This window comes from Paramisgurnus dabryanus, chromosome 10 (assembly GCF_030506205.2).
Source record: "Paramisgurnus dabryanus chromosome 10, PD_genome_1.1, whole genome shotgun sequence".
NCBI lineage: Eukaryota > Metazoa > Chordata > Actinopteri > Cypriniformes > Cobitidae > Paramisgurnus > Paramisgurnus dabryanus.
Window position 1 is genome coordinate 9,052,829 of NC_133346.1, and position 144,179 is coordinate 9,197,007.

General features: G+C 37.0%; 5 protein-coding genes and 1 long non-coding RNA gene across 8 annotated transcripts in view; 2 read left to right on the plus strand and 4 right to left on the minus strand.

Moving 5' to 3' along the window:
* Window positions 1–485: 485 nt before the first annotated feature.
* On the minus strand, window positions 486–63,092 carry rxfp2a (relaxin family peptide receptor 2a). 2 transcript variants are annotated; one of them, XM_065260131.2, is made up of 18 exons: window positions 62,054–63,092; window positions 44,745–44,888; window positions 44,454–44,531; window positions 40,539–40,644; window positions 38,020–38,091; window positions 22,928–22,999; window positions 21,354–21,425; window positions 20,586–20,657; window positions 15,505–15,579; window positions 10,966–11,037; window positions 9,840–9,911; window positions 9,592–9,663; window positions 7,344–7,415; window positions 7,175–7,246; window positions 6,855–7,084; window positions 3,910–4,320; window positions 3,499–3,717; window positions 486–1,960 (listed from the first exon to the last, which is right to left on the minus strand). In XM_065260131.2, exons 1-18 carry the CDS (start codon window positions 62,139–62,141, stop codon window positions 1,695–1,697), a joined length of 2,265 nt encoding a protein of 754 aa, XP_065116203.1. In that variant the 5' UTR covers window positions 62,142–63,092; the 3' UTR covers window positions 486–1,694. The 2 variants fall into 2 exon arrangements, with proteins under 2 accessions (XP_065116203.1, XP_065116210.1); XM_065260138.1 differs by lacking the exons at window positions 44,745–44,888; window positions 62,054–63,092 and having other exon boundaries at window positions 44,397–44,530.
* Window positions 63,093–82,110: 19,018 nt separating this feature from the next.
* Window positions 82,111–120,719, minus strand: b3glctb (beta 3-glucosyltransferase b). Its single transcript, XM_065265214.1, is given in 14 exon segments — window positions 82,111–82,224; window positions 86,029–86,142; window positions 88,012–88,031; window positions 88,034–88,140; window positions 90,483–90,552; window positions 90,739–90,742; window positions 106,437–106,556; window positions 109,979–110,039; window positions 110,125–110,255; window positions 112,110–112,203; window positions 116,123–116,223; window positions 118,297–118,360; window positions 118,362–118,410; window positions 120,695–120,719. Coding segments are annotated over 14 exon segments (1,074 nt in total).
* A 235-nt stretch (window positions 120,720–120,954) lies between these two features.
* hunk (hormonally up-regulated Neu-associated kinase) lies at window positions 120,955–131,322 on the plus strand. The gene is made up of 9 exons (XM_065260079.1): window positions 120,955–121,533; window positions 123,731–124,023; window positions 125,107–125,162; window positions 125,505–125,640; window positions 125,729–125,856; window positions 128,106–128,232; window positions 128,338–128,506; window positions 128,588–128,741; window positions 129,381–131,322. Exons 1-9 carry the CDS (start codon window positions 121,285–121,287, stop codon window positions 130,055–130,057), a joined length of 1,989 nt encoding a protein of 662 aa, XP_065116151.1. The 5' UTR covers window positions 120,955–121,284; the 3' UTR covers window positions 130,058–131,322.
* Window positions 121,543–123,183, minus strand: LOC135741419 (uncharacterized). The gene is made up of 3 exons (XR_010529511.2): window positions 123,011–123,183; window positions 122,552–122,831; window positions 121,543–122,078 (listed from the first exon to the last, which is right to left on the minus strand). It is a non-coding gene; the product is annotated as an uncharacterized lncRNA (long non-coding RNA).
* Window positions 131,323–137,574: 6,252 nt separating the features above from the next.
* On the minus strand, window positions 137,575–141,884 carry mis18a (MIS18 kinetochore protein A). The gene is made up of 5 exons (XM_065260068.2): window positions 140,979–141,884; window positions 140,823–140,889; window positions 140,603–140,725; window positions 139,620–139,722; window positions 137,575–138,430 (listed from the first exon to the last, which is right to left on the minus strand). Exons 1-5 carry the CDS (start codon window positions 141,184–141,186, stop codon window positions 138,353–138,355), a joined length of 579 nt encoding a protein of 192 aa, XP_065116140.1. The 5' UTR covers window positions 141,187–141,884; the 3' UTR covers window positions 137,575–138,352.
* A 10-nt stretch (window positions 141,885–141,894) lies between these two features.
* The window catches only part of eva1c (eva-1 homolog C (C. elegans)), a 4,849-nt gene continuing 2,564 nt past the window's right edge, over window positions 141,895–144,179 (plus strand). The window contains exons 1-5 of one of the 2 annotated variants that reach the window (XM_065260011.2): window positions 141,895–142,449; window positions 143,041–143,237; window positions 143,468–143,591; window positions 143,678–143,833; window positions 143,930–144,073. In XM_065260011.2, the coding sequence (XP_065116083.1) occupies window positions 142,347–142,449; window positions 143,041–143,237; window positions 143,468–143,591; window positions 143,678–143,833; window positions 143,930–144,073 (724 nt within the window). In that variant the 5' untranslated portion in view covers window positions 141,895–142,346. The remainder of the gene's footprint in view (window positions 142,450–143,040; window positions 143,238–143,467; window positions 143,592–143,677; window positions 143,834–143,929; window positions 144,074–144,179) is intronic. The other variant, XM_065260013.2, reaches the window with a different exon arrangement.

Below are 144,179 nucleotides of genomic sequence, written 5' to 3' on the forward strand. Positions count from 1 at the left end.
TTTATTTTGTGTATGTTATCACAAGCTATACAAACACAATCTGTGTTGGTAGCCTGGCCCTCCTCACAAAGGTTCACCGTTAATTTAAAAAACGGCTTAGCGAACAAACCCGCGCGGGGATGGAAAGAGGATTAAATTGTATATCGTAAAAAAAATCAATACCATACCTTGCGTATTTATCTCTTCGGTAGTTTATATGTTCATTTCTTCATCCAAACGCCGTCGGTGAATTGTGGTATTTTCACTTCATCGGTCTCGTGTCTTCGCTCATCGACAGCCAGAAAAGACAACCGCTGAGGATGGTGCGGCTCCACCCTTAGCGACCAATCACAGCGAAGATATTTACCAGACGAGAGAAACGGAGATCCCTGATTGGCTGGGGCTCACGTCCGTCTGTTCCCCTCCATCCATTGGTTTCTGGAGCGCTTGTAAGGATGCTGCTGAATACTGACAGGTGCATGTAGCAAACAACCGAGACAAAGGCGACAAATGTATCGTGTTTAATGGATTTTTCGTTCAAAAACACTCTCTCATCAAACACTCTGACTCTTCAAATAGGATTTTTTTCCCTAATCCGGTCTGAAATGTTACTGAAACTACTGTAACTGACATCAGCCTATATTTTATCGTGTAGTACAAATTAAATCTGACGATCAGAACGTACATTTATCTTTGGGTAATGCTAAATATTGTTTATCTAGCATACAATGTGCTACATTTCTTACCTTTATGTTTATATACACCATATATGTGACACACATAACCCTCAAGAAAAAACACACAAACACAAAAAATGTGAGCTAACTTATGGGATACGTGGTCGTTTATGATGAATTATAAATTATGTGCAACGACACTCATGGCCATAAGTCCAAGGCAATAATTTGACACATCCTATGAATTTCCTTACATATTTATGCTTGACTTTTGAGTTTATATATCTTTAGATTGAACTTATAAATACATACATACATAAATACAAAAATAAAATGCTTTTGCATTATTGTAAAAAATGACAAACAACAAACAAAAAATAAAAACATTGTAGTTTTATCTTATACAATTAAATCTAAATGATATGTACCTCTTTTTCTCGATTGCATGCTTCTGTTTTTTTCTGTTTTAAAGAGGATTGTCAATAACATCCAACTATTAAATGAGAATGTCAGTACCAAAGCCCAAAAGAGAGTCTCATGGGCAATCTATTTGTTGAATTAAAAACATACCCATGAGATTCCATTACTGTGTATTTCTGTGATAAATACTAAAAATGACAGGGCTAGGATAAAATCCCTTTGCTTTACATTGCAAAACTCAATAAAAAATAAATGTCTTTTCTTTTATAAACAACACTGTTTTAATTCTTTTGATCCCTCACAGATGTGCGCTACTTTACTGTGAGTGTTGTGCCTTGTTTTTGTAGCCGTTGCTTTTCTTCTTCAAACTTTTGAGATGAAGAACAAGCCCAACTTCAGACCTGTGGACCAGACATGAAAATGCTGGAGGGGTCCAAAAGTTTAAGTCTAGCAAAGTAGCTAGAGTCATATGTCTAAAAGAAGCAGCATTCCATATTGGAACCCAAATGCAGGGCATCCTTCTCAGTTTTTTCCAGAAAAAGCCACCATCCACTGTTCCGAATAAAAATAATGATTATGACAGGCCTACACTATGATGCTCTATAAGCATTAGCTCGTTCACCCGTACTGGTTATCCATATCTGCCAAAGACGGTCGTGGCATGGTAATTTTTGCTGGGTATTCTGGATTACGAGAGGTCTCCATGTAGATAGTGGAGCTGGTGAGGCTCTTACGGTCCTTCTTAGATGCAGAACGACGCTGCCACCGGCAAAGGAGAACCTCCACCTGCTCTCTGAAGAAACTGGTGGTCAGGGTGTAAAGGATGGGGTTCAGGGCACTGTTGATGGGTAGAATAAAAATCACCACCCATGAGTTTATTGTTCCTGCATAAATAAAAAAGCATGGATGAAGACAGAAGAAAATTTTTCCTGGAAGTAAAATAAAACCTGTCCATTGTATCTAGACAGTATTTGTAAATGGTGTAGGCGCACAGTACAAAGCATTTTTAGGAATCTGAGTCGGAGTTAATAAATCAACATTTGTATTTGATCCCCATATATACAATAGGTATAGGTTAATGAGTTCAGTGTAGAACCATGAGTTTTATTTTACCATAAACAAAGGAGACATTTTCCATTGCTTGTGCATTGTTTATTTAGATTTGTGAACCTGAATGTCAACCATTAGATACCATAAAATATATTCAAACAACTATATATACTCATTAAATGTCACTGAAAAAAATGATTCATTCAATTAACTCAATTTTTTTAAAGGTAAGTGGTTGCAATCAGTTTGTTTTTAACAAAAGTTTTTAGTTTTGTTTTGCAATTTTTTTGTTTAAATGTAGCTTAAATAAATGGATTGCGACCACTTACCTTAAAATTTTGAGTAAATTGAATGAATCATTTTTTCTGTGTATACCTCGCAATGCAATGTAAGTCGCTTTCACTGAAAAAAATAATATTAAGTCAATTTACTCAATTTTTTTTAAGGTAAGTGGTTGCAATCAATTTATTTAAGCTACATTTAAACAAAAGTTTTTATATTCTTTTCATTTTTTTGTTTAAATGTATCTTGAATAAATGTATTGTGACCACTTACCTTAAAAATTTGAGTAAATTGAATGAATCATTTTTTTTTTCTGTGTACACATTGTAATGCAATGTAACTTTCACTGAAAAAAAGATTCATTAAATTTACTCAATTTTTTAAGGTAAGTGGTTCCAATTAATTTATTCAAAATACATTTAAACAAAAAAGGTAAAGAATATAAAAAGTTTTGTTTAAATGTAGCTTAAATAAATTGATTGCAACCACTTACCTTAAAAAAATTGACTAAATTAAATGAATCTTTTTGTTTCAGTGTATATCTTGTTATGCAATGTAAGTCGCTTTCACTGATTAAAAAATTATTCATTCAATTTACTAAATTTTTTTAAGGTAAGTGGTTGCAATCAATTTATTTAAGCTACATTTAAACAAAAGTGTTTTATTTATTTTTTTACAATTTTATTTAAATGTATTTAAATAAATTGATTGCAACCACTTACCTTTAAAAATTGAGTAAATTGAATGAATAATTTATTTCAGTGTTGGATAAAAACTTATCCAATGTAAATGTATTTGAAGCCAAAACCTGTTTTGCTTTATTTGCATTTTCACAACTATAGAGCTCAAATACTACAACAGCTTTCCAAATCACAATATGTAAATAAAAGATAAGCAACAACAATATACAGTATAGAGCCTCATGAAGACAATTTATAAGACTTTTTTACTGTTGAAATGAAAAGATTCTTAATGCACATGGCATGCCATGTCAGTGTTAACCCTTATGCCATAAATACAGTATGACACAAATATATAAAACAAAATAATTTAGAAAAACAGATCCAATGCTGCAGACAAACATGCATACCTGGAATCTCAACTTTTAGCAGTGAGAGTGTTTTCACCAAAAATATGGGTATCCAGCAGAGAGCGTCAGAGAACACAATGAAGAAAAAGCGGTTGGCCACGGCCACGTCTTTGTGCAGCCGGCTGCGCACATCTGTGGCATTGATGCCTGTTTTATAAATGGAACAGAACATGCTGGAATACGAAACTACAATCACCAAGAATGCCACCAGATTAAGACCTGTGAATACATAATGACATGTATTTCAGGATAAGCATCAAACAGATTAAACGTTGTTACATCAGATTTCTATTACAGTGTACTTAATGCATTTGTATTATTATAAAACTATGTCAGTGAGACAAACAATACTGAATTAAATTAAACACGTTATTAAAATCAAATGGGTAAAAAGACTGTAATTTATCAAACCCAGAAATATCCCTGTGGAGTATGCTTTGGCTGTGGGTTTTTCCAGCCTATCAGAGTGCAGAGGGAAACAAACTCCATTTCGCCCGTAATAGTTCCCAAAGAGGTCTTCGTTTAGCAAGGGTACTGCTGCTATTACAAATCCCAGAATCCAGATGAAGGACAGGACCAGCCCTGTTTGTAGTTTTCCGGGCCTCAGATGGATAAATGGGAAAACGATGACTAGGAATTTTTCTAGTGTTAGGTAAGTAAGAAGGAGAACTGATACTTCAGAGGAAAGCATAGCAAGAAAGCCAATGGTTCGACATTCTACGCTGTCCATCCAGATCAGAGCGTTGCGGTTGTATTCCCCCCGAAATTTCACATCAAACACTCCGAGGAAAAACAGATAGACTCCCATCAGACAGTCTGCAACTGAAAAACATTCAACAAAGCAAAATCATCAAAACAGTGATAATGATGTGATACAATGTTTAATATGGATGAAAGTAAATTTATGAAATGTGGCAGGAAGAAAATTACAGATTTTTAAAGTATTACTTTGTATTTTTCCTCTCCAATACAGATTAACTGTTCAAAGTCTTTCTTGTAAAACTCACTCTCGACAAAAATATGTCACTGGGGCGGTACCTTTTCAAAAAGTACACTTTTGTACTCAAAATGTGAATATTGGTACAGGTACATACAGTACACTCTGCGTTATATTCAACCCAGCGTTGGGTCAAAAAGGGACGAACCCAGCCCTTGGGTTGTAATTCAGCCTACGCTGAGTTGTTTCAACCCAAAATGCTTGGTTGTTTAACCCATTGTAAGGTCAAATATTAAAAATTTTCTGGGTTAATTCAACCCAACTGCTGGGCTCGTCCCATTTTGACCAAAGGCTCCATTTTTTGGAGTGTAGCCTACTGCTACAGTACCTCAAAAGTACATATCTGTACCAAAATGGTACAAACTGACCCAGTAAAATTTTTTGTACTTTTATTCTAAATTAAAACTGCATTAAAGTGCCTTATATACTTACACTATAAAAGATGACCTTTTTAAAACGCACCGTCCCAGTAACAACTTTTGTACCTTTTTTCTGAAATGGTATAACACTAAATTAAAGTGGCTCATCTAGTTATAAAAACAGTGTTATCAAACAAAAACATCACAAAGAAAGCAATGTTGATGTCCGTACTACGGCAGGATTGCTGTTCCTGATTTTTATAGCAGGTTGAAACATGTTGGTTATTATTATATCCTCAGTTCGCAATTAACTTGATATAAAATGAAAGTGACTACCTTAGCTACACTTCCTTATTACCTACATAAAAACAAGGACACGGTTTGACCAGAAGTGTCTGCTGTGTGAAATTGCTTGCCAGTTTGTTTCAGGCTTTTTTTTGTCATTGGTGATGTGAAATATCTGACAGCTGCTTATTTTCTTGTTGTCCAAATAGTCAGAGTGAAACTCGAGAGTTCTCCATCTGTCACAAAGGCTTATGAGACGGGGATTTGTTTCTGGAAAAAATATATAAAAATATCATTCTTCCTAAGGTTTAATCAAATATATTGAGGTCGCCCTCTTGTTCCAGCTCTGCACAATATCTGGACACCAGAAAATTTGGACTTCGGAGCAACATCTTCGTGGAACATCATGGACATTCGTGAAAGTTCAGCCAGAGACACCGAAATGTGAACCGCGAGATCGGCTGATAACAGAAATCTTGATTGCAGGGAAGTTGGTCTGACATTTAAAAAGATTTTAACCGAGCAGTGCAGCTCAACATTTAACAGTATTTTTCCAACTACTAAGAAAGCCAAATTTTTAATACAATGAAGTACATAGAAGTTATTACACAAATATGTAATAATATAACCAAAAGTAATACGTTGTCTAATTTAATATGTTTTGTTTAATTAAAATGTTATGTCATAAATGTCATAAATTTTGCAACGTACACGGAGGGGGGGGGGGGGGGGGCTGGGGGGGGCGCAGGCCGTAAATGTTTGAGAACCACTGATGTAAAGCATATTAAACCTTCACACAAGGCTTTGCCAACATACACATTTTTGTCTCGCCAGACAAGATATAGTTTTTCATTTCTAAGTAGCATATTACTTTGTTTTTGCCACAACAAAATGATTTGATAAAAATACAATTAAGATAGTTTTTCAACAAAATTTTAATAAAAAAAATGGTAAGGCCGAAGATTGTGTAAGAGACAAAATTTTAAAATTATTGGATATGTTTTCTTGCAAAGTTAAAATGAAAATAAAAGAAAGAGGCCTGAAATCACATTTTTAGCAGATGTAAACTCTAAAAAAAAAGTTGCCTAAATTGCCCATGGGTTTGTTTGTGAATGGGCGACACTTTTTTATGCAATTAAAACCTAACATCAGCCATCTATCCATCCGCTCATCTTGATGTCCAGATGAAAATACATCTGTGATAGATTTACTGAAGTATTAGTAGATGTGTTATTGTTCGGTACATCAGGAAGTGATAGAGCTGTGGAACAGCTTGTAACTTTCTCCATTAAATAAATTAAACAAAACAAAAAATATGAAAAATATAATAATATTCATATTTAAAGAACTGCTACACTACTAATAAGATTATAGATATACACACAGGAACTAACAATCAATCAAACACACATGCACAAACACACACACACAAAAAAGATATACACAGACATGAAAGCTATTATTATGCAGATAAATCCCCCCACCTATTGTTATTGCTTTTTTGGCTAATACCTCCATTCAAGAAGGCATTAACAATACTGTGTATTTCTCTCCAGGAAAATCCCTGTTTTGTTCCTGCTGCAGCACGTCTGGCCAAACTTTTTTGGAGCAATTTCCATTTCGACCATATGGACTTTTATGAGAGTGTTACTGATATATGACAGTCTTATTTGAGTGTTTTCATCTGTGTGTGGGTTTGTTAGCGGTTAACTTACAACACAGGACTTTGATGCAGGCCGCATGCAGGTTGTTCTCTGCTCTAATGAACGAGCGCATGCCGATAACGAAGATATTCCCAAAACAGGTGATGAATGCCATCACCCACACGGACACGCGCAGGACCAGGCTGGCGAGCAGGTCTTCCACAGAGGAAATTCCATCCGTGTTAGGTTTACATTTCCGAACATGTGGGGCATAGGAACAGTACTGAAAATCCTTAAAATATCTAAAAGGCAAAATTGCAACAGATTACCACCTACAAAAATGTACTGTTTATGCAGACTTATAACCAGACCACACAATGAAAAGTACATACATGTGGGACAGGTTCCCCATTGGAAGAAACATCTTGGTCTGAATGTCTGGTATTTCAATGCCCTCCAGACTTCTGTTAAACACGAATTGATGTTATATTTCATACGACACCTACTAAAACATCCTTAAGAGACATTGTTGAAAGGGTAGGTAATGAAGTTAATACTCACAGGGACTCAAGCTGGACCAGGTGAACGAAATGACTGGCGTGAATGTGGAGTAATGGATTGTGAGAGATGTTCCTGCAAACATAAGAAGAAACGGTTCGTCCGGAAATTACATTATGTCGAAATTTATCCACAATCATGTTATACTAAATCCCAGTGTGGTAAATTTTTCCAGTGGAACACAGAGGGAGGACTGTTACGCATTCTCCTAATTCAAAAGCAATTCATAGGGGATATTTGAGCTTGACAACCCCTGAGCTGCATTACAATTCTTAAAAATTACTACTTTGTGTGCCACTGAAAAAATGATAGCACACAGAAGTAAATAATAACATCTAATCTTACGTTTTTGCATGAACTACACTGCTAAAAGACCAGGTTGGCTGTGCGTCCCCAAATGTTGTGATTAGGGTGCTACCGAGGGGCAACCTTCCGATCTCTCTGATGAAGCCAACACGGAAGTGACTTAAACTGCAATTCATCGACGTGCAGCTAAAGGCTGGCTCCAAAGTGAAGTCAAATCCCAATTTTTCACATTTTTAATTTTTTTTAGCATGATACAAGCACTGGGGACCCAGTTTTACTGTAGCACTTAAACAAAGAAAACGTCAGATTATCATGATATGTCTCCTTTAAGCCTTAAAGTTCTGCATAATTAAGGGCGTGGCCACTTGAGTGATAGGTGGATTGCCGCTGCTGTCCGCAGAACTGTACCCACATTCCGCCTATTTGGCCATTTTCGGTTAGGCGGTGCCGCGTTTGCCAAGATGGTGACGACAGGCTCCACCCACTTTTGGCATAAACAACACCCTTCAGAAACCTAAGGATAACATCCGATCTCTCTGTTGAAGAAAATACGGAAGTGACTTAAACTGCAATTCATCGACTGGCCGCTAGAGGCAGCCTCCAAAAGGGAGTCAATTCCCATAGACCCCCAAAATATTACAATGGTACAAAAATAGTTTTGTGTCTGTATAGCTAGGTTTGCTCTTCATGACAACTGTGAGGAGGGTGAATTTTTTTGTAACTCCTCCGTTTAAATTATATTAAGCTTTAAAGTTCTGCATAATTAAGGGCGTGGCCACTTGAGTGAGGGGTGAACAGCCACTTCGGTCACTAGAATCGAACTAGGCGGGCATGGTTTCAGCAACCAGACACCTCAGCTTCACAGGCGTCCCACCTCTTTACCCATTTTCGGACATTCGCGAGTGATGCGCGATGATGCGCGGCCAAGATGGCGACGGCAGGCACCGCCTACTTTAAGCTTCAAAAATTATCTTCAGAGACCAATGGTTGATGTCACGGACACCACGTCCATATTTAACAATGGGTTAAGTCTATGACTTAAAGGCACAATATGTCATTTTAGCCGCTAGACGTCGTCATACAAAAGCAAAATCGTTGCTTGGTGCCATATGAAGAAGCATGGAATGATGGTCTTTCTGTTCTGTCGGGACTTTTACAAATCATGCTAATGAATGATGCAATAGTTTTATAACTGTAAGATTGGATAGCATCTGCTTCTGCATTTGAAGCTGCGCAGATCGATCGATGTATGAAAACAAGAGCTACTTGATTTTGGATCACTCTCGGAAAACTATGATCTCATACGCAGATCAGTCTGCACAGCACTGCATGAAGTTAAACACATCTATGATTTCTACCACAGTGAAGGCAGAAACCGGTGATAACATGGACACGACACCCTTGACAGGCGACCCATACGAACAGGGGGAGAACCCTGTGGATTCAAACATTGCTGAAAACATCTGGGATGATGTAAGTACACATTTTCAAGATATTTAAAGGGAACATGTCATAAAATTCCGACTTTTTCCATGTTTAAGTGCTATAATTGGGTCCCCAGTGCTTTTATCAACCTAGAAAATGTGAAAAAGAACAACCTAGTAACTTAGTATTGGTAAAGCATTCTCTGCAAGCATGTGAAAAAATACATCACTGAAATTTGGCTCTCCTTGTGATGTCAGAAGGGGATAGTACCACCCTTAATCTGCACTATCCAACCACGGCACTGCCATTTAAACATGTCATAATAAATTATCTACATGGGATTTTGAGTTTAAACTTCACATATGTACTCTGGGGACACCAAAGATTTATTTGACATCTTAAAACGTCTTGTGAAATGTCCCCTTTAACAATGTGCTAGTAGTTTTTGGTTTAAGGTAGCTTAAATTGTGGTTTAAAATGATTTTAAATGAATTGAGTAACTGATATTAGCATAACTCACAGTTTAAACAGAGATTTTAAGCTCTTGAAAGTGTTTCTGGGAAGATCTGAGATTCTGTTGCAAGACAAATCTCTACAAAACAGAAAGGATAAAATTAATAACACAATCAGATGAGTGTAATGAAAGAGCACACAAAGACTTTTTTTAGCATCCAAATGATGATGTAACCGAAGAACACAAACATGGTTATAACTTTCACATAACAACATCATTAATGCATTGTTCAGATTTTGTGCTGGGGTACTTACAGTTCAACCAAAGATCCGAGTGAATGAAACATGTTTTCTGGAAGAGCCTTGATTTTATTGTCATGCAGTGATCTGTGGAAAAAACGAGAGGACAAAGCAAATATCACTCGTTTGCTGTTCTGCGGAAAGCCTTAAATAACCAGATAATATCTAAATCCTACCATGTTTGCTGTATTTCCTAGCTTATTTTTTGGCAAGGACAATCTGACCCTATCTACAGGGACACCCATCACTCCCTCTAAGCCTGATTGAAGATATGTCTGACACATCCCCACATCTCTTACAGCAGTGAATAACATGATGTTAATAGTAAACTAATAGAGTCAAGAGAAAGCGTTCGGAGGGGGATTTTTGGCGACAGTCAGTCCACATAAGACAGGAATGACATGAACAAAATCATTCTGTCATCACAGTGAGACGCTCTGATATCATTTTCAGCTTTAGGAGGCCGAACAAAGGCCGCAAATGAACCAAATAGAGAGGCATTCTTAGAAAGAATAGGATAAGTTTACGTATTTTTAAACTTGTTAATTAGCATTATTTACATACTTGAAATATTTAGTGCTTCATAACTGTTTACTGTTTAAATAAAGCTAAATACAGGTTACATTGTCGACAACAGGGGCATGTTGTCACAAAATCTAATACAGGTATGTGTTTAGTGAACCACAGCCGTTTTTCCTAGGCAATATCTTTCCAAATTGCTTTTTTGTAGCCAATCTTTAAAGTATGTGCCTCTGACTTTCAAAAGTAAATTGGAGTAAAATATATTCACTGAAGTCAAAGTGTGACAACTAGCCCCGCTCTCCATATAATCTGCCTGCTTTCATTCTCTACAAGCACACTGATAATAAACACACACACACATACAGATACACAGACAGTCAGATGACTAAATACAAATAAGAATTTCCCTTTAGACATTAAAAAAAATCTTATGAAAGATCCAAAATCACCATCTGCACAACATTTCAAGACATTGACTATTAAATCAATCCACCGTGTTGCCATTTAAAAACACAATGCTGGCAGCGTCGTATCTATGACCGTACAATATACAAACCTAATCAGATTTTATAGTGGATTGCGGCAGAGGATGAATACAAGCAACAACAAAAAAACTTACAGCACAGTGAGCGTGGTACACGTCGTAAGAGTGGAATAATTCAGCAAATCCACGTGGTTCTCTGCAAAATCCCTGTAAGGAGGCCCAGGCCAAAAAAAGCAGCAATAAATTTAAAGAAATACATACAAAACTAACTTCAAGGACATGATTGTTTAAAGCGCCTGCCTGCAACAACAAATATAAATTAACCAAGAGTTATAAGGACATGACAGCTATATTAATAATCTTTGTGATTTATACGTAAAGCCTCTGGCTTGAATTGTTCATTCTGTTAACACATAAGTAAATGAATCTGCTGGTGCTGCTGATAAAGTGGACCTTCTCTCAGCACTCCCAGTCTAGACAAGCAGATGGCAAATTGTCAATCAACAGCGAGGATTTCTCACCGTTTCCCAAACATCTAAAATCGCGGTGGCCCTGTTGATGTCCATTGTCCAGCTCTCTGTGAGCTGAGTATAATTACTGCAATGAAATCCTCACAGATGCCGAATGTAAAATGCTCATTATGGCTCAAAAACACACAAATGACACCCCTTGTTCAGATATGGGCACTGTTTGATGATTTTAGATGTAAGTCAATCAAGACTGAAACTTAAGATGTTATGTGTTTTGGAGCTGCATGGTTTCTACTAGCTAGTCTTTTGTGGGCGTTAGTTGATGCATGCTGGTAGACCATCTCTGGACTAGCAACAAACCAACTACATAGCTGGTTGTACATAAATAGTAGCTTGTAACAAGTCTACCTATGGGTATAAATAAAGTAACCTGAACTACACATAAAGGTGCTTCACGATGCCATAGAAGAATCAATTTTGGCTTAATGGTTCTATATAGAACCGTTTAATAAACAGGGTTCCTACACAATTTTCATTTCAAAATTCCATACATTTTCAGACTCAAATTTCCAGACTTCTAGATTTTTCTGACCATATTTAACTTGTTCTGATAAAAAAAAAAATTTTAATTGCCAACTGTTACATTCTTAACATTAAGTATTGGTGATTTTGGGGGCGGGATGGGAAAAGTGAATGAACCAGGACTCAAACTCGGGTCTCCCGTAGCACAACAAAGCTGAATGGCAACGCACTTACCCACAATGCTATCAATTGGCTATTAGGTACAGCAAACTTGAAAGGTCTGTTTAAACAAAAGCTAATTATAAATAAAAAAATTAGAAATTCTATATCAAAATATTGCCTTTTGTGACCTCAACACTGAAAAAAAATATTCATTGAATTTAATAACTTAATTTTTTTAAGGTAAGTGGTTGCAATCAATTTGTTTAAGCTACATTTAAACAAAAAAGATTAGTAAAGTAAAATAAAATATAAAACTTTTGTTTAAATGTAGCTTAAATAAATTGATTGCAACCACTTACCTTAAAAAAACCACAAAAATGGATTAATTTCAATGAATCATTTTTTTCAGTAAACGAACAAAATGCTAAATCAGTCACAATTTTTTAAAGGGTTATTAATTTACTCAAAAATGAAATTTCAATTATCCTTAACTTACCCTCATGTCATTCTAAACTAATACGATCAAGTGTAAAAATGATCTTTTGTCAGTGCTGGTAGACTGATCCAATCACCATGAAAAAAACGATTGTATATATAATATATATTTAGAAATTCTTCATTTTATAATTAGAAAATGCAATAGGAACAATAGTCTGGAAACGTAAATATTTTTCCATACTCTGATTTATTTATTCCATACTTTTCCAGACCTGGAAATTACTCAAATCCAGGCTTGTGCACAATTCAGAATTGGCCTCCATTCAATTCATGAATTGGAATTTGAATTGACTCCGCCCTACAGGAAGTTGAATTTGAATTGGAATGACAGGAAGTGGAATTAAATTCATGGCAATTCAAAGAAATTCCACAGTCACACAAAAGAAACAATCTCACATACATTCATACATTCATACTCTGGAAAATTGTTTGGCAACCATTTTAAATACTTCGCTAAAGTAAAGCATTCTGGGAAATGAAGTCATGTTCCATCGTGTTCTACAAAATTACAATTACAAAAAATCTAACTTAATAATTTGTTACGTGACTAGAGTTTTTAACATTAATTGCTGGAGGAAAACATTTCCTGTTAATGTAATCTGTACAAGGAGTTCAAACTAATTTAATTTATAGAATATGTAATGCAATCATATCTGACATATACTGAAAGCTTCATTTTTAACACTTCACTTACTGTATAATTTGTATATGAATTTCTTTGAATTTCTATTGAATTGCAGTTCTGCTTCCTTTAATTCAAATTCGAATAGTAATTCTAGATCCTTTTTTTGTCATTAATTCAAATTCAATTCAAATTCAAGAACTGAATTGGAATTCAGGAGTCATTCTCAATTCAATTCTGAATTGTGCACAAGTCTGCTCAAATCAAATTTCATACTGTTCCAAACCCCATAGGAACCCTGAATAAAACCACATAGAACCATTTTCACAAAAGATTCTTTAGATTATAAAAACGCAAGAAATGGAATAAAAATTTATTTAAAGAACTTCTGACTGAATTATTCTGTTGGAAACCAAAAATGTTTTTTCTTTGGCTTCGCTGTGAAGTACATTTTGTGCACCTTTATTTTATTTTTTATCAGTCTGGCTTGAGACTAAACTGACTTCTGGAACAAATACCATCGCTGTGCGGATTTGGCAGCCCGGCAAGAATTTAAGGATCTGTAGCTAACATTGTATACATTTTTTTGCTCAGTAACCTTACCTCAGTTTAAACTAGATAATTTACTGGTTATTTATTTGGCTTGTTATTAAAATAATCTGCTCCGAAGGACTCTGTTGTTATTGATTCTTTGTGGAAGTCTACCAGAAGTTAAGCTTGGGTCACAAATGCTGTTTATTTATGTTGTTGCAGCTGAAGCGTCTATGAGAATAGTTTTACTTGGAAATCTCTGGTTGGTTTCAATATTTATATTGTATAATGTCATCTGGATTTAGATAGGATTTTGATGGGGTATCAGTTGATTTATCAAGATCTCATGAAGCATCAACTCAGTTTAATGATTCTTTTACCTTGTTAACATTAGAATGACCTACTTAGATAAACCAGAGTCTGACACTAATGGACACATGTATAAACACATGTAAATAAACACACCCAGAAAGTAACACAGCTGACTGCACCAGTTTGTACCAGCAAACCTTACCAGATGCAATAACAGAAAATAATAATAACTATGTAAAATACTAATGATATTTACTTTAAATTGGATGATAAATAAATGTTTTTTAAGTTAAACTCTTAAAATCTCAGAAGGTACTTTAAAGAATCACTCTACTTTTTAAAAATAGGCTCATTTCCAGCTCCCCTAAAGTTAAACATTTGATTTTTACCGTTTTGGAATCCATTCAGCTGATCTCTGGGTCTGGCGCTACCACTTTTAGCATAGCTTAGCATAATCCATTGAATCTGATTAGACCATTAGCGTCGCGCTAAAAAATAACCAAAGAGTTTTCGATATTTTTCCTATTTAAAACTTATCTCTTCTGTAGTTACATTGTGTACTAAGACCGACAGAAAATGTAATAAGAAACAGATGTTATCTGTATTAAAAGAAGTCGTAAAATCTCTTTTTATTTTATTTTTCTAAATAACCAAAGAGTTTCGATATTTTTCCTATTTAAAACTTGGCACTTCTGTAGTTACATTGTGTACTAAGACTGACAGAAATTTAAAAGTACACAGTGTAACTACAGAAGAGTCAAGTTTTAAATAGGAAAAATATCGAAACTCTTTGGTTATTTTTTAGCAGAAAGCTAACGCTCTTATCAGATTCAATGGATTGTGCTAAGCTAAAGTAAAAGTTGTACGGCCAGACCCATAGATCAGCTGAATGGAAAAGATAAAGGGCCTAGTACACAACCCTGTGGAACCCCCGTATTGATAACAATACTGTTAGACTTAAAAGACCAAACATTTTTAGGAAGTCCTTGATCCACTGAACAAGAGTTGAATTAACCTGAAGATTCTAAAGAAGTTCCAATAATAAACAGATGTTATCTGTATTAAAAGGAGTCTTAAAATCTCTTTTTATTTTATTTTTCTAAATAACCAAAGAGTTTTGATATTTTTCCTATTTAAAACTTGACTCTTCTGTAGTTACATTGTGTACTAAGACCGACAGAAAATTAAAAGTACACAGTGTAACTACAGAAGAGTCAAGTTTTAAATAGGAAAAATATCGAAACTCTTTGGTTATTTTTTAGCAGAATGCTAACGGTCTAATCAGATTCAATGGATTGTGCTAAGCTATGCTTAAAGTGGTACGGCCAGACCGATAGATCAGCTGAATGGATTCCAAAACGGATGGATTCCTTTTTTTTTTAAAGTGGAGTGTCTCTTTAAGTAAGTGTACTTGGGCCAAGTTCATCTGACAAAAATGTTTGAAAAAGTATAACTACTGTACCAAAACCAATACTAATGCAAAGTATATGTATGATTTATGTCCACTTTTGTGTTCGTAAAACAGTTCCGAGACAGAAAAGGCCCGTAAGTACTTACAGCCAGCTGAGCACGGGCATGTGCTGACAAAGACTCGATTCAGGCAACCGCATCAAGGTCGTGTTTACCATAGATCTGAAATCAACAAAAAAATTAAACCTGAAACTTCAACATGGCATCCACTGCAGACTGTTACATCAACAGCTTTAAAGAAACCCCTACAGTGTTTCCAGATGCGACTGAATCGGTCACAGAGGGAAACATAAAAGCTTTCTGCTAGACTAGACGTGTGCTGGATGACAGGTGTCTCTTTTTACGACAATAATTAGTGCAATAGATGTTGTGCTTTAAATTAGGTCTTGTAAAAACGAGTGCTTAATGTTAATTAACTAACTAATAAATTAATGATAAAATCTGCTTTGAAAAAAGGTCATGTGTTTAGTCATCAAATAGCAGAACATTACCTTTAAAAACAAGTAATACAAAATGAGCTTATTATGCAAATGTAGAGAACAATTTGATCCGCGCTCATAAATGCAAGATTAATGGAGTGCTTGTTATGCGGGCGGACACCTGTATAACTAATTCGCAAGACAGAATTTTAAAAAGATCATTAAAAAACACACCGGAACGAACAATTGTTTTACATACAGTAAATTTTGTTGGGTGCCTACCCTCCTCAATTTTAAAATACTACCGTTCCAGGACTCAGAACAGAGTGCTGCACTGATACAGAAACATATAAATAATGCTCTGTAAATACAAACACGGGCAAGCTTTTGCATGCAATGGCTAAATTGCAAACAGAGCCGAAGCCAGGCCACTAGAAACAGTTCCAGAGATCAACCATCATCATTTCATCTACTAAGGGTATCGAAAAGTCAGTGAACTGAAGAAAATATTTTGGGCAAGCGTGTAATCTCATGAGTTCTGGGATAACTTTTGATTCATATCTTCATTCATGAAATGTAATCTCGTGAGGGATTATTCTTTGCTTTTAGTATAAGGAGAACATCCTGGATTTCATTAAGGTGTGGGAACATGAATAAAAAAATATTTGAAATCCATATCTCCCTAAAGGAAAGCGCTGGGTCAATGACTTCATTTTTTCAGCAAGCGGTAGGTGGCAAAACAATGTAAAACTCATTCATTCAGTGCTCTGAAAAAGTTTTGGAATTTCATTAGGAATTCATGCATATTCCTTTTTGTGTTCCACCAATGAAAAAGTCATATGGCTTTGGAATGACATGAGAGTTAGGAACTGTTGACAGAATTCCTAACGGTTTATTTACCGCTCTACTTTAGTTAAGAAAACACTTGGTGCACACTGAAACTTAGCATGGAAAACTCATTATGATGAAGTCGAACGAGGACACATAGAAAAGACGCAACAGACAGAGAACATTAAACATATGATATCAAGAGGAAGAGAATAAAATGCAGAGTAAAATAAAGAGAGGTTAGTCACGGGAATAAGTTGCGCTAGTTTTTTTTACTTCAGTCAATTTTGGCACAGCGTTTATCACAAAGCGGCGAGACATTTCCTCTGAGGACATTTCCAGGAATATTAAAGACATTCTGATGAAGGCTTATGATAATGATTTTCTTACTAACCGTGCCTCAGACAAAACTCTTAAGTGTAAAATGTATTTTCTGTGTCTTGCAGGTACAGAGAGTTCCATTGTGTCTATGCACAATTGAACCAAACTGATCCGAATAGTCAGATTCCTTAGTTTTACTAATGTTCAACTCCAAAAAGCTTACTGTACTTGAAACCAGAAAAGCATACAATCAATGTACTGTCTTTATCTAGCCAGAGATGAAAGCCATGATACTAAAGCTATGTCATAAGTATATTTTAATAGTGACATACTATTTACATCACACTCTAACATGTGTATATGGAAAAGTTAATGGGCCTAGTACAAAACCCTGTGGAACCCCGTATTTTTTTAAATGTATTTAATATGGACATAACAACAGCATTGGATGCACCAGATGCTTTGTTTTTAGTGTTATAGCAAAACTGCTAATTTACAACACCTGTCCATGATAACAATACTGTTAGACTTAAAAAACCAAACATTTAAAAATGTTGAGGTCTGTCTTTTAGGAAGTCCTTGATCCATTGAACAAGAGTTGAATTAACCTGAAGACGTTCCAATAATAAACAGATGTTATCTGTATTAAAAGGAGTCGTAAAATCTCTAACTAAAAACCTGATGAGTGAGTTCAGAGAGTCCAGGTCACTAAAATCCAAGATAGTTAAACTGGCATCCACAACACCCCATATGACCCGTAAGCAAACTGGAACAGGTCAAAACAGTTACCTTAACCTCAGTGATGAGCTTTCCTGCTACCACCATTTATAATTTGACAATTGACCTATGGCTAAGCCACGCCCCCTCCACTCACTCGAACAAACAATCAACATTCGGGGACCGGCGCTATGGCAGCTGTCACAGTAATAGACATTTCACATGACATGAGGCAATTGATGATTTTTTGAAACAGAAAGACTATATATCATCTCAAAGTTACCAAAAGGGCCTTAACTATGCATTGGAGGGTTATATTAATAATTTTATTGTTGAGAAGTTTGATGAAAGTTTCAGCATTCGTTTCCAGGACAAGCCTTTTTACCATCTTTACCAAGAGTATGTTACCTCTCTGTTACTTTGGTAACATTTGGTAACATTGCTATTATAAATAACATTTGTTATCTCAGTTATTACAGATACATTAATGAGGCTATTTATGTAAGTGACATGATGTACAACGCAGATAGAAGCTAACGTTAATGTCTTCAAATGTTAGGCTAATGTTACGTTAGAGATGTTAAAGATAACATTCAAATACGTTGTTGACTTAGCTTAGAACAGATGTAGACATCCGTGTTTAATTTATCCAGGTTTAGTTGGTGTTGTTGTGGTCTACCGCATAACTTAATCTGGATTAAGCAGACGCTTATCTCAGTTAAGATGTTGCTTGGTAAAGGGTTAAAAATACACACCGTCGCCCAGCCTTTTGGGATACCTAGTGTCGGAGTTGCATGTACCCCTATACACACCGTTTGACCATTTTAAACTTAAAATGACAAGAAAAAACGTACGAATGAAAACTGACTGCAATGTATTTCAATGGACTTGGAAGGAAAGAATGTCCGAGTGTATTGGGTTGCTATGCTCACTGTGTTTGGCTTATCGCGTTTGGGGGCATGGCTAAGCCATAGGTCATTTGGATCACTAGATCGCTTGGATCGCTATGTAAACAATGAGCTACCTGCACATCTGTGTTTACATTTCCATATCTGTAAGTGATGGTTGGATGCAAATGTGTTGCTAAATGCAGGTGTGCTGAGCACCTTTGATATCTGAAACGGTTGCGGGAATTGAGCCAGTGGATGCGTTTAGTACAGGGTGTCCCAAAGTGGGGTTCTGGGAAATTGCTAGGGGTTCACGAGTTGAGGAAAAAATCCAGCGATTATAATTAATTCATAAAATGACAGAATATCAGAAAACTGAGAAAAATATAATTACCAGATGAAGGTCCAAAAACAGTTCCTAACAATAACTACATTATGTAAAATACTAATGATAATAACATTTAAACGGGTGATAATAAATATTTTTGATGCTAAAAATGCAAATGTGCTAAAAAAATTATTAATATTTACTTAAAATAGTTTAGTAAATTGCAGATAATGAATAAATTATTAAAAATAGAAAAGTAACTAAGTTAACCTAAAGTGTGTACATTCACCTTTTTTACAGGTCTGTGTTATGCGAACGTCATACGCATCTTGATTACATTTGACAATGCCAACAATGATGGCTTCTATAAAACATTCTCTACAAATGGATGTTATGCATATTTTTAAGTCTGAACTGATGAGTTAAGACAAGTTTAGCTGGCTGAATAACATTCCAATGCAGTAAATGCATTTTTTCATGGGTATTTTGACTTGCCCAGGCTTCTACTTTGACGTTTTCCTGTGCTACGTACCAAGTTCAAAAATGTAAAAGGTGTTTAATAACATTTTCCTTGTTTAACATTGGTTGTACATTTCAATGAAGTTGCTATTTTTCAGTATTCAAAAAAAAAATTCATTCAGCCAAAAGGAAGTAAAAATTGCTGAAGTAGATGCCATTTTCTTGTATTCTGGTGGCTTAATTAAACAAATGCTTTTAAAGCCTTAATGCTTTGTTTACTTTGCTGTGTCACGGGAATGCAGTAGTGAAAGTAGTGAATGGAGTTAATTTATATCGACTCAGAATGAGCCAAGTGAAATGGATTTGAGGAGGCAGCAACGTGGAAGTCAAGGTTGTAACTAAAACGCGTAGTTTTAATTATAAGGGCATTTCTCTAGTGGAATGGATTTGACTGACGGCGCTCTGACAAGTAAACAGGCTGAATCAAAGACGGTAAAAGTGAGTGGATCCAATATCAATGGTCTTTAAAAGTGGGTGAGTCTTGTCCGAGGGGCAACCTTACGATATCTCTGATGAAGCCAATACGGAAGTGACGTAAACTGCAATTCATTGACTGGTCGCTTGAGGCTGACTCCAGAAAGGAATCAACATCCATGTTAAAATGCCCAACTTTACAGCAGAAAATAATATGTTTACAGCCTGGTACAAAAGTGGTTTTTGGTTTGTATGGCAAACTTTGGACGGCAGGCACCGCCTACTTTAAGCTTCAAAAACGATCTTCAGAAACCTCTGGGTGACGTCACAGACACTATGTCCATCTTTTTTACAGTCTAAAGTCTTGTCCCACCCACATATAATGGATCAGACACCCATGACTTGGGATCCTCTGAATAGTGCGATGTTATGTGTGTACTACTGTTACTACTGGTTAACTTCTAAGTAAAAGGCGCATGTTTGCGGTTGAACCACCCTGACATTTAAGAACATTTTCGGACCAAGTTTTTCAATTATCTCATATTTTAAAATATTGATATTTGTGGAATTTGTTTATAGAAAAGGTTTTGAATATACAATAATAAATAAATACATTTGATAGCAAAAAGAAAGCTTGACATTTCTCCCAAAGACAGGAATTTAGAGATGAGCTGATTAAATGAAATGGCACAGTTAAGTAGAACCATAAAATTTTTTAAGGAGCGAGACACTTACAGAAATGTCAGAGACCTCAATCCGATGAAGGTGTTGTGGGAAATGCTTTTAACTGGATTGTGATCCAAAACTCTGGGGACATTACAAACATCAAAGAATTTATGCACTGTTATTGAAATGTTAAGCAGATAAATAGTTTTTTAATGTCAGCTTTCATGATTTTAATACAGATACATTTGTGTCAAATTTGGTCACAGGGCACGAATTAAAAGAGATGGAAAGTCTCAGTGCATCTTGTGACAGCACCTTTTGTTTTTTCTTTGTACTAAATCTGTCCAACCTGCGAACGCGTTGGCAGAAAACCCAACCAAATCAATCTGTTTCTTTCTGCAAACCTATGCTGAGTATTTTAGCACTTTCTATAAAACATCCTGTACCAAAGCTATAGCTCAGTGTTTTTACACATTAAAAAGATGCTTTAATCCAAAGCTAAACATTTTATTAGTATGTGTGTTTCCTGGGTTTGAACCCATGACCTCCTGTGCTGCTAACAGAATTACCAATGAGATATACAGGAGTACAGGTTTTTGCACAGAATGAAACAATAATCTTTTCACAAAGCATTATCTGCTTTCAAAAGTTTCAAAAGAAACAAGTCCCAAAAACTAACAGTGGCTAGTATAGATACATTTTCATTTCATCTCTAGTATCTCTTATTAAAATCTGTTGCACCCGGTACAAATGTTCTGCAATTCATATCTGATTCAGACCAATAAGAAGATAATTTCCCTTATTCAATATGTTCAGTGTCTTGTGTTGGATACTTACAGCCAGTCTAACTTGTGTAGATCTCTGAATACACCAGGCCCTAAATAGGTGATGTAGTTTTTGCTGAGTAACCTGCAGAACATTCAACATTTAATTAGACAGACAGACTTAAAAAATGACGAACAGCACCATCCGCCTGTCAAGGTTAGACATTAAAATGTCCAAAAGATCGATTTACTCGCATAAAGGTAATAAATGGCCCTATTAAAATTCTAAACGATTACGAATACTGCAAATCCCATTTGTGCCTCGCAGACTGTGGTACCTTTGAGATGCTTTTATATCATATAAATACAGAGTAAAAAAGATATTATTCCTGCTTGAAGAAAATTATTAAACGTCCATTTATTATTCAGTCCTTCTGGAGTTACCCAAATGATATATGGCATTATAGCTCATTATCTTTCCAGAATTCATTTGATCTTTTCTTCCAGCACATTTTCTTTTTGGTGTCAAAATCGCGGTGAAGGAAAAGCAATTAATGTATGCAATGTGCAAACATTTCTTTTACACTGTGTCAAATGTGCACCTACACCAAAAACCACAGAAGAAGAATTACTAAACACAAACTGCAATCTCATATGTATTCTTTGTAATCTTAGACCCTCATTTCTCATGCGAGTTCAGTTGGAAATATCTGAGCACCTCTCCAATGAATAAATACTTTCTCACTGGCTTTAAATAGTGGTTGAGCTAATGCTTAAAATTTCACAAGATTGAATATGAGATTGCATTTCACATTAGAGCTGTAATCGGGCCTTAAAAGTTAGGCCCGAAATGTCCGGAGCCCGACAGAATGCAGCCCGAACCCGAACGTACATTTAGATTGACAGCTTTTTAAAAGCCCGAACCCGTTTACAGCCCGACATTATTTAAATGTGCGCACACACACAGCTTTTGTCAAGAATGAGAAATTTACACAGGTTTTAACATTATTTATTCATGAATAATAATCTACACGCCACTTGGAAGTTGAAACAAAGAAATAAGTAATCTGTAACATTGTAACATCTCATTCTAAATAGGCTTATGCAATACACTATAAATATGCCAATAAAATTATTATTTCTTAACGAATTAAATTAAGATAATACATTCTGAATTTAGATGGGTATTTGGCAATAACGAAATTAAGAGGCAGGCTCCGCGGGATTTGCGTCGGCACTTCTCTCCATTACTGCCAACATTAGTCTATATCCTCTGTCTAAATTATGTAAGACTCGATTCATATTTAGTTATACATTGAAAAACCTACTCACCAAGATTAGGCTACATGTTTTTGATGAGGAAAATCATTAAATCCACTGTAAATGAATTCAGCGCGATCCTGCGCTACTGATTTGAACTTGACCGCTCATTTACCTCACAAAGCCGGAGCGGAAGCCCGAGCCCGCCCCGAGCCCGTGTAAAATGTTAGAAATGAAGCCCGAACCCGCCCGAGCCCGTCGGGTCCCGACGGGTCCCGTCGGGTTCGGGCAAAGATCTTCAGCTCTATTTCACATTAGGCCAATATCACTGAAACAGATTTACATTTTTTGGTTTGAAGTAAAAAGCGAGAAAAGATAAATACTCACAGTTTTGTTAGATTGATAAGTCCACTGAAGGCACGGTTTGACACCACCTGAATGAGATTGTTCTGAAGAAACCTGTTTTAAAAGAAAGTCTGAATAAATAAACACTTCAACAAATTTGAATCTGGTCTTGAACTGCTAAAAAAAGTTAATATACGTCATTGATACCTGCAAAAAAATTCAATATTTCTCTTCGCTTGCATACTAAATACTTTGGTAGTATGTGTGCACTATTCTGATAATGAAATTAGGGCACTGGCTTAAGGCTGAAGTACAGTCAAATTTTACTGTGTGTACACCGTCTGATTTTAAAATTCTGCATACGTTATGCTTAGGTCACGTATGCGCCTACAGGAGAATGTAGTATGTAGCCCAGGAGACGCATTGCGGACTATACTCCGGGCTTAAAGGGTGGATCGTTCTTAAAAATTATGGGTTGCATTGCAAGCCAAACACTCCAAAGTGGAACAACACTGTACTACCCAATAAAACTATATAGCAGTTGTTTGTGAAGTCCACAGGATATCGCCGAGAACTTGGCTTTATTTATGATCCAGTGGGTTTCTCAGGAGAAATAGTGAGTATTCCCTTTACAATCTTCATTTTTCCAAATCCCTTTTGGCACCCAGATAGTCCAGATGGTGACAGCATTCATGTGAAGGGAGTTCTTTACAGAGTTGACTCAATAAACGTTGAACAAATCAGCAGTTGCTAAAACTTAACTTTAAATATACTGGAAATATATATTTCTTGTATAAAAAAAAATGTAATCAAAATTGCACATTGGGAAAATGCTATTGAAAGTAAAATGGGTTTAAATGAAATAAAATGTCTTTTAATCAACAAAACTGTAATTTCAAAATGCCTGGAATGCTACTGAGCAACTTATAATACTTTTAATAAAATAAAAATATCATGTAATAAATCTGTAAGAAATGAATGAAAGAAAGAAAGAACTCCTAATGATATTACGGCCAAAGCTCCATAAGTTGGCAAATCCTAAAAACATCCCTGGCATGATGCTCCTGTTGTCTGTTCTAGATTACCGGCATGTTTAGAAACATTATTGATTTAAGAGCTGACCGTCTGCAAGGATTTAAGGTTTATTATGGAATACAATTCAAATTTATTGTGCCCGTATAAACCAACGGTGCTCAATGTTTTTCCTACCAAGGGCCAAAAATCAAACCTGACTGAAAATTAAATGTTGCTGTGTTATATTAAAATGTAAGTTTCCCTGATTTTCCTAATTTATAACCTCTGATATCATATAAAGCAGATGCTGATCAGGGTCAAGTGAATGCCAATAGTCATAAGTGTCAACACAAAGTATTTTTGTGAACATAATTTGGTCCTTGCCTTTGACAGCGCAGCTTTAAAATATCTATGCACGTAAAGCACGATTTCCCAATGTGTTTGCCCAGAAGAAAATATTGCTCAGTGGTTACTTTTTCTAAAGCTCAGAAGACTTAGTTGTGGGTTCTCATATATCCCTCCATGTAGTATAAACAGAGTTTCAGATGTACACACATTAAGAGTAGAGACAACTAAAACATATGAGAAATATTTGAGAGAAAGTTAAAACTACGCCTACGGCTTAAGCTATGTTTATACTCGATGTGTCCACACGGGCGCGTTGGTGCGTGTGGCAAAAATGACGTCAACGCGGAGTGGGCCTGCACGGGCAAATGGGCCCGTCCCTGGGCCCCCCAGCTTTTAATTAAAAATTTTTTTCAATGTAATTTTTATTTGTGGCAGCAATAAATATATTTTTGTATGCATTTCATGTGTAGTGATTTCTTATTTCTCCGTAATGTCTAATTTCTCCGGCATTTCTTGTTTGCGTTTATAATTTTTTTTGCACTCCGCAGCTGCCGTAGACTATAATGCCATAATTTTTTTACATGACGCATCGCCGCAAAAAAAAAAAAGAAAACAGTGTGAGAGGTTACTATAAGGGCTATCTACATGAACATTAAAGATGGACAAATATAAACATAAAAGTGGGGCCTCAAAGAGAAAAGAGAAGGCGGAGAAGTTAGTCACGAGTCAAAAACTACCCAAAACATTTTGTTTTTCTTTATTTAAATCTACCCTTTAAAGTAAAAAAGTAAAGTAAAAATATTTGACTACCTTATTAAAAGTATATGTTGTTAACAGACCTGCGCGCCACAGTTAACAGTGCCAACGGGCAAGGTTTTGGCTTAAGGGGGCCCGTAAATTTTTTTTGCATATGGGCCCGGGACTCACTTGCTACGCCACTAGCGCGTTGGGTGCGCGAGACCCCATTTTTTATGAATGTGTGTGCACGAAAATTTTTGTAACTGCGCGCGCGGCACCTCATCCGAAAAGGAACGAACTCGAGGCGATTCTGTCCGAGCAGGCAAGCCTGTGACGTATCTCTTTGATCAATCCATGCAAAACAATGCATATACTATTTATCTGACACTCTGGAAGTAAAGTATGGAAACTTTGCAGTTTAACACACAAATTATTTTACTTTGATTCAGAATTTTGGCTTATATTTGTATTGAATAACCCACTGGACGAGGAATAAAATACAAACCTTAAGATGTCTGTACTGCTTGTTTAGTAAAAACGTTTATGAAATGATAATGTTTAATAAAGACTTTTTAAGAGAGTGTTGTTTTATTCATGTTCTCAAATTTATATATCAAGTTCTGATGTTAGAAGCACCAGGGACGCGAATAGTGCATAGTCAACTATAAACGCCTCGTCCGTTTGTTGAGACGCGCGCGATCAACGTAGACTGGCGCTGTGGACCAAAGCGTGACTATAAACAAAGCTGTAGGTTCCGCGTCAGTTTTCATTGTTACTTTTGCGTCGTCGTCCGCACTGACGTGCAAACACACGCACAGACCGCTGGTAGGCAGTATCCACGCGTGTAACCACAGTAGCAGCGTGACCGTCAAAGAAGCAGCAGCTTGGCAAGTTAACCCACAAACGAAGAAGAAACCGTAACTTGTTGTGTATGATTTGAGAAGACCAGCAATGATGGAAGTAAATAAACAGCGACTTTTGTTGCAGTTTGAGTTAAATCACTCCTCAACTTGGCCCATCTTTGTTTTCACCGTCACAAACGGAAATACCTATGACACAATTTTTTATCTGATGGGAGGGGTTCTGGTGGACCAATCACAGCGCTTGCGTTCCACATAGAATTGACACGCTGTTTTGCAAGGTGCACGTCAAGCTACGCTCAGGCTACGGATAACCTACGGCGTAGAGCTTATGCACGACTATGAATTGGGCTTAAGAATGCAGTGGAAGAAACAAACGTCATCTCCTTTGTCTTGCTACAATATCTTTCAAGACTATATTTATATTTTATTGCTCAGAGATGGCTAAGATTGTGAGACTTAGCTGAGATCTCTTTGTTTTTTTCACCTTTAAGGTAATTTCCATAGGTTTAGCGACAGAAAGAGAACGGTTGCAGGAAAGTACCTTAAGTTGGGATTTGAACTTGCGTTACCGGAGGTGCTGCTGTGCCTCGATGTTGATGTGCTACCCACACTGCTATGCTTCTGACAGCAATTTCACTAATCTTAGGGTACTAAGGGTGGATTATTCTCTTATACGTCTCATTTTGGTATCAGCTTTGCCTTCTGGTGCCAGCTGCATGAACTTAGCATAATTAACTTAAAAACTAGTTGGACTATTTATAACCAAAGGCCAATCAGTCTACTTTCCAATTCAAATTACATAGATGTACCTTTTTTGTAGCTGACTTTAAAAAGTTGTTGGATTGAAAAAATTGATGACTAACTTTAAGACTAGTCTAAGAAGTGTTTGCAACTGGTCTCAGACAGGGGCGCACTGGGACCTAAAATGGGCCATGGACTTCTTCCACCCAAAGCGACCCACCACCCCCTTCTCGCAACACACCACAGCACACTGGCCCAAAATAAATGCTACTTAAACTTTTCAGGAAATCTAATTTATAATAAAAAAATAATTGAGATAAAACACGATTAAACCTGAGGCTTTGACTCTCTGTTCTGTTTTTGTGCCAGATCTGAGGGTGAAGATCTCTCACATTAAGTTTTATAAATCATTATCGAGAACAAATGAATTTACTAAAAGCTACAAGAAAAGGCAGGTAACCAAAGGTGTGAACGGACTTGCTAACATGAGAAGGAAAATCAGGTCTATTTATGGATACACTGTTTTTGGATATATTGTCCAAAATCAAAACTATTTTTGTTCAAACAAAAGGGAACAAATGAAACGTCCTCACAAAATCTCTTTTTCAAATAGTACATAAAAAGCTTTAATAGGATTTATAAAATCGTATTAACACAAACTTAGCCCTAAATGTCATTTCATTACTTGTGATAACAGTTCTGCCGCCTTGAGAATTCTTCCATTCCAGTTAAATCCATAATACACATTTATACTTTATCTTATACTATATGCTATAAACATCTGTTGTTTCTATTTGCTTGACTGACAGTTACTGCAGCAATAGCATTACATGACAAACAATCTAAATTTCTTTTTTAAATTAAAACAGCTAAATTAATCTAAAGTTAAGTAGTATGCATCCATGGATTTGCTAATTATCTGTATTTTTTAATATGAGGATGCATTTTCTGTAACATAAACTCCCGCCTTCTTTTATATATTATTGGTTGGAATTCTGCTCAGCTCTGTAATGTGATTGGCTGTAATTCTTGTTCGTCCTAGGAAACACCCGACTTCTTTCATTTGATTGGTTAAAATTCTTGCTCGGCCGTGTAATTCGATTGGCTGGAAGTCGTTCACGGCTTCTGTGAACAGAAACTCCCGCCTTCTTTAATTTTGATTTGTCAATATTTTGACACTGATGTGCGCTATAAGATCACTGCCCTAAGCAACTGTGTGTTTTGAAGGAGGGAGCAACGACAGCATTGAGTTAGTGGTTCCAAACAAAAAAACACACAATTGTAATCGTTATTATTTTTTCTCTATATCTTGCTTGCATAACAGCAAACTGGCCCACATTGCCCCAGATGACCAGTTCTCCCCTGCATCCGTGTAAGCTCTGATATATTTTTTAAAATCTCACCGCCACATTAAAAAACAGGGTCCGGCCCCTCCGGCATTTGCCAGAATTGCCAGATGGCCAATCCGCCCATGGTCCCAGATGTCTTAGGCCTAGTCCACATGGACACGGGTATTTTTATAACCATCTGCGGTTAAAAAAAAATCCTGTCCACACATGCTCGGTTTAAAAGAATGCCTACATAAAAATGCAAAAACCACGCTATCACACAAGAGCATGCCACATGAGCAGGCGGTGAAATAACCCTAATCGTAAAGCCACGTTGGCCAATCAGAAGCCTTAATCAGAAGCAAAAACCCTGTTTTTACTGTCTACACGCCAACACTGCAACCGACGTTTCAGTGAACTGATACTGCGTTTCCGTGCGGACTGAACCGCGTAAAAAGTCACGGTTATAAAATTACCCTTGTCCGTGTAGACAAGACCTTAGATGTTAATGTAGGAGAAACCTGTTAAATTTTACATTTTACTAATATTGTAAATACTGAAACTATCATTTTAATAGCATTATACATTTCAGAATATCAAGGGTTTCTCATTTAAAGGATAATTCTGGTATTTAACAATTTGAGTCTCATTTCTGGTTTGTTTTGGATGAACTACAGTGATGGGCACAGAAATATTGACAATGGGTCGTGTCTTGACTTTTTGACTCGTTTAGAAGCGTCTCTTGACTGCTTCAGAATGGAAGTCAATGACCATGCACAAACATGTCATAAAAACAACACTTAATGTTCATTTTCAAAACTGTACTACTCACCGATTGGTTCGTGGTGTTCGTTGATGATTAAAAACAAATATATTGGCGCAATGTATGATTTCAATCCATGTTATTTGCTATAGTGGAACTATTTTTTCAGATACCTCACAACCGCGTATATACTTCCGCTCTATATTTGAGTCTGAAGCGTTAGCACACTCCCGACCACTTGATGGCGACAACCACTTTGCCATACAAGTACGCTCAGTGTCTAGCGTAAAGACGGGTGTGCCTCATAAGCCTTGAAAAGTGAAGCCTTTGGCTCTTTGATCGCCCCCTGGTGGCTGGCTGCAGTACAAGTCATAAACCCCGCCCTCTCCATTCAAACGAATTATTTACACTTCCAATAAAAGTTTCCAAAAGATGGTTTTGGTCCTTTCAAGTAGTTGTTATCATGCTGATATATGTTCAAGGTTTCATTATTTTGGTAAGTTTCATTTTAGCTTGTAATTTGATGCTATAGAAACGGGGCGTGTCGTTATGATTGGCGTGGTTGAATTGGTCGAGCGAGCGTTTGGGAGGAAGTTTGATACCGCGGCTCCGCCTCTGGCTCCACTGACGATTCCTTCTGCGCATGCCCTGGCTCCAAACTGACGTTTTTACGTAACATGGCGGCGACCGTGGTTGGACATTTTTGGCTTCAATTCATTACAATGGTGGGAGGGGACGTCGCGTCGTCCATCTTTTTTTACAGTCTATGCGTAAAGACAGTCACAATCGAGCTCACAAACCTAAAGCTGGTCACTGAGCCATCAAATATGGGAAAAAATATCTTCTGAGAGAAACCAAGCGAAAAACTACAACCACATGTAAACAGACCCCTTTTCCGTTTCCAGCGGCAGAGTGATATATCAGCGAGCAATGAATCTTTCAAGAGAAGTCAATGGAATTTAACAAAATGCCAAATAAAACACGACAGAAACTGTATTTCACTACACATCTTGTTTTTAATCATCAACGAACACCACAAACCACTCGATGAGCAGTACAGTTTTGAAAATAAACGTTAAGTGTTGTTTTAATGACATGTTTGTGCATGGTCATTGACTTCCATTCTGAAGCAGTCAAGAGTCTAACGAGTCAAAAACTCAAGACACGACCCATTGTCAAAATTTCAGTGTCCATCACTGTAGTTCATCCAAAACAAACCAGAAATGAGACTCAAAGTGTTAAATACCGGAATTATCCTTTAAATGTATCTTTAAAGTCCAGAATTAAATATGCAGAACATATTTCAAACATTTTAGACAAGTTTAAAGTGATATTCCAACCTCATGATTTACACACCCTCAAAGCAACCCTAGATACATGTCCATCATCTTGGTGTTATTTTAGTAATGGTCCTTGCCCTTCCAAGTTTTATAATGGAAGAAAACAGGGATCAGGCAACAACTTCTGACTTAAAAACCTCAAAAAAGTGCATCCATCGTTCACTCAAGTAATTCATATGATCCCAAGGAGATAATGAAGGAATTTTGCAGGTAATCGATGCAATTTTGTAAGAAAATATATTAATATTTAAAAAAAAAAAACTTTATAAACTATAATAACTAGCTTCCGGGAACGACCCCATCTTGGATATTTGACTGGAAAATCCCTTTAAGATGTAAAAGCTAAGATAAATACTTTCTTTATAACAAATGTCATAGTGTACCAGTGCGTTTTGGTTGTTGCATAACCTTTTTGTTCTTCGTTTAACATTGCTTGTACAGCCCATTTGGCATGCATGTAAAAAAAGTTTGTGATTTCCTTTTGCGTCAAAACACGGTCCACAATAAACTTCAAATTTGACAATGTGTGTATTGTGTTTGATTGACATTGTGTGGATAATGGCATGGAAGCTGCCCATGCAGAAGGAAAAAAAGCTTTTAAACATCTCAAATGATTCTCTTTGACATAAATGAGGTTACTATAACATCAAATGGAGATCTTTGCTTAAGTTTATAGCTAAAGTTAATATATAATTTCATAGACTTATAGTAACAGCAGCTCTAATCTGGAGAGTTGATCGTATAATCCTTTTAAGTACTAGAATTATCTTATTATCACATATTATTATATGATAATGTAACTGTAATTCAATAAATGGCCTCTCTTAAAAATAACACAATTGAAATGTGGCAGAAGTATAATAATGTCTGCTGGCACTTTCTCTAGGGCCTAGAAGTGCTAAAAAATGTAAGTGCAATTTATGTGTAAAATGCAATGAAAATCATCTTTTGGATTCAGAGGATTTCTGCGATCTGTAAGGGACACGCTGACCTGTCGTGAAGAGTACAGTAGCTCTTACCTACATTATCAGCTATCAGCCTGCGCTCTCAATGGTGTGAAAGGGAATTTAGCAATGGCAAATACTGAAGCATTGGTGAACATGCTGGGAAGATGTGCTTGCTACTGAGAAAGAGTGAACTGATCTCTCTAAGCTGATAACATTAAAGTGATAGTTCACAAAAAATTATCATTTTTTCATTATTTACTCGTTTGAACGTTCACTGTCTTTCTTTGTTCTTCAGAACCCAAATACAGATTCTTAAGAAAGTGTTGCCTATCATTCAATGCAGATGATCTGTGTCTGAACTGTTGTTTAGTTAATTTTACTTAACTAAATTTAGAGGTTTACTTTTAAATAATGTGAACAACACAAGAAGAAAGTAGAGGAGCTCTTAATGACAGTTAATATATATTACAAGTTATTTATTTATTTATTTATTTTTGTGATGAAATATGCAATTTCTGAATGCAAAACTTTTCACTCATAAAAAAACACATGCAAGGCCCGAAAGAGATAAAGCCTCAGCCAAGAAAAACTAATGCAAAATGCATTGTGATCGAATCTTTGAAACATGGTAAGGAGCGTCACATTTCTGGCTGAAGTCAGAGGTGTTCAGGCCAATCAAAACGTACAGATTACCTGGCCAATCAGGGACACAGCACTTTTCAAATCGATAAGTTTTGTACATGAATCAGTGCGTTTCAGGAAGATAGTGAAATCTGGAGCTACAAAAATGTAGGATGTGAAAAAAAAATTGATTTTTGAACCATAAACCACACGAACACATTGGATTATACCGAATACACAAAATAATGTTGTTTTAGCAAGGACATTTTTTCATATTATTTTTAATGACTTTTTTATATCTGGTGAACTATTCCTTTAAGAAGTAAGTGGAATAGAGTAGCTTTTCTTCAGGGGCGTCATGCGCCAATTTTTTTTAAGGGGGCACAGTGTGCAGAGCTCACAGAAATGTGTGCATACACAGACATCAAAACGAAATATTATAGAGCTTTCAGTCTTTCCATGGCACTTGTTAAAAACAATTTGAGCTCCCCTGCTTTCATGCAAAAACCTCCAAAATAAAAGTGTTGACTAACTTTCATATCAAATACTATTCAATCGGAATAATTACATATTGGCATCATATTTAAATCTGAAACGGCATGTTTTGTTTATTTACGTTTTGTATAACTACTTGTTTAATTGTGTCATTAATGCATTTTGCACAACAACTGCATTATTCTATGAAATGAACGCAATTTTGTCGGAGCCGATGGTGTAGTGGATGGTGCTCCGACACATGGTGCAGACGCACTTCTGGCGACCCGAGTTCGAATCCCGGCTCGAGGTCCTTTGCCAATCCCATATCCCTCTCTTCACCCTATACTTTCCTGTCGTCTCCTTAATTACTATCCAATAAAGGCAAAAATGGCCCAAAAAATACATTTAAAAAAAAAAATTTATGTAATTTTAAATCCATAAAGTATATAAACAATGAAAATGACATAAGCTATAGCCACGTGATTGAGTTTAATGTTCAATAATGATTAAAAAAATATGTTTAGATAAAATTATTAGAGGAACGGATTTTTGCTACCAATTTTACCTCATATGTGAGCATGTGGGATTCTGCACCCCCGTGAACTCTGGCGAACTTTGGCGTTGTGCCAAGAAGATAAATCTAGAAATCTACTACAACGTTTAGACGGTCACATTTTAAACCATGCATTTTCTAAACAGATGCGGTAAACTGCACATTACCGTACTAGGGTTTGGAAATGTTGTGAGCGTTTCTTACATGTTTTAATTCTTCAGATAGCAAAATGCAGCAGCAAGCAAAGAGCTCGTGAGCGCGCTCAGACGCTGATGATGTCTGCGACTGTGCTGACAGCAGCGCCTGCCACCAGAATAAAGTAATGTAACACGATCAAAACACTATTAAAATGGCGAAAATCTCTGAAAAGTGACAAGGATGCAGAACAGAATTAATAATATTTTGCATATTAATCAGATTAAAAGACCAGTAACAGATTAATGGACGCTTTTTTGATTTTGAGGTTGCATGCAAAATCCATTTGGCTCTAAAAACTGAGGGGGCACGTGCCCCCTCAGTTTGAATAGGCATGACGCCTCTGCTTTTCTTTATGAAAGATAAAAAATTACATTGCTCACTATAATCATCAAAGCGATAGTATTTCTACATCACAAACATCAAGTCAAATGCATTACAAATTAAGTTACTCCCAAAAAAGTAACTAATTGCGTTACTTAGTTACTTTTCATAGAAAGTAATGCTTACGTTACTTTTTAGTTACTTTTGCGTTACTTTTTCTTGGCTGAGGCTTGTTCTCTTTCAGGCCTTGCATGTGTTTTTTATCAGTGAAACGTTTTGCATTCAGACATTGCATATTTCATCAAAAAAATGTCGAGCTCTGGCTTGCCATCTCAGTTTTCTTCTCAAATTTTATTCCCACACAGGCATGTATGCATAGAGTCCATAATGTGACTATGTTTAGTTTAATTCAGTACATAATTTTTATGTATACATTTAAAAATTGGTTACTTTACTCGCTACTTCAGAAAAGTAATATTATTACGTAATGCACGTTACTTGTAATGCGTTACCCCATACAATGGTACTGAATACTGTATGAAGGGGCTTATCAACATTTATGGATGGATGTTATTGTTTAAACATTTTAACAATGTTTAAAAATGTTGTGTAATTGCAACGCACAATTGACATTTCAGTTGCGGTTGTCCAGGATGCATCAGGACCGATTCACTTCTAAAATGCAATGTGATCATGCGCTACTGAATGCTCTGTATAATGTGATTACAAAAATGGAATCACTGAAGAATTTGGCTTAAAGTAGGGTCTATAAATGTCCATATCAATTCAAAATGGCAAAAGTGTTAAAAATCAAATGCTTAAAGAATGTAAAACTCAATAGCCCTACCGCCCACTGCTGTAAGAGCAACTGCTATTCCGCTTGGCCTAATTCATTTTATAGCGTATAATCCCAACAGACATTCCACAGACAATCCCAAAAGCCCCATATAATGCTGACGGTCCCTTGCTTGGTTGTAGTGTAAAACTGTGCTGATCTGTAGTTTCAGGTGTTATTTTATCCTCATGATTTCATCATCGTTTAAAAATCAAAGATAGTTAAAAGCTTGCATGGCTCCGGCTTTGAGCCGTGCAAGCCATCATCTATTAAAAATATTATGTGTAACACAGACTTTGAATTTTATGATTTGAGTATCAGGTTTAAGTACTTCATGTTGAGCCTCTGCTGAACAGAAATATGTGTATTCAATTGTTTATGGTTTTATTCACATATACGCCACCTTTGATTTTATTTCAAACTAACTCACCGCTACTCATTTACAATTTTGTTTTGAATTTGACTCTGCAGGGTTGAAAGCTCTGGGACGGGACGGTAAACTGCTCCAAGTTGAAAGCAAGTGATCTGCCTCTGAGTGTGATTTATAATACTTAAGAGTCCTAGGGTGGTTTCCAGTAGTTCCCTGCACAACTTGCTTGCCAAGAAAGCAGTTTTTATGCTCTGGTCCACATATTCTGCCTTTACTTCAAAAGTTGCTGGAGCAGGAAAAGTTGTTTTCCACTATTAAATCCACCTGGCATCTGCGTGCCATGCGAGTTGATAATAAATAGGCTGGTATTAAAGGAAATCGATTTATGAGGGGTGTGCGGGAATTGTCAAAATCCTAAAGCCATAATCGCACGGTGCAATTTATGTTTGGTTTTCTGAATGGGCCCTCTATGTCTTGCATTGACTACCGTTGGATTGTTCTCAATCTTTGTAGACCCTGCATGTCTCAGGTTTTAACTACCCAAATGTTTATGTATGCCTAAGGTGATCTGTTTGTTTAAAGTTGGAAAATCCAGTAAAGACAGGCCGTACTGGTTATGCCCACTTATAGCATTAAGAGTTTAAACAATGACGATTCACACCATCTAAAAAGCATTTTGTATGTTTTGCCAATTCAGTAAAGAGCTTTATGAATGCAAGTCATTGCTTTGGCGTATACCAATAAAGGCCAATTATGAGGTGCAAGAGCTATTTATTCTGGACTATTTATTCGGGCGCGATTCAGAAATGTTCCTGTTGGGGATGTATGTGTGATTTCACAGCACGCATTTGTGACATTTTTATAGACTACAGTAGATGTCACTTGATCCTCTGTAAATGAAGTGTGGGTATAAAAACCGTATAGGCATTTCAGGCGTCCTCAGTGACTTATTCTCAGCTGTGTTTTCACAGCACACACAGAGAGCAAACACGGACTGCCTGATGCATAATACAAACAGAAAAGGCAACTGCTGGTTGAAACAAACAGTTTCAATTTTGACTGCAGCGAAAGGTCTAGTGCTTTTTGCGCCTCAATTGGTGGTTAACAACCACCAATTAAAACAGTTTTATTTATTTTTAAATTAGCAGCGTAAAAATGTCCAATATCTAAAACTACTATTATTCAGTTCAATTTAATTCAATTTTATTTATATAGCGCTTTTCACAAATTGTTTAATTGTTTTAAAGCAGCTTACATTAAAAGGTCACATTCTTCCTAATCCCATTTTTTAAACCATAGTGAGTGTGTAATGTTGCTATAATAGCATAAATAATAACTGTAAAATGATAAAGCTCAAAGTTCACTGCCAGGTGATATATTATTACTAGTGATGCACCGATGTATCGCCCCCCGCCGATATTTATCGGCCAATTTTTGATGGATTTGAAATCATCGGCATATCTGCAATAGCACGAGAAAGGCCGATACCGATTGTTTATTTATTAACTGCATAAAGAAATCCATTATATGTAAAAAATTAGTTAATGTTGTTAATAAAATAAAGGCTGAATAGCAAAAACCACCTTTGAAGGTTGTCATGTTGTCTTATTATATTTGTTTTAGCTTAATTTGTGCCTCTCTTATTATGTTGGTCAGTTGAATGTTAATTAGATCCAATCCATGTTCAGTAACAATTATTTGATGCAGAAATAAACTAGCTAATAGACCAACTGTATAGTATTGTACACAAGTGTTTAATATCGGTACCGGTATCGGTCAGAAGTTGTCTGTTTAAATCAGTATCGGTCCTATTGGTGCATCCCTAATTATTACTGTATAAGCAGCAGAGTACAACGGCTAAGATTAAACCGTACTAGTAAGCTTAGTAATAATGTAACGTATAGAAGAGGGTGCTAAGTTAAGCCAATGTCAGCTGACTCCCCAGCAGATGAAAAAACCTACTAGGAGAAAAAAACTCCCAACTTTTTTAGTCAGGAGGGAAAAGTCCTAGGAGGGAAAATGAGGATTATCCACTATCAATACTGGGAAATAAAATATTGTGCATCCATTTAAATGTACGTATTTGTCAGATGCTTTATCAAAAACAACTTACAGTGCATTACAAGTTATGCACTTTTGGGTGATTCTCACGAAATCCAGACTTAGAACTGTCCAGCATCAGATATTTTTTTAAAGCCCTTGAAGCCAATATTTTTTTTTTTTACATTTAAGATTAAGGTCTGAACTTACTATAACCATTATTTTTAGAGGATTAAAAAAATATTTCCTATAGAATTATTATTATTTTTTAGATTATCATTATCAAAAATTATCATTACCGTAACATGACATTACATTAAATATATGCATTTACAAACTCATGTTTCGGTAATGAGAACTAAAAAGTTGTCTAGGTACTATGACAAACAAAATTTCAACTTTTATCTGGAGAGAAAAAATAAGAACTGATTACATGGTAGCCATCTTGAATGTCACAGTCAATTATGTCCTTTCCAACTATTTTTTTAAAATGTTAGTTCCTTGAGGGCTTAAACAATGATTGAAAATTGTTGCGGAGGATGAGAAAAATTTTCTTGGACACATTTATATTCCTTATTATTGTCTCTACATTTACCAATGATCACCAAATACACGTTTCTCTTTCTGTACACTCTAAAAACAAACGGTGCTATATAGCATTAAAAATGGTTCCTCTATGATTACAAGCCATGAACCACTTTTAGTGCTATTTAGCACCGAGTGCATAACATGCACTGAAGCTTTTAATTTTTTTGATTTTTTAATTACAAATATTTCCATGTCAAAGAACCCAAATCCAGTCATGGATACGTTGCGGTAAAGAAAATGTTCCCCTTAAATGTGGAAAAAACAACAAAATTTGTTTGTATGATGTCATTTGAAATCATGTGAAAATTAGTACATGAAGAGATGTTTGTAACTGTATGCTTCTTATTTTGATAGCATTGACTTTTTTATCAAAATGTTTCATGAAACCTCATAAGTCTAATTTTGCAAGAATCACCCGTATGTGTATTGCCTGGGTTCGAACCCATGTCCCTTTGTGCTGCTAATGCAATGCTCTACCACACTCTAAAAACCCATGCTGGGTTAAAAATGACCCAATGTTTGGTTGTTGTTATGCAACCATGGAGTAATAACCCAGCAGTTGGGTTAAAACAACTCAACATTGGGTAAATTTTAACCCAGCAATGTGCTCTATATTCAATATTTACCCAATAAATAACCCAGCCATGTTAAGAGTGCATAAGAGTTATAAAGGACCATATTTTTTAGGAATGACCACACAAGTTTGCAACCCATACTGTAGTAAGACTAATCTCCCTCAGTGAATTTCTCAGGGCTAACATATTTTGGTTTATCCAGCAAAAATTTTTATAGCATCTATAAATTTAGGTGTCAGTGGGAGATGCACAGAGGGGAGTGAAAAACCGTTGAGTGACCCAAGATACATTGGGAACTTAGTCTTAATTTACAGTGAGATGATGTTACAATACAATAGGAATGCTTGTTTTTCTAACTAAAGTTAAGAGTAACGCAGAGAAGTTATTCGGTATGTATAAAGTGAACTGATTTACATTTTAATACAGTGATTATTCATGATGTTAAACTTTCACACTTGATTGACTGGTACTTACAGTCTCTGCAGTTGTGTATATTTTGAGAAAACGTAATCATCCAGCTTTCTGATCCGATTGCTCTTCAAAGACCTGTAAAATTATAAACAGAGCTGCATTACTGCCAGAGCCATTAAACGGTTTGTTCATCCAAAAATGATCATTCTGTCATCACTGACTCACCTTCACTAAACTAAATCGTTTAAAGGATCTTCAGGCATGTTCTTTTCTATGTAACATGAAAACTGTGTGAGCTACAGAAAAAAATTCACTGCTTAAAAAATGTATCCTCTCAAATGTCTCTCACCAATTCATAGATTACATTAAAGGACTAGTTCACCCAAAAATGACAAAACTGTCATCATTTACTCCTCATTAGTGGCGTAGCGTCTGGGCATGCAGGGTATGCACATGCAAATGGGCCCGGGCCAATAGGGGGCCCGGCCCTGGGCCTGCCCCAGCTTTTAATTAAATTTTTTTTTCAATTTAAATTTTATTTGTGGCCGCAATAAATATATTTTTGTATGAACATCATGTGTAGTGATTTCTTATTTCTCCGTAATGTCTAATTTCTTCGTCATTTTTTGTTTACGTTTATTTTATTTTTTTGCACGCGATGGCTGCCGTAGACTACTACGCCATCATTTTTTTACATGACGCATTGCCGCGCCCAAAAAAAGAAAACAAAGTGTGAGAGGTTACTATAATGGCCTGAACATTAAGGATGGACAAATATAAACATAAAAGTGGAGCCTTAAAGAGAAAAGAGAAGGTGGAAAAGTTTTTCTTTATTTAAAAAGTAAAGTAAAAATATTTGACTACCTTATTAAAAGTATATGTTGTTCACAGACCTGCGCACCACAGTTAACAGTGCCAATGGGCAAGGTTGAGGGGGGGGGGCTTTGGCTTAAGGGGGCCCATAAATTTTTTTTGCATATGGGCCCGGGACTGACTTGCTACGCCACTGCTCCTCATGTTATTTTAAACCTGTATGAGGTTTTTTTATTCTGTTAAACACACACAAAAAAAGATATTTATAAAACTGATGGTATGAACACAAATACTATGGAAGTAGGGATTTCCTTACGATTAATTGTGATTAATCGTGATTAATCTATAGCCGAATTAAAGTTTTTGTTTACATCATATATGTGTGTGTGAACTGTGTATAATAATTATGTATATATAAATATGCACACATGCATGAATAAATTTAAGAAAAATATATATTTATATATTAAGTATTTATATTAGGGCTGTCAAAAGATTAATCGCAATTAATCACATACAGAATAAACATTTGTGTTTGCATAATATATGTGTGTGTGCTGTGTGTGTATAAATTATGTATATATAAATACACACATACATGTATACATTTAAGAAAAATGTTATTTATGGATATTTTTATTTTTATTTATAATATAAAATATAAAATAAATATACATATAAATGTTTCAAACATTAATATACAAACATTAATGTGTGTGTCTTTATATAAAATAATTACACACGGTGCAAACACATAAACTATACTAAAAAACTTTTATTTTGTATGCGATTAATCGCAATTTCTCTTTGACAGCACTAATTTATATTATATATATAAAATAAATTATACATAAATATACAAATGTATATATACACATGTAAACATTTCTTAAATATATACATGCATGTTTGTGCATTTATCTATATAAAAAATTATTAAACACAATTCACACACATATACTCATGTATGTAAACCAAAACTTTTATTCGGCTATAGATTAATTGTGATTAATCGTTATGCATCTCTATATGGAAGTCAATGGGTACCATCAACTGTGTGCTTACCATAATTTATTTGATCAAAAATCTTAAAAACTCTTATACAGATTAAAAACAACATGAGGGTGAGTATATTAAGACATAATTTAAATATTTGGGGGTGAACTATAATTTTAATGGCACCTTTTTGTATTTTTGGGAGATTAGAGTGAATCCCCACCAACATTTGTTACATGAAAAGACACCAGAAAAAATCTTTGTTGGTGTTCTGCATATATTTGGCTTGACATAAAAAGAACTGTCATTTTAGGAGAATTATTCCTGTAAGGATCACTTCTTTTCCAAAACGTTAAAATAATGTGTTTTCTTAAACAGAACTTTACTGACTGGTGATATTAATTCTTCCACATTCCTTTATTTTCCAAAAATCTTCCCAAAATCCATACTGTAAATCACTTCCCAAAACATGAGTTTTTCCCACTTGCCTCATTACAATCCCAAACACCTTATTCACACCGTGAAGCTCACAATAAATCAAAAACATATTAACTCATCCAGAGTAATAAAAAACATAATAACCACAAACAAAACCTTCAATCCCTGTACATAACTTTCTCTTTCATCTGCTACTTCTTAAGTGCAAAGCAGTTCTTTATCTCCTTAAGCTTTTTGTCTCACCGAAAGCACATTTCTACAGCTACAGGTTAATAACCTCCGGTGGGATCAGAAGAATAAACCTCTATGGATGGCTCCCGGCGGTTTGTACTTACAACCAAGTCACATTGGAGGAGAGAATGGGCACGGAGTGCAGGTTCACTTCCACGCATTCCACCTCGGTCTTCATGCAGCCGCAGTTCTCCGGGTAAAGCTGCAGATCTGCACATGATCGATGTAGACACAGTGCTGAATTATGTTCGATGTGAAAAGCATTTCATGGCAAATAGACTTTGAGAGCAAGTCAATTCCCCACCAGATGCTTCTACAATGTCAAAAAACTGAGATTTATGCTGCATTACAGCAGACAGCGGTGGCTATAAATATGATGATCTGATGTTAGGGGGGAGAGACCAAGTTCCATAGTAATCAGCTGTGATCTCTTACATTTCTCAGTTGCCTCACTTACACTGTAAAAAATGGTCCAAAAATGTCGTCACTGGGCCATTACCTTTAAAAAGGCCCTAATATGTACCATTTGGGTATAGATATGTATGGTACCAATATGTACTTTGAGGTGCTAATAGGTACTTTTTCAAAGGGTACTGCCCCAGCAGGGCTATGCTTAGACTAGAGGTCTTCATGGGTCCACTTAGATTCGAAAACCCGAGGTCCAACCCAAGACCCGAGCGGGTTCGGGTATAATAATATCGACATCGGGTATGGGGTAACTTAAAATAAATGTGTTTTGCCGAACAGACCCGAGACGACCCAAACTATTCCACGTGTGTGCATAGATGTCCTTTACCAACCCCTCCTCTGTTTACCAAGAGCGATTGTGACATTGTGTGGCTGTCAATCAATTATAAATTTACATTTTAGTGGTAACCATGGTGTCGTCGTCAGATAACATTTGAAAATAAATGAAGCAGCGCCAAATTGGTTGCGAGCAGGGCTGCAGACTGCACACATTTACATTCTGGGTTAAAAAAAATGGTCATAGTCGGGTAAAGTTTTATCGGTTTAGACTCAGGTCGGGTCTTTCTTTAAAAAATAAAGATTTATGCACAGCGGGTTCGGGTAAAAAGTGATTCGGGTCATTTTGGGTCGGGTACATTTCTTTGGACCCGAGAAGAACTTTAGCTCAGACATTTTGAAGGGCAGTAGCCCAAGGGGGGAAACTGAGGGGGGGCACAATTAATATAGTTTTAACAAAATATTATAAATATGATGTGTTATAGATTAGTATCAACTAAGAGAAGTGATAATAATGGAAATGTACTTAATAACAAGAATAAAAGTGTGACAAAACAGCTTAATATTCTATAAGATTTACATGATGGAGCTTTAAATCCATGTTTGCAATGTTGAACTGCCTTTGCAGCCTCCATTTCCACTCTTTCTTCTGTTTTGTGAAAAAAAGTATTTAATATTTTTGTCTACAAAGTGCGCAAATTTTGTGTTATTTATATTAGATCTCATCGGGTACATTACTTTGATTAGTCAAGCACTGTAATACTAAGAATGTGGATACTTTGTTGTTATTTACTTGCTAAGTTTTTAGCACTTTTAGAAGACCGAGAGTAAATCATTACCGACAGAAATACAAAAACAAACTACCAAATTACTAATTCAGCAGATCTGAGGTAATGTAATGTAAATAAAACAAACTTTGGAAACGCAAGTAGTAACAGAATGCTTTGACCAAGGTTGGCGCTTGGGGAGAGGGGCACCTCAGCCGATTAGCCGACATTTTTGGACCATTTTTTCTGACAGTGTAGACACAAGTAGGATTAATTGTTTTGCTTGTGTGTCCTGACGAAAACAGTCTCCTGTTTCTCCTCTTGAGCCTCTCTTAAATTCTCCTAGGAGGTTGCCAAACAAAGTCTCCAAGACATTTCTATCTTAACGATGTCAAAAATGCCTTATTTCAACAAACAAATTATTTCAAGGCCCTATTAGTCTGAACTGCATTTTTATATTTTATCCTTGTTGCACTTAATTGTTTCAGTTTAATCAACTTGAATTTAAAGTTGATTTTAACTTTTTTGACTAGTTAGGAAATGCAGAACTACACATGATGAGTAGACACAGTGCTGAATTATGCTTAATGTAAAAAGCATTTCAAGGCAAATTGACTTTCCCCAAAGCAAATAAATTCCCCACCAGGTGCTTCTACAATGTCAAAAACTGAGATTTATGCTGCATTACAGCAGACAGCGGTGGCTCTAAATATGGGGATCTGATGAAATATTGTTAGGGGGTGAGAGCAAATTCCCTAGTTCTCAAATCTCACTTTCTTACATTCAAATATGCAATATAAAATAAAGGAACTGCCCTGAAGCTATGGCCTTAAGTTCAACAAATTAAGTCTGCCATGAGCAAAAAAAAAAACACAACACAATCTCATGGCAATTCGTATGTATTTTACACAGTGGCTTATTTGTAAAAATCATACAACCAAATTTTTATGATTTTGTAAGCTTTGTTTTCACCCATTGAGATTGGGTTTGGAGACAGAGTTATAGGGGGGTATCAGTTTAGTTGTTTTCCAGAGGCGGACACTACTTAAGTATTTTTCTTTCTACATTAAAGTAAATTTTCAAGTATTCGTATTTTATCAGTGTTTTTCTTTGGAAAACATATATAACAAAGCATACGATCATAATTTTTACTCCACTACATTTCATAATTTCAAGTTTTTGGTTTATATTTAATATAGTACATTCAACAGCTAGTAATTTTTTTACTTAAAGGATTAGTCCATGTTCTTTAAAAAATCCAGATAATTTACTCACCACCATGTCATCCAAAATGTTGATGTCTTTCTTTGTTCACTCGAGAAGAAATAATGTTTTTCGAGGAAAACATTCCAGGATTTTTCTCATTTTAATTGACTTTAATGGACACCAACACTTAACTCAACACTTAACAGTTTTTTTCAACAGAGTTTCAAAGGACTCTAAATGATCCCAAACGAGGCATTAGGGTCTTATCTAGCGAAACGATTGTCATTGTTGACAAGAAAAATAAAAAATATGCATTTTTTAGCCACAACTTCTCGTCTATCTCCGGTCATGTGACGTGCCAGCGCGACCTTAAGCAATACATCATCACATCAACAGGTCACGGATGACGTATGCGAAACTACACCCCAGTGTTTACAAGTGTGGAGAAAGAGGACCGTTCCAACGTTGTTGTATGTGGAATGATACTAATTAAAGTCTTTGTGTCAGTTTATTGTTTACAATGGTCCGCAAATGTGCGTTTATATGTAACACGTGACCTTTCCACGTCATTACGCATTTACGTGAGGTCACGCTGGCTCGTCACACGAACGGAGATAGACGAGAAGTGGTGGTTTAAAAGTGCATTTTTTTTTCTTGTCAAAAATGACAATCGTTTCGCTACATAAGACCCTTATGCCTCGTTTGGGATCATTTAGAGTACTTTGAAACCTCGTTGAAAAAAAACTGTTAAGTGTTGAGTTAAGTGTTGGGGTCCATTAAAGTCCATTAAAATGAGAAAAATCCTGGAATGTTTTCCTCAAAAAACATGATTTCTTCACGACTGAACAAAGAAAGACAACAACATTTGAATGACATGGTGGTGAATAAATTATCTGGAATTTTTTTAAAGAAAATTGACTAATCCTTTACTCAAGAAAAGTAGAAGTACCCAATTTTATGTAATTAGGTATTAAATCAATTTTTATATGCAATACACTGTATGATTTTATGCTTTGGAATGTAGTGAAAATTTTTTAGTAAAATAAAGTACTCAAGTAGTGTCCACCTCTGTTGTAACAATCGTATATTTTGTATGATTCACTTCATACAATTTTTTAGCCAGCTCATAAAATACGTACAAATTCCTGTAAGACCAGGTCGAAAATGTCTGGCTGCTAAAAGTGAGCTGTATCACCGTTTTGGACTAACTCTTTTCATTCCACTTCTGAAAAGCCCTCCACTAACCTAACGTAAGCAAATTTATGTGTTTTCTTTTCCAAAGGTAAGTAGATCAAGACGTACAGCAATCTTTGGGAAGGTCTTGTGGTTCTGTCTTCTTAATAGTGCGATCAAAGATGTCCGCCCATCCACTGTTGTCTCCTTCAGAAAGAAAAATCTTCGTATTAAATCGCGGATTACATCAGTGTTGCATAGACATCAGACTTAAAATTTGTTCTCCATTTTAACTCCAAACCTTTCATTTCCAGGCTATTTAAAACCGCTGAATTGGTTTATAATTGAGAGCAGACCCATCAATCTGGGACTGTTATCAGGATTTTAAAAAACTGGCAGAAATATATCATCTGGACTCACCACAGTGTTCCTCATCCGCTCCGTTCTTGCAGTCCTGGTGCCCATTACACTGAAGCACTTGGGGTAAACACACACTCAAGTTTCCACAAGGGAACTGGCCGAGGGGGCATCCCTCCGTCAATGCCCTGCTAGCCATCAAGGATGCTGTTGGCAGAGATGATAAAGGGGAAGAAGATGAGAAAGACATACGGTCTATCACAGCAATGTATCTTTGAGAACAACATGGACATGGATGAAAAGCGCTTTATATTACTGCAGTATTTTGTGCTTCTATGAGGGCTATGTTTAAATTGCTGAAAGTCATTCAATGAGACAAACTCGATCGAATGATTTAAACTAATTAGCATAAACAAAATGAGAGCCCAAACACAGTGTGTGCCAACAATACACTATATTTTATTGTTGGAAAATATGACATATAGAAAGATAGCCTTCTCACAGTCTGCTTTGCTTCTGACATGATAAAGAGAGACATTAGGGTATAAAAGGAGAACAATTTGCATTAACTCGCCAGTTTTTTGCAATAAAAATAACTCTCTTTAACAGCTTAATTTTGCATTTCTCGCTTGTGCTTTTTCTTATCTGCTTTCACTAAAACCAATCACAACTACCAAGTAAATTTGTGATAAATTGTGGCAACGGGTGGCCGTCGGCAATGCAAAGCTTTATCACAATGAAACATGATCTTGTTCCTGACAGCCATGTATACAAGAATAATGTTGTTTTGGTTTGTGGCTATGTCACATTTTCTGTAAAGCGTGTTATTTTTGGGTTAGCAAATGATGATTTAAAATATAAGATTATATGATATGATTAAACGTGGAGTGCAATACAGGTATGCAGACAGTTTTACAGTACTGTACTGTATGTTTACCGACATGCACATTGAATTTTAAGGGAACATCGTAAGTTTAAAATACTGTAAATGCCTTTTTTTCGGAAGGCAGACATCTACTGTTCTCATTTCACAAGTACATTTTTAGCTGTGATATTCATTTTTATCATTTGGAAAATTGCAACAATTTCTTAAAAGGGCCATGTCACAGGACTTTTTTAAGATCTCAAATAAATCTTTGGTGTCCCCAGAGCACATATGTGAAGTTTTAGCTCAAAATACCATATAAATAATTTATTATAGCATGTTAAAATTGCCACTTTGTAGGTGTGTGCAAAAATGTGCCGTTTTGGGTGTGTCCTTTAAAATGTACATGAGCTGATGAAATTCAAACACTGATCACCATGATGGTGGTTTGTTGAAATTGAAACTCAATTGTTCTGTGAATTATTTTCTCTCTGCACTAAATGGCAGTGCTGTGGTTGGATTTAGGGGTGGTTTTATTATAATAAGAGCTCCTTATGACATCATAAGGAGAGGCAAATTTCAACGACCTATTTTTTCATGTGCTTGTAGAGAATGGTGTACCAAAACTAAGTTACTGGGTTGATCTTTTTCATATTTTCTAGGTTGATAGCAGCACAAGGGACCCAATAATAGCACTTAAACATGGAAAAAGTCAGATTATCATGCCATGGCCCCTTTAAAGCACAAACACACAAAATCAACAAAGCAGTGACTTTTAAGAATAGTCATCATCTCCATACTGTACAGTACCACCTTAGGTCAAGAACACATGGATCAAGCCACATGCTATTAATGAAAAACAACTGCTCTGAACAGTATTTTTATGTTGTTTTAAAGCAATAACAGTAAGGCTGGGAAATAGAGAAGCCACATCCGGTATCTTAATAACCAGTTTTAGCTTTCGTAATTAGTTTGCTGTTTATTTTTGGACTAAAAAATAACTGCTTTTGCACTTTTGTTTGTCATTTAAATCTGTTTCACAGACTCCCTTCTGTCAGTTAAGTAAAATCCAGTTTTAACCCAGTTTATAAAATTGCCAACTTTTCCAGCCCCCATAAAAATCACAACTGTGATCTCTTTCATTTCTCAGTTGTTTTGCTTACACTGTCAAAAAATAAAGTGTCGAAAAAATGTTGTCACTGAGGCAGCACTATTTAAAAAGGCTATAATAAGTACAATTTGGGTACATACATGTATTGTATGGTACCAATATGTACCTTATGTGCATGTTAAATTTTTTACACTAATAAAACATATCAATAAGTACAATAAGTTAAAATCAACAAATAAAACGAAAAAAGTTTAAGTAGACAATATCAAAATAGGAGCCCTCCAGATTGTTTTATCCATTGTGGTGACCCTTGGTGTAGACAGAAGTAAGATTAAGGGCCCTATTTTAACGATCTGAAACGCAAGTGCGAAGCGCAAAGCGCAAGTGAGTTTGTGGGCGGATCTTGGGCGCTGCTGCTATTTTCCCGGCGGGAGAAATAACTCTTGCGCCAGGCGCAAATCAATAAGGGGTTGGTCTGAAGTAGGTTCATTATTCATAGGTGTGGTTTGGGCGTAACGTCAAATAAATCAGAACGTCATCCAACATTCCCTTTAAACGCAAGGGCGCAAGTTCCATGGCGGGTTGCTATTATTATGACGGATTTACCAGGCGCACGCCAGGAGCGGTTCACAGCCGAGGAGACCGACGTTCTTGTAAGAGCAGTCAAAGACAGAGAAGTTGTTTTGTATGGGGATAGGAGAAACCCGGCCAAATCAGCATCGGTTAAACAGGCTTGAGAGGAAATAGCCACAGTCTCATCAGCTGGCATCACCATCGTTGTGCCAAGCGCTACAAAGATGTGAGGAGAAGGGGGAATCCCAAGCTTGCCAGCATAAATCGGGCACGCCGTGTAATGGGAGGTGGATCTGCCTCAGGACCTGACGCCCGCAGAGGACATCGCTGCGTCCACCCTCAACGCTGAAAGGTTTTGGGGGCTTTGAAATCGGACCCAAGAAACGCAAGCAAGGTCCAACCCCAAACTACTCTTACAAATCAAGTTCATATACATTAAGGTTTCTTATGAAAACATTTTAATTATTATTTACATAAAATAAACGTAATACAGCCACACAACAAACGTATGAAAATATTTTAATCGTTATTTGCATGAGAATTTTTTAACGCAGCCACACAATAAATAAAAACTATCACCACAATGCTCACCACTATGATTTCCCTTATCTCATGTGTAAATATTTTTTATTGTAATAATTTATGATTTGCAAAAATAACTGTTGCATCTGTGTAGATTAGATAAGCAAAGTGTGTGCGCGTTGTGCACGCTATACTTTATGGTCAAGCATGCGCCCTTAAAATAGCATAATGAACCACGCGCAACGCGCCACTGACTTTAGACTAGTTTTTTTTGGTCAGTGGCGCAATTGTTTTTTGAAACTGGAAAATAGCACCAGGGATGGTTTGCGCCACAACACGCCTCCTTTTTTGCGCTGAACCGCCCAGGGAGCGCAAGTTCATTCCCTAGTTTGCCGACGTCAGCTGTGGAGGGAAAAACCCGCTGTGCGTTGGTGCAAAATACGAATGATACATGCGTCACTGACAAAGTCAATTGCGCTGGGTGCAAGATAGGGCCCTAAGTGTTTTGCTTAAGTGTCCCGAGAAAAACTGTTATCTCTTATCTATCCTCTTGAACATATCTTAAACTCCCCTCAGAGTTGCCAAACAAAGTCTCCAAGACATTTCAATCTGAATGAGGTCAAAAATGCCTTAACAAATTATTCCAAGACCTTATAATCTGAACTGCTTACTGTACTTTAAATTCTCAAAATATTTTACAGTGTAAAAATTCCTTGTTGCACTTAAATTTTTCAGTTTAAATAGCACCTATTGTCCAATTCACGTTTTTAAATTTCCTTTTGTGTTTAAGTGTGTATGACGTGAGTTATAGTCTCCAACGTAACATCTCTTTTCTTGAACTACAACAAACACACGGATTGTAGGCAACAGTTTACTTTCTGGGATTGGTCATGTAGACAAGACCGACATTATCATAATTCCCCTGGCTTCGGACTTACAGCCTGTTAGTTAACTCCTGTTACCATTGCATTGTGCGTGAATCTTTCAAACATGGTAAGGAGTGTCACATTTCTGGCTGACGTCAGAGGTATTCAGACCAATCACAACATACAGATTAGCTGGCCAATCTGGGACACAGAGCTTTCAAATTTGTGCGTTTCAGGAAGAGAGTGAAATCTGGAGCTACAAAAATGTACGGTATGTGGAAAATAATGTTTTTTAATCATAAACCACGCAAACACATTGTATTATACCAAATACACAAAATAACGTTTTTTTAATCAAACTTGATTGATTAAATATAAATCTATATGTTATAAAATATTTTTGCCCTTTTTCAGCAAAAATTACACAATTCCCAAACAATTAACGTCAGAGCACAGCAACAAATCAACAACAAACAAATCAACTTTCTCAAACTTTTTTTCATTTTAAAAATAATCAGTATAATGGCTACAAACTCTAACGACTCATGTCCAGAACAAGATTATTTGGTTGTATAATGGACAGCAAATTCAATCCACATCACAGTAATTTACGAGTCAAAGCTGATGAAGTGGCCAAATGCCAGATAAATGAACCAAGAAAAGAACAGGAAACTTAACCAATTACAATAAAAATGGTTTCATTGCCTGGCTGCAGGCTTAATGGATGCTATGATGTGGAACAGCCTTTTGACGTAAGTTTAAAAATCTATTTAGTCTATCTGTCAACATTCAAAAATAGATACACAACCAAAACAAATATTCAAATAACACACATAAAACAGACAACATAAATCAATGTTAAAAAGTGTCAGGTTTTAATTATGTTAAGTATGTATGCCTTTTACGGTGTACTTCAACACTAACTTTTTTCAAAAAACAAAATAGTCCCTTTCAGTCTTTTCTAAGTGAGAAATGTTTGACTGTTTCATGTAAAAACTCTGAGAGGAAGACCAGAAACCTAAAGTTACAGGTAATATGGAAAACTGTAGTCCCCACAACAGTGAGAAAATGGAAATGTGTGTGCTTTGTGTCAGGTCTGAATATATACTAATATTTATTCATAAATAAACATTTTGGCATATAAAATAAAGACTGGCACCATTATTTGGTATTTTCAAAGCTTAATCAATTACAGTGTCATGACAACCTTTGGCTAACAGAGTGATTAGGGTTTTTGCTATGATACAAGCTTTTAATGCACAAAGGATTACCTTAAAGGAGTAGTTCATCCAAATATAGAAATTCTGTCACCATTTATTCAAGGATTCAAAAATGACTCTTCCGTGAAAGATTTTTTCTATACAACAGCATTAAGCATGGGCTGTTAAATTTAAAAGTTACATTTAAAACATAAAAACAGTCCATATGACTCATATGCATTATATTCCAAATCTTATGTTTTTAGGGAGGAACAAAAGGAGTGAATATATAGTGGAGAGTGCGTGTATATCACTCTTAACCCAAAGTTAGTTATACTAGAAAATTGCATGGAAACCCATTTCACTAAATCATTTAAGTTTTACAAAGGGTGAACTAAACAGGTTAAGTGGTAGAACCTTTAGTGGGTGTAGCAGACCAATCAATTTGGCTTTAGTAGTCTTTACTAACACATTATTTTTATGAGGATATGTTTTATAAAATAACTAATAAGTTATGAACAAAAAAATGGTACATTGAACTTAAAATTTCTATTTCAGTAAACCTAATTTTAAGTAAATTTGCTTTGTCCAACATCTTCACTTATTAAATAGTTCAAAGATTTTCTATTTTTATTTATATACATTTTGTTTATTCAAACACTGAATTAACTTGATTCTCCACAGAAACACATACAAAAACTGCATTTTTTACTGGAGAAAAATACAATAAAATGTGCAGATCAGGGTTCACGTAGGTAAACACTGATCACCTGAACGGTGACTTCACAAAGTTATGATTTACAACAAAACAACATCAACAATATAAGAGCTTAAACCTATATGACATTTTATTAACAAATATTTAAATAGTTAAAACTCATAGTTCTTATTCTGTTATAAAGCATAAATAATCAAAATATTCAGGTGCAAAGGATTATGGGTATTCCTCACAACATGTACTGATAATTTTAAGTTCAGCTCACTTGAATGTTTTAGTTTAATGAATGTTGTACACTTAAAAGTTAAATAAACTAAGATTTTTAAGCATAGGTCCAAAACACAAAATATTAAGTGATGATTGTTTACTTCATTCTTTAAGTAAGGAATAATTGACGACAGGGTGTTAAATTATAAGAAAATAATGCACACCCAAGGTGATAATGCCGTAATAAAGAGTGAGTATATAATGGAGAATGAGTACCATAATAAAGAGTGATGATAAAATGGAGAGTGAGTACATGTATAAAAAGTGAGCGTATAATGGAGAGTGAGTACTGTAATAAAAAGTGATGATATAATGGAGAGTGGGTGCCGTAATAAAGAGTGAGTATATAATGGAGAGTGAGTACCATAATGAAAAGTGATGATATAATGGAAAGTGAGTACCGTAATGAAGAGTGAGTATATAATGGAGAGTGAGTACCGTAATACAGAGTGAGTAACATAATAAAGAGTGATGATATAATGGAGAGTGAGTACCGTAATAAAGAGTGAGTATTTAATGGAGAGTGAGTACCGTAATACAGAGTGAGTATATAATGGAGAGTGAGCATATAATGGAGAGTGAGTACCGTATTAAAGAGTGAGTATATAATGGAGAGTGAGCGTATAATGGAGAGTGAGTACTGTAATAAAAATTGATGATATAATGGAGAGTGGGTACCGTAATAAAGAGTGAGTATATAATGGAGAGTGAGTACCATAATGAAGAGTGAGAATACAATAGAGAGTGAGTACCGTAATACAGAGTGAGTAACATAATAAAGAGTGATGATATAATGGAGAGTGAGTACCGTAACAAAGAGTGAGTATTTAGTGAGTACCGTAATAGAGAGTGAGTATATAATGGAGAGTGAGCATATAATGGAGAGTGAGTACCGTAATAAAGAGTGAGTATATAATGGAGAGTGAGTACTACGGTGGCCCTGAAGTGCAAACCACAACAACAAATTACTGAACAACAACAACAAATTAAAAAACAGCACAACAAATTAAAAAACAACAACAAATTAAAAAACACAACAGCAAGTTAAAAAACACTACAGCAAATTAAAAAACACAACTAAAAATTAAAAAACACTACAACAAATTAAAAACACAACTACAAATTAAAACACTACAACAAAATAAAAAACCATAACAAAATAAAAAGCACAACAACAAGTTAAAAAAAAACACTACAACAAATTAAAAACACTACAACAAAATAAAAAACATAACAAAATAAAAAACACAACAGCAAGTTAAAAAAACACTACAACAAATTAAAAAACACTACAACAAAATAAAAAACAATTACAAAATTAAATACACTACAACAAATTAAAAAACACAACTACAAATTAAAAAACACAACAACAAATTAAAAACACAACTACAAATAAAAAACACAACTACATTAACCTACCGGAAGAGGTAGGTACCAGTGGGCAACATGAGACATCGCTGATTGGACGACAAATTACTGAACAACAACAACAAATTAAAAAACAGCACAGCAAATTAAAAAACACTGCCACAAATTAAAAAAACAACAACAAATTAAAAAACACAACAGCAAGTTAAAAAACACTACAGCAAATTAAAAAACACAACTAAAAATTAAAAAACACTACAACAAATTAAAAACACAACTACAAATTAAAACACTACAACAAAATAAAAAACCATAACAAAATAAAAAGCACAACAACAAGTTAAAAAAAACACTACAACAAATTAAAAACACTACAACAAAATAAAAAACATAACAAAATAAAAAACACAACAGCAAGTTAAAAAAACACTACAACAAATTAAAAAACACTACAACAAAATAAAAAACAATTACAAAATTAAAAACACTACAACAAATTAAAAAACACAACTACAAATTAAAAAACACAACAACAAATTAAAAACACAACTACAAATAAAAAACACAACTACATTAACCTACCGGAAGAGGTAGGTACCAGTGGGCAACATGAGACATCGCTGATTGGACGACAAATTACTGAACAACAACAACAAATTAAAAAACAGCACAGCAAATTAAAAAACACTGCCACAAATTAAAAAACAACAACAAATTAAAAAACACAACAGCAAGTTAAAAAACACTACAGCAAATTAAAAAACACAACTAAAAATTAAAAAACACTACAACAAATTAAAAACACAACTACAAATTAAAACACTACAACAAAATAAAAAACCATAACAAAATAAAAAGCACAACAACAAGTTAAAAAAAAAACACTACAACAAATTAAAAACACTACAACAAAATAAAAAACATAACAAAATAAAAAACACAACAGCAAGTTAAAAAAACACTACAACAAATTAAAAAACACTACAACAAAATAAAAAACAATTACAAAATTAAAAACACTACAACAAATTAAAAAACACAACTACAAATTAAAAAACACAACAACAAATTAAAAACACAACTACAAATAAAAAACACAACTACATTAACCTACCGGAAGAGGTAGGTACCAGTGGGCAACATGAGACATCGCTGATTGGACGACAAATTACTGAACAACAACAACAAATTAAAAAACAGCACAGCAAATTAAAAAACACTGCCACAAATTAAAAAACAACAACAAATTAAAAAACACAACAGCAAGTTAAAAAACACTACAGCAAATTAAAAAACACAACTAAAAATTAAAAAACACTACAACAAATTAAAAACACAACTACAAATTAAAACACTACAACAAAATAAAAAACCATAACAAAATAAAAAGCACAACAACAAGTTAAAAAAAAACACTACAACAAATTAAAAACACTACAACAAAATAAAAAACATAACAAAATAAAAAACACAACAGCAAGTTAAAAAAACACTACAACAAATTAAAAAACACTACAACAAAATAAAAAACAATTACAAAATTAAAAACACTACAACAAATTAAAAAACACAACTACAAATTAAAAAACACAACAACAAATTAAAAACACAACTACAAATAAAAAACACAACTACATTAACCTACCGGAAGAGGTAGGTACCAGTGGGCAACATGAGACATCGCTGATTGGACGACACTGCAGTACGGCTTTTGAACCGGAAGTTATTCTTCCTGTAGCGTGTGGTTTGGAGAGGAGGAAGGACAGCAAAATGTTTTGCCCAAACTGCGGAAAAGAATTGGTTGAGCCGTCCCCGAACTTTTGCAGCGGCTGTGGCAAAAGGCTTAAAGAAATATCTACCATCAGAGACACCCAACAACCTTCGAGTAAGTTAATAAGAATAGTGTAATGCTTACGTTGCTTGTGGATGTAACGTTAGTTTACTACTAACGTTAGCGGTTTCTAGACCGTACCCTTAGCCGACACCAGCAGCTGCTACGTTTGGGTCATCTGTAAAATTCATGTTTGAAAAAAGCGCTACAGGAAGAATAACTTCCGGTTCAAGAGCTGAACTGCAGTGTCGTCCAATCAGCGATGTCTCATGTTGCCCACTGGTACCTACCTCTTCCGGTAGGTTAATGTAGTTGTGTTTTTTAATTTGTAGTTGTGTTTTTAATTTGCTGTAGTGTTTTTTTAATTTGTTGTTGTTTTTTAATTTGTTGCAGTGTTTTTTTAATTTGTTGTAGTGTTTTTTAATTTGTTGTAGTGTTTTTAATTTGTTGTAGTGTTTTTTAATTTGCTGTAGTGTTTTTTTATTTGCTGTAGTGTTTTTTTAATTTGTTGTTGTTTTTTAATTTGTTGTTGTTGTTTAGTAATTTGTTGTTGTGGTTTGCACTTCAGGGCCACCGTAGAGTACCCTAAAAAGTGAGTATATAATGGAGAGTGAGTACATGTATAAAGAGTGAGCGTATAATGGAGAGTGAGTACTGTAATAAAAAGTGTGATATAATGGAGAGTGGGTACCATAATAAAGAGTGAGTATATAATGGAGAGTGAGTACCATAATGAAAAGTGATGATATAATGGAGAGTGAGTACCGTAATGAAGAGTGAGTATATAATGGAGAGTGAGTACCGTAATACAGAGTGAGTATATAATGGAGAGTGAGTAACATAATAAAGAGTGATGATACAATGGAGAGTGAGTACCGTAATACAGAGTGAGTATATAATGGAGAGTGAGCATATAATGGAGAGTGAGTACCGTAATGAAGAGTGAGTATATAATGGAGAGTGAGTACCATAATGAAAAGTGATGATATAATGGAGAGTGAGTACCGTAATGAAGAGTGAGTATATAATGGAGAGTGAGTAACATAATAAAGAGTGATGATACAATGGAGAGTGAGTACCGTAATAAAGAGTGAGTATATAATGGAGAGTGAGTACCCTAAAAAGTGAGTATATAATGGAGAGTGAGTACATGTATAAAGAGTGAGCGTATAATGGAGAGTGAGTACTGTAATAAAAAGTGTGATATAATGGAGAGTGGGTACCATAATAAAGAGTGAGTATATAATGGAGAGTGAGTACCATAATGAAAAGTGATGATATAATGGAGAGTGAGTACCGTAATGAAGAGTGAGTATATAATGGAGAGTGAGTACCGTAATACAGAGTGAGTATATAATGGAGAGTGAGTAACATAATAAAGAGTGATGATACAATGGAGAGTGAGTACCGTAATACAGAGTGAGTATATAATGGAGAGTGAGCATATAATGGAGAGTGAGTACCGTAATGAAGAGTGAGCATATAATGGAGAGTGAGTACCATAATGAAAAGTGATGATATAATGGAGAGTGAGTACCGTAATGAAGAGTGAGTATATAATGGAGAGTGAGTAACATAATAAAGAGTGATGATACAATGGAGAGTGAGTACCGTAATACAGAGTGAGTATATAATGGAGAGTGAGCATATAATGGAGAGTGAGTACCGTAATAAAGAGTGAGTATATAATGGAGAGTGAGTACCCTAAAAAGTGATTATATAATGGAGAGTGAGTACATGTATAAATAGTGAGCGTATAATGGAGAGTGAGTACTGTAATAAAAAGTGATGATATAATGGAGAGTGGGTACCGCAATAAAGAGTGAGTATATAATGGGGAGTGAGTACCATAATGAAAAGTGATGATATAATGGAAAGTGAGTACCGTAATAAAGAGTGAGTATATAACGGAGTGTGAGTGAGTACCATAATAAAAAGTGATGATATAATAGAGAATCAGTACCATAATAAAGAGTATATATATAATGGAGAGTGAGTACCGTAATAAAGAGTGAGTATATAATGGAGAGTGAGTACCCTAAAAAGTGAGTATATAATGGAGAGTGAGTACATGTATAAATAGTGAGCGTATAATGGAGAGTGAGTACTGTAATAAAAAGTGATGATATAATGGAGAGTGGGTACCGCAATAAAGAGTGAGTATATAATGGAGAGTGAGTACCATAATGAAAAGTGATGATATAATGGAAAGTGAGTACCGTAATAAAGAGTGAGTATATAACGGAGTGTGAGTGAGTACCATAATAAAAAGTGATGATATAATAGAGAATCAGTACCATAATAAAGAGTATATGGAGAGTGAGTACCGTAATGAAAAGTGATGATATAATAGAGACTGAATACCGTAATGAAGAGTGATGATAAAATGGAGATTGGAGAGTGAGAACATGAATAAAGAGTAAGTGTATAATGGAGAGTGAGCTTATATAAAAGAGTGCAAGTACATAATAAAGAGTGTATAAAATGAAGAGTGTACAAAGTTTGTACTTTTATGTGAACTATTCCTTTACAATATTTCAGTCAGATGCGCAGTGAGAGGGATAAAAGGGATTAACGTAAACTAAACTACAAATTCCCCACCTCCCTTTCATCCCTAATTCCCGTAACCATACTGACAGGTCCAGTGAGGCCTGGCTTGTTTCAGTCTCATAACCGAAAATCTGTTTTACTGCATTACTGAACATGTCATGGTTTAAGATCATACCAAAAGAAACATGCTTCTTCACAAAGGTCAGGGGAACACTTTGAAAGGTGTACTGAGATCCAAGAACCGCAGAAGGCTACTTCATGTTTCTGACACATCTACCGGACTTCTCCGCTTGTGGCATTTGAGCTTTTTTGCAGAGACCTTTAAACTGGAAAAACACATATTCCCAGTCTGGGAATGCAATTATTTACACTGTAAAATCCAGATGCCCATTTTAAGAGGAAGATAAATACATCCCACTCAACACATATTCAGAGAACATACTGCAAAAGTGGCACGCAGGGATTGCAAAACAGATTTATACACCCATTTAAACTATTGGAAAGATTAGTGCTGTGAAAACTAGAATTACTAAGAAATGTTGTTTACATATTCGCTGGTTATGGTCCTAATAGATGCCCATCAGTTGAAATAATGATTTATTAATTAAGTAAAAACAAAGCCTTAAGACGTCTTGTTTGCTTATAAACATTTTCTATAAAGATTTAATACAATACTTAATTGCAAAGTTTAAAGGCATGAAGTGAGGACTGCAAACTTTATTTTAAAGCAAAAAAACATTTTTAAATCAGATAAAAAAGCAAATGTTTAAGACTGTGCCCAAAATTTCTTTAGTCAGGGTTCTAGCTATACAAAGCATTGTAAATTATGTAATCAAAAAACTTTTTTTTCAAAATGATTGATTTAAAGTGCACTAAATACAAAAACAAAAGTTTAATCTTTAGTGTGATTTTAAACCAATCAAGTAAGTAAGTTTTAACAAGTTTTATAGTCTACACTGTCAAAAAAAAGGTTTAAAGTTTGTACCTTTTCTGTCAATGAGGTGGTACCCTCAAAGGTTCAGTTTTGTACCTTTTATGGCTATACAACACATTGAAATGTTGTACCTTTTGGGTCCTATTGTGTACCTTTTAAGGACCAATTTTGTACAAAATAAATGTTAGTGGTACAAAATATTTATTTGTACCTTTGAAGGTAAAAAATAGGTCCTTAAGGTATAATATTGTACCCCAAAAAGTACAACATTTCAATGTGTTGTATACCCATTAAAGGTACAAAACTGAACCTTTGAGGGTACCACCCCAGTGACAGAAAAGGTACAATTTTAAACCTTTTTTTCTGACAGTGTACTAACTTAATAGGAAACTGGTATAAAATCAAATGAATACAAATATTTTAAATAATAGACTTAAGCATATATCATTACTTTTATACAAATTCTATACATTTTCAATAAGCAACTCGCCTTGGGAAAAAAAATAAATGAAACTTTTAATACTAAAAAAATTGACTGTTGTGCTTAAATTAGGTTTTGGTGGTCATTTTAGGGATCAGTTTTTTTTACTTAAAAAAAAATTTGTTGTGAGCCATAAGAGCTTGAAAACTCCTCCTAGGCATCTTTAAAAAAGTGTCTTACCAATCAAAAAGCAATAACCTCTATTTGAAGTTCCTACTTGTGTACAAACATTTGACAAACATCTTAAAATAACCAGATTCACAAACATTCTTAATCATCAGCATCACAAAACATCTTTCTCATATTCAAGTAGGAATTTTTCACCAATGGCTTCTGGGTTCAAATGAACACAAACATCCTGGTGACATGTTTGTGCTCAAGGGATCAAGACTGAAATGGGAACAAATTAACAAGCAGCACGAAACTGGGATCTAAACACAACACAAACAATGAGCACATTCACAACAAATGTGCACTGATAAGGAAACAATGCGCAACAAATGATGCCAAAATGCAAACCAATAAGTTAATAAAATTGGACAACCATGGAATTTCTTCCACATTTGTGCACTAGAACTATTGAGGCTTTACGGGTGATTCATATTAGAGATGGGTACAAACTCATTTGAGATACTAACATCTGGAAAGAGAACTGAATATGACAATGGCAAAAGGCTTTTTAAGGCAATGTTGCCAGGCAACCATACTGGTAAAGGAATGAGATACTGACCAACCAGTTCTGATGATACAATTTTCTGTAAGAGAGACTGATGAGTTTTTGATTTATTGTTGTGGATTTTTTTGTGTCTCAAATCATATAATAAATATACAATAGCCCTTTAATCCTTTAATCAGATGTTACAAAATCTATATTCAGAATTCAAGTATTCGTCACAAAACTTGAAAACATTTCCAAGAACAAAATGATCAAAACACTTGTTATGCCAATACCCCGCACCTCCTCATACACACAGATAGGCTACACCACAAAAGCAAAAGAGTAAAAAAAAAAAAAAATGTAAAACAATATCACATTAGGTAACACATCTAAAAATAAACCCTGACAAGCTGGAAAATGTATGCGGATATACTTTGGAAAGTACAGGATATTTTGAACAGTGTTGGGTCTAAGTAGTTATTAAGTGATACGTTTTATTTAGTTTTATTTAATTTAATTTCAGTTATTTCTGATGTAATTGAACTAAATAGGGTTTTATAGAGTGAAGAACAATTATAATTGTGGGTTTAACATCAATATGTAAAGTCTAACATTGAAATGCATGTTTTTTATTCCTCCTTCTCACTTTTAATAATTTGTACAAATAATGGAAAAGTCAAATTAACTGGTTGGTTATTATTAGACATAATATTAATGCTATATTGGCTGTTTATTAAAAACTTAAAAGCAAATATTAATGTCTAATTCTGCAAAACCTTATTATACATCCTTAATCCAACCCAATTCCTACCAATACTTAAACTTAACTTCTTTACTAAGTATTAATAAGCAGTAATTAGGTGCATATTGAGGCAAAAGTTAATACTAAAGTGTGGCCAGATTATTATTTATTCGAAAAAATTAAAAGAGCCGTTTCATGCCAATCCTTGTATTATTTATTAAATAGGATTTATATATTTTTTCAAACAGTGCCACTCCTATTGCTGAAACTGTATCATTCTCTATTTACTGTACACAGCCAGGAGTTGCATATGTTGTAAAAAATGTCTGTGTGCTATGTGTAAACAGATCCAGAGAAAACCCCACGCAAAGGCTACGAAATAGAAAAACAATGTGTCCCAGATATAAAATAAGAAACATATAAGTGAAAACAAGGCCATAACAGATTGATAATATCGGCATGCGGCAACACGATGCAGTGAAGGTACAAGAAAGGAGCCTGGGCCCCTGTCCATGGTGCCAGGTGTTCATTTGTTAAAGCCCGTCACAGTGAAATGAGCGGCTGTCGCTCCTGTCTCACATTATTTCAGTAGAAATGAGAGGCACAAAACACTGTTCATCTGTTTATGGTTCCGCAACGGGCCAGGCCATTACCTGAACGCTTCAAAATCGAAAAGAAATACAAGCATGCCCGGAGGCAAAGTATAGCTTAGTTATAAGCAGTAGTTTAATAGAGCGAGGGACTGTGGGTGCCGACCTGTTAAAGTTGATTAAGTCATAACTGATCCTTGATGTACAACTAATGAACAACAAAGGTCCCTGCGCCACTTAATTTGTATTCAACCTGCTGTCTACATCTCAGGTCTTTGACATTGCCACTTAAAAGTGCAGAGTCAGATACACAATGAATCCAGCTCTCGATGAGAAATCAATCAAGCATCTGGTCAGATGCTGATATATTACAAATCCTGAACAGATTTTGGACTGTAAATCATGTGAAATATTATGTCTTTGAGCAAACATAACCAAAATCCTATGCCACAGGGAAAAAAGAATCTAACACACTTACTGTAATTGTATGTAAATACTATGTAACATTTTATTTTTTGCATTCAAATACAATCGGAGTTAAAAAGTAGAAGGTTTGCTGGTTAGATGTGCATTTCATTTATTTCTCATTTAAGCCACTGGCATTAGATTTCTTTCCCATGCATTGTTTGCTTGATCCACCGTATTTCACTTCTTTTTGACATTCTAGCTCTTGTAACCCTATATTTGTGTGTACGGTGTGACCTCACACAGCTCCATTTAAAAAAAAAGCAAAATTTTGAATTGACAAAATGCATTAAATATCCTTCAAAAAACTGTACATTATATGTTTTGGTGTTCAGATGCCACAAATAATTGCAAAATAAATTTACAGATTATAAAAGTATAATAAGAGGACAAGCTGTATCAGTTTATTTTTGCAGATTGTAAAAATTGTGTGGTTTTATTATATTTTTCTGCAATATTGAAGCAAATCAGCTTCATACTGCACTTTGATCGGATCAGATTTAAAAACACTGATGTTACAAACTTTGAACACGAAATTAAAGAGATATTTCGTAATTTTACATGCAAAAACATCACACACAAAAAACCTGAAATGGAAGTTAGCATCCCATCCTGAACTTTTAAAGTAAAAGTACTATGCGGGTATTATAATTAAAACTGAATAATAATTAAGTAAATTAAAAGAGGTTAATATAAACCTCTATATAATGTTACAATTCAATGAAGAAAAATCAGATGAACAAACAATTGATCAGTACACAACCTAAAATACATTAGAAATAATCCAAATAAAAAAAACGACGGACTTTTTATTTATTTATTACGCGTGCTTACGTGTCACATCTTCTCAAAATGTTTACGTTCACATAGGCTGCTCATTGAAACCTGCTCGTCTTTCGATGCCAAACCTTGCACTTAGTAAGCAGAGTATAACTTATTCAATACATGTAGCCTACGATTGACAACCCTTGCCAAAGACCGCAGTGCGCACTGGCCGGGACGCAATTCAATTTAGTACATGTGCGTATTAAAGCCACCTGAGTTATCAGTCCACCATTTCAAGCTCAACATGACATACATCATGCGCCTTACAAAACTTCGTCCAAAACGAGACATGACGAGCGTTGACAAAAAACAGCATCCCTCACTGTGACAGAGAGTTTACGTTTTGTTATTGCGTTAAAAGTTATGTGAAGTTTTAAAGTGTATGTAGTTAAACCAGTGAGATATTGGGATGACAAGGAACAGAGTGTACTGCAAGAAGAGTCAAAAGTTCCTCAGAGGTCTGACACGAGCGCTTTTTTCTGAGAGAGCTGTGCGCGAGGATAACATACAAAACGTTGAAATATAGTCTTGAACACTGGCAGCAAACAGCATTATGATAAATAAAGAAGAAACGTAACGAGGACATCTTATCCGGGGCGAATTCATTCTTTATAAATTTACGAGGATCTGAAAATTAAATTTACATCAACGTCGAATAAAACATCAGTAAATGCTTCATTAAAATAATGGAAAGCCCTTTTATGAAGGAGATCAAAATGAGAGTTAAGGTGAACTTAAAAAATAAGAAAACGCTATCTATCTAAATGACACTACCAGATAATGAAAGATAACAAAGTGTTTTACCTTCGGTTTCCAGCCTGGAGTTGTGAATGAGAAGAATAATGATGGTTAATTCCAGCAGAGGGTTTGGAGGATATCTGAAGGGATTCATGATCTAGGCTATGTCTCACAGCGATTCTTCACAAGCATACATGACCGACTCCAAATCAAAGGCTATTCCCAAATCAGAAGGAAGATGCACTCAGGCGGGATTTCTCAGTGATGAACGGAACAGCATCGCGCGTCCGTAAGGTCCAACTTGCCGCCTTCTGTCACCTGCGCTGTGTTCGGCGCGAACTGGGGGGCGTGATGAACTCTTTTGATCCGTCCTTTGTTGTAAAGCCGAGACCGACGTTATTCATTGACGCGTGGTTTGGGGATAATAAACAATTACGTGGTAAAGCTAGAGGTCGTCGTTCTCGTTTTACACATTCGCGTAAGTTTTAGCATTTATTTATAAAACGTCAGTGCGGAAACTGGCGGACACGCCGAGCACCCTTGTAAGCACCTGAAAATTAATGTGAATGAATGCGATGTCTAATAAGCCGGACAATGAAATGGCTGTTTAATTTCGTAAAGTAGCTAATATTATGAACCCAACTGTCTCTGTTATTTGGCAGTTAAATCCAGCACACGATAGCTTTCAACTTATCTCGACTTTCCTTTGGTTTATTTCCCACAAAATACGCTCAAAGCCTTACCCTTTGAAATACCCATCGAGAGATCAAAGCGGTACTTATTAGCAATTATCATGTATTTTAAAAAATTATGTACGCTACTAAGTTTTTATAAGCATCCGATAATGGTAGATGAAACAGAAACAGCAGACAGGCTGTAGTGCCGTGTGTCATGCAGCGTGTGCTGACTGAAGTGCTGAAAGATTTTCTTCAGTTCCAGTTTGTCTTTATATAGTAAGTAGGTTAGCTCATATTCTGCTCCAATAGCACTATTCAACTCCTCCGTACACGGCACGCGCAAATAAAACACCGGAATCGACCGAATAAGTCAAACATACTGCATTGTCCTTATCTACAGTACAGTTACACCACATGCAACTTGTTGGACAATTCCAGTGAATAAATTGCTTCATGACGTCAGATTATTATCTCAGTCGGTTTAATCCTGATTGACAGAATATGCTTAAGGGCGACAAGGGTGTTACATTCCCGCAATAAAAAATGAACGTGACACAGGTATAAAATAGGCTAATAAAAATATTGTAAAAGTGATTTGGAAAGGTAGGAGTTGCTGGGCAGTGTTGGGTGTAATGCATAAGTACTTAAAGGAACAGTATGTAGGATTGTGGCCAAAACTGGTACTGCGATCACAAAACTTGTGGCTAAAACTGGTACTGCGATCACCCAACTGGTGGCCAATACACAAAATGACAACATAAACATCAGTTGAGGGCTGCAAATCCACTCTTTAAATGACAAAATCCTGGCCGGACCACTGTTGTCAGTGATATAAGTATTTGAAATGAAAATGATTTCTTAATGTCTAGTGACATATCAGAGCCATTTTATGATTAATTGATATAAAATTCTTACACACTGTTCCTTTAATCACTGTATTAAATTACTTTTCCCCGGATATAATAATCTCATGACAATTTGACAATTCCTATACCCATTTTATAAGGATGATAATTCGTATGTTTTTGTAGGATTTGCTTTTGCCCCTGTGACCATGAGGACCACTCTCCTTTTCTGAATAATCATGCTTTTGTACGATTCACGATTCTGGCTGGGAATTACTCTTCCTTTTTAACTAAGTTACTTATTATGTACTTGCATCACATACTGTACTGTAAATACTTTCAATAATTCTGTTTAAAACAATATTGAATTGAAAATCCAAATTTCTAAGAATTTGCACAATGGGTATGAAATGCATTAGGAAATGTAGTGTTTGCATGTTAACACTGCTCAAGTTAACACAATACCAGGTTTCACAAGGTCCTAGTCTAAAACACGTTTTAGCTGTCCCAACTGAAAATAACTTGCACTGACAGATCTTAAAATATGCCAGTGCCATTGATTTGTTGCAAGTTACACAACAGTAACGTCTTTTTCTAAGGCATGTTTATAAAAGATGCTTAAACATCTTAATTTAACTAAGTTCTAGTGCTGGCAAGCTAAGCATTGCCTGATAAAACTAAGGCCTGGTTTCAAAGATAAAACTTTTTAATTTTGAATCTCCTTCTGGTCATGGTTTTGAATAGTAGGAGAGGGCGGAATAAGTTGTCACACTTTTACACTGTCTAATGCAGGGTTCACACCAGATGCGGTAGACGCGGCAAGCGCGAGTGATTTACATGTTAAGTCACTGCAAAGATGTGATTAGGCATCCTACGGCGCGGTAGATGCGGTAAGCATGTCGCGAATGGTGCGGAACGCGCGGCGTGGATGGCGCATTCTGCACGAATTGAGCGTTTCCGCGGGAAACACGTGAGTTGAAAAATCTGAACTTCGGCGGAATTCCATGCTGCGTTAACCAATCCGGACCGTGCTGAAGCAGTGACGTGATTACAGGAAGCGAGCGGAGTGGCGGAGTCTCAGCGGAGTCGCAGAAACCCCTCCAATGACGCAAATTTCCACGTGAATGTCTTGAATAACTAGAATTTCACACGTGCATGCAGTGAGTGAACTGAAATGTTCAAGCGTCCAACTATACGCGTATAGCCCGTTTTTGCCACCTCTACCGCGGCTGGTGGGAATGCACTAATGCAGGGTTTACACCAGACGCGGTAGACGTGGCAAGCATGAGTGATTTGCATGTTAAGTCAATGCAAAGACGCGATTAGGCATCCTGCGGAGGGGTTCACGAGGTAAGCGCGGGGCGAATGGCGCGGAACGCTTAGTGTGGAACACGCGAATTGAGCGCTGCCGCAGGGAAATGCGCGAGTTGAAAAATCCGAACTTCGTCAGAATTCCGCGCCACGTTAACCAATCAGGACCTTGCTGTAGTAGTGACGTGATTACAGGAAGCGAGCAGAGTGGCGGAGTCTCAGCGCCGCTTTGGTAGCTCTGATACGTCAGCTGCGAGACGGTTGGTTGCTGTGATACTTGTCCCGCCCCACCTCCACTGTGATTGGACGGCCGGGTGAGAACTGACTTTGACGAGCGGAGCTTTTCATCCAAAGTTGAACATTTTTCAACTCTCGGTGCTCAGTGCTGAGCGCGAAAAAACCGCTGGGCGCCGGTTTTCAGCGCGGAAGAAAACCGCTAGCTGCTGGCTTATTTGAAAAACACAGAGCTTCCAATGGAAACAATTGAAAACATGTGCCGGCCGCGGGCGTAAAAGTTTTGATGTACACAACCCCTTAGAATGTTATGACCACAATTAAACACAGCTAAAGCGGCTAATCAATGTATTCAGGGTTGCTTGATAATTAACTGTAGGTGACACCTGACCTAAGGTTTAGAAATGCACAGTGTAAAACGTCAGATTATAAATACCCAGGGTTATCTCTTAACCCCTGGTCAAGTACGAAAAGTATGAAACGTGAAACAGATAACCCAGGACTCCGTAAACCCAGGGTTTAAAATAACCTGGAGTTAACTATTTCCAGTGTGAAAAGCGTGTGACGACTTGCCCCAAAGTCATTAAGGCAACTTGCCCCAAACTGACATGTGTGCTAATTTTGGCTTAATCTCAGAGTTCGCTCAACATAGCATGTCAGCTAAAGGATCAAAAGACACATTATTGTCCTATCAATTTTGTGCAAAATAATAGTTTTTAACATTCATACCTAACATAGTAGTACGGTTTAAAAAGTAAAAAAAATGTGCTAACGTCAGATTAGAGAGATCTTGACCATGTGAAGTTGATTATAGAAGTCGTCGTCACACAAAGTGGCTATTTGATTATAGAGATAGAGCCTCTAGTGTTGAAGTTATGAACAGTACGACAATTTACAGCAGGTGACAACTTACCCCCCTCTCCCCTAATTAGTTATTAGAAATGCAATTTGTGTTTGGTTAGATTCATTTGTGAGTCATTTAAAATAAAATGTGACAATGTAATTGAGTAATCAATAGTAGAAACAAACCAGTATTTTTAGAAAAAAGAGACTAAAAGCCATTAAGTCATGCTGGGTAATTAAGGTACACTGCCATGATGAAACCTTTGTGAAAAGTTGGCCACCAACAGCTCAACCCATTGATTCTGATAGTGGAAAGTCGGATGCAAATAGGACTGAATGCCGGCCAATGCTCCTATATCATTGATGAATGGGTGGTGGACATCTTAATGATCAAATACAAAGTACCAAAATGGAGCACCCTATCTCAGTTTTATACGCTCTACTTCTGGCTCTCGTTCATTCACACGGGTCAGCTGAGCCACTAGCTTGTACAAACTACACGAATTTCATCTTTTAAGAATAATGAGTTCATTGCCCTCTGAAAACTTTCAACTTTAAAAAATTAAAACTTTCGCCCCAAGTTTTATTCTCAGAGGAGGCTTAATTACATGTAAACTTTTGATAGATTAAGCAAAGTGGATTCCAGGCCTTCATTTGTCATATTGATTGTCAGAGTCTACAGACATAAAATAGCTTTTAGCATAAATTGACTGTCGCTAAATGCTCATGGGTCTATTTAGCATGACATTGACCTTTTTCACATGACAGGTTTCTGGTAACTTTTTTTGCACCAAAGCTACAGTAGACTGCATATGGGCTAAAATGAAAAATTAAACTTCTGTACAACGTCATAAATGGTCAAAATATGCATCCCAGATGTCTGAGGTGGGAAGGTATCTCAAAGGTACCAAATCTCTACCTAATCGTACATGAAATTAAATCCTCCTTTTTAATTCTTAATAAATGACTTCAGGACTTCAGTCTCCTCAAAAAAACCTCAAGATGTGTTTAGTATATATTTCAAGCTTAAGATCAGAGCAACATCTCTTTGTGTCAAATTGATACCCCATCTTGTAACTAAGGTACATTTGCAGAGAAAACTACTATACACAAGCCATTTTAAGGTTGATATCATGTAAAATATAAACACTATGGATCTGTGATGCTTTTAACGTTGCTCTGTATTTTTTTCACAGAATGGAAGACCCCAATGCCATTTTGTACTAGCAGTATGGTGCAGTAATTACATAAACTTTCAGCGTTGCCCATAAAACCATGACGATTCTGCAGAGAACAACGTTAGATTGTATCTTTTGATCCAACACTAACTTACCTTTATTTAGGTGAGTTGACCTTCCTTCAACTTCCATCATTCACATTTAAAGTGCTGAATTTCTTTCTTGCCCATCTCTCTCTTTCTCTTTGAACCCAAACTACACACACCTAAAGGATTATTAGGAACACCTGGTCAATTAATGCAATGGTGTAATGGTTTGGGGGATGTTTTCTTGGCACACTCTAGGCCCCTTCATACCAATTGGGCATCATTTAAATGCCACGGCCTACTTGAGCATTATTTCTGACCATGTCCACCCCTTTATGACCACCATGTTCCCATCCTCTGATGTCTTCTTCCAGCAGGATAATGCACCATGTCACAAAGCTTAAATCATTTCAAATTGGTTTCATGACAATGAGTTCACTGTACTAAAATGGTCCCCACAGTCAACAATTCTCAACCCAATAGAGCATCTTTGGAATGTGGTGGAACGGGAACTTCGTGCCCTGGATGTGCATCCCACAAATCTCCATCAACTGCAAAATGCTATCCTATCAATATGGGCCTACATTTCTAAAGAATGCTTTCAGCACCTTGTTGAATAAATGCCACATAGAATCAAGGCAGTTCTGAAGGTGAAAGGAGGTCAAACACAGTATTAGTATGGTGTTCCTAATAATCCTTTAGGTGAGTGTATATAAAAGAACAAAAACAACAAAATATAGTCACCTCAGCTTCTCTGTTGCACTTATTAACATATAAGCTGAAAGGAACCAAATTAACAGGCCACAGCATCAGTAATGGATTATCACTATGCACAATCACAAATAAATGTTATTCATGAACTAGCAGCTGGAGTGGGAGTCTCATCAGAGTCCAATAAAAAAGACAGAGATGAAAGAAGTACAGGAGAGGGAGTGATGCGGCATTGTTTGGCGACTATTCAGCGCATGTAAATCTTTATGAAAATGTCTCTCATTGTGCACACGACTTTACAATCGCCCCGCCTTCAGTCTTTTTATTGTTCTGAATTGGAAATTGTTTCCTTCTTTAAATTAATTTTAATATATCACTATGACAGGACGAAACACAAGCATGCATTTACAGGCTGACGATCTCTATCGGAGAAGCCCCTGGAAGTTCTTTTTGATGACTGGAATCGGTATCACCTTTCACATCCTTAATCACAGTGTCCGCTGGAGAAGCAAGCCTCACTAAGCCTTAAAGCCTAATGCAAGAATCTGGAAGTGATTATTTCCATCTACTCCCAGATGAAACTTAAAGGTTTCCTTGACCGAGGACACACGCAAGCCGTATCCCTCACTGCACATTACCGGACAGACTGCCTCCCGGAAAAAAATCCAACGGCAGAAGGTTGCAGTCTCGGAAGTCCATCCGCTGTCTACACTGAGCCAATTAACTAAGGAAGTTTTATGACCGGCAGGCTTTTACTAGCTTCTTCCTATCAGCTAAGTCCTTGCATTACAGTGCAAAAGATAGAAAGCTGCACAGCTACTTTTCCCATTGAGCTGCTAGACCCAATCTGTCTTTCTCTTTGCTGGTCACAGTGTCAGTTCACTTTGTACTTTTTGAGTATCTTTCTATGATAGTTCTGCCCAAACAGTCAGGCAGTGCACAGGTCCTCAGGCGTTTTATTTTATGATATCTTAAATAATCTTAAAGCAATTTGGAGAAATAAATTGATGTCCTTATTAACCACAAGGCTTTAGAGGATCAATAAAACTGTCAGACGGTAGTGTGGCTAAAAACCGTGAAATAAAACGACTTTTTTTCAAACAACTGAGCTGCACTGGAAATGTTATTATGTCTTTGATTCAATACTTAAGTCCATTTATTAAAATGTAAAGCAAAAATATTTTGACTGTATACCAGTCCCGCGATCACATGATTCAATGCATAAATAGCCAAAGTCCACGCATTTTTTAAATACGCCGCACTTTCGCTGCATAAATAGCAGATTTCTGCTCGCAAAATATGCGGGGCTTGCATGATACTTAAGTCCGAAATACCTGCGTTTTCGTAGCAAAAATGTTGCTTTACTTCACACATGCGCAGCCATGTCCTGTAATTACGCGACAGGAACATCATTGAAAAGCTGCAAACAGTTTTTGCAAATTCACCCAGTTTTTGCAAGTTCACGCAATTTTTGCAAGTTCACGCAATTTCATTGCATAAAATTGCATAAATATCCCGCATATTCCATCACATTTTTTAAGAAGAGTGCCGCAAGATCAAGGATTTTGCCCGCAACAATCACAAAAAAACGTCTGCGTTTTTCTGGAAGGACTAGTATACACTTTTGCTATAATGTAAATGAAGCATATGAAATCTGGCTCTTTGTCTTTGTAGGTACCATGGGGTTTTGGCACATAGACTGTTTGCTACCCCGTTCAGGTTTCAAATTGTTCTTCCACGGGATAAAGAGATCTGTGGTTCAACAGTTCAGAAACCTTCAAAATGTCAACACTCCCAAGCACAACTAGTTTTTTAAAATGTGCGCCTGGGTGAATTGTGCATGTAGTGTAGTGTGTTCATCAGAAGACTGTAAGAATGCAAAATATATTTTGCAATGACGACATTTTCCTACAATACATCGCATATGTGACAGTTTCAAGAGACGATTGATTTGAGATGGACGTGACATTAGAAAATAAGGCTCTGCTTCAGAAAACTATGTCCTTTTCTCGTGCCAGCCGAACATTTAATCGTTCTGTCATAAATTGTACCAGAAGGTAAATATTCTGATCACAAAAAAATCTGGTGTTTTCTCTTCTTAAGACTGCATTGCCAATATTTAAAGAGTTAGTTCACTCAAAAATGAAAATTCTGTCATCATCTACTCAGCCTCAAGTTGTTTTAAACTCTTGAGAATTTCTGTTATAAATACAAAAAAAGATATTTTGATAGCACATGGTTGCCAGTACCCATTGACTTCCATAGTATTTGTTTTTCCTGATGGATGACATTATTTTCATTTTTTGGTGAACTATCCCTTTAAACTCGCCCCTAAACAGCATGTAAAAGTAACCCAAACTGTTGCCAATCATTAGTCAGACACATCTTGCCGTCCAAGTGGCAGTACTTGGGCAAAATAAGTTGCAGTGTGTTGTCCATTCAGTCTAGGTATGCAAGACAAGGTTATCTGCTTATGTGGCACAGGGAAAAACTATATATGACAACTTCAGTATAATAAAACTGTCTTGGAAATGTCTCTGCACAGGACCTTTCAACTCCACATGAGCTTTTATTAAAACAGAAGTGCCTCTGGTGAGGATCCATGTCACATCTTTCTTAAACACTGCAAATATATGCACTGAATCTTGCACATCTGCTTGAGATTCTGCAGAAGCAGCACACTCCATTAAATCCCCATCTGTCTGGCATGAGGGGTTTCAGAGCTCCCAAATGCCATTCAGACTCCTGGTCCCAAGTCAACAGAACAGGAGAGGCTGCAATCTACATATGACATTAGATCAATTTAAGGCCGGTTTAATGTTTATGTGAATGTACATGCACGGTCGAATGCACAACCCTTCAAAGTATAATTTATTTGACTCATACAGACGTTTAACGCATTTACAAGAAACATATCAGAAACACCAAAAGGGTTTTGCATCTGTTCTCTTCATATCTCAACAGTCCCAAACTCTTTTGCCATTTGACCGGTGGCGGCTCGTGACTGCTAATCCGAGGGGCACTAATTCAAAATAAGTGTTCGGAGTGTCATGTGTGTTGCTTGCGTTTTTTTTAAAATATGTGTTTGTTGCGTCATGTAAACCATGTGCATCACGTGTTTTGTCAAAGTAAGTGCCAGATGTACACGCGTCAAAACCGTTTATAATAAAAGAGACGCTCATGTCTACAAAAAAAACGCAAGACACTGCCTAAACAGTAAACTCTGATTACGCATGAGATTATGCGAGTATCTGGCAAACTCGAGCGTCTCTTTTATCATAAACCCTTTAGATGCGTCTGCTTACTTCTGGCGTGAACATATGGTGAACAGCGCTATTTTTAGCCTTTCATTGATAAAACTACTGTGGGTGTTCTCCGTAGTTTCGTTTTGAAAGCGTGAAAGTTGCGCGATCCTATTTCATCAATTGCGCTGAAAATTCAGAGAAAGCTCCAACATATAAACGTACAAAACTCTGTGTAGCATGTTTACGTGGACTCCGACATAATATTAGTTTGCATCCATATAAACTCATAATTACTCCCGCTCGCATTTGAATGACAGCAGAGAGACTCGCCCACCGTCTCACGGACCGTCCCCTCACAGTATTCATGACAGAAGTGGTCGAAAGTGGACAAAAGAGACGGATATAAATACCAGGTGTAAACGTAATGTGTCTCTCTCGTCCACTTGTGATCCGATCGATGAAAACACATCTACAAAGTGTAAACAGCCCCTTAGATACAAAATCTTACATTCAGGACACATGACTTTATACGTGTTTTTCACTATGTGCGATGCCTGGGTTCAAACCCATGACCTTTTGTGCTGCTCTACCACAAAGCTATGCAGGAGCACATACTGTATAAATAATACGTCGTAAAAGAGGAGAGCAAGAATATTTGCAATATATTTCTGCCGGCATTATCAAGAATTGCGGGGCATGCTTTCTTTAGGAGAATTTGTGGATATCTGCTGTTGTATTTTGGCCAGACATACAGTATGAGGAGGTGGAGCGAAGGCCATATTCGCTATGCCACAAATTCAATAGCTTTCTGTAGGCTCTCTCGATGGCCTTAGCCAAAAAAAGATCAATAATAACTCAAACTAAAAGAGAAAGGTGAGAGTCAGCTCACTGTAGGGGACAGAAATGCTGGTTTTGTACTAAAGACTCCAGTGGTCATCTACTCAGCTTGACGGATAGAAGGACTTTCAATACTGCACTTGCCATTCAAAATCCTGATAAGCAGGGACATTTGTAAAGATGGGCTGCCTTTGAACAACTATGGATAGATCCAACTATAGATTTGGCTTGCAAATCTTAAAGATCCAATTTAGTTTCACTTGATCTCTTCCCATCAGGAAATTATGGAAATCACTAAATACACTCTTAGAAAGGATTTACACATCTTTGTGCGTTAAGCTTTTAACACATTATGTGTAAGTTTAAGTTGTTTTAAAATGTGTTGTTTTAAAGAGTAACTAAACCCCTGGTCAGAGCCTGACTCCACCCACTGGCAATATTTGAAAAATGCAAGAAAAGTGGGCAGATCCCAACGAAGATAGAGGGGACGAACTAAGCTCGTATCAAGTGTGTGGTGAGATCGTAACAAGGGCGTGGTGAGCTTGAACCTGCTTACGTCACAAGTAATTTTTTGGACCCAACATCCAATGGGAAAATTCAACTGCAGTAGCCACCGTTCAACCTGAAGAGGGCAGCACTCAGACGTTTTTACACCATATATTGTAGTATTGAAACACTTTATATCCAAATGTCAAAAAAATTACTAAAATCAATGAACAGCACTAATAAAGCCCCATTCTTACAGATCATTAACTAAAAAAAGTTGGTTTAGGGTTTAGTTACTCTTTAAATAATAACACAGAGACAGGTGGATTCTGGGACAACGCATTTAGTGTGTTATCCCAGAATCAACAATGGGTGATTCTCGCGAAATTAGACTTGTCATGAAGGTGTCATGAAACATTTTGATAAAAAAAGTAAATGCAAAGTAAGAGTATCAAAATAAGAAGCATACAGTTACAAACATCTCTTCATGTACTATTTTGCACATGATTTCAAATGACATCATATAAACCAATTTTGTTGTTTTTTCCACATTTAAGGGGAAAAATTTCATTACCGCAACGTGTCCATGACTGGATTTGGGTTCTTTGACAAAAAATCTAAAAAATAAAAAGCTTCAGTGCATGTTATACTATAAACATTTACAGTCAAAAAACATGTGGTATTTGGTGATCATTGGTAAATGTAGAGACAATAATAAGGAATATAAATGTGTCCAAGACCAATCATCCTCCGCAACAATTTTTAATCGTTTAAGCCCTTAAGGAACTAACATTTTCAAAAAATAGTTTGAAGGGAAATAATTGACTGTTACACTCAATATGGCTACCAGGTAAGCAGTTCTTATTTTTTCTCTCCAGATAAAAGTTAAAAATTTTGTTTGTTATAGTACCAACTTTTTAGTTCTCATTACCGAAACATGAGTTTGTAAACGCATATATTTAATGTAATTTCATGTTGCGGTAATGATAATTTTTGATCATGATAATCTAAAAAATGTAAATAATTCTATAGGAATATATAAAAATAATGGTTATAGTACGTTTAGACCTTAATCTTATATGTGCAAAAAATTATGATGCTGCAGTTGGAGACTTTCTAAATCTGCATTTCGTAAGAATCACCCTAATGTGTTGTTTTTAACACATTCGTTATAAGAGTGTACAGTATGTGCTCAAATACAATACTTTAAACCACAGGTTAGATACAGAGATGAAGGGAAATACAGCAGGCAAGAGACGTAGTGATGTAAATATAATATAGATAATATATTAAATAATCTTAGTTGCATTCTCTATGGTCTGTCTGACTACCTCAATGGTCTGACTGACTTCGTCTGACTAGAAGCAGATTTAGCAGGTGTTATACCAAACACAGACAGTGGAAATTTACTGTTTCACAACATTCAGACGTTAATAAAAACCTTGAGATGGAGACCATTGGAGACTCATTTCAGCATTAAAAGACAATGCAGCACCAAGATAAGATTAAACTACATTAGGAAAGTAATGTAGAATCACTATATAGAAAAAAAATAATATAAAAAATATAATAACAATAAAAGTGAATGATTAAATTATAAAATAAATGATATATGATAAAAAAATAAAGTAAAAAATCAAATAAAACACTAATGTATGTTTCTACTCAGAGCTATCTTTCTCTCCCCTCAAGAAAACGTTAAACGTAAAAATGAAGGTTGTTGAGTCATAATTTAACACTGTCAATGTTTCGCTGTAGGGCACTGACTAAGCTGACATCCAATTAATTATTATATGTGACCCAGTCTGTGAAAATCCAGCTAGAGTCAATGCTTTGTGATTTATTGTTTTGTTTATAAAATCTTCCTATTTGATGTAAAGAACATTGTGTTAATATATGTCTTTAATATTGATGTCTTTAGTAAGGTCATGTTCAAAACTGACTGAAATCAAACTTTGAGTTTATGAAACTTTACCCTTGATTTCACAGGGTCACACAAAAATTGATCATTTTATTCACTTATAAATATTTAAATAGGTTCATTTACACAAACAATACTATGCTAATACTGTAATTATTAAATCAAGAGGTCTTTAATTTAGCTCTTGGGACTTCAGCTCCAACACACTTGACCTATGGCAAAGTTACAGTCTTTCGAATTACCCTAAATCTACTGTGTTTTTAATTAGGACTGGAGTTAAACTCATTTGGGACAGCAGCCATCCAGAGGAAGAATTGAAGACCCTGCGAGTTAATGTGCTGCTTAATGTTTGGAATCAATGAAAGTCCACATTTCTGCACAAGCCATCCCCGTGCCAAAGTCAGTCATTTATGTAAAGGTCCCAACAGTAAAGTGCTTTTCCTGAACCCTATTACAGTTACTCAGTTTTTCGTCCATTGCACTGCATATTATATCTATTGCGCCGAATGACCAGAACTTCAAACAGCAACAATAAACCATCTCATCGCATTTACTAAAGCACTCAGCCAGAATGATGCTGGCACCGAATGTGCACAGTTACTGATTCATTGTCGTCGGTTTGTTCAAGTTGGAGTGAATGCAGAACAAGGGCTAACAATCCAATTCAATAAAAAATTCCATTAAAGACTCATTCCAATAATGAGATTTTCACCTTGTATTACTGAACCTTTAATAGCACCTCATAAAAAGCTGTTTTTTATTAATATTATTATGTCTTAATGAAGTGTATGGCTGGCAATAGTCCTGTTGCACAGAGCCAGTGAATGCTAACTCGCTTAGGTTTTATCAATGATGAATTTTTATTTATATGGTGCTTTTTACAATTGTTCATCGTTCCAAAGCAGCTTCAGATGAAATCATAGAAGAGCAAAGAAACATGGCTTTAAAGTTTTTTTTTTATTTAGTTTAGCATGGAGTATTTAAATAGCAATATAATGGAATAAGTAATGCTTCAATTCCAAACTAAATACTTGTATTAACGTAATTTTTCAAAGAAATAAGCTAATGTCAACAGTTTCCCAATAAGCGAGCTAACAGGGCAACAGTGGTCAAGGGGTGAAAAAAATTATTTTGCCTATGCATCTGTATTCATTTAAACAGACGGGATTGTCACATTTTTGAGTCGTTTCCCAGGACAAGAGATGGACTTACTCTAATCTAGGCATTTTCATTAGCTTAATGGGTCACACAGTGGGTGAGAAACGTTGCGCCATGTATCTAAAATCAAAAAAATAATTTTCAATGAATAAACACACAACGTCGTGTCTGACAGCAGCTGTCCGCTTTGACGCTTTGATCACTTACAGCAGTTAAACATTAAAGGGGACAGAGAATGAAAAACCATTTTTACCTTGTCTTTGTTGAATAATGGTAGTCTACTTACATTCACAAACATAAAAAAGTGCTAGACATGCTAAACATCTCAGTCTCTCAGTAATTCCTCTTTTAGAAATGTCAGCCAGAAAACAGCCCAATCTGAAAAACTGATGCTTATGACATCACAGGCATCTCCCTGCCCCTCCACTTTAAAATAATTGCCTACATTTTTTGAGTGGCAGCAAAGTCAGCCAATCAGTAATGAGATTGCAAGTTAAGCCTTTAGGGGGAGCCAAATAGGTGCAAAACCACTTGTTTAAAATCCCTCACCCTAATAGAGCTATCTTAGAGAGGTTTTTAGGAAGCTTCTAAGGCATCACAGACCCAAACAAAAAAAATTTTACATGTCACATCACAGAACAAGGATAAATACCCCGTTCAATCATTCTATGTCACCTTTAAATTACATAATATTTGTCCAAAATCATTAACAATCAACATAGACTGCCGCATATTTTCATAGATTTCAGCCATTCATTAAGGGCGCACTCACACTATCCAAACCAAACCGAGCGTTTGACCCCTAAAGCCTGGTTTGTTTGACTAGTGCAGTGGTTCTCAAACTCTTTCCTCGTGCGGCTCCCCTTATGTACGATGCATTCCTTCGCGGCCCTCCCCAAAAAAAATTTATGACAAAAACTGTTCTAAAATTTAACATTTTAATTAAACAAAGCATATTAAGTTATACAAAGTAGTGCTGTTGGTTAGTAGCCTTATTTTTTTTAGGTTTAATTACACAGAATTCATGATAAATGAATGTATTTTATTAGTTATGCAGCGATGTATCGGCCGCCAATATTTATCGGCTGATTTTTGATGAATTTGAAACCATCGGCATATCGTCAATAGCACGAGAAAGGCCGATACCGATTGTTTATTAATTAACTGCATAAAGAAATCCATTATATGTAAAAAAAACAAGTTAATGTTGTTAATAAAATAAATGCTGAATAGCAAAAACCACCTCTGAAGGTTGTCATGCTGTCTTATTATATTTGTTTTAGCTTAATTTGTGTCTCTCTTATTATGTTGGTCAGTTGAATGTTAATTAGATCAAATCCATGTTAGGTAAAAAAAATTTGATGCAGAAATAAACTAGCAAATAGACCAACTGTATAGTATTGTATACAAGTGTTTAATATCGGTATCAGCCAGAAGTTGTCTGTTTAAATCGGTATCGGCCCAAAAAAATTCTAACCGTGCATCCCTATATTTTATAAAATGTCATAATGGTTTGAGAACCAATGGACTAGTGTGATCACTCTGTACCGCACCCGGGCGCGGATTGGTTAATCGCACCGCGGCCGGGTTGCAGAGGTGGGTTGGAGTGCGGTTCACTTGGGCTCAGGCGTGGAAGGCTGTGGTGTGAGCGCAATCGCGCCTGAGCGCGATTCAAAAGGTGAAGACGTCAGTTGCACGACCACTCACCTTCATCTGCCTTTGTAAAAACCTTTTGATGCGAGCAGCGGGGTTACGTGAATGTCCGAGCTGCACACGTGACAGATCAACTAAGCAATATGATGACATGTGAGAGGGCTGTCTGTAATCGCGCACCAAACGACACCGAATAAAAAATACAGACTTATCATTACGGTGGGTTCCAGTGTTAAGAAAGTGCTTAACTTCCTGCTTTTTTCACAACAATCGCATCTTAATGACGAAAGCGCGCCCGGACTCGGATCGATAAAAGTACAGTGTAAGTGCATGCATCTGGGGGAGTATGGAGGGGTGACAATCGCGCTGGGGCATGGTTTGGTTTGGATAATGTGAGTGCGCCCTAAAGGTCGCATTCTCATCGTGTTTTTTTTATAATGTCTGAGGGTCGCAAGAGAAAAAGTGTCTACGAATTGTATAACAAGAACAGAAAGGCCTCTGAAGAAACAAACAAGACCTGAGGGGAGACACACTGGCGCGCGCTAAAACCATGGGCTTCCCATGCGAAGTTTCTACTCGACAGGTAAATTTTGGCATGCTATTTGGAGAAATCCATTTAAAATCACTGCTAGTAAAAGTTGATGTAAGCTATGATTAGCGATGCTAGCCCTGGCACAAGTCACGAACCATGCAGACACGGTAAACATGCCGACAGCAACTTGTAAACGGATTGAAGAGAAGAACTAGGCTTGTGCATGCTCTCTCTCGTGCACACGTTTAATAGGCATTCCCTCTCGGGAGAAGGTAGAGTGTTGCGCATGTGCATTTTTTTTTTAAAGTGGAGGGGCGGTTCTTTTCAAGTATTCGGGAAAATCTTCCGCTATACCTTTAAGTAATAAAAAATGCACTTCTATTAGAAAATTTGTTATTATACAAATCCAGCTTTACTTCTTTGTGTAATCTACTCTAAACCTAACATGATCTCACAAATTTCCGTGAAATAGTCATGCATTATTTTGCTCAGTTTTGCATGACATTGTCACGTATTTCCACCACATTACGTGCCCCTGACACGACTTTCTTTTCACGTATTGGTTACTCAACTGTTTTTCCTATTTTTAAACAATTGTCGCTTCGGTTTGGGGTTAGATTTGCTGTTTGCGTTAGGATGTCACTTAATGTATTGGTTTATAAAAAATGTTTGTATGCTTTTTAAACCATCGTCGCCTGACGTTAGGGTTAGAGTTGGGTTTGGGTAAGGATGTCATTTTATGAAAGTTGTTCTAACCCCAAACCGAAGCGACAATTGTAAGAAAATAGGAAAAACAGTTGAGTAACCAATACGTGAAACTGTCACGGAAAAGAAAGTCGTGTCAGGGGCACGTAATGTGGTGGAAATACGTGACAATGTCACGCAAAACTGAGCAAAATAATGCGTGACTATTTCACGTATTTTGTGAGATCAGGTTGTCTAAAACCACAACAGTCAGACCAAACAGGCTGTTGGGGATCCCCTAGCAATGTGATGTCACATTGATTACGCCCCAACCATAGTAGACAAACCATGTTTGGATGAAGTCCAAAGTAAATGTGTAAGCACTCTACCCCTACTTTGCATATGGGGAGGGGAACAGAAGCTTTCTTTGGATTTAAAGAGACACACACAAAAACAGCACTTTTTTCATTCCAGCCACAAATGGCCATGTTCAACATCGTTTAATGAAAGATCTGTGGTGTATTTTGAGCTGAAACTTTACAGATGCATTCTGGGGATAACAGAGACTATTTTAATATTGCTGAAAACACCTAGGTTAGGGGCCCTTTAAGTACTCCTTTGACTTCAGTATAGTCAGTACAATGACTTTTACCAGAGTAATTTCAAATATGAGTAACAACTTAACTAAAGGATGTGTTTACCTTTGCCATCTCTGTAGATTTATTACTGGAAGTTGTAGTAAAGTGTTACAGAGAAAATCGCACTTCTTTAGTGAGTGGACGCCTCGGTGACTCCTAAATTCCTCACCCAGACACCAAGTCAACAGTCCTAGCCACCCCTCTCAACCAGACTACTAACCAGTCTAGAGCTGAAAAAGCCTGCATTAATGCATTTTACACGAGAGCCAAGGCTACTGAAATGTGCCACAGTTGCGCCCGAGCATCTGAACTGTCCCTCCGGTTCCTGCCAATGTAATTAAAACTTAATCTGAAAACAATGCCCAGCAAATCAGTCAGCCTGGATAAAAAGGTTGAATCAATATGAATACACATGCAGGACGGATGATTTTACATACGTATAAGAGAAATTGATATGGTTATTCTACCAATCGCAGGCGCAGCATTTTAAAGAAAGCTTAAAAGCAAGCCAAGAGACCTGAAAAAAAACCATGCCAAGAGATTATTTAAATTGGCACATTCGACCATAAAATCCCCTGTAAGCCGGTGCTTGTCAGTCTATGGCAGTATAGCACCGAAGGGTTCGTATTCGAGTCACACTTTCTTTCCCCAGAAAGAATCACGATCATTACTCTAAGTGCAGGGAGTGTCCCACTTGCCTTAAAGGCCATACTGGAGGATATCATTTTTTTCTGTTTGATGCTGATGCTACTGAGAGTCTGAGAAAAAAATTCACCTAGACATGCGCACACAATAATGCACCCCCTAATCTGTGATAAAAATGAATAACAAAATCACTTTAAATGGCATGGCGATGAGCTATGAATCACTCCGGAGCAAGAATGAATCAAAAGTGAATGACTACTTTGATGTCAGACCTGTAAAATACAGGATGAAATTCCAACCAAATGCAAAGCCGAAGATCAAGAAGAGATTGTGGACATCTCTGAAGCAGAAGTCACACAAGTATGTGGAGCCATTAGAATAAAGTTTAGAGTAACTGGGAATGGCGGCCGGTGACATCTTTTTCCGAGGGCGCTCGATGCGAAGTTCGTCAAAACATGTGTGTAGTCCGTCATGTGTGTGGTTTGTAATTTCAAAATGTGTGTTATGTGCGTCGAGTGATCCTATGTCTTGTCAAAATAAGTGCATCTAAAGGGTTTATGATAAAAGAGACGCTCGCGTTTGCAAGATCTTCGCATAATTTCATGCGTAATCAGAGTTTACTGTTAAGGGAACGCCTTGCGTGTATTTTGTGAACGTGAGCGTCTCTTTTATCATAAACGGTTTTGACGCGTGTGCAGCAAGCACTTATTTTGACAAAACACGTGATGCACATGGTTCACATGACGCAACAAACAAATCTTTTGAAAACATGAGCAACACACGACACATCTTTTGAATTTGTGCCCCTCGGATGAGCAGTCACAAGCTGCCACTGGTTTCTGGTCTGTCTGTATTTTCCCCTAAACTCTCCATCTCAGATGGAATTGCATTTAACTTAAATTTGTTCCCTCTGATCTTACGGTTAACAAGCAGCTTTCGGGAGCAAACCAAATCTCTTTAAACGCAGCACCACTTAGATTTAGAGATAGTACGAACCAATTTGTCTCAGATGTTCTCAAAAAACTTTAATCAAGTGAGAAAGGCCATGTTTTTTCATAGTCATTTTGTAAACTGCCAGTGGAAGTAATGCAAGTCGAAAGAAACCGTTCACATATGAATATAATACCAACTGATAGGCATCGTTTCATTGGTCATGGTTTAACCAGAGCATTGTTCATTCTTTGAAATGACTCCTTACAAAAGTTTCCATTTTAAATGTATTAGCTGAAGAAGCACCCCAAAGGATTCCAAGACATTTGCATGTGCTCCGCTACAGTACAGTCCAATTACGTTTAACCAGGCACGCATGCACATTTAGTGAATTTGAAAAAAACAATGTGCCGAATTTGTACGCCGTGGCAACGAATTCAAATGCAACAACATGAATTTGCTACTGAAGTGACTGAATATGCTTTTTGATTGGGTCATTTCAACTTCTTTATTAAATCAATTCACTTATGTTATATTTTTTCTGATCTTTTTTTATTTGATACCCAAAGATCCATTTGTATAATCTCAGCAAGAGATACTAGTTTTCCCTTCAATAAATGTTGCAGTCACAGATCATGACAGCCCAGTCTCACGAAATTTCGTTATATAGTTTTTGATTTTTTTTCGTGCTATTATCACGAATTTTCACGTTTTTTTCGTGATCGTATAACGAATTCCTGTTTTCGTGTGATTATCACGTATGGTTTACTCAACTGTTTTGTCCTATTGTCTTACCATTGTCGCTTCGGTTTAGGGTTAGATTTACATAAAATGATATCCTTAACCAAACCCAACTCTAACCCTAATGCCAGGCGACTTATAAAAAATAAATCAGAAAAAATAGTATAAACCAATATATAAAGTGACATTCTAATGCAAGCACCAAATCTAAACCTAAACCGAAGCGACAATGGTTTAAAAATAGGAAAAAGCAGGTGAGTAACCAATACTTGATAATCACACGAAAACAGGAATTCGTTATACGATCACGAAAAAACGCGAAAATTCGTGATTATAGCATGAAAAAAGAATCAAAAAATACGTGACTATATCACGAAACTTTGTGAGACCATGACTGAACAGAAAACAATTCAGAGATTTCATAAACTCTACTAAACCGAAAATAGCTTTGAGGCCAGCATGGGAAATGCTACTTAATACATTTCCATGGTACCGCCGATGAGTATCGTTGTGTTCAGGGAAATTTTGACTTTTAAAATAAGCGACAACGGCAAGCTTCGGCAAATATGTGTGGTAAATAAGGGTGCTTCTAAAGTAGTCCGCTGTTGCCAAACCAACGTTGTCAAAAGCTTCCAAGGTATCAGAGCAAAATCTGCTGTATCTTGGGGGCTGGAAAAGAACCTCACTATGGCAAATGTGTCTGTCTGAATATTTAAGGTCCTGGGGATATGCTGAATAAATCATCGAATAGAATGAATAACAGACAGATTACTGAGCGAATCGAATGTAATCCTTGGTGATAACATTCATAGGGCAGAATATGCTTTTAGCATCTTTTAAGACAAAAATCTTCTCACAAACCTGGGGTCTTGTCTGTGCAGCCTGGAAAATCACAGTAACAGAGGAGAATACATAATGTCTTAGCACATTTCTAAACCAAAAAAATGAAGTAATAATAGTGCCCTGAGGGACTTTAAACACATAACTGAGGAGTCTTCTTGATATTTCCTAGAATTGCTACAGGGTTTTAAAATGTGGATTAATTGAATTTCTGCCATTTCTTTGCCGTTTCACTATTGCTTGTTTTATTGCTTTGTCCTGCTACTGTCAAGTCAAACAAATAAGGCTATTCTTTATGTTAAAACACACATTTAATTATTTAGCAGTTGCCTTTTATCCAAAGTTACTTACAAAGAACATCACAAGCAATTTATTATAAATGAAACAATAATATTAGCAGTACCACAGCCATTGCACTATTGGTTCCCCTTTTTATACACATGGCATGTGTACATACATATGTGTACAATGTACCTAATATGGGATAGTATTTATTTCAGCATGTTTAACGCCATTCCAGTATGTATAGATATATTTATGGCTACAAATAGTTAATATATACACAAGTTAATCCACACAAGTGGATCTGTATACATGTTGGGGGAAACCAGAGTACCAGAGTACACAATAGGTGCATAATCAGTGTTGGGGAAAGTTACTTTTAAAAGTAATGCATTACAATATTAAGTTACTCCCCAAAAAAGTAACTAATTGCGTTACTTAGTTACTTTTCATGGAAAGTAATGCTTACGTTACTTTTTAGTTACTTTTTCTTGGCTGATGCTTGATCTCTTTCAGGCCTTGCAGATGTTTTTATGGCTAAAAAGTTCTGCATTCAGAAATTGCATATTTCATCACAAAGCAAATGTCGAGCCCTGGCCTGCCATCTCAGTTTCTGACTCAAATTGTTCCCACACAGGCGTGTGTGCATAGAGTGCATAATGTGACTATGTTTAGTTTAATTCAATAAAATTAATTAAAACTACAAAAGTTACTTGCATTACTTTTTTGAAAAAGTAACTCAAATATTAATGTGTACAGTTAAAAAGTAATGCGCTACTTTACTCGTTACTTCAGAAAAGTAGTAATATTAAGTAATGCACGTTACTTGTAATGCGTTACCCCAACACTGTACATAATAGGTCCTAAGGGTATAATATTGTGCCCCAAATGGTGCAACATTTCAATGTTTTGTATACAGTACCCACATAAAGTACAAAACTGAACCTTTTCTGTCGCTGAGGTGGTTGATTGTTGTACCTTATATGCATTTCAACTAGGGCTGTCAAAAATTTAATTGCGATTAATCACATACAAAATAAAAGTTTGTGTTTGCATAATATATTTGCGTGTGTGTTGTGTGTAATTATTATATAAATGTATAAATGTAAAGAAATTTAAGAAACATGTTATGTATATATTTTTATTTATATATAAAATAAAATATATCACAATCTAAATATATTTATTTATTATATATATATATATATATATATATATATAAATATAAATGTTAAGGTTTCTTAAATACATACATGCATGTGTGTGTATTTATATATACAAAATAATTACACACAGTGCACACACATTACACAAACTTTTCTTTTGTATGCGATTAATCGCAATTCATATTTTGACAGCCCTAATCTCAACACATTGAGATGTTGTACCTTTTGGGGTGCAATATTATACCATATATACCTATTGTGTACTTTAAGACCACTTTGTAGGCCTACCAGTTAAATATTATGTGTACATACAGTAATGTACAGTAATGTACTCAAAAAGGTACAACATTGTATTATGTTTAGTATACATATAAAGGTACAAAACGAACCTTAGGGTACCACCCCAGCAACAGAAAAGGTACAGTTTTGTAACTTTCTTTGTGACAGTGTACACCATGGGTGGGAAACCCTGATCCTGGAGGGCCAATGCAGAGTTTAGTTCCAACCCTAATTAAAAACACCTGAAAAATCTAATGAAAGTCATCAGGATAACTTGGAAATGAAATTAAGGTGTGTTTGATTAGGGTTGGAACTAAACTCTGCAGGACAGTGGACCTCCAGGACCAAGGGTTCCCCACTCCTGGTGTACACAGAAAGACCTCCTGACACCAATCAGGACTCAAACCGAGAAACATTCAGGTTCAGGGCTGGATCCTATTAGTTCCAGGTAAGTACACAATATGTACACATAGCACAGGATAACCAGTTTTTTTTAGACATGCATTATAGCAAATACCATGGATCAACCCAATCAGTGTACAACAATACCTACAGGGTATTTTTTGAATTATGATATGAAATCTCTTCACTGCTTCTGCCTTCAAAAGCCCATGACATTACTAAAAAAAAGAACGTTATTTTGTAACAAACTTGTGAACAAATGTTTATTTTATGAAGATAAAGAATAGAGCAATAATAAAAGCAATAATGTCTCTGCGGTCATCCCAAATGATATAGACCTGATTGTAAAAACACTTCTTCAACTTTAAAACCATTTGTGTATCATTACGCCATAAAGTTTCAGGCAATGGAAAGGAGGACCACAGCATAAAGCCACAAAATAAAATACAAAGATGTGTTATGTCTCATGTGCAGGTCTCAGAACTTTGCAATGCATCAAATGTGCCCACTCGGCAAACCATGAATGGAATATCGTGTCCTTGGTCGGCTCGTATTTTAACATTAGAAAAATGACACCTCCAGTGAGGTAAAATGGTACCCAGCTGCTCCTGTATATTTACTGCCTGCAATGTCAGGATGCCTTATGGCATTGAATCACAGAGCATTGATCTGTACTATATTCACAGACAGCTTAACAGCATCATAAATATAATATTTAATAGGTGATGCATAAGTTTATCATTTTTCTTTAGCATATTAGACAAGATAAAATGATTTACTCTGTTTACTGTAGTACAGTTTTAGAGTAAATTAATTTCACCTGCTTTCATTTCGATCACTAAAGTCAATCAGTACATTATAGGCTACAATAAATAAATATAGAGAGTTTATTTAACTTTGTTTAAAGGGGACAAGTCATTAAAATCAGACTTTTTCCATGTTTAAGTGCTATGATTGGGTCCCTCCCCAGTGCTTCTATCAACCTAGAAAATGTGAACAACCCAGTTACTTAGTTTTGGTAACCATTCTCTGCAAGCATGTGAAAAAATAGCTCATTGAAATTTTGCTCCCCTTGTGATGTCAGAAGGGGATAATACCGCCCATAACCTGCACTATCCAATCACAGCACTGCCATTTAGTGCAGAGATCAGCTCATTTGCATTTAAAAGAACGCACGCAAAAATGGCACATTTTTGATAGCACCTACAAAGTGGCAATTTTGACATGTTATAATAAATTATCTATATGGTATTTTGAACTAAAACTTCACATACGTACACAGCAGCAACAGAAGTCAACATCGCAACACGTTTACTACTATAATGTAATGTATTTATAGATAAATAAAATATTAAAAAGGTTGAAAGTAAGGCGGAACTTACATTTATTTATAAATCATTATTTATAAAGGATTAATTATTTGTTTTTGTCTGTAAGAAGTTCAAAAAGGAATGATCCCTTGAAGAAAAAAATATATTTCAATTATATACAAATTAATTATATTTAAAAGGTAAAGCAAGATATCAAACGAATCATTTCCAACAAGATCAGAAACCCATAGAGAAAGTAGACAGTAAATATGATTTCATATCAACTTTTCAATCAAATTATTTCAATGTCCAATTTGTATTTAGAAACTTTAAAAAACATCTAAAAAACATCTAAAGTTTCTCTCTGGACTTTGTAACTAAATGTGGTTCCTTCTGTTGAAGCTTACCGTGTCTGTTAGCTAGCGCTGGTAGACGGCCACAGGGTTGATGTTCCAGTGTTTGTGAAAGGAGATTGGGTTCTGTCGTGCCAGGAGCTCTTTCACATTATCATCTGGACGGGCCTGTGGTCAGAAAAGAGTGCAAATGATTCACACAGCTCTGTACACATATGGGGCTTCATTTGTCATGCATAAAACCGTCCCTGTGAATGTACAATATTTTTATTTTTTACCTATGACTTTTAAACACCTAAACACAAAAAGAGTGTACTATAAACATAATCGACTTAAATTCATGTGAATGAGATCATGGATAACATAATGTGTACATGAAAACTATATTCTAATTGTGCAGCTATCATTGGCACTTTCCCAGATTTGGCCATTATGCTTAATAATGTAATAAGTTATGTTAGATTGATTTAAAGGCGCATATGTAATTTGAAAATGTGTAGATTAGACACAAAGGCAACAAAGTGATATTTATATATCCAAAAATGAAACAAAAAGCTTTGGGGTATTCTAAACCTTTAGATAATTCTTCTCATTCCTTATTATTCACAGTTTCAGTTGTTACCTTCAAAAACACGTTTTAGACATTTACATTAATGCATTTGGCAAATGCTTTTATCCAAAGCGACTCAGACAGCAAGACAACCTCGGGCATGTACAAATCTGCATCAGTGCCAACTCCCGTTAAAATAGGAAATACTGAAATATGAATGCGAGTAGGTGCGGATGCACATGCACATAAACAGTATGCAAACATCTTGAGCTTTTTTAGCGGAGACTGAAGTCCTGAAGTCATTCGATTAGAATTAGGATTCAATTTTATTTAGGTTTAAGAGATCCTGCAGTTTTCTGCTATTGCTCAAGTGGAAGGGGAGTTTACCCTAAATACTTAACACTTTAGCTTTCATACAGTTTTTAATACTACATACACATTTCCTGAATTTCCTGGTTGCATTCTAATAAAAAGACTGAGAAATAGTTATATATGATTACTATACAATTGCAAAAACAACAAATCTAATGGTAGCATGGTGGCCTAAGATTTTTGCACACTACTGTATGTGGGTGGGTGTGAAGTGTATTGTTGAGTTTTTATTAACTGCTTGGTGCCCTTGTCTATGGTCAAGATACATTTTCACTAACCTTCCCAAGCCCTTCTTTTCGGAAAGAGGTTAGCAGGTTTGTTGGATCAAATGAACATATTCTGTCTAAATGGTTACTTAAAGCACCTTTAACATTTCTGTTTCAACCTTTGAATCGTTCTTGTGGAACATTGCATCGCTTTTAGCACCTTAATCTTTAAGAATGTACATAAATATTATTTTCCCATAGACTATTCTAATCTCCCCACCCTTGGCATTTATTACACTGCTTTTAAAGTCATCTCATTCTCATTCAAGTCCACAACAGCAGCAGACAAAATGATGATGAGAACACGGAAAAACAAGCCTGTAAGCTTTTTGAACGCGAGTGCTTCCTTCTGTCTCTGTTTTGATTTATGATTTTATAATTCAGGTTTGACACATTTTAAATGGACCTTAAGGAAAAGAAATAAATAATACAAATAGAGCATTACATGACCCCTTAAGGAGCCATAAAACATTTGCAAAATGGGTATTTGTAATATGACCTCATTCGCACTTGCATCAGTGTTGTCTGGCATGCTGTTGCATGTGCACAAAATACTTTTGCTGATTCTCATCAGTTTCTCTTTATTTAAATTTGCTATTCAAATGTATTATTATTGCGATCCGATACAAGAAATTATTCGAAATTATGTGCTTTTATAAACAATGCTGATCAAACATATACAGGAAGGACTATGAATGAACTTATCACTCTTTGTGCCAACATGTTTCAGGTTATCGTTGCTCTGCTTGGCTTCCAGAAATATGAGACAAACTCGAAAAATTTCTGCCTTATAACTTGTGTTATTGGATAGGGGAATGGAGTTAAAATCAATATTTGTTTGCCCGTTACCTGATGAAAAAGTGGGCTAGCGGGAACCCAGCGTGGTTAACCACCATATCATGATCAGGATGATCGGCGCTGCGACACTCACTACCACCTGTTAGGCTATTTTGTACAGCTGTCCTGCTAAACACCATGCTGTAAAAATACACAAGTATGTTATCACATCATATTCCAAAATTTGGGGAAACACAGACTGGATGCAATCACGAATAATGACTGTGAAAAAAAGGTCAAGTGTGATTGAGTCACACCACTCTCTGACACAGTCATGACATTATTGTTTCCATAACCATCTGCTAATTAAAAAGATAGCCTACTAGTAAACATGCATAACCGGGGAAGTTGTTATTGTTAGAAACACACAGCTCTCTGGCATCTAAAAGAGCAATCTTGCAAAAACAGATCAATACTCTGTACAGCATATCACTGTTTTCAAATAGCATCATGCTAGACTTTTCCATTTCTTTTATTTTTGTCTTTTATTAGATGTACTAGTAGCGAGAGCAGAAATTATATGAGATGAGAGAGAGGTGAACAGTTGGAAAAAGACCACAAGTTGGGACTCAATCTTGGAGCACCTTTCCACAATATGTTGATGCTCAGACCACTTTGACTTGTGATAAGTTGACAACTAAATAGCACCTATTGTCCGATTCATGTTTTTAAATTCCCTTTGGTGTGTAAGTGTGTATTAGTACATGCTAATGATATTTAAAAGGTACATAGGGTTTCCCGCAGAAAATTTGTTAGTTAAGGTGGTAGGGTTGGGCGAGTGGGCGGGTAGAGGGCGTGGCAATCAAAGGGGCCGGGCGTATGCGTCATGATGAAAATGAAAATATTTTATTTAAAACACTAAGAAACTATGACAGAAAATGAACACATACTAGATTATTAATGAATTAAATGTTTTAACAGATAGCTCTAATGGGAATAGCTGCTTGATGAAGTGAAACTAAAGGGTTAATAAACACAAACTAAAGCAGATGTTGTAGAACGTCAGGCATTGATGGATGGCGCAAAAATGGTAAAACAGATTATTTCCCACTATTAATTATCTTAAAGGAGTGTAACTACTGCAGCATGTAAATAATGCACATGAATAAAGTGAGCAAGAGTGCTCAACAATTATATCTAATCACGTGAATCCTAGCTAGCAGGTCGCTCAAAACAACAAACTTACTTTAAATTTGCAAGAACTATAGACGAATATAATAACAGGCTTAAATAAACCCAAAACATAAGTCCACTTACAGTTCTCACGGACACGCGTTTATCAACTGGCTATCCTCCAGACATGACGGACCACGTCTTTATCTCTTTTCGGCCGTGTGGTGCGAGTGCACACTCGCGGTGTTAAGCGCGTCTGCGCTATTCTCCGAGATGTTTTATTAACTGGCTAGTTATCCTCCAGACAGTGACGGTCCAGACCACGTCTTTCTCATTTCGGCCGTGTGGCAATATATGCAATATATGTTATTTACAGCAATAATCTGACATTAAATCGATTTGCACAGATTAATTAGTACTTCAACTCCCACGTGACATCATCAACTATGTTGTTAAACCAACATCCTTCAAACGACGAATGTGCGACAAAGTTACTATGCTTTCGGGAAACAGTCGTGACAAGGTAGTTCGTTTCTCCAACGATGCATCGTACTATGGTCGTTCACCAACGAGTTACGTTGTTGATTGGGAACGCACTCCTGATTAGCTGGCCAATCAGGGACACCGAGCTTTTCAAATCTGTGCGTTTCAGGAAAAGAGTGAAATCTGTAGCTACAAAAATTTATGGTATGTAGAAAAAATGTTTTTAAACCATAAACCACATGAACACATTGTATCATACTAAATACAGAAAATAACATTGTTTTTAGGTGCTTTTTAATAAAAACAAGTTGAAATTGTTAAACTTAATTTGCTAAGTTAAAATAGCATAAAAAACCCTAGACGTTTCCATTCGAGTGAGATACGTTTGTGCGAAAGTTGTTGCCATAATGCTATAGGATGTTCTGGGTGGTTGCCAGGGTGATGCTATGTGACTGCTAAGGTGTTCTGAGTGGTCGTTAGAACCATTTTTGGTGCCTCAAAGAACCAGTCAGTCAATGGAACCATTTCTTTCATACTTTTTATAATCTAAAGAACCTTTATTCAACACATAGAACCTTTTTATGGAACCATTCAGCATCTATGTGCAGTTTATTGGTTGCTAGGGGGCCGCTTACTGGCCCAAAAAGCCCAAGTCTCCATAATATTTTGGTCCCTATATGACTTCATCAAAAGATTTCATCATAATAATAACATCATTGGTTGTAATTTAAGATGGGGACATACCTAATGATTTTCACACAGATTATAAATGTAATTTGATCATAACAACCAATTAACAATCCGAGACAAAAATAATTTATGCTTCATGTGTGTTGTGTCCAATCTTGTTTTAGCAAGTTGTTAGGTTTGTCCCCATGCAGCATTACCCTCCACTTTCTGTGACGTAGCTGTATCCTCCACCGCTCAGCGCATATCCGTAACGTTCTCCAAGCTTCACTTGAATCATAACCACTCACGGAAAGACTAAAAGACGACGATCATACATTACATAAAATTGTGCGACTTGTCAATCAGTTATGATTATAAATGTGCACAAAAGAAACGATAATGCAGCTCGTGACAAGGTACAGTACTGTGATACGGCTGAATGTATAAGAATTTTAAGGTGTGCCACTATATCACCGTCCTGCAGAGATAAAAAGGCACATTTTTCATAAGAGGACATTAACCGTGCTGAAAGTAATGTATGACTACCAATATAGGTCATACCTGGAGATTCACAAACCTCAAAATGGCATAAAATGCTCTTATTTTCTTCTCATTGAGGTTGTATTAAAGGGCTGGACTTTCTATGAGTGTAATCTGTAAACGCATTTAACAGATATTACACCTCAGCTCGAATTGCAGTCCAAATTTTACTCCGATTTCAGGATTGTGACCTTGTGTACTTTATCACACAATGAGAGTCCTTTTGTGTGGGCGAAGTTGATTTTCACGTTCCTGTTAGATCACTGACGGCTTATTCAGCAGATGGTACACGAGATTAATGATGAGCCAAAATGTTACGCCCGTTATTATAAACGCTTCCTAGTTGAACATGTTTTACAATAATCTAACACCTTTATATCCAGTAAAATTAGATTTTTTTCCGGTGAATGAATTAAGTGTGTAACCTTTAAAGTCAGGTTAATTGTAGCCGTGTTAATATTAACCCTGCATTAGTTTGTGTCCCACTATTTAGAGAAAAAAGTTGTGATTGTTTTGTATGCTGTGTTTTATATAGGGATGCACCAATACCACTCTTTTTGGAATACGAGTACGAGTACGAGTACTTGCATTTCAGTACTTGCCGATACCGATACTGAGTACTTAATAAAAAAACAAGATTTAAATTTACAGGTAACAGCTTTAGTCATATAATTTAACAAAATAACTAGGGATGCACCGATACCGATACTGGTATCGGCCTCGATACCACATTTTCTAAAGTACTTGTACTCGTTAAAAGTCCCCCGAAACCTGGAATCGATACCACGGTGTGAGAAATGTCTATGTTTGAGCGGCGTGTAAGGGGTTAATGCCTCTTGTGTTGTCCAATGAGGCAGAGTTTACAACTAACTGGAAAACTAGTCCCTTGTTTTTTTGTTAAATTATATGACTAAAGCTGTTACCTGTAAATTTAAATCATGTTTTTTATTAAGTACTCGGTATCAGTATCGGCAAGTACTGAAAAGTACTCGTATTCCAAAAAAGTGGTATCGGTGCATCCCTAAAAATAACAAAGGACAAGTTTTCCAGTTTGTTGTAAACTCTGCCTCTTCGGACAACACAAGAGGCATTAACCCCTTACACGCCGCTCAAACATAGACATTTCTCAGACCGTGGTATCGATTCCAGGTATCGGGGGACTTTTAACGAGTACGAGTACTTTAGAAAATGTGGTATCGAGGCCGATACCCAATACCAGTATCGGTGCATCCCTAGTTTTATATCATATAATAAAAAAATTAGATTTGCCCTAAATGCCTGAATAGTGTAATGGGTTATATATATACACACAATTTTCATGGTGTTTTAGATTAAAAATCAATCCCAATATGTAATTATAGCAAAATTATACCGCAATATATAATTTCATACCCTATATATTAAGTTTCACTTAGTAACACATCTGTTGGTCGTATTTGGGGGAATGGACAGATGGCCAAAACATTTGTATGGGTTGGAGGATAGGTTGGGAAAAATAGCTATTTGTACGTCTTTTTGCTTTGTATCTGTAAAGGCTCTCAGTTTTGGGTGATCAAAACAGGTTTGTTTTTTCAAACCTTTCGCCTCTAACCAACTGGCTCCGTTCTGGTATGTAACCCATTTTGCTAACAAATTCCTGATGGATAAAATTAAGTCCCGTCTTGCATTTTCTTTATATCTTGTTACACTTATAAAACGTCTGCCTGCATAAGTTTAAAGGTTTCCAGCGAGCGTCTAAACGGGAAGGAATCTGCAAAGCCAGTCAAAACATTTAATGCAGTTCTAAACGTAGGTTCGGGAGGAGCCTAAACATTCAGGCCTGTCAATCATCATCATCATCATGGGCGTATATAAGGCAGCCTTCAGGCCTTCCTGTCCAGCTGCTTTCTTTTCCGACATCCCTCCTCCTCCCCATCTCCTCCTTCACTCTCTCCTTCTTCCTCTTTGCAGTTCAGTTGCAGGGGGTTGAACTTGTGGCTCGAGCCCCAGCCTCAGGTTCGCTCTCTCTGAAGGTTCAGAGCTCAGGTACAGAGCTCCCTTCGAGGACAGCAAGCCAAGTTTGTTTACCATTAATCATTAAGACCTGAATGCGCAGGCGAACTAGTGAAATTGCTTTAATTAAAAAAAAATTAAATCTGATCAGATTTCGACAATCAACCGAAGATTAAAAAAAATAAATAAGAGAGCGCAAGCAGTTCCTATCTAACTATCGAGAAGAAGCACATTTGTGACCCTGCCTGTGAAAACCAACCTAAAGTCATTTTTTGTTATGTAATAAATGATCCAAAGAACATTTTGTGAAAATATAATCTTGATGTCAAAGATTGAATCAATGTGAAATCAATGATTGAAATCTCATCATTTGATTATGATAAGACAGGGTCACATTTACGAAATTAAAAAAAAATACAAGACAAACACGTTAGATCATAACTAAGGACAAATGGATAAAATCAACCCATGAACCAATAAGCACCACACCCATTTAAAAAAGCACAAAACACAGAAAAATAAACAAGCAGGTGATATCAAAACACACATTTTACGCAACCTCCAGGCTCTGAGTAATATTACAATCCTCAATCCCCAACAATTCTACCTTTATGGTTCATTCCAAATTCCTTTCTATTACTCCATTCAGGCATTTTGCCACAAAAGGACAGAATAGTGGAAAAGTGCCAAAGAACGTCTGGGAAAGAGAGGTGGTGAGATCAGGAAGTGAGCAGAGCCAGATTTAAATTCAGGTTGCCCTCCCACAAGCACAGTCATGCCGAGATCCTTTCTATAACTTTTTTCGATGTCAACCCGCTAGATGCTATCTTTGATCTTTTTCATTATTTCTAACATGTACTGTACGCAGTAGGATTTTAGCAAAGCCTACGTAAACATTGCTTGATTTTTTGTTCATTCCGCAAAGCCCCGAGAACCTTCAGCATGAAATTGCAGAGGTATGCAATTTAACATCGAGTCAAAAGGAAAATCAATACGAGAACATCCATTAAAGTCGGCTGCAGTGGCGGTTCTAGACAAATTTCACTAGGGGGGCCAAGGAGGGGCCACTGTTTTACCAGAGGGGCACATAAAAAATGGCAAGAAATTATATTTAAAGATTTTAGGGCTGGTTAAACGAATTAGTTTAAGACAGGACTAGTGTAAGAACCACCCAATTGGCCCAACGTCGAAGTCCAATGCGTGGTGAAGGGATCACGTGTTCTTTCCGTCCGTAGCGCTTCTAGAAGAGTAATTCAATTTATTTAATTTGTTTCTTTGACCTCTGTGGTTAAATTATAATCTGACTCCAATTTATTAGTTACCAATGTTATTCTGATGCTGATCACAATTTATATAATTATTATTATATTTTTGTTCTCTTAATTATTTAGAATGAATTACATTCAAATAGAGAATATAATGTATTCCTGGAGGTGCTTAAGGCAGTTCCGTACAGCTGGGTGTAGAGGCATTTCTCCTTCTTAACTTAAAGTTAGAGGTTTATCCAAACACACTATAAAATATGAGGATCCATCTATATTGAGATTGAGTCATTATAACCTCCAACCTACAAAAGTGGGATTTAACTCCAGTCATATTTTCAGTCGAGGTAATTCCTAATCTACCCCCCTCCGGTATATTTATAAAATATAATAAAAGACTTGACAAGGTTTAAAATGAATAGATGTTAACAATTTATTTTGCCAGGCAGGTTACACTTAAATCAATCATTCATCAATCAAAAATATCCACAACTAAAAAGATCAGCACAATGTCAAAATCATACCTGGCAATTAAAGACACACAAAGTGGTCTAGGAAGATTCTTGTTAAAGATTTCTTCCATGATGTTTGAATACACACAGAGTGTGGAAGCTTCTGGGTACAGAATGGCTCCCAGAACATCTAGCCAGGCCACCTTTTATACACAGCGTGAGACAAAGACATCGTAAAACTACAAAGTCCAGTTTGAGCTGTGGCAAGTGATACTTAAGAACATCTGGTCAAACTAGCCAGAAGTACTCTGGCAAAACCCCACCTCTACAAGAAATGCATCTGTGTTAAGTGTATCTTAAACTTATAGAAATGAGACCTTTTTACTCATCGCACCATGACCTTTAACATAATATTACACATGAATATGTATGTAAAACACAATCTTAGAACCACATAATATGTATACATTACAGTATACATTTCAGCAGATACTCAGTGATGTGAGCCTAAAGGCTAACAGTTCAAAAACCTTTGTGATGAATAGATTAAGACAACAAAGAGTTGTATCTGAAGACCTCTTTCATCTATGGGTCAAATTTGGGTTAACAACACCCCCTAAGGTTTAATTGTTTTACAGTGTCTTTTCATAAATAAACTTAGTTTATCGGGTTAACAACACCACCTGAGGTTTAATTGTTTTACAGTGTCTCTTCCTGAATAAACTTAAAGTTGATGAATTATAATCCAGTTTTACACTAGGCCTTAGTTTAATTAGGAAATATAACTAGTTTTAACAAACATGCCTTACTAAATACATAACTTGTGTGCATTTTGAAGCAAAACAAAGGGCACTGATGTATTTTAAGATATGTCAGTACAAGTTGTTTTCAGTTTGGACAGCTCTTAGATTAATTTTAGTCTAGGACTAGTCTAATCCCTTTCCGGGAAACTGCCCCGTAAATTTTATTTTACTTTACAATCAGATAAATATTTATTTAATACAAGAGTGAGTGCAGGTGCAAAAGGGGAGCTTGGCTCTTTTCTAAAGCCCCCCAACCGAAAATCATGCGAGCCTACTCAATAATCTTTATAAAATGCTAACTTTTATAAAGACAAACGTTTGTTTTAGTTTACATTTAAACACACATTGCTAGACAGTTAGGGACCACAATCTAATCAGTATTTAAAATAATATTTATTTTAAAATATAAACATTTGTATATGTAACATTTAATTATATTCCTCCAATTTATGCATGTATATGTAGGAGCATAATTACAGCGCTTTTTACAATGTGTAAACTTTAAAAGTTTAGCGAGATGTTGGTTTTGCCGGTTGTTGATGAGTAACAGCTGTGAATGATCACAACGTGCTTAAGCAGCTACGTCACAGGAGAGCAAGTGAACAGTGTCCCAATGTCAAGTCAGCTAGAGTCCTTACCAGTGCCCAAACCTGCATACACACTCTCAACATCAGGAGATTGGGAACAAATTGAGACATTAGCCGGGCAGCACTCGCAGCAAACGCAGGCGGCTACAGTGACTGGGTGCGCCGCTCTAATTTGCCCGTGTAGAACGTTGCGTCGCATTAGTTCCGCTTTTGGCGCTCGCGTGTAAAATCAAAATAAATGTATACTTTTTTATTTGGTCAGCACGGGGTGGCCACAGGGGTGGCCAGGGACATGTCTACAGAGGCACGGGCCACCCTTGGCCTCCGTGTAGAACCGCCACTGGTCGGCTGGAAATGTAGACGTCACTTAAGTTATTTGCTGAGCGTGTCATTATACAGCTGCATTCCAACATGTGGTCCATTAGAGCAGTGGTTCTCAATCCTGGTCCTGGAGGCCCACTGCCCTGCACATTTTGTATGTCTCTCTTATCCGATGGACAATAAGATTTCTGCTAATGAGCTGATGATTTGAATCAGCTGTGTTAAACAAGGGAGATATACAAAATGTGCAGAGCAGTGGGCCTCCAGGACCAGGATTGAGAACCACTGCATTAGAAGGGTGAAAAAGGAACCTCAAGTATTAGAACCGTGATCTCCTCATCAAAGATATATAAGAAGAGAGGCTACATCAGCGAATCGCATTGACGTACAATTTTCACCCAAGAGAGAGGGACGGTGCCGAAGATTTGCTCTGCTTGGGTCCGGGAGGTTAATAGTTGTAGCTGCCACTCCGAAGGAGAGTAAAAAAGTGGTAAATCAGAGTAACAGGGGTTGGCACAAAAGCTTTGCAGCACCCATGAATGAGTGTCTCTCCGGTGGCAGCTGAATGATAAGGACATGAAGAAAGACGGATGGAGGATAGGACAAAACATACTGAGAGCTACAGAACAGCGGATATGTGGATTTGCGGAAGTTATGTTTGTTCAGAGACGTCCACACACTGTCTGAATGGCTGCGTTTACACTTGGCATTAACATGCGACCTGTATCCGGATGTTGTCCACATACACATTGAAAAGACAAGTGTAAACGCGTCTGTGATCGGAATGTTATCCGATCTGTGTGTCCTGATGCAGAGGTAGTCGAGGACGCTTTGTGATCGGATCTCAGTGTAATGTAAACGCAATCCAGCCATCGTATCTGCATTTACAGGTCAACGTCACAAAAAACCCCGCCCACTATCATCTCCTCTCACTGACAACTGTCAAAAATAAAGGACGTTAGGTCATGGAGCGCAGGTGAGAGACGCATACATTCATATTTGTGGAGCAATGAAAGCTACGCTTAAAAGTATCTTAATAAATCGATATTCAAAAGCATTTTAACACTGCTGACTGTATTTAAGTTATTCAGGCATATATGTTCCTATTCATAGAGAGATTTAATATTTAATAGCAGAATTCAGGATCGTTATAATGTTTGATTTTCCATGGCGACATATCAACGTGAATGTTGCGTTTTTTTCTGGTCAATCGGCTGTTTCTGTCTCATTTAACACATTTTAAGTTACTTTAAAACACGTACAAACCATAATAACATTAGCCAAATACATTTATTCAGTGTTGGTTTTATGCAAGGTTACTTATATGTGTTTGTAAATTACATTACTTCTTACGCACTATAAACAGGAAATTTAGGAAATTGTTAGCTCTTTTAATCATATTAAAATTACCAGGAAACATAACTAACAACAGTTTATGGTTAAAATATAAATATACATATAAGTTTAGGCAGAGGCAAAAGCCCGTTATTAGGGCAGAATAAAACAGTGGAGTCGGTCATGTTTCACACGGATTTTGTTGTTGATTTAAAGCATGCGGGTGAAAGTCAAGTTCACGTAAAGTTAAACAGGACATTCATCCGCGGTGCGGACGCTATAAGGCTTTTAAAGATAAGGCTTTTAAAGCTAAAAAATATAACGCTTAAAATGTGGACATCACGGTTGTTGGGGTTGCTAGTTATTCTCTGCTGTTCAGTAGCACTGTACAATATGGGATTACGGTTAGCCGCGAAAACCCTAAATCATGTGGCTAAAGACAGCTGTACCCATCCGATCACACATCCAGATACAGAAGCCACATTTATGTGACAAATGTAAACGCGCCGTGTCCTGATATACGGATGATCGGATCTGCGTGAACGGATCACCGAGATCGCATGTTAATGCAAAATGTAAACGCAGCCAATGAGATCGCTACACATAATCACGCTGAATATGAAATGTTAGATTCGCAATGGCCTGCAGTGCATAACAACGTATCTTTATGGTAAAAATTAAGTTAGGGTATAGCCAGGGAAGGCTGTCACTTTGTGATTAAAAATTTTATAAAAGAAATGAAAGGCTGAACTTGGAAAGCTGCATCAATATACATCAACTGTTATGTTTTTATATGAATGGTGATTGAAGAGCATTTATCAAAATTGTTTTACTTTGATTAAAGGATTAGTCCATTTTCTTAAAAAAAAAAAAAGATAATTTACTCCCCACCATGTCATCCAAAATGTTGATGTATTTCTTTGATCAGTCGAGAAGAAATTATGTTTTTTGAGGAAAATATTCCAGGATTTTCCTCATTTTAATGGACTTTAATGGACCCCAACACTTAACAGTTTTAATGCAGATTAAAATCGCAGTTTTAAAAGACTCTAAACGATCACAAACGAGGCATAAACAACAACTTTAAACAACAACTTCCTTTTCTTCCTCTGGCTGTGTGATGTGCCAGTGCGACCTCACGTAAATGCGTAATGATGTTGAAAGGTCACGTGTTACACATATGAAACGCACATTTGCGGACCATTTTAAACAATAAACTGACACAAAGACATTAATTAGTATCATTCCACATACAACAACATCGGAACGGTCCTCTTTCTCCACACTTGTAAACACTGGGGCATAGTTTCGCATACGTCATCCGTGACTTCTTGATGTGATGAAGGATTATGTGAGGTCGCGCTGGCAGACGAGAAGTTTATAAGTGCATATTTCTATTTTTATTGCCAAAAATGACAATCATTTCGCTAGATAAGACCCTTATGCCTCGTTTGAGATTGTTTAGAGTCCTTGGAAACTGCAATTTTAAACTGCATTAAAACTGTTAAGTGTTGGGGTCCATTAAAGTCCATTAAAATGAAAAAAAGTCCTGGAATGTTTTCCTCAAAAAACAGAATTTCTTCTTGACTAAACAAAGACGACATCAACATTTTGGATGACATGGTGGTGAGTAAATTATCTGGATTTTTTTTTTTTAAAGAAAATTTACTAATCCTTTAAAGTTTACAAGGACAAAAAGCAAACAAACTAATCTCCAACAAGGTCACGAAAATGCATTATGCAAGTAAACACAAAATTTTATTTTCATGTTGACTTCCACAAAAGCTTTTACGCTTTATATAAGAGTGTTTCTAAATAACTTTTTGTGACCAGATGTGTCACCTGTTCTCTGAGGGGGTTTGAAGGGCTTGACTGCACATCACTGCTCCTCATTCTGGTTCGGAGATAAAGAAACGGAGAATAAAAGAAAGAGGGGGGGGGGACAGGAGACTAATTTGGGAGACAGGTGTGAAAGTCCTCAGAGGCTTTTCTGAGCTCTTTCATCATTACCAAGGTTCCCGGAGATGGACACTGGATATATGACGATATTGAGGTTTGGTGGCGGGCGCCGGGCTGGAGGGGTTGGAGACTTTGTGAAGGGAACAGATTATCTGAGGTCAACGCCGAACGGGGTCCAATATAAACTTTTTGACAAATCTGCCAATGGCAAGCTTATAGAAAGAATTCACAGGTTATTTATTTTGTGCCTTTAAACTGAATGAATCCATCTATCCATTAATATATGTGGAGAGCTGTGGTGTCGATTCATATACTTTATTCATGTACGATGATTCACACACATGCAAATATGCACCGATGCTGGCTTGCAATGACTTTTATTGTGGGGACTAAAACAGTCCACATGTTTTGTTTGGGGTAAGAGTTGTCATTACAGTCATGCAAGAAATGCTGATGACAGATCATGACTTGAATTAAACTCTGAGCATTCCTTTAACTAAAGCCAAAGGTAATCAGGCTCAGACAGCCATCAAAAATCAATATGTTTTTTGGCGAATCTGAATCAAGTCTGTTTCAATTTTTACAGTTTAAACAGCATGAAAAATTACATTCGAAAAGTACCTCCATATGTAACTGAAATAAAATTCTTCTGAAAAGCGTTTGAAATCACATTTATTGCTAGGGGCGCAGTCTGTACGTAACCTCATACCAGGTCAACAATATTACATGGAGCTTTGTCATAAAATCTAAAAAATGTTTTTGCTCACAGTCTTTTCTTATTTTGGCACAGTATAAATACTTGACTTTTTAAAGATGCATGGCAAGATGTTATTGCGCAGATGCCCAAGTACATCATTACTTAAGCAACATATTTTGACAACACTACTAATCAGACCTCATTACTTGCAAATGTGCCAATTCTTCTAACAATCTGATTTTGAATCAAAACACATTTGTGTGCAGTGTAAACAAAACAATATCAGATTTAAAGCGATGCTCCAGCCAAATATCAAAATTACCCCCTTGATTTACTCACCCTCAAGCCATCCGAGATACACATGTCCATCATCTTTCAAACAATCACATTTGGAGTTATTTTAGTAAATGTCCCTGCTTTTCCAAGCTTATAATGGTAGAAAACAGGGATCATGGAACAACTTCAAACTTTGAAGCCCAAATCAGTGCATTCATGCTTAAAGAAGAAAATATAAAAGAGTACATCAAAAAAATTGTATAAAACAATTCTTAAAGTAACACAGTAACGCAAACACCAAATCTAACCCTAAACCGAAACAACAAAGGTTTGAAAATAGGAAAAAGCAGTTGAGTAACCAATCCGTGAGAATGCCACAGAAAAATAAGCAACAAATTCCGTGAATATCCCACGGAACTTTGTGAGAACATGTTTCAACAAACTATAATAACTAGCTCAGGGTTTCCCGCAGAAAATTTGTTAGTTAAGGTGGTAGGGGTGTCCGTGTCATGATGAAAATATATTTTTTTAAACATTCAAATAAAACTCAATTTGAAGAAACTATGACAGAAAATGAACACATACTAGATTATTAATTAAATGTTTTATCAACTGGCTAGTTATCCTCCAGACAGTGACGGACCATGTCTTTTTCTCATTTCGGCCATGTGGTGCGCCTGCCCTGTTCGCTATTCTCCGAGATGCACTTGACGGCCTTTTGTGCGGTGAAATTTTTTTGGACGACCTAGTTAAGGTGGTAGGGTTTCCCAGCTAAGGTGGGCCGCCCGAACTGAAAAGTGCTGCGGGAAACCCTATAGCTTCTGGTAACAACGCCATCGTGGACTCACATGATTCATTAAGGGGGTTGCACACTGGACGAGTAGTGCCGCGTCGCGCCATGAATCTAAAACAGGACAGATTATTTTCTATGAATGTACGCACACCGGCAGCGCCTCTGGACACTGCTCAAATCCCTGTCGCGCCACTCACATAGTTTAACATTAAATAACATCATATTTGTCCCAAATCGTTAGCGTTTAACATCGGCTGCTAACGTATATATTTTGCATTTTGAAGTATGCGCTCTGACTAAGCCTGCGCTATTTAATGTGCACTTCCGGTGTACGATACCTCAGAGTTGTCCTAGACGCGACGCAACACTTTTCGTCCGGTGTGCGACCCCTTGAGAGTCACTGCGCAACGTACCGATGGCAATGATCGCTCACTACGCTAAAACTCTCACGGGAATCATGCGAGTTCAATATGCAGTCGTTAATGGAAGATAGTTATTACAGTTTATAAAAGTTGAAATATGGATATTTTTACACAATCATATCGATAACCCCTCAGGAGAGCAGCATTAGGTCAATTTTTAACCCAGCACGTGTTCTGTCCAATATTTACCAATTATGGGTCAAAAATAATCCAGCCATTTTTAGAGTGTTGTCCATTAACAAATCTGTGTAAGCAGCAGTTTTAAAAAAAAAGGTAAAGAAAAAGCTTTACTGTTTCGTAAAGTCAATCGAATGAAAGTAACCAATGCAATCCATTGTGCACCCTGAAGTCAAGACTATAAATAAAACACTTTCTCTGCCTTTTGTTTGACATCGAGCTGTTTTCCATTTGAAGTCATTTACCCGAGAAGCCAAGGCGAGTCATCAGTCCATGTAAATGTGAGGCACGTTGTACTTTAGGTTACAGAAAGGGACGATACAAGCCTGTGAAAATGTTTTCATGTTTTTTATCCACCCATAGTGTTTTCATCCTTTTTTAAGCTAAGAATAAGCTAATACAGTTTGACATGCTGCCGCTTGTCTAGACGCAGTAATTTATTTGAAAATTAATTTTAAGGAGCAGCTACACATTCCTCCGAGGCTACGATGACTAAAGGTGAAAACAATCTGAGCAGATGTAAAGACAAACCTATTTTGGTGTCGGGACTCCCAGGAGAATTGTGGGTATATAAAGTACTGTGCAAAAGCCTTAGGCCACCATGCCACAATTAGATTTGCTGTTTTTGCAGTGTTATAGTGATCATATATAATTGTTTCTCAGTCCCTCTAATACAATACAACCAAAAATACAGGAAATGTGTATATAGTATTAAAAACTGTATAAAAAGTGTCAAGTTTTTAGGGTAAACTCCTCTTCCACTTGAGCAATAGCAGGAAACGGCAGGACCTATTAAACCTAAATAAAATTAAATCCTAATTTCTCATTTTAAAGAAATTAGTCTTTTTACTTCATTCTGCTCAAAAACGCTCAAGATGTGTTTAGTGCCAAGAGAGGTCACACTAAATACTGATGATGCCTAAAGAAAACATTTAGTACTGAAAATTATTATAAAAATTTTTTGTACATATTTCTTGTATTTTCTGTTTGTATCTTAATAAAATAGATTGGAAAAATAAATATGGATGGACGTTAAAACTTCACAAACAACAAGACTGGTTGTGCTGGCCTAAGACTTTTGCACTTACTGTATGTATATATGGATCTGCGATGTCACTGAATACTCAAGCAAAGCTGCGCCTTTCTCTCACATCTGTTTTACTAGAGGAACTGCGAATATACAAATAAAAAAAATCAGGTTAAGGAAGAATTAAATTGACTTAGTGGTTATTGTAACACCTTTTAATACTTTAATTAAAAATGAACACTGCTGCATCCAAAGAGAAAGAAAGAATTGCAAGCAAACATTTTTCAAATGTTTAATCTGTGCTTATATGATCTCTTTTAAAAAAAGTGTTTTAATGCTCCCCTGGGCCTGTTTATAAAATCAAACACTAAACATAATCATGCAAATCGGTGCAATTATAGCTGACCAGCCGTAAAATGGCTCCCGGAATATAAAACAGCATTTATACCTGTCGTTTTACACAGTAGTGCGACACCAAAGAAGGGGTGGAAGTTTGGGGAGGGTGTTAATTGACTATCTGTGAAACTAGGGAGTATTATGTTTCTGCAAAGCTATGATGAATCGTGGGTTACAATTCATACAATCAATTTAAATCAAATTTACGACTACTTTCTGACAAAAGCTTTGTGTGAGCTGAGTCTCAAAGTGACTAACAACTGTTATTATTCTCTTCTATCATTTTCTTACTGTAATGCACCCGATGGACACATTTGTGCTCTGATGAATTGCACGAGGCTTAATCTTTAAACAAGACTGATTGATCCATTCCATCCAAAACTGTTCCTCATAATCTGGGAAAATATTTCCTGACAAGCAAAGATTAATGTCTTATGTCTTATATAAACGTCGATAATAAGAGTTTAACTTAAATATGCATTGTGTAACTTTTAAAAGGATCTCTTGACAGAAATGAAATATAATATAAATAACCATAATTATAAGTTAAGCATTTTTTTATGTTTGAAAGGTATTTAAAATGATTTGACAAAGTATTAACACTTAATGACACTGAAATGACAGTTTAATGTGATGTTAACCAATAAAGTTTGGTCCATTCTTAAGTTTGATAATTATTCTGCCGTGTCATGTTTATGACATATTTATGACAAGTTGATGTACTGGTTTATGACAAGTTGTCATTACAAAGACATCTCAAACAATGTCATCTTTGAATTAGAAATGATATAATTGAACAAATGACACTTTATGAAAGTTGTCATAAATGTGCATATAATCTTCTTCATGTTCATGACACTTGTCATGTCATGATTATGAAGGTGTCATTGTCAGTCTTAAGGGGGTCGCACACCGCGCCTTTAAAAAAATTCAACACATTAGCTGTGTCTGAAAATAGGGATGCACCGATACCACTTTTTTGGAATACGAGTACGAGTACTTTCATTTCAGTACTTGCCGATACCGATACCGAGAAAAAAAGATGATTTAAATTTACAGGTAACCGCTTTAGTCATATAATTTAACAAAAAAAACAAAGGACTAGTTTTCCAGTTTGTTGTAAACTCTGCCTCTTTGGACAACACAAGAGGCATTAACCCCTTACACGCCGCTCAAACATAGACATTTCTCAGACCGTGGTATCGATTCCAGGTATCGGGGGACTTTTAACGAGTACGAGTACTTTAGAAAATGTGGTATCGAGGCCGATACCAGTATCGGTATCGGTGCATCCCTATCTGAAAACGTTCCCTTGTTCACTCATTCACTATTCCCTATATGGGGAATGACAATTGAGTCAACTATATGGGGAAGAAGCAAATGAAAATGAGTGAGCCATTTCGGACACTGACGTAAATACCATAAACCCTTACACCTGTGTGGCTTTACTGATTGTACTGTGAAATGGTAAAGTTTACTTTCTTACCGTTTTTCACATTTGTCATATTAATTGTATTAGTTGATAATAAAGAGAGCAAAAGAACTGCTTATCATATTTATTTACTGTTGTAATATTTATTGTTTAATAAAAATGTGTACCCGGTTTTAAATCAAAGATATCGCAATATTGTTTTCCCATTTGTTTATTTTCAAAATATTTTTTGACACCACTACAAAATGACCGACACACGATATAGTGCACTATATAGTGGATAGGGAGCGGTTTCGAAGACACAGCTATACGCACACCGACAGGTGGCGCCTGTCCGCGGCGCCCAGCTACGACAGAGCACATAGTTTAACATTAAATAACATTATATTTTTCCCAAATCGTTAGCGATTAACATTGGCTGCTAACGTATATTTTTCATTTTGAAGTAGACGCTATGTGACTAAGCTCGCGCTATTTAATGTGCACTTCCGGTGTACAATACATCCGAGTTGTCATAGACGTGACTCGAAGCGGCGCATCCGGTGTGCGACCCCCTTTACGCACACCCCTTCAAGTAAAGTGTTCCAGTAAATTATTATTCTACCTTCAAATACACCAACACAACTTTTTATGTCAAAAGCAGTGTAAGTAACAAGAACATGGTACATAAGTATCCTAACAAACATACATTTCATACCGTTCTTTGTTAGTTTATATTAACTATTCATTTAAATATACAACCTTATTACACATTTAAAGTATATGGTAATGTCAACCAATGCAAGATAGGTATAAGACCACATTGTAAACCAAACAAAGGCCCAGGACTATATAAACCGTTTCATCAGGCGCACGTGAGATGATGCGATATGTGTCTGGTCCGAACTTTACTTCCGTTTCTGTTTGTTTAACGGTCTGACTGGTTGCTAAACTGAACTCTTAGACGAATACCTCGTCGAACATCATAAATGTTTTGGGTTCCTTTGTAATCTACATGTTGTTTATTTTGCTTGTTATATAAATAAACTACTTTAAAAGAACTTTGTTGTTACTTAGTTTACCGGAAGTTACATGATGACGACGAAAGCTGCATGTTTATGTTGTAACTGCTGATACCGTCTATACCACAGAGGGCTGCTTGATAAATCGCATGCGCAATTATCATGCCATCTCATCAGTTAAGCCAGTTCCTTGAATAATTTAACATTCATTATTGCAGGCGATACGCATTTCATGGGTCCTATGAAGAACATAACTCAAACACCAAGGAGTTCAATGTCTGATATCAAAGCTTGGACGGTATAGTATTTGGATAAAAACTAAAGTACCAAGTGTTCCTACTTCATTAGGTTTAGTAGGACTTCCATTAATTCACCGTTGAATGAATTTTGTGTAAGCTCCATGTGGGCATTTTAAGAGTCTGACTTTTAGGAAATTTGAACTCATAGACCTCAGATTATCTTTCAAAAACTGGAAATTTGTCATTCACCATCTTACGAGTAATACGGTCCCTTATTAAGGGATAAAATAATTTAAGTGGGAAAACCCATCGCTAACTGTCTAACAGCGAGATCAATTTAGCGTGACCTTCTCTTGGCAACCTCTTCTGAACAGTTTGTCATCGTTTCATTATTGGCTGCAAGCTTGTAAAAAGTCTGCCTGAACAACCAAGCATGTAAGGGCTTCTGATACATACAGTACGCAGGCGGGGAAGTAGGTGTTGACGGTTGTAGGGCAGTTTCTTGCAGAGGCCGGGTCACACGGCTCTAAGCAGAACTCATTCAAGAGACCTCTTCCCTCCTCCCAAATGTAGAGGGCAATCTAAAACATCAATAGGATGAGAAGAGCAGGAGTATTTTTGGTTAACCAAAAAATCAATGCCCATTGAAAGAACGAAACCTCAAGAGATAGAGTATAACTAAAAGCTATTCACTTCAGAGATCAGAGAAAAACAAAGTATTTTAAGGAACAAAGCGGTACTTTGTAACTAATGCTGTGAAAATAAACAGAGGTTGACTTAATGATTGTAGTTTTTCAAGCCCTATCGACTTGCAACTTTAATGCATCTCCATGCAATGGATTCATGTCAAGTTTTTTTTGTGGGGGGGAATTTATCATCTTTGGCAAAACTATACCTTTTTAATTTAAATACACATCAATCAGACATCAGATACTTGAAGCTTTGAGTTAAGTTAATATGTTTATTGAAATAATTGACATACTAAACAAAACAAAATAAATAAATAAGTAAAGCATGTTGTCTTTTTTTCTGAACATTTCATTTCTCCAGTGCAAGACCAGAGAGAGCCTCTTACAGACCTGCATCAATGGAGACCACAAAAGTAGCACTGAGAGTTCTTTCTGGAACACACCGTCTCATTTTTATTAGCGAGTGAGACGAGACGGGGAAAAGAGGAAAGAGTCTTTCAATGTCACACAATTGAAAACCCTAATGATGACGCAGTATCTCATCGGGATATATATACACCGATATTCTTGTGTGGAGGCAGATATAAAATTATTTCAACGGCAGACGTTTTGTTTTGAGACGTAACACTCAAGGGTGAGAAAGTGCGTTACATAAGCCCCAAAGAGCAGATTTGAGAGATTTTGAGGCTATTATCTGTGTGAGGGTCATTTGTGGAAAAATAATGCCTTAAAATAAATAGACTGATAGTTTTGTTCAAATTCGTTCGATTTGTCATTATGGGTTCAAGAACATCTCCTGCAGATGCATTGGAGATAGTTTTTTTAAGGGAAATTGTAAATGCTACCATTTAAAATAATGAATTATTAACATACAAACATTATAGTCCTTTGTTAAAGGACCTGTATGTAACATTGACCTCTAGCGGTTGAACTTGGCACCGCAGTCTAAATGTAAAGTATAAAGGGTATGCAATGACGTCACTTTTCAGTGGCAAAATATTCGACAAAATGGCTGGTTTTCATAGCGGCTGCTGGGAAAACGCCAGTAAAACTGACTATTATCAGCTTAAAGTGACACTTTGTAGTTTTTCAACCTTCATAATATATTTTCAAGACCCTTGTGATGGTACATCGACTTAAAATAGATTGACCTACATAACCCGAGCACAAAAATAACTACAAAATTGGCATTTTTCACTTCCTCCACTTCCTCAAATTCGGACGTGAGAGCGCAACAATGTATTTTCCTGATGTTTTTGTCGGAGGAGACCAGAAAGAGAAAACGGGAGAGTGACAGAATAAAAGAAAGGACGAGGATCAATATTGGGTAGTGTTCGCTCGCTGGCGTGAACTAAAGGAGAAGGAGGGGTTCCTGACCGACGCTGACTTGGCCGTCATGCTTTTGGAATAGTAAGTAATGTTATATTGCTTGCATATATAAGTCCTATCTGGCGCCTGAACACTATTTGACTCTGTGGCGTTGTGGTAGTGTCACGGGTTTGATTCCTCTTTAAGGCAATTTTTTATATATAAACTTTAATCAAGCGATCACCGCTAAATCTGGCTTGTAAACGTGAGCTACACGATCTTTTGGCATTTCAAAAATATAAAACCCATGAAATTTTCGTATGATATGCTGGAAGGCACACCGTGGACTTTGTTACCTTTTTTCTTTGTGACAGTGCTGCGGCGCTTGTGGCCTCTAGGGGCGCCAGACGTCAAAAATACATGTCTAGTGCACCCAGTGGCCAAAAAGTTCTGCGGTGTGCCTTTAAATTGAGTTTAGTTGGCCTTAAAGGAACACGCCCACATTTTGGGCATTTAGCTTATTCACCGTATCCCCCAGAGTTAGATAAGTCCATACATACCTTTTTCATCTCTGTGCGTGCTGTAACTCTGTCTGACGCAGCCCCCCCCCCTAGCTTAGCTTAGCATAGCATAAAGACTGGAAGTGAATGGCTCCAGCTAGCAAACTGCTCTTAATAATTTACAAAATATCCCGCAAATAGCACCCGGGAAGCCCCCTGGTGAGGAGCAGAGAGTTCGGTCAGAGTTGTGCAAATCACTCCGCCCAATTAGCAGTGCTTCGCCTTCTAAGAATATAGTTCCCAGTATGTTAAAAGATGGCGGTGTCTCATATGACTTTGTTATTTGTACACGGTGTGACTATACAAATCACAAAGCATAAATAGGAAAATGTTCACGTTATTTTGTCACTTATTGGGAGCAGTATGCTAGCTGGAGCCATTCACTTACAGTCTTTCTCTTAAGCTAAGCTAGCGGGAACTGCGTCAGACAGAGTTACAGCATGCACCGAGATGAGAAAAGTATGTATGGACTTATCTACCTCTGGGGGATACAGTGAATTAGCTAAATTCCCAAAATGTGGGCATGTTCCTTTAACAGTGACCCTAAAAACTTGCCAAACAACCAGTAGTTTGTTGACATTGGCATATGGCCAAACATTTCTTTTGCTGACATACATGTTTGTCTTGCCTAACACTATTAAACCACCCCACCTTTGTAGAACACAAGGCTCATCATAATGGATTTTTTTTTTTTATGAAGGCTCACTGACAAAACTTTGCAATTACACAGAATAAGAGTATTCATTGGTGCATTTTTATAGGATTTTTTATCCCAAAATGTTACATACCTGACATATGGCTACTGCTACTGTTACTTCTCCTTTGGGTGTTTTTTGCAGTCCGCTCCAAATTTTTGTTAAATCTGTTAGCACAGTCGTCACACAACTACTTTTCCCATTTTAGATGCGTTTTCACCCTATGCTAATGCTGTTGCTCAGACTTTTGCGACTTAGTGGGCGTAACCGCAGTCACTTTTGCCAAAGGTGATGTCAAGTGCATACCCTCTATTGAATATGTTTTCCCTGCCCTCTCTATTGGGTTGCCAGACACATACAGGAGCGCAACTGACGATAGGTTTATCTGCTCATTTTTACGTTTTAATGTTTTTTGTTGTCTCCAAATTACAAGCCCCCACGTGTAGAATTTTATAACTCAATCTGTGGCTCATTTCAGGGGTCGCATTTATGGGCCATTGTGGTGTCATTTCAGCCGCCGTGATAACTGGCAAAAGAGTTGTCGAAATACACTATTAGGTAAATTGGCAGTGGGCAGGATCACACAGACAAAACAAAACCAAACATTGCGACATGAAAGATGGATTTCCAAAAAAAAGAAAACTGGCTAGAGCATAAACTTCATGTTTCCTAAATATCTACACATTTATTAAAGTGTTATTTTTATTAAGTACAGTAAAAAACATACATGCAGCTACTTTAACTCTCTCACCTCACGTTAAAGGTCAATCGTGAAATCCGATTTGGGGGGCTCATAATTGAAGCGTTCTGCATTTCCGAGAGTGCCGATAAAAAACATCATTTAAAATCTAAACCAGCAGCTCGTGGTGGAGATACGCAAGCACACAGATGAAATCTGACCGCTTAGCCAGTGGGCAGCTGAGGGCCCAGCCAACCATGAAGTCAGGATATCTGAAGTTGAAGGGGGCTTCTGAGAAAGCATAGACTGTGGGTTCCTCGTCATAGAGTGGTCTACCCAAAAAACACTTCTGAAAAGAAAAGACACTCTGGTCAGATCAAGAGGTTTAATCTGCCAGAGTCTGTTTCTAGACGATCTTTCATTACTGCGAGTCTGCAGGAGACGGCTTTTTGTATTCTGTTGACCCATCTACTGTTTCTCCAGGGAAAGTCGGGTAATGGAGGAGAACTTGACAGAGGTCCTTCGGCACTTCTATGATTAATTTCTCATGGCCTAAATATCTTGCGGCACGACATGACACTTTGTTGTCAATTTAGTGGAAATGAGACACAGAACAAGCAGTCCAGTACGCTTTTTTATGCAAGAGCCAAAAACAGCTGTAGGCTATACAATTTTATAATATGTTAGCACGGTATAGTGTCGGATGGTGCTTTTTCCTGTAACACAATTAATATTATTTCATATTCCTGATGCAAATAATGCACAGCAAAAAATGAACAAACAAACCTAACATTATGCACATGACCACCCCCATACACCAATGAGCATACCTGGCAACCGAACAATGACACAGGCACAGTTCATAGAGCAGTATATAGACCACCAAAGAGTGTTTGGTGTCAGAATACGAAAAGCTGACAATTTATCAGATTTTAATAGATGACCAATTGTGATGGCATGGCCTCTTGGAACTTCAATCTCCAAAAAGGTGCACCTTGCGGGTTGTTTGCGTGCCACTAAAGTGAATACATATTAAAAGTGGTGCATGGATGGCCAAATGACACACCGGCGCCCAGCTGCGAGGGGAGTAGAGACTGTCGCCCATTATTCACAGCGACCGCAGGGCCACAGTGTGACAAATCACCAGCAGCTACAACAGTGGTGACCAGGGCAATGCGTCACAGTTCATTGCAATCTTCTGCGTATGATCCTGCGTAGCAGATGACCCGGCCAGGTGCCCATGCTAACTGCACACCATCACCAACAATGCATGAAACAGGAATGAGATCATTGTGATAGGGCCATGGGTGGTTGAAAGAAAGTGATCTCGTCGTCTGACGACTGAAAATGATGGTTGGGAGCAGATACGCAGATTACCAACAGAGGCTATGGCACCTGCATGAACAGTTGAATGGACACACGCTGGGCGATGTTTTCTTGACACTTTAGGCCCTGTTATAACAACAGCACTAGCTGTCAGATATCTGGACATTGTTGTGGACCAAGTGCACCCATTCGTGGCAACTGTGTTCTTTGCCAGTGATGGCCATTAACAACAAGCAACATCTCACAATGCCAGAATCATCAAGGAGTGGTTCGAAGAACATGATGGTGAATTGCTGTTAATGCATTGGCCTTTAAATTCACCTGATAAGAACATTAGTGGTTGAACTGGTACTGCATCACCATCACCCCAAAATATAGGAGTACTGGAAGGCGTGCTATTGACATTATGGTAACAGAAACCATAAACCTATTGCCACCTTTTTGAACATTTAAGCTTTGTATTTCAGGACTAGTTTTTTTTATTACATTTTGTACGGGGGAACACGGGTGACATTGCAGACAATCAAGCAACAACTGATTTGTGAAAGAATCCTTGATTATTAGATTTCTCAAGGAAAGGTGGCGTAGCACATGCCAGACACGCACACTTGGCTGAGAAAGTAAGCTGATGCTAGCTTGCTCAGTCTTAAATGATAACCGAGCTGTACATTTCCATCTTCAGCAGAAATGACACACATTTAGTTTCAGTGACATGATTAATGTTCAGCATTCTCACCCAATAACAAGCTCCGCTTCACATCAAATGTTTATTGCTGTACAAATGTTACGGTAAATTAAGCGTGACGTCTTGATATTGCACTTTTGAGGCAACAACAACATCAGCATCTAAAATCAGATGCCACAATCTGGCCCTCACCTGCTCAGCGCAAAACTCACTCAGCACCTGCAGAAGATCTTTCCATGCTCCTCTTCCAAAAACACATCCATAAAGATAGTAGAGAGATTTGAGGCTGAAAACATGAAAAGAAATATGAATATGCACCCAAGTCTGAATGTTAAAAATGTAACTTATGCAGTGTATTTTGTACTTAGCCTACCGCTGCAATGCAATGTTTCCATCATAGTCTGATAGCTCGTTAAAAAAAACATCATGTCCTACAGCTACTTCATAAAGTCTGCGTAAAGTCATTTCAGAAAACTGTTTCTAAACACATTATAAATGTTAAACTGCTGAAACATGTTACAAATACTGTTAATATGTCGTAGCTTACTAAATTCGGAGTTACACCGTTTTCTGTGTAACATTTCAGGATTATTTGGCGGGTCTAGAGCCACCGAGCATGGCTCCGCCCCTAACACCATCGCGAGCATCCATTCATGTTTTGGACGTTTTCATCGGACGCACGTGCGTTGTCGCGGTTACGCGTCTGGGTGGAACACAACTTCCGGTCTCTGTTTGTTTATGCTGTTACTTGTTACTGCTGAAATTGTCGGTGTATTTGAGAGAGACAAGGGAGCTTTCCCGCGAGTGGGCGTGGTTTCAGCACCGACAGCGGACACGCCCTATACATGGATATCAGCTGACGTCACTCACTTGTCTTCCGCCATTTTGAGGACTTGAAGTGGTCGCAAAAGAACTAGAAGCTATGCCTTCAATATGCTGTGAGCATCAAAATCGCTATTTTAACAACACTAAGAAGGCTCAACACAACATGATATTTTGCTCGAAGTATCGCCTATGTCTCTACACGTGAACTCAAGCATTGAGAACATTGTTTGTGAACAGAGAGTTAACTAAAAAGAAGGTTTTGAACAACTGACTTTGGATGATTTGGCGTCCGCTCGCCGCCTTCTTCCCAGTCAAGATGTATCGATCTCCAATTGCGACGTAAGGAGGGAGGATTGTAAAGATTGATATCTCCTAAAGCATAGTTCCATAAAAATGCACGGATAAGTCGTTGTTTTGTCAAAGTGAAAAACAATATTGACCTTCTAGTTGAAAAAGGAGCCTCATATGAGATTCATTCATTCCCCTTCGGAAATCGATTATTTAAGCCTGGCAGAGATGACGAGCGGACACCATAACAGCCAAAGTCAGTTGTACAAAACCTTTCTTTTTAGTAAACTCTGTGTACACAAACAATGTTCTCAATGCTCGCGTTCATGTGTAGAGATCCAGGTGATACTTCGAGCAAAGTTTCATGTTGTGTCGCGCCGCCTTAGTGTTGTAAAATAGTGGTAGTTCGGTAGCAGCGGACAGCGGCTGGAAGAACGCATCAGGGATCGAGAAGGCATCACACCCTAACCAAGATATATTTTTTTAAAGTAGCGTTTATTTTCATGACAGTCGAGATGCGACATGTTGTCTTTCGTAGCCCTTTACTGTATCCGTAAGAATCATAGACAGTAAAAGATAAGAAATCCGTAAATCATAGCAAGGTAGCCAATGCTTGTCAATAGCCTACTGGTACTCGGTAGGTCCTAAAGATGGCGGCATGACATAAAAGGTCACGTGACTGAAATCCATCTATTGGAGCGCCAGTGGAGAATCCAGCCTTTTTCCTTTTTTTTTTTTTTTTTTAGAAGTTTTGCTGCCTTTAATTTTTTGGTTTAATAAACTCAGGTTTACAAATCATTTCAACTTACTATTATTTATCTTGACTAGAGATGAGTTGTTATAACTTATCAAATATAGTTGAAATATGTCAACTTCATTTTCTAAGTTATAACAACTCATCTCTTGTCAAGATAAATAATAGTAAGTTGAAATGACTTGTTAATCTGAGTTTATTAAATAAAAAAATATTTTTTTATCATTCAAATTTGGCTGGGTGATTATAGGTCCCGTTCTTCCTGTGTTTTTGAAGTTGTGTTTACGGTGCGCAATATAACATGTGTTCATGTTTCGCGGTATTTTTCGCTGCTTTCACTGTCCTAAAAATGGTCTGTCTTCCTTATTAAGTCCCTCCTTAAGAAATACGTAACGAGTTCTGATTGTGTAGTTTGTTTAGTGTGTTGTGACGCAAAAGCAGCTTAGCTTTGCAGAGCTGTTTGAGCCAAAGCTAGCGACTGACGTATTCCTGTGGGCGGAGTTTATTCAAAAACTGTTGTATTGACGTCATTAATGCCGGAAGTAGAGGGCTGTAGTCCAAACCAGCTGTTCGCTGTAGGCTTTGAAAGGCGAATTCTGAAAATATATTGCCTGGCAGTGAACTTTGAGCATTATCATTTAGCAGTTATTATTTATGCGCTTACAGCAACATTAAACACTAACTAAAGTTTGAAAAATGGGATCAGGAAGAACTTGACCTTTAATAATAACACGTTTTTGTATGCAAAGTTAAATACGATCAAAAGGATTTGCTCTTCAATTCAGAAATTGAATACTGTTATGCACATCTGCACACTGCATTAGTGGCAAAACTGTTGCTTGGTCAGGACTGTAAAAAATAAAATAGCACAAAAAGAAAAGTCAAAAGGGAAAGGTCAAGATATTGTTAGAAAAGCAGTAGGTGTTTAGGAGTGCCTGGGAGTATTTGTATTCAGCAAATGTGCCGAGGACTGAAACAGTAGCTTATTTAGATGAATAATGTGATAGCACAGAGATTACCGAGGTTATTGAGAATGTGCTGGAAAATTGAGTAGATTAAGGATCAAGAAGACCACATTGTGAGAGTGTGAACGTGGATGCTTTAAACGATTGATTGACAGCAGAAAACTGAAACGTTCCGACATGGCGGTCTGTTCGAGGAATCTTTTTGTTCTATGTAAAGTGTGTTTGACACTTTTAGTACTTTATGAATGTAGTCAGACTGTTTTGCATATACTCATAAATCTCACAGAACGACTAACCTGCAATCAGATCCTCTATACACAGATAACAACAGTATGGCATGACATTCAAGCTGAATTATACTTCTTGTCCAGTAAATGCAAAAGTTTAAAGTTGCAATGCATTTAATTATACGTGGCACAAAATGTCACCACACAGAAAATATTTAATGCTTGAACAAACAGCAATGCTGAGGTTCACTATAGACGGTTTCAGTGGCAACAACATAAACAAACGGCTTTCGTGGACCAAACTTAATTTCCAGTAGACTTTTGCAAAGAATCAATAACAACAGAGTCCTTCTAGAGTAGATTATTTCAAGCAAAATAAATAAGTAAATTACCATAGTTCAATTATAGCCTTCTTTGCGGCTGAGCCCAAGTGAACTGTGGTCCAGCCCACCTCTGCAAGCCAGCCAGGGCGCGATAACCAAACTGCGCCCGGGTGCGGTACAGAGCGATCACTAGGATTTGGGGTCAAACTCGCCCAAACGCGGTTTGGTTTGGATAGTGTGAGTACACCCTTAGTCACTAGCCACACCGATAATCAAGCACAGACCGGAAGTTAACTTCGGGCCAGGAACGTAGCCGCAGCAACGCGGGGCATCGTATGAAATCGTCTTTAAGCAGTACAGTTACAAGTGTGGTTATGCTTTTGCAAACAAAAACTTGATAGATTGACTTTGGCGATGTTAGTTCATATATTTTCCGCTGACGAAAATAAAGAATCAAGCTTTGTGTGTCACCTAGCAACAAAAAAGCACCGAGAAACAGAATTATGTGAAGTTTAGCAGACCTGAACTAACTGCTACACAAGGGAATGCATGAGTTCAATACGACACACAAATAACATTAAAGCACGAATAGTCTTTGAAGGCCTCCAGAAAGTAGCATCTTTGAAGTTTTGGGTGTGGTTTGAAGGTTTAAGACAGGTTGCCCGGCTCGACTGCCAAATTCAGCGAAATGCCACAAGATTATGACACAATCTGGGAATGAAAACAATGAGGTGAAAACCAGAATTAATTTACTGGAAAACGGTTTCCAGAAGACCATATTTCCAAATCCAGGTCACGGCCTGTCAGAAGACTAATCGCTCACCTCGGCTCATCGCGGTCGAACAGCATAAAAGCCTTCCCCATAACTTTTCCATAAAAGCCGTAACCCATGCCCGGTTGGGATGCAGACTGGAGCATTCTCACCTTCTCAACAACACCAATGCTTTAAGCCCTCTATGGTCTTCTAATGAGCCTACTCCTTAAAAATAGGTCTCAGAATTGTGAAAACGGTTAACAAAAAGTATAGCCGAGATTTAGGCCTTATTACCCAGCATGAAAAATGGCGGGTGAGATCTGATCGTGAGAAAATGCAAGTTCAGAGTTTAGTAAGGCAAGTAGGGGCAAGGATCTTCCGAATACACAGTGAGATGGAGAAGATGGCAAAATAAAATAGTTTCCCGGATACGTGGTATGATGAAACAATTACGGAAAAAGACTCACACCAATTCCAAAATGTCAAGGGGGATCAGTGTGAAACAACCTCAGTTGAGAAAACAAAAGACATAATTTTACTCAAGCCTCCGACTGCGGCGCGCTCATGTTCGGCATGCATTTTTGGCAAAAGTTGATGGGTAGCAAACACCTGCCAGAAGTCATTTTTGTAATGGGAGTTATTAACTGTGGTTAAGCACATTTTCAAAACGGCCAATTAAAATTTTTACAAAACAGACGGATGTAAATCAGCCGTTTTCTGCAGCACATACTGACTTGAGCTTCTGAAAGTTATGTGAAACGTCATACCTTTTATTATGGCAATATTTTATAAACACAGTTCAAACCATGGTTTAAAATAACATTAAAATGCAATATTATGTTCCTTATATATGATCATGGAAAATTTTTGGGTGTTAACGAAATAAGGGAACACATACATGAGCAATGTCTCGTTTGGTGACATGCAACCATGCCACATTCTGATGGGTTTTTAAATGGCCAAAAATGGTCCCTAGCTGGCTGTCACTGGGCCAATACCTTTTAAAAAGCTTCTAATGTGTACTATTTAGGTAGAGATATGTATACATTTGGTACCAATATTGAGGTACTAAAATTAACTCTTTGCTGCCCATATGTATCTCTACGATACTAATATGAACTCTTAAAGGCAGTGTGCATTATTTAAAAAAAAAAAACAATTTGGAAAAGGGAGTCGATCCGAGTACCAAAACATACTTTTAACCAATCAGGTGTCTCCTTACCGACATCGTTGCCTGGGTTGCGTATGTGTGGGGCGGGTCTATCAAAAGAAGGTCCAGATTCTATTGGGGTAGGAGCATGTTTGTTTAGGTGATTTCAAATGTCAACATTGGCTTTCAGAGATCATGCACCCCGCCTTTAAGGTACAAAAGGGTTTTAACCATTGTACACACAACCTGATGCTTTCCTCTCATGTATTTTAATGATAAAACTGACTTAGAATCGTGCATAATTGTTCATTACAGATTAATCAGACATAATTTACCATTACACATAACTAGCACAAACACACCCAATGCAAAAACCTTGTTACTCGTACAAGACACACACTTTATTTATTCATCAGTAATCAGCAACCCGACACAAAATATGTGCTTATTATTCTCATTATACTCATTATTCATCATGGATGATATAAACATGCTACAGTTTAAATTGAAACAAAATGTACAAAAACATAATTTCGTAACAACCCTGATTTTTCTCAGGCACCGTGACCACGGGGCCATCATGTGGCCAAAACTCTGCGTTAGTATAGTGAATATTAAAAATATTAAACTGAAAATTAAGGTTTTTAATCATATTGGAGCTTCGAATTTTAAATTAAATTAAACAGATCATGATTGCCTTGTGCAGGCCAAGAGTGGATTATAAACTGGGCCAATGAGGTCAACCCTTGACTACCAAGAGCCTCAACCCAGATACAAGTCACAGCAGAGCACGGTACTTGAATTTTAATCACTGCTGGCACCAAATGAAATAAAGAAATGAGAAATGTTATCAATTTTGAGTTTTACCGAGATTCACAATAGTATTACCAATAAGTGTGTGCAAGTTTACCTGCAATAATGAAATCTTTATCGCCCTCTTGATGAACAAAAACGTATGTATAACATAAAAACTATTTAAAGAAACTAAATATTTAAAGAAACTAAGCGAGTTGGTGAGTTGAATGCTATAATTTATATTCAATATTAAATTTGGCACTGAAAAATTAAACATCTGATGTATTACTACATCTACCCGGTTAGGGGTTTGATCCTGATGGAGCAGCTCGGCTTTTCTTTGCTTAGCCGTTTGGATGTGATGAGTTTCTCTGGCTCTGTATTACAAATAATATCACATCACACAGTTCTGCTACACAGATAAACAGAGGCTATACGTGAATGTGTTAATGTGAAATCTATAATTACTGTAATAATGTTACTTTTATTATGTAGTGCACTGCACAGTAACGTATTACAAATAAGGTGGCATTCATTAACATTCAGTGATGTATTAGCAGACATGAACAAACATTTTTAACAGCACTATTTTTTGGTATTTTTAGTAAATAGATATACAAGAATTATTGTTCATTGTTTGTTCATATTAGATCATTGTGCATAGTGCACTAAAGAAATACAACTTTTGATTTTCAAAATGTATTAGTAAATATTTTAATTAACATTAGGTAAACTAATAAAAACGAATGGAACCCCATTAAAGTGAAGTAAACTGCTTTTTCCAATAAGCCGCTGAGTCTGCTTTCCCTGCCTAAAGCATAATACTTAGGGCCAGTTTCCCGGACAGGGATTAGACCACTCCTAGACTAAAATAAATGCAAGAGCTGTCCAAACTGAACACAACTTGCACTGACATATCTTAAAACATAGTACCCTTTGTTTTGCCTCAAAATGCACACAAGTAATGTTTATGGTAAGGCATGTTTTTTTTAAATAGTTAGATTTCCTAAATAACTATTGTCTAGTCCTGGCGTAAGCTATTACCTGTTCCGGAAACCACTTCTAAAAGTTTAAATTTGTACAAAAATCTTGTTTAAACTGGACGTAAATGTTGTAAAAAAAAATTATAATAATAAGGTAGGCTATTTTGCACAAAGACAGAAAAAGCTTTTCCAAGGTTTAACTGTAAATCAGCTGTTTCCGTGCTGCAGCTATGAAATATGTGTGTGCAAGTCCTTTAATCTGTTCTGTTCAGAAACTAAATCCTTGAGTTTGATCCAAACAGTAAATCTCAGGAATCACATTTATGACTAGACTACCAATAGTTTGTACCTATAGCCTACTGATACCTAACATACTGTAGTTACCACCATGAAATACTATGTGCTATGATATGAATAGGCACAATTATAGCAATCGAATACATAGGCTAATATTCATAAACAAATACATATATAGGCCTACATAAACACTAACATCAGAAAAACAATGTGAAGATGTTTCTCTTACTATTAAGTTTCCACTATTAAATACAATGCAGAAATGCACTGAAAAGAAAAAATAGTATAGTGCATCCTACCGAAAGATGGGACAAAATGAAATCACGACAAAATAACTGTTTAGCGGCCTCTGGCGGTCAGTTACTGCACAACAAAATTTTGTTATTGTAATTATTTGTACTACTGTGTATTGTTTTGTTCAAGTTATCATGAAAAAAAGGATTGGTAGCCAGTAAACAACTTTCAAAGACGGCTAAAGAAGAACTTATGTTTTGTAGCTTTAAATAATTAGGCTTCACTTAAATACTTAAAACAGCATCGTTATAACATGGTCTTTTATGAATAATGCTGCATCATATATTTGTATTAATATATTAAATCACATAAACAGTATACATAAACAAAATCTGAAAAGGTCTACATTTGTTTCATTTGAATATAATGTGATGGAACTCGTTAGCAATTTGATACAAAAGCATGACATCACCGCATATTCAATAAACAGACTAATCGGAGATCAAAGCACGCTTTCGAATCGCTCTCGCGGTACTTTGACGTCACGCGCCGATAGGTCTGCGCAGCTCCCATGAATGCACAATTTTCGAGTGTGTTGTGCTATGTATTATTACCACCAGATGGCTCTATAGACCGACGCACTATCCGTTCCTATAACACCGTCTCATGACCGCATGGTAATGTAAACAAGTTGCCGTAGACGATATGTGGTGACGCAATGGTGACGTAGTGTCTTAAAAAAGGCAAGCTTCTATTGTTGTGCATGTGTTCATTAGTCATGCCCAAATATACATGGCTGTAAGATTCGCCGAAACGAATAAAACCAAAGGATTATTTGACATACTATCATATGTGCGAGACACGTTGAAGGCAGAATTAAAATTATTAAAAGAGGATTGTAATTTCATTGTCTTTCATGCATTCGGTATATATTATTTCTAAATAAGATATATAGGAGTATATTAGAAATCGCAATGAAATCATTTACATTAACAGTACACACACAAACACGCCGATTTGTATGCACTGCGTGGAAACCAATTAACATTTTAGTTAGAAATGCATGACCACATGAATGAAAATTGTGCATTTCCATACTATTTTCTTCACTGTTGTCTCATTGCCATGAATAATCAATAAACACTTTAGTCACGACCAATAGGTCAGTCAAAAGCAATCTACGTAAACCATCACCGGGGAAAGGCATCAAGAATCACGTATACAAATCCGCCTAAAATCTGACCCCTTCTCGGCAACATGCTCTTTGTTGTCTAGGTAAGCATGGGCGAGGGCGTGGCTTCTTTTACAACTCGATGGAAGGCGGGGCGTCCGCTTCCCACGCGGTCGATGATTGGATTAAAATTTAACCCGGTGACTGAGAAGGGATTTTCTAGCAAATAGGAAACGCCCCCACCCCGTGCCGGGAAATTAACTTCAAATAACATATGAGAGACTCGGCAGACACTCAGAGATACTCACACAGGTACCGAGCGTAAGAGAGATCCTGTCATCTTTACCATTATATTGGCTAACGTTTATTATTTACATACTTTGAAGTCACGTAAATCAATTTCATCCGTAAAATTGAGTTTGCGTATATTGCGTATGCCAGCTGAGCCGAACAGGTGGCGCGTTTGTGAAGTTCCGCTGAGCGTTTAGGGACAGGGATTCAGATGTCCCATTCTCACGAGGCTCTTGGTGTAGCACGTAGGAGAGATCCGTGGCGATACTAGATTTAAAGGACAACAGGTTTTACTTCAACAGGCGCAGGGATGCCCGACGCCGGAACAGATATGGGGATGGACCACGGGAGAATTTTTGGGGTGAAACCATCGAAAGCCCATGTGTCCAAAGGCACAGAAAACAACCCTCCGTCGTCCCTGGTCAGCGGTCCCACTGCAGACATCCTGAAAAACTTTTATCACACGAAGAGAGTGGGAAATTATCTTATCGGAAGGAAGCTGGGAGAGGGGTCGTTCGCCAAAGTGCGCGAGGGGCTGCACGCGATCACGGGCGAGAAGGTGAGGACATACAAATAAATGCGTTTCTATGTGAAGTGTTGTCACGCGTAAATAAATAAATAACAGGGGCTGTTTAACACATGTTGTATTTGTTAAACTCATTTATATCATTGTTTAAATATAAAACAATAAAAGACACATCACCTTACGTCTAAATTATAATGACTGTGTCACATATGACGTTATTGTTTACATTTTGATTTAGCTTTTCAGATGCTTTATTGCTCTTATGCAAACCATGGGTTCAAAGTATGCATTTTATTAGTTTATAGTTTAGATCGAACCCACCATGCATGACCTTTTCGCTGCTAACACAATAGTCTACCAGTTGAGCTACAGGAAAACGTAATTGTATTGGTTGTTTACTAGACATACACGATCCTATATCCTATAACATGCTTATTACCAATGTTTTTACTAGGAAGTAAAAAGCTGAATTTTGTGAAAAGAAAGAAATGAATACCCAGAAGTCAGTTTGTTTTTGTCTTTTTGTAATTCCTCTGAGAAGAATGAGTTGTGGTGTTTCTCACTAGTCTCACATTCACCTGTAAATCACACACATGGATTAAATTAACCAACAGTGGCAAAGCCTGTTTACACACAGGTGTCTGAATAAACCATATGACTCTAGAGAAAGCTTGATGTCTTTGCAATTAATATATTTACTAATGAAATATTTTTGTTTCCTACATAACATCAGGATGGGTCTTGGTGTGCTACATGACATCATGATCTTGATGTTCTATTCCATGTTATAATATATTACCACATTAATAAATAATATTGTTATAAATATCAAATTACTATTATTATAATCCTAAACTCACTTTTAGTAGAAAACTATGCATTTCTATTACATAAAGAAAGAGGTGCTGTGTCTGTTTTAGTGGGGTGTCACTTTGTTTTGATTATTGGCTGCTGTCTATTTTTCGATGTCGTGTTTGACATATCTCGTCTATTTGCACATCTAAAAAAACAAGTATTGTAGCATGGTATTCGGATGAGTGACCCAAGGTACCTCTATAGGACGTGATGGATTTTTTCATCCCCTGAGCCTCTTTTCACTGTTGCTGTGGAAAGGAGTAGCGTTTTACCCGGCCGATGATGCAAACGCTAGAAATCACAAAGAGAAGCACGACTGCCTCGTGCTCCCATCCAGCCTCGCTCTCGAATCTCTGACATCACCTAGAAAAACAGACAGGGTGGGGTGGGGCTCCTGGCTGGTGGGAGATAGCACATGCTTCGCCCATGTTTGTCGTCGAGCATGTCTAACCCACTTTCACCATCGCCGCCTTTGTCTGCCAGAGAGAAAAACAACATGTTAGACCGAGGCTTTGGGGGTCCCCCCATCCCCCCGACCTTTGGGCATTAATCGCCCTTATCAACAACAGTGCATGCAAAACACGACATTTAAGATCCACTAATGTTGGATTAGCATTTTAGGGTTTGCCAGAAGCGACCCTATTTTTCAGTGTACCTCTGTTGGAGTAATTGATCCAATTATCTGCTCAATTGGGCACGTATGAGTGCCCTTTTGTGCCTGATGATTTGTGGATGGTTACCCCTCGAACCTTTCCCGGGTCACCCTGTAAGTGGAGGGTCACTGATCAAGGGCAGAACAAACAGTACCAGGCTATTGTTACAGAGTACAGAGAGATTTAAAACCAAGACAAAGACATTTTGTTTGATAAGGAACAAAGCACCCATTTCACCCACCCTCTTTTAAAAAGCATAATGAAATGTATGTGAGCTATATATACATATAAAGATAATCTACATTACCCGATTCCTTTAAACGTTAAGTTCTGTTTATACAACATTAGTGGTTTACAGCATCTTGGTGACAAATGGGTGGCATTAACAAGCCATTTGGAGATTGTTTCCTTAACTGGAGGTGATACAACAGTCACATCACTCATTTGTTCATATACCTCCCCCACCTCATAAGATCTCAGGGACGAACGTCCCGTCCTGGGTACGTGAGGTGACAGCCAAATGTGAAATTAGAGTCGTGGACCCGCCTCACATGCTCGACACTAAATTTCAGACGTACAAGCTCCCGGACAAGGAGACCACTAAACATTCCCCTTGCGTTTTACGTTTCGACTTTGTTCCCCTTAAATCTAACTGTCATTGTTCGTCCTCTCCTAAGTGGCAGTAAAAGTAATCGACATTGTCATTGTCCGTCCTCTCATAGGTGGCGGTGAAAGTAATTGACAAGAGGAAGGCCAAAAAGGACTCTTACGTCACAAAGAACCTACGTCGTGAAGGACAAATCCAGCAAATGATCCGTCACCCGAACATCACCCAGCTTCTGGACATCCTGGAGACGGAGAACAGCTACTATCTGGTTATGGAGCTCTGCCCTGGTGGAAACCTCATGAACCTCATCTACGAGAAGAAAAAACTGGATGAGAGAGAAGCACAGAAATATGTACGACAGCTAGTAATGGCGGTGGAGCACCTGCATAGGGCAGGAGTAGTACACAGGTAAAAAAACGAATTATACAGACGGCATGTAAATTCTTGATCTCATGAGAGTTTGTATGTATTTTACAAGTTGGCCAAGCAGTTCGTATGTATTCGTAAGAAGTGAATCGTACAAAAACATTTAGAAATCTATTGGAAAACAATAATGATACCCCACCCCTAAGCCCAACATTATGCTGCGTTCACACCAGCCGTGGTAGAGGCGTCAAGCGCGAGTGATTTCAATGTTAAGTCAATGTGAAGACGCGTTGAAGCGCGTGTGGAGGTCTCGCGGCACCAATGAGGCGTTTAGCGCGGCAGACGCGATTCCGCCTCAATTGCGCGTCTAGTTCGTGCGTTTTGAGCTTTGCCACGGCAAACGCGCGGTTTGAAACATTTGAACTTTGGCAGAAGCTTTCTCTAGTAGTGGCATGATTACAGGATGCAAGGGTAGTCGCAGAAGCCCCTCCCATGACACGAATTTCTGTATGAATGTCTCCATGACTAGAATTTCACGTGCGAATGAAGCGAGTTAACTCAAAATGTTCAAGCTGCAAACGAGATGCGGTAGACGCAAATTTGACGCCTCAAACGCGGCTGGTGAACCCATGCTTACAGGGATGAAAGCGAATCATACAAAAACGTTTAAATTTAGTCACACAAATTCCTATAAAAAACGTGATGATACTCCACCCCTAAATTCAACAATACAGAGGCATAAGCAAATTATACATAACTGTACGAATTTAGTCGTACAAATACAAATTTATACGAATTAGCCACGTTGTAAAATACGTAGGTATTGTGTTGGGTAATAGATTGAGAGATTAGATTTTTGAGTATTGTGTACAAATGCAACTTGCCAAAGAAACAAACAACATTGAATTCATACTGTGACCTTAGATACTCTGTGCAGATGTTATTTATAGATTTAAAGATTAGATTATCCAGTACACAGTAAACAAGCATTAAATTCCTTTGTCGTCTATGTTACGCAAGCGAATAATCTGTGTATATGAATGGAGATGTGCTTATCTGTAAGACTATTGTGTAGACAAAACAGATTGTTTAATGGGCTATCTTTTCTTTTTGTGCTTTAAACAGAGACTTAAAGATCGAAAATCTTCTTCTGGATGAACAGGACAACATAAAGCTGATCGGTAAGCAGCACTGTTGTTGATCTAAACTACGTCTGCAACATTGTTAAAACGCTTCTCACAGGTCCTAAAGATCTGAAGTGAAAATGTTCCTCTTTAGCATGTATTTAGTATCTCATTAAAACTCAATGTCTTCGCACCTCTTTGTGAGACGGCTGGCAAACGCATGGCCTTTATTTAACAGCTGTGTTAAGCTGTGACAGACAGGGTTAGCATTGGACAACCATAAATCCTTTTGCCCCCTCACAGTGGGGAGGTATTCAGAATCAATACTTCCATTAACCAGGACAACAACCGTTATCTTTACTGACTTCCACACGACCCTGTCTTTGTTACCCTCTCCAGATTTCGGGCTCAGTAACTGCGCAGGAATTCTAGGATACTCTGATCCCTTCAGCACCCAGTGTGGGAGCCCAGCGTACGCCGCCCCTGAGCTTCTCTCAAGAAAGAAATACGGCCCTAAAGTGGATGTCTGGTCAATGTGAGTTCCCAAAATTGCCATTTATTCCTGAAAATATGACTAATAACAAAACAGAAACTGAAAGTGATTTTTGTTTATATGTGTGTAGAGGTGTCAACATGTACGCTATGCTGACCGGTACGCTTCCATTCACGGTGGAGCCTTTTAACCTGAAAGCCCTGCATCAGAGAATGGTGGACAAAGACATGAACCCTCTACCTCCATCTATCTCTTCAGGTATTTAAAAACTACATCGTATTCTGAGATTTGGGAGACAATTTAGGATCTGAAAAATAGTTTGTCTAAAAACAGAAATGCAAATTAGCAGAAAACAGATTATATGTACCCAACTGAGCATTGCGTTAGCTGCATATAAGGTCATGGGTTCGATACCAAAAGCGCATGCATACTGAAAATAATTTTCATTTCTGTTTTTGTCCGACCCGAAATCTTATTTTTGTTCCTAAATTGGTTCCATACGAGATTTCTAATAGGTCTTCATGATCACAAGGGTCTCATCCAAACACATAAAAGTTGCTTTATTATGCCAAAACGCAGTCTCTGTTCTTGTTCTAAGGGACACCATGATCCATCTGTTGAGCGAGAATGCAGTCTTTGTGCGATTTTACCATTTTAATCTGTGAGATAAAAGCCAAAATCAAATTTAGCCCAGAATCCGTAGAGGCTAATGGTTTAATAGTCCTGTTTTCAGACATGTCACACTTTTGTCCAGGTGCAAGGTACAACCATAGAGCAAGATGTGACAAACTTTGAAAGTACACTCCAAAAAATGCTTGCTTATTTTCAACCCAGCACTGGGTTAAAAATTATGTTTATATTAGATCCAACAATGGGTTAAAACAACCCAGCATAGGGTAAATTACAACCCGATAGACTGGGTCCGTGACTTTTGACCCAACTCTGTTGATAGTAACCCAGCATTTTTTGGACTATACACTCTAAAATCCCAGCATTTAACCCAGCATTTGGTTGAAAAGGATAAACCCAGCTGTTGGGTTAAATTAACCCAGAAAATGTTTATATTAGAAACAACCCAGCATGGATTAAATTACAACCCAATAGGCTGAGTTCATCCCTTTTGACCCAACGCTGAGTTGAAAATAACCCAGCATTTTTTGGACTGTACACGCTAAAAAAGTCTGTTTTTTTTAACTAACCCAGAAAATGTTTATATTAGACTCAACAATTGGCTGAAACAACTCTGCTTAGGTTAAATTTCAACTCAATAGGCTGGGTTCGTCCCTTTTGACCCAACGCTGGGTTGAAAATAACTCAGCATTTTTTGGACTGTACACTCTAAAAAATCCGAAAAGGACAAACCCAGCAATGTTGGTTAAATTGGTTATATTATACCCAACAATGGGATAAAACAACCTAGAATGGGTTAAATTACAACCCAATAGACTGGGTTAGCCGCTATTGACCCAACACTGGGTTGAAAGTAACCCAGCATTTTTTTGGACTGTACAAATGTTTATATTAGACCCAACAATGTGTGTGTTACAACCCAATAGGCTGGTTTCATCTCTTTTGACCCAATGCTGGAAAATAAATGGAGTTTAAGGTTTACCAAATCATAATCTCAGTGATAACTTCTGTTTAGTTGAGTAGTACAACAATGTTTATATGAACGCATAGCAGATCAACTTGACTATAACACATAGCATCATAAATTAGATTAACAATAATGGTTGTGCATTTATTTTTAGATTTTTACATTCATAAGGCTACAAACTTTGCAAATAAGGAGACTACAAAAGTACATACTCAAAATGTTCAGTGTAGTTGCCGTCTGCTCTTAAACACTAGCTCACTGCAAGAATGCCATACAACCTTTTATTAACCACAGGAAAAACCAGTTTCTAGTTCAGGAGAAATTACCTGCTTTGTTCACTTTTCACAATCATTTTATGCAATCTTTCTTACGAATGACCTTTTCATCCGTAGTTACGTTTTATACCGTCACAATTGAAATAAATCCAGAATTGTTCCTGATAAGATTCTGCTAAATAACGTCAACACTGTTATTACCATTACGTGACTAATCTCAGTAATAGGTGATTCACATCCGCTGGTAAATCTGAGTCAGTATATCTCACTACAAGAGAAATAAGATTAGCTATTATATAACACAAGGTATTAAGCGTCTCAAGGACATAGAGCTGTGTGGGCATCTGTTGACTTATGCAGAAAGGAGGAAAGGGGGGTCAACTAGACTTTAAATACTGTAAATATTGTATATGCATGTGTCACATGACCACAGCATGTTAATAAGCATCTTAATAAGCGATTGCAGCTCAGATATTACACATGGGTGATGCTACCCAGCACAATGACTTATTGTAAAGTATTGGACATATATAGCGTTCACCAAATTATGATCACGTCTGGTTAAACTGGCATAAACTTAAATAGACAATGGTTAACAGTACAAAGCACTCACCGGTTTCTGTCTTTGCTTCCAGCTGCCATCAGCCTCGTGAAGAGACTCCTAGAGCCGGACCCTGAAAAGAGACCCAACATCCACCAAGTGATGGCCGACTCCTGGTTGCAGCTGGGCAATCCTCATACAGGAGTTCCTTACTTAAACAGGTCAGCAACCTAATTTATTTCAAATGCAAATCCAAATCTCTATTTTTACTTTCACTTTTGAATAGTGCTGGATATTAAACAGTCCAAAAATATCTTACCTCCCAGAATCCACATTGAGGAGATCAACCACACGGTTTTGCTACACATGACCGAGCGAATGGGCTACAAGCATAGCGAGGTGCTGAGCGCGGTGCTGACCAACAAAGCTTGCCACACGCTGACCGTATACTTCCTCCTCAACAACAAGTTAAAGAGGCTCTCCAAAGAGTACAGGGTAGGTTTAAGGGGCACAAATTTGATTTGATTTGATTCGTTACGTATATGGGACTTCTTTAACTTTCGTTCACTCTTCCAGGAGAAACAGAACAACATTGAGAAGGAGAAAAAGATTGAGCTTTTTCAGACCCAGTGGAGAAAGCCCATCGAAAAGATCACAATTCCACCAAAGCAGACACCTGTGTATCTCGCCGTGAGCAAAGGCCCGACCAAATTGAAGAAGCACAGAACAGGTGAGGTTTGTAACACATCGCACACATCTATCCTATCCTAGATGATAGCTGCTGAGTTTTATGTGAGGGACATTGAAACATGAAAGACGAGAATTAACAGAACAAATGGTACAAATAAGCAATTATTGCAATAATGAAAACAACTTAAGATTGCTTTTGATATATAACCGCTATAACCTAAGGGACAAATACTGACGTTCGCTGTGTCACAGGGTGACAGTATTTCCAAATGAAAAAGCCTCCGGGGCTGTTCAGGGTGTTGTCACGCAGAAAGATTATTAAGTTCAAGTCTGAATATTCAAAATGACTTCATTCGTAGGGTTCAACACAGGCCTTATACACACACTGACTCCCTGCACTCACCTTTAATAATCTTGCATGTGCTTTATTACGCTGTTATCAGTATTTACTGACCTAACTTCCTCATAACTCAATGAACAAAGGATTTAATAGAATTACTTGGAAGGAGAAATGTTTCCATGCATGTCCATAAACACAGGCGCTTTCTTAGAAGAATTTCCTTTTAATAATTTTAAATAACTGCACCTGTTCAAATCATACTTCCAGAGAAGAGGGAGTAAATGTTTGTCTTCTTGGATGAGTCAAATAACCTCTTAAATTCCTCTCTCGTACCCATAGGTCTTCTGAAAGCTGTGACTGGGGGTTTCAAAGACGTTTACTCAGGACGCAGGGGTTGCATTACCTCCTCCTCTCTAGAGTTCCTGGAAATCCCGCCCCTCTTTCCTAACACCACACAGCCATCACATCCCCAACCCGAGACCCAGCCTCTCAAGAAGGACAGCTCCAAAGAACCCCCAAAAGCTGCCCCCATTCGGCCCCCATCATCCCTCGGTGCTCATTCGTGGGCTTCTGCGAGCAAGGAACCAAACAAGGAATCTCCTCCGTCCCCGTGGTACAAGTTGACCAACGGCGCTCTCTCGCCGCCTCGGCACGTGTCGGCCTTCCAGCCCGATAGCTCGTACTTAAAAAAGGCCACAATCCCAAGCCCACCAGTTCTTATCGTCAAACCCCAACCCAGGAAAATTTCACCACAGTCCACCCCAGACTGGCACAGCTCTACGGATTCAAGCGGTAGTCCGCCCAGCAGCGGGGCTAGCGACGAACCGGACAGTCCTCAGCACCGTAGCAAGTTTCCTTCGATGGGCATCGGGCAGATTTTAAAGAAAAAAGTATCACCGTTCAGCTTCCAGTTGCCGCCCTTTAGGCCGGAGCCCGCCATCGAGATTGAATCTCCGACACCGTACCACATGCAAACTTTGCTCTGTGCCTCTGGGGCTCTCAAAACCCTTTGCTGACAAATTCGTGCAGTCTCTGCAAAAGATTAGATAATGTCAGTATGCAGTAACATTAGCTCACCAACAATGTTATCATAGCTTGTATAGTTGGGCTTCCAACTTGACAGAAAGCAGATTTACATCCAAGCTGACAGTGAGTTTGGCAAGCGTCCCAAGTATGCACATACAATTACCTTGGGTGAACACCGTGTACATGGGTCTGTAGCATAGCAGCAGACCGGTAGACGCTAAAAAAAAAATCAAATTCACAAGCCACAGCACGCTTTTAGTCAAATGCTATGTAGCTACTAAACCACCTATACTTTAAATGCACAAGTTAACGTCCGTGCAACAAAGCTGTCACTGCCCACGATAGCAACACTAGTGTTTACTACTACTACTAACATGCATAAGTGTTAAAAATCTCTGGGTTTGTGTACAGTAATACAAGACTGTTAATGAGCTGTTGGAGAGGGTTCATTTTAATACTTTTTTACTGTAATTAACCTCAAATTGTAATGACACTCAGGTCAATGATGCTGAACTAAAGAAAATGCTTCTGGCTCACTTTGAACCTGTGGTGTTCATTTAAAGAAAACATTCCTCGCTTTCTTCCCCCGTAGGGGATTGCTGGCATTTCGTATAGCCTTAAATATCTTAAATTCAGCCTTTTAGGCTACAATAGGAGATTTCCAGTGTTATTCAAACTCAGTGTGTTTGATCTTGAGTCATTTTACATGAAAAGCATCATGTTGAGATTATAGCTTGTGCAATAGTTTGTGTATATATAAATATATATATACATATTCGAAGGCTAAGATGGCAATGACACAGGATGATGTCTTTTCTTTACATCGGACGAAAGAGATTTAAAAGAGCTTGTAAATAATACGCAAGTGTCTTTCATCATGTGTTAAACAGTGAATCGTGTTCTCATTTTACATTGTACTAGAAATGATACAGTCTGACCTCTTTACAAGTCTTCACGTGCACAGAAGACTAGCTGTCGATGAACAATTTTTTTCTGATTTGGTACACTTTTGCATGCATGCAAGAAAAAAAATGTGATGTCAGTTTTTTGTGACATGTCTTTGTACTTTTGTTATACGGTGAAGATGAATTTGAAGGGTTTTTGTACATTTTTGTATTCATTTGCTTTTTAGATTTTTATGCTGTAAAAAAAGATTTGAAATATTTATATTTAAAGATTATTCTTTGTGTTATGAATTTTTTAAAGCAGCATGTATTACATTTTGACACATTTGAATAAACTCACAATCAATAAATACAGCTTGAAATTGTGTTATTTTTACTTAAAAATCCAAGTCTCATAATTTAAAAATTTCTGTAGAAATTACAGTATTATCGGCAGCTGGTTGCCAGTAACTTACTGTAGATTTACATGTACAGTCTTGTTCAAAATAATAGCAGTACAATGTGACTAACCAGAATAATCAAGGTTTTTAGTATATTTTTTATTGCTACATGGCAAACAAGTTACCAGTAGGTTCAGTAGATTCTCAGAAAACAAACAAGACCCAGCATTCATGATATGCACGCTCTTAAGGCTGTGCAATTGGGCAATTAGTTGAAAGGGGTGTGTTCAAAAAATAGCTGTGTCTACCTTTGACTGTACAAACTCAAAACTATTTTGTACAAACATTTTTTTTTTCTGGGATTTAGCAATCCTGTGAATCACTAAACTAATATTTAGTTGTATGACCACAGTTTTTTAAAACTGCTTGACATCTGTGTGGCATGGAGTCAACCAACTTGTGGCACCTCTCAGCTGTTATTCCACTCCATGATTCTTTAACAACATTCCACAATTCATTCACATTTCTTGGTTTTGCTTCAGAAACAGCATTTTTGATATCACCCCACAAGTTCTCAATTGGATTAAGGTCTGGAGATTGGGCTGGCCACTCCATAACATTAATTTTGTTGGTTTGGAACCAAGACTTTGCCCGTTTACTAGTGTGTTTTGGGTCATTGTCTTGTTGAAACAACCATTTCAAGGGCATGTCCTCTTCAGCATAGGGCAACATGACCTCTTCAAGTATTTTAACATATGCAAACTGATCCATGATCCCTGGTATGCGATAAATAGGCCCAACACCATAGTAGGAGAAACATGCCCATATCATGATGCTTGCACCTCCATGCTTCACTGTGTACTGTGGCTTGAGTTCAGAGTTTGGGGGTCGTCTCACAAACTGCCTGTGGCCCTTGGACCCAAAAAGAACATTACTCTCACCAGTCCACAAAATGTTCCTCCATTTCTCTTTAGGCCAATTGATGTGTTCTTTGGCAAATTGTAACCTCTTCTGCACATGCCTTTTTTTAACAGAGGGACTTTGCGGGGGATTCTTGAAAATAGATTAGCTTCACACAGACGTCTTCTAACTGTCACAGTACTTACAGGTAACTCCAGACTGTCTTTGATCATCCTGGAGGTGATCATTGGCTGAGCCTTTGCCATTCTGGTTATTCTTCTATCCATTTTGATGGTTGTCTTCCGTTTTCTTCCACGTCTCTCTGGTTTTGTTCTCCATTTTAAGGCATTGGAGATCATTTTAGCTGAACAGCCTATCATTTTTTGCACCTCTTTATAGGTTTTCCCCTCTCCAATCAACTTTTTAATCAAAGTACCCTGTTCTTCTGAACAATGTCTTGAACGACCCATTTTCCTCAGCTTTCAAATGCATGTTCAACAAGTGTTGGCTTCATCCTTAAATAGGGGCCACCTGATTCACACCTGTTTCTTCACAAAATTGATGACCTCAGTGATTTAATGCCACACTGCTATTTTTTTGAACACACCCATTTCAACTAATTCAACTAATTGCCCAATTGCACAGCCTTAAGAGCGTGCATATCATGAATGCTGGGTCTCATTTGTTTTTTGAGAATCTACTGAACCTACTGGTAACTTGTTTGCCACGTAGCAATAAAAAATATACTAAAAACCTTGATTATTCTGGTTAGTCACACTGTACTGCTATTATTTTGAACAAGACTGTATGTTATTTAGTAGCAACAATTTGTTTAAAGTTTTTGCTGTACAAAAGTCACAACTGAAAACGTGCACAAATAAGCATAATAACATCAATCTGTTAGAACAGAATATCTGACACATTTTAATTGAAGGGTTATAAAGTCTTTTGCAATGACAAAAATTTCCATACAAGCAGGAATTGGCCAATCCTGTTTTTTTTATTTGAGCCTTTATTCACTCTTTAACAATGACAAAAATTTGCATATAACCAGGAAAGTTACAACTGGCAAATCCTGTTTATAATTTTAGCCTTTAGAGTTTAACTAGACCAGTGGACATAAATACAGCTTGAAATTGTGTTATTTTCAAAATGTGTGATTTAAATTCCAAGTCTCATAATCTACATTGTTAAAAATTTCTGTAGAAATTACAGTATTACTGGCGGCGGGGTTTAGAAAGATTTTTGGTTCCTAAAATGCTTTGCATGAGGCTGTTATTTTATAGTTTTATTCTGTTAAGACAAAGACTTGTTAATGTTCATTTTTAACTTATAACAAACTGTTGCCAGTGACAGGGTTCCCACACCTTAGCTAACTTCAAATTGAAGGACCCTTCAAGGACTTTCCAGGTCCAATTCCCTCAAATTCAAGGACTAAATGTAGGGACACATTTCAAGTGAGAGCAAGGTTACATTGTGATACCTTTTAAGATACATTGTTACAGTTTCCTTTCGAGGTAACTCGCGCTGCGTCACTGCGGTGACACTTTGGGGACACGTCCAGTGCGTCTGAATGTGTATATCAAATTCAAACAATGGTGAGGCTTAACGACAAAGACAGGGTGACACAGGAGCCAGGAAGTATATCGCTATCTGTAATATTGCCAAAGACGGCGTTACAGGGACGCAGGAAGTATGAAAAATGAGACGCAGCGTCTCGTTCCCTTCTCAGGGAACAACAGTTACATACATAACCCGAGACGTTTTCATGTGTCAAACACAACTATGCAAAAAAGCATTTTGGTATGAATCAACATTCGCATACAGAAGATATAAGCATTTAAAGCGAACAGTTTAGCACGTGTGATTAAAAAGTCTGGAATTTTTATTATATTATCCTACACTACACAGGGAATAATATGAATTTTTTTCCAGAAAACATCTTGCATAAAATAGATTCAAGCACTTTCAATGACCTGTATCTATGTATGTATATTTTCAAAAAATTCACAGGGTCTTGAATTTTTTTCCCAGATTCACAAACTTTCAAAGACCCGTGGGAACCCTGTAAATAACATAAATTTTAATTTACAGTAAGTTACTGGCAATAGATGCATAACTACAGCCAAAAAAATTTATTTCAGTCTTTGACATGACCTTACTCGGTCAATATTAAAGATATCAAGGTTATCTTTCCACAGAGCATTGTTTAAATTATGTAGGATGATTATTTAGAAAACCTTAAATCACTAAAACATGGCTTTAGCTGCAGAGATGTGTGGATTAACCCATAATTTCAGATTGAAATATAAGATTCTAAATTTAAACAGTCGTGTAGAGAAACAGGTGACTTGGTGTAACTGTACACTATTCCCACGGGAAACCGGCCATGACTATTAAATGACTGACAGCTGAAAGACCCCGTGTCAGATAATCCAGTCAGCTGCACCATCACTTGCACAAACACAAACCCTCCTTTGCCCCCATACAGCAGACAAATGGGTGGGGGTGACCCGCAGATATATACACCATAGCCCTGATAAATCTAAGCTGCTGGACAGAAAAGACTGAAAAGTATATTAAAGCAAAACGCTTTGTTTACAGTGGATGACGGCTCTCGAAAATCCTTTAGCACTCAGAGACGAAAACAGGCTTGATGACAAAAGCCCTAAATGGGTTATCACAACATACCGTATAATGCAATTAGGCTTTAGAAATGCTAACAAAATATAACTTGTTTTTAAATAGTACTCCAAAGTCGTATACATCCATAGTATATATCTAAAACATAGCATTGCTTATTCAAAAATTAAAAGAGCAGGCAAACTCTGCAGCTGTCCAAGTTTAACACAAGAGAGGGGCTTCACAAATGTGCAGTGACACAACCTTCACAAGCCTACAAGGGTATCATAATTAAACACAATTTTAAATCTGCGTTTTATCACTTGGCTAGGACCATCATACAGTTCAAGTCAAATAAAGGCCCTCTCAATCTCTCAATCTGTTCGGTCTTAAACCCTGATTGAGACTAATCCTGTTTTGCCATCTGAGAAATAATTTCTTTGTGTCTGAAAAACAGACACTTTGTGGTAAAAATGACGACAAGTAGGGACAAAAGAATTCCCCAGGCAATAATGTTAATAATAACGTGTCAATCATTCTGTTGTGTAACAGCGGTTATTGCTGTACAAATGTCAAAACAGAAAACATGCAAATAAGCATAATGACATGAATTTGTCAGGGCATCTGACACGTTTTAATTGAAGGGTTATAAACTCTTTTGCAATGACAAAAATTTACATATAAAGTGGAATTGGCAAATCCTGTTTTTAATTTTAGCCTCAATACACTCTTTAAAGGAAAACAGCACCATTTTTCAAAATTTTACTGTGTTCTTATGTCAACTTAGATTAATTAATAGATACCCATCTTTTTTCAATGCGTGCACTTAATCTTTGTACAGCGCGTAGTGAATGTGTTAGCATTTAGCCTAGCCCCATTCATTCCTTAGGATCCAAACAGGGATGAATTTAGAAGCCACCAAACAATTCCATGTTTTCCCGATTTAAAGTCTCTTACATGAGTAGTTACACGAGTAAGTATGGTGGCACAAAATAAAACGTGGCGATTTTTTATCGGATAAAAATTAAAACTATATTGTATGCAGAGGAGCACTTAAGCCCGATTTATAGTTGTGCGTAAGCTCTACGCCGTAGGTTACCCGTAGCCTGTGCGTAGCCTGACGTGCACCTCCGCACAATTTTTTAACAACGCGTCAGTTCTACACAGACCGCAAGCGCTGTGATTGGTCCACCAGGACCCTTCCCGTCAGGTAAAAAAACTGCGTCATAGGTATTTCCGTTTGTGATGGTGAAAACAGAGATGGGCCAAGTTGCGGAGTGATTTAACTCTAACTGAAACAAAAGTCGCTGTTAATTTACTTCCATCATTGCTGGTCTTCTCAAATCATACACAACAAGTTGCTGTTCCTTCTTCGTGGGTTAACTTGCCAAGCTGCTGCTTTATTGACGGTCGCGCTGCTACTGTGGTTACACGCGTGGATACTGCCTACCAGCGGTCTACGCATGTGTTTGCACATCGACGTGGACGACGATACAAAAGTATAAATGAAAACCGACGCGGAATCTACGCCGTAGGACCTACGCACAACTATAGCGTGCCCTTAAGTTTGCAGCACTTCGACCTCGGGTGCAGTAACATCATCACTCCTGAATACTCCCCCTCTCGCTCAAACTTCTGTCAATATTACTGCGCCCAAAGGTCAAAGGGCTGCAAACTAAGTACCCTTCCGCCATACAATACACTTCTCATTTTTTACCCCCTTAAAAAAAAAATCGCCCCGTTTTGTTTTGTGCTGCCATATTTACTTGTGCACCCACTCATGTAACAGTCTTTAAATAGGGTAAAAATGAAAGTGTTTGGTGGCTTCTAAATTCATACGCTAAATGCTAACACATTCACAACACGCTGTACAAAGATTAAGTGCACGCATTGAAAAAAATAAATGTACTAATTCATCATGGTAAGAACATAATAAAATACTAAAAAACTGTGGTGTTTTCCTTTAACAATGACAAACATTTGCATATTACCAAGAAAGGTACAACTGGCAAAACCGGTTTTTAATTTTAGACCTCTGCACAAGTGTTTCTCAACCAGTGAACGGGGGCAGCAAGGAGCCCCAGCAAACTTCCAAAAGGTCATAAAGATAATGATATACTAGCATTCAAATAAAATACATAATTTCTTAGTGTTACATTAGTAGAATATTTTATTAGGCAGAAATTATGAATGGGTGGCGTGTGCTTTAAATAACGTTGACCATAAGGGTCCAGAATTTAAAAGCATGAGATTCACTGCACGGTCCTTGTTTTGATTCACCGCGAGTTTGGGGGCATTTGCAAAGAGTAACCTTCGTTTAATCAGACTGTCTGCGGTATTGATTTCTCCAGTCCTCCAGGAACAAAGTGTATGTGCCTGGACATTGAGATGGAGGTGCACGAAGGGGGCAAGACCACGCACGAAAAGCGCAGCGCATCAGCGAGACTGCAGCCGGCGTACATTAATCACTGTGACAGCGGCCGGCGGTGGGGGCGAAATAATGAGGCTATAGGAAGACAAATAAATTCATTAAAAATACTCAATACACCAAGAAGATATCTGCACAGCTTGATTGTGATGCATCCTCACAGAATTTGCAAACATGATGCAACATGCGCGTTATTTTTACCTCAGTATCTATTTGAACACCACTGGGTTCACCGAGTGAATGAGAAGAATTCTCAACGGACTGCTGTCTTGAAGGCGGGGCAGGGTAGAAACCACGCCCCTTTGAGCGCCTGAAGTTCGACGTCATCACCCTGGCAGGCAGACGCGCGAGTTTATTGGCTGCCCGGCGAATCAGGAAACGGCTGATGCGATGGCAACAGGCTCTCGCATCAGTGCGGCTCTGGGTAGCATGTGCGCTTTGTTTCCATGGCAGCCTGGCCCTTAGATACAGCGCTCTGGTTGGTCCGATGCGCGTGCCCATCGCTGTTCGGAATTGCGGGCGCGCTTGCAGTTTCGGGGTCGCCATGATAATATTTTCCCACCTCCTAGTGGTGTTGCTAGGCACATTAGACAGGAACTGTAAACAAAACAAATGGCTCGAGCCCCCCTCCATTCACGATGCACTTGTTTTGAAGCAGTTGTAAGAGGGATGGGCGTGAATGTTTTGATGCAAAACATGAAACATTAAAAACAAACAAAAGGGGAGGGAAACATACAACACGTTGCTTGACCCTTTTATTTACGTTGCGTCCATGAATATATACGTAAATATAAGCATCACATACAACAAAGCACCAGAATGGTCGATTATATACATGTAGGGAAGAAACTTTGATCTGCTTTTCCAGCTCTTCTGAATAACACAGATGTGTGTCAATTGGTTTTAACTGTACAGTACATACATATAAATAAATACATACCTTTCTGGACAAATCTAACAGTAAAGGTTGTAAAAAAAATATATGGGATCCAGACAAAGTAGATTTTCCAAACTGTCAGATTATTAAAACAGCTTTATGACAGCTCACTTTTATTTGTCCGAACTGCACTGTAGGTTACTTTCGATCTCCAGCAGTCGTTGTCCTATTATCACTGCTAAAGATTTGATCTGAAAGGCACAATATAGAATATGAGGTCAGTAAGTAATCAAAGCATACATTTTAAAATAATGCTATTTATGCACAATGACAATTAATTTATGAAAATCCACTAGTGCCAATGTAAAATTAGCAGATATGAACCTGTAAAACAGACATAACTGTCCACACCTTTTTGTGGATTGAATTTTTCTACAGCTCCTAATATCTATTGTTTGCTGGTCTAGAGATGACCAAACAAAGAATTCCTGCACCAATACAAGAGCGCCCTCTGCCGTTTATTTGCGTTATACAAAATACCAACAGATCTCATTAAGTTTTGTGTCCTTCCAGAATTTAATTTGAAAAATAGTATAGCTACTTTCCCACCTATATTGTTATTCATACATTCTTTTAAATATCAATTATTTTTGTATTCTTTTAACATAATCTTTTTACATACTCAACTTTCTTGAATCTATGCATTTGGGTGGTCCTTATAATGGGTAATTTTTTTTAAACGTTCAACTCTCACCCTCTAAATGTGTTAGGATATCAATAAAAACACACTGTGTAAAATTTTGAAATGTTCCTACAATATCTAGAGGTTGCTCAAAGCCTTTAAATATTTCCGAAATCACATATTTTTGCAAAAACTGTACCATTTAAAAATGCACAACACACATAAAACTTGCTTCTTGGAGGGTAACTTTGTTCCAGTTATTTATTCAGTCTTCTGAATCCAAGTAACCATATAGCGGACTTGCTTTGTGTTGCTTTAGCCATTGTCTCAGTGTATATTTTCTATTGTGCTTCATTCACATTTAAGCTTTCTTGCTTTGAAAGACATATCACAACTAAAACAGGAGTTGTAATTGCATGGAGCACAGTCAAATAAGTCCATTGCTGCCATAAGTATATATTATTAAACAATCATACATGCTAGCACAAAGTATCACATAATATGCTAATGTGTTAAACGTCTTGAGCAACCTCTAAATATTAATTAATATTGAAAAAATTTTGCCCATTATTTTATTTATTTATTCAAACATATTGGTGGGGTGAGAGTATGAACTTTTAAAAGTTGAAAAATAAGGACCAGCCTACTATGCATTTTAGATTAAATAGTTTAGGATTGTATTTAAGAATGGTACAAATGTTTCTAATTACATACTAAACATTTATTGACCGATACATTAAACATGCATGGTACTTTACCTCTGTCATCTGCTGCTCAACAGTGTCTTGGTATTCCAGTGTTACTGGCCGGTCCTCACGGTCTAAATCTGGCATCTGCTGACTTGAACTACCCACTACATAACTACAGAGAGAAAAAAATTATGCGAAGTAAAGTAACATTTATCTGTATAGTGTTTTTATTACAATTTAATTAGTTAACAGAGAAAAAAGAACACACATATACATATACATACATACATACATACATAAATAAACTGTTACCAGAGGCGGACACTACTTAAGTATTTTTACCTTCTACATAAAAGTAAATTTTCAAGTATTTTTATTTTATCATTGTTTTTCTTTGGAAAACATACATTCCAAAGCATATTATCATAATTTTTACTCCACTACATTTCATAATTTCAAGTTTTTGGTTTATATTTAATATTTTAGTACATTAAACATATAGTAATTTTTGTACTTTTACTTAAGTAAAAAGTATTTTCGTACTTCTACTCAAGAAAAGTACATAATTTTTATGTAATTATCCATTAAATCAATTTTAATATGCAATATAAAAGGAACACACAGTATGATTTTATGCTTTAGAATGTAGTGACCATTTTTTAGTAAAGTAAATTTTTCCCAAGACAAGCACTAAATACTAATATTCTCAAGTAGTGTTCACCTCTGCTCCAACTGTTACAGAATACATAATTGCTAATACATAGATTATAATCTAATTAAATTTATTAGATATAATCTAATGAAACTGTATATACTTTTTCATTGACTATCAAACATGTGGTCAATTAATTTAATAAATAACAAGCATATTAAACAAGACATACCTTTCCTGTCCTCTAACTAACACATAACACAGATATTTATATTTAGACGACACCTATATAAAGCACCTTGACCAAGCATTTAAGTTTTTCACTAAAGGGGTAAAGATGCTTACACCCTCAAAAAAATACAAGGATGACACAAAAGCATCTGCATAATAGTCTACTTACCTTTCAATATGTTGAACATTGAAGCAGAAGAGGGATCTCTTACAATCAAGTTTTTTTGGAGTCGATATGTACATAATTCCTAATTCTGAACTACAGCCACGACATGTGAGGTTCACAACAAGGCTAAATAGGAAACACAAAGTAACAAGCAAAGTAATGACCTGTTGTCAGTGTAACATTGATTTGGCAGTTAAACCTAAACAAAGTGTGTATATCTCACCACCCAAGCTCCTTTCGGGTACCAGCAAGAAAAGGCTCCTTGCCTATCACAACATTGTCACTAGTACCTGGAAATTACAAAGTAAAATATTACTGGGTTGTTGTAACCAACATTAAACAAACGCAAGCAATGTAAACAACACTACAAATCGTTTACGTTTGAGCATGATTTGGTTTCGCTCGTCATCACTGCCTGCCCAGGACAGAGAGTCGCCGATGGGCAGTTTGCATTTGCCGCACATAAACACCGCTGCACCGTCGGCTTCTGCTTCTTCCCCCGCTCGGTTACTGCTATCCGCCGCACTCTCGCAAACAGAGTATGTTTTATTTGCACAGTCGGCGGGTAAATTCATTTTCGCTGCCATTGTCTGCTGCAAAACCAAAATCGCTTACTTTACACAACCACTTAATGTTTTGAAACGTTCGCGGGCAAACTTGCTCGTCTACACTTGACGTCAACGCGGATGAACGTTTGATTATTGGCGCCCTCTATTGGAAGGGAGTACAAGCTCGACTATTTATGCTCAAACATTGCCTGTATTGATTAATTTTAAACATGTCAAATTAAAAATAAAACAAGACTAATTAAAATTACAATAAAATTAAAGCACACAAACGCAAATATGTCTTTTCCCCCTTATAAGTCGGAGTGGAGTTTACCATTTTTATACATTGCACTGTCAACAAACAAAACATATAGGAATATAATAGTTATATATAGAGGGCAAAGAGAACAAAAAATAAATAAAGAGGTGGGAGAGAGAATCACAAAATGAAAAGGAAAGCATATTTAGAAAAAATATATTGAACACAGTGATTATTGAATTGCTGTCATGTGTACAGGTTTACGATTCAGCTCATTTAAATTAAATAGCCACATTGGTCGCCCACTGCATAGTATAAGCTTTTGTTCCCTGTTCTTTTATAATTTTTTTGTATTCTGTAAACGTAATTTTTAAAAAGTGTGGTCTAAAAGTCTGTATTTTTAAGCAAATCTCGTTTATTGATTTTATTAAATATAATTATTAAATATGTAAAGGCGCTGTGATCAGATTGGTTAAAGTACTGTACCCGTTGACTACTTGAGGCATTTACAGCCACGCCCCTTTTAAAAGAGTTATTCTTAAACATCCTCGGCCAAAAATTCCTTTCTGAGTGAAAAGACAGCTCCTGCTATCATCTATACTTTCACCACAGACCATAAAATCATCAACGAGATAATAAACGATGGATTTGTCGCTCGTCTCGTCCACATCTGACTTGTTGCGCACTTATTATTTCTCTTTAGGCTGCTACAGAGTAACCGCGGCGCTTTAAAATGTTTCCCTTTCGTCTTTTATCTTCTCAATTTTTATCCATCGAGGAAAACACGATTTCGTGCAAGTCGACTTCTGTCTGGAAGGACTCGTATGGGAAAGACGCGGACGATACTTTAGCTGGTTGAGAAACCCTGGCAGGTGAGAGAGAAACGGGGATTCCTGACAGTGTCTCGTGCACGCGCTTGAATCCATACGACTTTTTGAAGATGATCACGAGCAGATGCCGCACAAGTGGATTGTGTGTTCACATACTTTACAGCCTTCTCTTACTGTGCATTAAGAAAATGGACGGACTGTCGGATTTTTCAAGTGAGTCAATATCCAGATTTTGTGTTTAAAATGTATTTTATGACAATTTATTCTTTCGTGGTTTTATTTCTGTATTACATAAAAAATACTAAAATTCCTAAAATGTAATAAAATTCCTACAGTAGATAGATACTATAGTGTTTTTTAACCTTTCCAAAGTAAATAGGCTACTAAAGTATACAACAGTTTATTATAGTAAATACTAAAGTATTTTTCATATGGGAATTTATGCTTTTATTTTGTTATTTGTGACTTTTATTTTTACTCCCCTTTATTTTAATAATTAAAGGGACACACAAGACAATAATTAAAACATATAAAAAAATATAAAATTAGTAGGACACTTTACATTTATGTTTTAATGCGTTTGGCAGATGCTTTATTCTAAACAACTTGTAGTCCATTTATGCCAGTATTTGTGGGACTCACACCCACAACCTGCACTGTTAATGTATTGCTACCAGTTGAGATACAGAAGCACAACTTCATAGATTTTGAATTTGAAATGTCTAAGATTGTTAATTAAAACTAATTTATTAAGAAATTATTACGTTTAGTTAATGAATTCTTTCTCCTTAATCCTTCCACCAGATTATCTGTTTAGGATCATCAACAGTCATTCAGCACAAGCCTGTGATGGAGATCTTCTGCTCCTCAGGTGCCCACGACACTCAACCATAACTGTTCAGTCTGCATTTTATGGCCAGACTGAAGCCCTTCCCGGGATTGTGCCAGGAATGAGATGTCAATGGCGTAATCACAGCTGTTCTGCCACCACAGCACTGCAGGTGAGGCCTGTGTGCATTCAAACAGAGCCTTTAACTGTAAAAGAAATACTTTACACATCCAGTTTTTGGTAGACTGAATTAATTCCAAGAAATCAGAGCTAAGAGGAGTCTGTTGTAAGATTAGACTTCTATGGCAGCTGACCTTTTTCACTTTTGGCTCCAAAACCAGGACAAGGCTATTACATTTTCCCTGCCTTTTGTATAATGCACAGTCTATATACTTCTCATAGAAAGTGATTCACGAATGTCAGGGTCATAGAGACTGCCAGATGCTGGTTAATCATCAAGTCTTCGGCCAAGACCCTTGCCCTGGAACCCCCAAATACCTCCATGTATTATACAGGTGCAAACCTAGTACGTATTTCCTCTTTTATGGCTTAAATTTATTATTTTTTTCATATATTTACTTCTCTGCATCAATGAAAGTATTTGTCCTACAGCAGAACACAAGAAGAAAGTAGGGTGTGAGGGCGATCGACTTTTGCTTCACTGCAAGTATCCGAAACTGCTTAATATCTACTCGGTTGTGTACGGAAGACTGATGGAGGAGGAAGAGACTTGCCCATCAAAGATAGGAGAACCGCCAACACCCTTTGGTGAGTTTTTGGATGTAAGTGAATGATTAATATAATATTCATTGGATTTTAGTGGGAATGTGCTGTTAATTTTTTTTTTTTGTGGTGTTATGACAGAATGCCGTTTTCATGGAGCCATGGATGTGGTGACAAACCTCTGTTATGGTAAACAGAGGTGTTGGTTAACCATAGATGAGAAGCATTTCAAAGACCCCTGCCCTCCTGGAACAAAAAAGTATCTTACTGTTCTCTATGCATGTGGTATGAATTCTTTGACATCCATTAATGAATCTGTTCTTGTTAAAGCTGTAATGTAATCCTGCCAGCCAAACCCAATTACAGTATCCGCTTCACAGCATGGCAGATG

Excerpts from the sequence above, each read along its gene's own strand:
- rxfp2a (XM_065260131.2), bottom strand. The coding sequence starts at position 62,141 with ATGAATCCCTTCAGATATCCTCCAAACCCTCTGCTGGAATTAACCATC. Across the intron at positions 38,092-40,538 it reads TCCTCCAATGTGACTTGGTT|GTCTTTGAAGAGCAATCGGA; the intron begins GTAAGTACAAAC and ends ATAATTTTACAG. Across the intron at positions 15,580-20,585 it reads TTGAGGTCTCTGACATTTCT|ATCTATGGTAAACACGACCT; the intron begins GTAAGTGTCTCG and ends TGTTGATTTCAG.
- hunk (XM_065260079.1), top strand. The coding sequence starts at position 121,285 with ATGCCCGACGCCGGAACAGATATGGGGATGGACCACGGGAGAATTTTT. Across the intron at positions 125,163-125,504 it reads GGACAACATAAAGCTGATCG|ATTTCGGGCTCAGTAACTGC; the intron begins GTAAGCAGCACT and ends TACCCTCTCCAG. Across the intron at positions 128,507-128,587 it reads GGCTCTCCAAAGAGTACAGG|GAGAAACAGAACAACATTGA; the intron begins GTAGGTTTAAGG and ends TCACTCTTCCAG.
- mis18a (XM_065260068.2), bottom strand. The coding sequence starts at position 141,186 with ATGGCAGCGAAAATGAATTTACCCGCCGACTGTGCAAATAAAACATAC. Across the intron at positions 140,890-140,978 it reads AAACCAAATCATGCTCAAAC|GTACTAGTGACAATGTTGTG; the intron begins GTAAACGATTTG and ends TGTAATTTCCAG. Across the intron at positions 138,431-139,619 it reads TTGAGCAGCAGATGACAGAG|ATCAAATCTTTAGCAGTGAT; the intron begins GTAAAGTACCAT and ends TGTGCCTTTCAG.